At 39.3% G+C, this 144,179-nt stretch overlaps 1 protein-coding gene across 3 annotated transcripts; it reads right to left on the reverse strand.

The window, feature by feature from the left end:
* Positions 1-55,389: 55,389 nt before the first annotated feature.
* Positions 55,390-100,793, reverse strand: fign (fidgetin). 3 transcript variants are annotated; one of them, XM_060827873.1, is made up of 2 exons: positions 100,708-100,793; positions 55,390-57,677 (listed from the first exon to the last, which is right to left on the reverse strand). In XM_060827873.1, exon 2 carries the CDS (start codon positions 57,667-57,669, stop codon positions 55,390-55,392), a length of 2,280 nt encoding a protein of 759 aa, XP_060683856.1. In that variant the 5' UTR covers positions 57,670-57,677; positions 100,708-100,793. The 3 variants fall into 3 exon arrangements, with proteins under 3 accessions (XP_060683856.1, XP_060683857.1, XP_060683859.1); XM_060827874.1 differs by lacking the exon at positions 100,708-100,793 and adding an exon at positions 100,282-100,314; XM_060827876.1 differs by lacking the exon at positions 100,708-100,793 and adding an exon at positions 99,995-100,067.
* Positions 100,794-144,179: the final 43,386 nt, after the last annotated feature.

Consider the following 144,179-nt stretch of genomic DNA (forward strand, 5'->3'; position numbering starts at 1 on the left):
GCTATCCAAGGCATGCACACTTTCAAATGCACCTTGATATAGACAACCAATAATCTTGCACAAAATATAATTATGGAGTCATACCACACAGAAACAAACCCTTCAGTCCAACTCCTCCATGTTAACAAATATCTCAAACTTAACCAGCCCCATTTGCCTGCATTTGGACCTTATCCTCTAAACCATTCCTATTCGTGTACCTGTACAAATGTCTTTTAAATGTTGCAATTGCACCTACCTCTACCAATTTCTCTGGCAGCTCATTCCAAACACACACTAGCTTCTGTGTGAAAGATTTGCCTTTCAGGTTCCCTTTAAACCTTTTCCCTCTCACCTTGAACCTATGCCTTCTAGATTTGGACTCCCCTAACTTAACTTATTAAAATGTTCACATTGTGCTCAACACCAATTTTAAGACCCTGAGCAATTGTCACGTACAAATGGGTAGAGCAAATGACGTGTATGAAATGCCCAGTGGTCCCATATGCATGAATCTGATCCAAATCAGAGGAAATGATACAAACTGCTCTGGAAACATAGATTCATAGAATCCCTACAGTATCAAAGCAGGCTATTCAGCCCATCGAGTCCACACCACCCCTCTGAACAGCATCCTATCCAGACCCACTTGCTACCCTATCCCTGTAGTTCTCCTGGCTAACCCACCTAGCCTACACATTATAAATAACTTAGCATGGCCAATCCACTTAACCGGCACATCTTTGCACTGTGGGACAAAATCAGATCAGCAAAAGGAAACCCACACAGAAAGTGCAAACTCCACACAACCGCCCGAGGCTGGAATCAATCCTGGGTCCCTGACACCATGAGGCAGCAGTACTAACCACCAAGCCACCAAGCCAACTGCAGCAAATACGCTACTGATCCTTGTGTAGCAGGAAAGATCATGATTTGTTAGTGACTTGCCTGGATTCTTTTCCCCTTTAAAATGAAACCTCCAACTTGCTCTGCTGTATCGATATTGGTTTTCCATCGCATGTTGAGCACTGGGAGCTTGCAGATGGTGCTAATAGATGGACTATGTCACCTCATTTTACCTCCTGCCTGCCTGATACAAGTTACACATGTAAGTCATTCCTTCAGTCTTCTCTCCCTCTGATGGAAAAGTTGATCTGCAACTCGCTATGATGAAAGACTCCATAGAAAATTAAACTCACCAAAGTTTGGGAAGGCAAAGCAGGTCAGTCTGTAGGAAATGGCTCAACCCCAACTAACAGTTAGAGAAGGCAGGACAAAGCACATGAAAACACTTCATAGATCAACACAATATGTTCCACAAAGGCTCTGCTGTCTCACATTGATGCGATACATCAAAGAAGCAAAGAGGCCTGCGTATAGGAGAAACGTAGCAGCAGCCCCCATTAGACAAAGAGGAAGCAGAAAAGGAAGGTCGTCACCTGAACACTTTACAACAAGAGACGTAGGGGATGAACTAATCACTCAGTGATTCTAGTGACCAGTTCATTTCCTTACTCCCTAAACTTACACAACTTCCCTCTAAACACCCTCCTTTCATTCTGCATTAAAGAACATTCAAACTATTCATACAATTTCGCTATCAGTGGCACACTGCCAAGGCTTGCTCAGAAACTGCCATAAAACCCCACCACTGGCTAAAATGGCAATTATAACAAAGAAAATGATCTTTCTTTCCATTCATTTCTCAACCAAGAATCAACTTAAGAGCTCTCATAACAGTTTTGCCTGACTCTTTCACTCCACTGGGTTTGTGCCTTGTGACCTCAACAAAACTGATGGAAGATTGCTGTCACTTGTCTTAAATCACTTGAGATTCTAGTGGCCAGTAACTTCTGGGTATTTGAGTTCAAAGCAATTTGACTGTAGATTGCTGCAAATCAGCTATTGTTGGAGCAGATTAGTCTGGCTCGGCTGACTTGTTGGCATCATGATGGGTATTATTTGAGGTTAATGGTGAAGGAGCCAATGTACTGACATCCTGACAAGATATTCCATTAGTATCACTCCATTTTGTGGGGCTCATTACATTCAGTAATCTACATAAGAGCAAACAGCAACCGACTCCTGGAAGGTTTTTAATCCATCTTTTCTACCATGTTCAAGGGAGTTGTCTTCATGAAGGAGTGTAGGTTTGGACCCAGAATTTGCACGGAATCTGCATGAGCTTCCATCAAAGCGACAAAGGCTAACGGCAATGACTCTTTATGGGTGGATGGAGGTGTAGTACCCTGGAGAGGACCACACTCTTAAGGTTAAACTGGAAAATAATAATGTTGTTGAAGATGGCTACAGAGATTGGAATTAGATTCCTCCTTGCAATAGCTGGCATTACTTCTTGGAGGTTCTTATCATTGCCTGGCTCTGCGGAGCAAAGTTGAAAATGTGTTGCTGGTTAAAGCACAGCAGGTCAGGCAGCATCCAAGGAATAGGAAATTCAACGTTTCGGGCATAAGCCCTTCATCAGGAATATGCCCGAAACGTCGAATTTCCTATTCCTTGGATGCTGCCTGACCTGCTGTGCTTTAACCAGCAACACATTTTCAACTGTGATCTCCAGCATCTGCAGACCTCATTTTTTATCTGCGGAGCAAAGGCAGACTCTCACCTTCTACTGAGTGTTTCCTGACTTGTCCCAGCCACCATGGGCTATTTCTGTTTTCCTATGTCGAGTGTTTTATCTGGTGCAAAACCATTTGCTTCAGTCTCTTACTCACATAGAATGCCATTATTTGTGCTGCTGCTTGCGTTGCATGGACAGTAAGATTAAGAGGACAGTTATACAACCCCTATAGTGCAGATAGAGACCATTTAGCCTATTGAGTCTTCATCAACCCTCCAAAAAGCCAGACCCAGACCCACCGCACCCATGGAACCCTGAAACACCGCATTCATCACAGCTAATCCAGCTAGTCTTCAAATTCTTGGGCACTATGGGAAATTTAATATGGCCAATCCATTTGGGCTGCACATCTATGGACAGTGAGAGGAAACCAGGGCGAGACACAAGAGAATGTGCAAACTCTACACAGACAGTCATCCTTATGGGCGGCACGGTGGCACAGTGGTTAGCACTGCTGCCTCACAGCGCCTGAGACCCGGGTTCAATTCCCGACTCAGGCGACTGACTGTGTGGAGTTTGCACGTTCTCCCCGTGTCTGCGTGGGTTTCCTCCGGGTGCTCCGGTTTCCTCCCACAGTCCAAAGATGTGCGGGTCAGGTGAGTTGGCCATGCTAAATTGCCCGTAGTGTTAGGTAAAAGGGGTAAATGTAGGGGTATGGGTGGGTTACGCTTCGGTGGGTCAGTGTGGACTTGTTGGGCCGAAGGGCCTGTTTCCACACTGTAAATAATCTAATCTAATCTAATCTAATCAAGATAACAATCAAATTTGGATCCCTGGTACTCAGGTATCTGTGCTAAGCATTGTACCACGATGCAGCTCCAGCCCTTCTCTGTAATGTATTATTCTGAAATAATGACAGAATGTGCTGTAGAAATAAAATATTTTTGGCAGCATTAGTGAACAGAAAAATGGAATTAACATTTCAAGTCCAATGATTGTTCGTCAGAGCTTCTGTCAGTGGTACAAGTTGTTCTTATACACTGAAGACAAACCTTTTCATCTTGTACTAATCAGGACTATTCACAAGAAATATCAATGTAAAGAGTAAGTTTAGTAAGGTAGTATTCCTTTACTTTGTTCAGTATTATGAATGGTTCTGATTAATGCATATCAAAAAGCTTTGCCAAAGTGTGCTCTTTTTCCACAGCTAACATAAACTTTTATGACATAGCATATTCTTCTTTCTATCGTTTCTGTGAAGTTGGGAAATCAACTCTCATTCAATGAAGAGTACAGCAGGGCATGCCAGGAGCAGAACCATACACACCGACAAATGAGACATCAAGCTAGTGAAACTACAAAACAGGACCACTGGTACACCAGCTGCAGAAGCAGAAGAGAAAATCAGCCAACTGAGCAGATCTAAGCTCTGCAGTTCTACCACATCGAGTTGTGATTGGCAGTGGGCAATTAAACTAACAGGTAGAGGAGATTCCAAAAATATTGCCATCCTCCATGATGCATGAGCCCACCAGATCAATGCAATTGACATGGCTGAAGAATTTGCATCTATCTTCAACCAGAAGTGTTGAGTGGATGATCCATCTTGGGCCTCTTCCTGAAGTCCTTAGTTTCACAGATGTCAGTCTTCAACCAATTTGATTCATTCCACATGACATTGTGAACATTCTTAAAGTACTGGGGTACTTCAAGAGCTATGAATTCTGACAACATTCTGACAATAGTACTGAAGAGTTCTGATCCAGAACCAGCCTTGATCTTAGCTAAGCTATTCCAATTCAGCTACAGTTGATATCTATCCGCGATGTGTAAAATTGTTGAGTTATGTCCTGTCAACAAAAAGCAGGACAAATTCAACCTGGGCAGTGACTAACCTATTATTACAGGCTTAATCATCAGCAACGTGACTGAATGTCTTGCCAGTAGTGACATCAAGTAGCACTTGTTCAGCAATAACCTATTTAATGACATTAAATTTAGATTCCGTGAGAGGCACTCAGCGCCTGATTTTGTTACATTCTTTGTTTAAGCAAAGGCAAAAAAATGAACTTGATGAGGTGAGGTAAGCAGGACTGCTTTTGACATCAAGGCAGCAATTGATTCAAAATGGCATCAAGGAGCCTTAGAAAAGCATATGTCTATGGGAAAGAGGGAAAACATTCTCCAAGATTGGATTTATGATTAGCAAAAAGGAAATTAGTTCTGGTTGTTTGAGGTCAATCATCTCAGCCTGAAACACCACTGCAAGAGTTCTTCAAGGTAACGTTCTAGGTCCAAAAGTATTTTGTTGCTTCATCATTGATCTCCCCTCCATTATAAAATCAGAAGTGGGGATGTTCACTGATGATTGTACAATATTCAGCCCCGTTCAAGACATCTCAGATACAGAAGCAGTTCAAGTGCAGGAAGACTTAAACAACATGCAGATAAATGATGAGTAACACTTACACGACACAATTGCCAGGGAATGACCATCTCAGACAAGAGAAAATCTAACCATTGTCTCTTAATGTTCAACAACTTGCTATCATTGATGTCCCCACCATCAACATCTTGGGATTACAATTGCCCACAAACTGAACTGGACCAAGCATTTAATAGGGTGGCTGGAAGATCAGGTTAAAGGTTAGGAACCCTATCAACATGAGTGACAACTTTGAGGGATCTATGGATATGGACACCAAGCCTTGATTTTAGCTGCGCTATTCCAATTCAGCTACAGTTGATATCTATCCATAATGTGTAAAATTGTTGAGGTATTCCAAGGATCTTGGCTTTAACCCTGCAATCTGTATTCAAGTTCCACCTTCCAAAATGAATCCCTTCATGCTTTTCCAAGTTGAACTCCATATGCCACTTGTCAGCCCAGCTCTGCATTAGGTCAATGTCCCGTTGTAACCTACAGCAGCCCTCCACACTATCCACAACTCCACCAACTTTTGTGTAATTGGCAAACTTACTAATCCACCCTTCCACATCCTCAAACAAATTATTTATAAAAATCACAAAGAGTAGAAGTCCCAGAACGGATCCCTGTGAAGCACCATTGGTCACCAAACTCCAGGCTGAATACTTTACATCCACTACCACCCTCTGTCTTCTATGGGCCAGCCAATTCTGTATCCAGACTGCCAAATTTCCCTTTATGCCATGCTTCCTTACTTTCTGAATGAACCTACCATGGGGAACCTTACCAAACCCCTTGCTAAAATCCATGTACACTACATCCACTGCTCTACCTTCATCAATGTGTTTTATCACATCTGCAAAGAATTCAATAAGACTTGTAAGGCATGACCTGCCCTCCACAAAGCCATGCTGACTATCCCTAATTAAAATGTAGTTTTCCAAGTAATCATTTATCCTGTTTCTCAGAATCCTCTCCAATAATTTTCCCACCACCGATATAATACTAACTGGTCTGTTATTCCAAGAATTATCCCTATTCCCTTTCTTGAACAAAGGAATGATATTTTGCCATCCTTCAGGCATCTGGTACTACTCCAGTGGACAGTGAGGACACAAAGATCATTGTCAAAGGAGTAACAATATCTTCCCTTGCTTCCTATAGTAACCTTGGGTACATCCCATCTGGCCCAGGGGACTTATCTATCCTTACGTTTATCAAAACTTTCAGCACATCCTCCTTCCTAACATCAACCTGTTCAAGCATATCAGCCTGTTTCACACTGTTTGCACAAATGCCAAGGTCCCTCTCTGCAGTGGAAAACTGAAGAAAAGTATTCATTAAGGACCTCCCCTACCTCCTCTGACTCCAGGTACAAGTTCTCTCCACTATTCCTGATCAGCCCTACCCTCACCCTGGCCATCCTCTTGCTCCTCGTGTAAGTGTAGAATGCCTTTGGGTGTTCCTTTATCCCACCCGCAAAAGCTTTTTCATGCCCCCTGCTAGCTCTCCTAAGTCCATTCTTCAGTTATTTTCTGGCTACCTTGTAACCCTCCAGAGTCCTGTCTGATCCTTGCCTCCTCAACCTTAAGCAAGTGTCCTTCTTCCATTTGACTATATGTTCCACACCCCTTATCACCCAAGGTTCCTTCACTCTGCCATCCCTTCCATGCCTCAGTAGGACAAGCCAATCCAGCACTATCAGCAAGTCCTCCCGAAAACACCTCCACATTTCTGTTGTACATTTCCCTGATAACATCTGTTCCCAATTTGTCAAAATCTTGGAACTCAGTACTTAACAGCACCCTGGGTGCCCCTGTACCAGATAATTCAAGAAAACAGCTCTCTATTACCTTTTCAAGAACACTTAGGGATGGCCAATAATGATTTATCCACATCCTACAAATTAGTTTTTTTAAAGTACAAGCGAAGATTATAAATGGTGAAAAGTAAAGCCTTCTAATGCCTGGGGAACACCATAAGCCGGACTTCCAAATTATTTGGGTTCCCAAACACATCTGCATCATTCATATGATACATTATTCAAATATTAATGTCTTAATTGGCTAGAAATGAGCTTGGTTCCCTGTAACTGGTGTGAGTCCAAGAGGATGCAGGAGGATGCTATTACAGACAGAACAGCAAAAGCTGATGAGAGCTATAAAGCGGTTACCACTACCTAAAATAAAGAGATATGGCAGGAAATCATAGAGTGCCTGAACCTTCAATATTAAAATTGCCCAGTCAGTCACTGAATTGTACTGTGCCCAACCTCATAGCAAAAAACTTGGTGACAAATCATGTTCTGGCTTAAAAAATATTTGCAGTTCCCTGTTTAAACTATGCAACAGCTAATGTTCCAATTTGACAATTACAGATTTGAAAATTACCTGCTGCATTGACACATCCCAGATGCAATGTAATCTTTGCCTGTGAAATAACTCCACAGAGGCTGGTATCCCATCACCAAGTCACCCTTTATTTACACGTGAATAGTCCTTGATTCTAGCACTGCCTCATTCAGAGTCACCTTTCAGAATGGCAGTACCTCTGAAACTCCCTTTTTTTGTCTTTTTCACTCCTGTTTATTTTTTTTTAATTTAACCCCCACACTCCCGCCTAACTGCGGTAGTGCTTATTTTTTCCCCAGCACCCATGCTGTGTGTGTGCAGGTGTGAGACACAGTGAGAGACACAAGGTGCACGAATCTTTATTCAATTTCCACCACCAGGAAGATAGGAAAACACCCGAGTGGCTAGTGACAAGCAGTGCCCTTCACATCAGAGGGCAATGCTGTGTGACTCCCTTTTTTATCTATCAACCAGGGTTCCCTGATCGGACCAGAATAACAGCCCCAATCAGGGAACACATATTCTATGAGATTCTGGATTAGTGGTGCTGAAAGAGCACAGCAGTTCAGGCCGCATCCAAGGAGCAGCGAAATCAACGTGTCGGGCAAAAGCCCTTCATCGGGAATGAGATGAGGTCCAGTTGGCTGACTTTGTTACGGAACATTATGGAGAGCCATCTGGAATTCCAAAGAGTCAGCATTGATCTATGATACCTAACCAGATGAGTGAAAGCATAATTGTATTCACCGAGATTAATCAGACATAATCTCTCTATTATAAGACCCTTACTGAATTCTCTTTGGTCATCTCATGATTCCCTAAGTGATTTGTATCTACAACTGATTGTAGAATTCAGTAGTTTCTGCACAATTCTTTTAAAGCCATGTATTCATCAGCTTTAGATTTTCCTGCTGTCCCTTCACAAATAATCAGCCATTTTTAGCAAAACTGGTGTCAATGGGAATCATGGGGAAATCTCTCTGCTGTTTGGAATTATACCTGGCTCAAATCAAATTGGTTATGTTTGGAGGCCAGTCATTTCAGCTCCAGGGAATCATTGCAGGAATTCCTCAGGTTAGTGCCCTTGACCCAACCATCTTCAGCTGCTTCAGCAATGCCCTTGTCTTTGTCAGAAATCGATATGTTTGCCAATGACTGCATGATTTTCATCACCATTTGTGACTCCTCTGATACCAATGCTGTCCATTTCCAACTGTAACCAGAACAGGACAATGTCTGGCTTCAGCTGACTAGTGGCCACAAAAACCATCATCCCAAATAAGAGACAATCTAACCATCATCCTTTGATTTCCAATGGTGTTACCATCACTGAATTCCCCATTATCAATATCCTGGAGATTACCATTGACCAAAAACTGATTAGACAACTCTTATAAATGTAGTGGCTATAGGTAAGAGGTTAGGAATACTGCTGCAAAAACTAATTTCCTGACTCCCAAAACCTGTTCACCTCCACCATCTGGAAGGCACAAGTCAGGAGTGTGATGTCATACTCCCCATTTATCTGGATGGATGCAACTCTAAAAACACTCATAAAGGTTGGCGCCATTCAAGACAAAACAACTTGCTTGATTGGCACCATATGTACCTACATTCAGTCCCTCCACCACAGGTGCACAGTAGACATAGCATCTGCAATCTGCAACAAGCCCAGCAGAAATTCATCAAAAATCCTTTGGGAGCACCTTCCAGAAGGACAAGGGCAGCAGATACATGGGAACACCATCACCTACAAATTACCCTCTAAACCTCTCACTATCCTGACTTGGAAGCACATCAACCTGGACCCAATACACCGACCACTGCAGTGGACAGCTGGAACTGACAACCGAAAGCGACAGATTCAAACCAGTACAAATACCGGGGAAAGATCACAGAAGCACTTCACAGGAGGCTCCCAAGCACTGAGGATGTCACCTAGACAGGGACGAAACATCTGCAACACAAATTCCCAGCTTGGTGAACAGAACCACAACAACGAGCACCCGAGCTACAAATCTTCTCACAAACTTTGGAAACATACTGCCATTTCTGCATTGTTGGGCCCAAATCCTGGAATTCCCACCCTCATGTCATAATGGGTCTACATATAGCACATGTGGAGGTGATGGCCTAGTCTTATTATCACTGGAATGTTAATCCAGAAGCCTAGATCATGTTCTAGGAACCCTGGTTTAAATCTCACCATGGCAGATGGTGGAATTTGAATTCAGTGAAAGTCTGGAATTAAGAGTCTAATAATGACTATGAATCCATGGTTAATTGTTAGGAAACAAAACTCATCTGGTTGACTAATGTCCTGGAGGGAAGGAAATCTGCCACCCTTATCTGATCTGGCCTATATGTGACTCCAGATCCTCAGCAATGTGGTTGACTCTTAACTGCTCTCTAAGCAATTAAGGATGGTCAGAAAATGCTAGCCTATCTAGTGATGCACACATCACATGAATTTGTTAAAAAAAAATGTGGACTGTAGTGGTTTAAGAAGTCAGCTTATCAACACCATCTGAAGACAAACTAAGAATTTGCAATAAATGCTTGCCTAGAGACACCAGTTTTACATGAGCAAATTTTTAAAATATTATAATTTTCTAACTTAGTAGTATATTGATAAATCTAGACAGATTAATACAATTATAGCCAATGTGTCAGCAATTTCCTCCCTATTTCTTAGCTAGGCACCAGAAATGACGATGTCACATCTAGCCTTGCCACATCTAACCAATCTTACCTATGAACATCTGGGGGGGATTGTGGCTCAGCACGTCTCCCATTCTATTATTATCATAAAGCCAAGTGATCAACATTGGTTCAAGAAATGTACAGAAGGGCATGTCATGAGTAACAGCGGCATATCCAAAAATAAGGTGTCAACTTGGTCAAGTGGCAGCAGATGACCACTTGCATGCCAAAACAGCAAAAACACTTTATGAAAGACAGAACTAAGTGATCACACAGTCAAAGGATCAGATCTAAGCTATGTAGATCTGACACATTTAATTATAAATAGTGGCAGACAATTAAATAGCTAACCAGAATAAGAATCTCCAAAAATATCCCCATCATTAACAATGGAAGAGACCAAGATATCATTGCAAAAGAGAAGGCTGAAGCATTTGTAAATGTATTCAGCCATTAATGCTGAGTGGATAATCCTTCTCATGAGGATCCCAGTATCACAGATGCTGGCATTCATCCATGTTATCAAGAATCAACTGAAAACACTGTAAAATACAAAAGCCCGGCAACATTTCAGCAATATTACTGAAGACTTGTGCTCCACAACATCCAACTGCCCAGGCAATATGTTGCAGTACAGCTACAATGCTAAGCTCTACTCATCAATGTGGAAAATTGCTTGGATGAACCCTATTCATAAAAGGCAGGACGCATCCAATCTGATTCATTACCACCCCATCAGTCTACTTTCTACCATGAACAAAGTTATGGAAGATGTTACACCAACATTACAAAGCAACACCTGCACAGCAATGAGCTTGTTGCTTGTTGATATTTTGTTTGCATTCTGCTGGGGCCTCTTGACTTATGACATCTGACCTCATTACTGCCTTGATCCAAACATGGACAAAAGAACTTCAAGTCCAGAATTAATATCAGAGAGACAGCCGTAGACATAAAGGCAGCTTTTGACTGAGTATGGCACCAAGGAACACTAGCAAGACTGGAGTAAATAGGAATCGGGATAATCTCCCCACTGATTGGAGTCACACAAGTATAACCTTTGGAGACTGAATTGGTACACTCCAAAGTATGGCAAGACCTGAATAAGAGTCAGACTTGAGTTGTTAAGTGGCAAGTAACATTTGCACAAATGCCAGGCAATAATCATCTACCGCAAGAATTAATCTAATGATTTGCCGTCAGCATTTCATGGCATTGCCACTATCAACATCTTATGTATTTTATATTGATAGAAACTAAATTTGTAATCCATACAAATACTGTGGCTACAGGACCAGATCAGACACTAAGAATTCTGCAATTCCATGAATGAATAAAGGGAAAAAACATACCTCTGGAATCCTCAAAACCTTCCTTTCTCCTGGAGTAAGATATAATACTCTCCAGTTGTCTTAACACCAAAAAGAAACAGTCCATTTGATTGACTCGCCATCCATTGACTTTAACATTCACTATTACCATCACCGACACACATAGCAGCTCAATTGACCAAATACAAGATGCATTGCAGCAACTCACAATGCTCCTATGGCAGCTCCTTCAAAATCTGCCATCTAAAAGGACAAGGGCAGCACATTAATGAAATACAACCGCCTGCAAATTTCCACAAACTATCCTGACTAGGAACTAAATTGCTGTTTCTTCACATTCACTGGGTCAAAATCCTAGAAATCTCTCCCTAATAGCATTACAATAGTTCTGAAAGACATTTATAACCAGGCTCTTGATGGCAAATAAGGATGCTCAACAAATGCTGGCCAATCATCACTTCCCTTTCACTTAACCGTGTTAATTCTCCATGGTTGCCATGAATTTTCCCAAGGTGCCTGCTATAACTTATTTAATCTCACTTCTTACATTTTCTCTGAAGTGATACCACAAATTAATTAAAACAAATAAATTGCATCTGATGTCTATCAGCTCAATCTCCTAAATTGAGAATGTTCATCTGAAATTGCTTATTACTTACAATTCCTGATTTTTCAAATGTTGCTTTAAATATTAATATTAAAGCTTACATTCTCTTGTATGGAAGCCCTGGCCATTTACACATACATTGTGACAAGCAATGATCATAACACTTACCTCTGGATAACTCTGTTGTTCATATTTCCCCAGTAAAGAAAAAACCCATTCATCTCTGATTTTTGACCTTTAGCCAACTTTACAGCATGTGTTTTAATTTTATTGGCAGGTTGAACTTTTTTTTTAAGAACTCTCGATACACATTGTCTATTGCATTTCTTTCTCATTATTTCCTCAGGAGCTCCAGAAAATTTGTTGGACGTGACTTGGTTATTTGTAAATCCATGATGTATCTCCCTAACTAATCCACATCTTTTTTAAGCAAGCATTTATTTTATTTTATTTTATTAACACTAGAAAGTTACTTGTTATTGTTATTAAACTGTTTAATGTATATTCTTCTTTAATGGAAGTGTCATATTGCAGATCTTTCAGTCTTCTGGCAGAATTTTCAAATCCAAATATGTTTTACACTCTGTGGCCAGTTTACTCATTAATTTTTTTTTGCCTTCCTTCTGGATTCTGGACAAACACCACAAGCAATCATTGTATTTTCCACTTTGATTTACGTCAATCTTGGTACAACACCCTGATAGTTAGTTGTCCAAACTAATTGTTCCAAGTCATCCTTCTACTGCTGCCACGTTGTAAAAACATCTGTGAAAAATATTGTGAATTACTCAATCTATTTAAATATTCCTTCATTTTTGAAAGGAAGATGTATCTTTTCATGTCAAGTTCATCTGACTCTTTCTTTAGTTATCCTTGCATTTTATTAGCTTATGAAATCCCTTTTTCTTTTCCCTTATATTACTTGTCAAGCTTATTGCTTCATCTTCATTTTCTATATTCTGTTTATTTCATTATACATTCCTCTCAGTTTTTTATGTCTATCTTAATAACTGACTGGATGCTTACCAGATGGCTTTCTATCTTTATATCAGCTATTTGTCATACTTTGTTTATGTTGAACAAAATATATGATATAGAAATCAATCTGGATGCTTTGTACGAGCGTCTCCTCTTCTGTGTCATATACATTATTCTTACTTTTGTCTATATTTGAATAATGAAAATGACCCATTATTTAATGATATTATTAATTCTATATTTCCTTACCCTCTGATTTCTTTTCAATCAATGAAAGTCTATAATAACATTTTAAAAGACTAAGAGGCTCCATGTTATTGTCTAACCTTAATGGAATGAATTCAACCTCTTCACTATCTATTGTGCCATCCAAATGAACCATCAGACTTGAAAGGTTAACTGTTTTTCTCTCTCCACAGATGCTGCCAAACCTCCTGATTTTCTCCAGCATGTCCTTTTTTTTAATTTTTACTCATTTCTCACTAACCTGTCTAAACAAGTAATGTTCAACTCTGTGTTTTGTCCTCGTGTTGGCAATATTTCTGTTCATGACAATTGATGTATCACAACTTCAGAAGTTGCAGTATGATCATGCCCAGTAGTACCCACTCAATATACACCTCACCAAATTGTGTTGGGTTAGTGGGAGGGAACCTTATTAACTTGAGACAGGCAAATATAAACACTATTTTAGGCCTATCTCTAGAGTTTATCTGTGAATAGCAGCTGAAAACTTGAATGTCCCTATCCCCGCATTTTCTACTCTTGATAAATTTCACCACCTTACTTAGCAAGAATCTATCAACCTCTGGACCCAAGGACTCTCCATCCAGCACCTTTTCAAGAACAAGGTTTCAGAAACTACTGACCTTCTCAGGGAGAAAAAAAGTCCACCTCATTTCTGTTTTAATTGAGGGACCAAATTCAAAAACGGTGACCCTTGATCCAATTTTTTCCTTAAGAGGAAATGTCCTCTCGACATCCAAAATGCTCAGGATCTTGATTTTAATCAATTTTGTTTTCTGTAATGACCTTTAATGTGATATATTATTAAATCCTTCTACAATCTAAGTACAGTACATCCACCAGATCCCACTTATTCGCAGCATATGTTATTTCCTCAAAGATTAATCAAACCTGATTTCACTATTAGAAAACCACAGTGAATCTGCTTGATTATTGAGAGGCCTGGTGTTTGTTAATCAGTTTTTACATTTCCCAAAAGTAAAGCTAACTAACTTTTAGTTTCTCAATTTCAATCTCCCTCCCTTTTTGCATAAAGGAGTTACAATCTCCCAACTAATGAGACTGTCTTCAAATCAAGGGAGCTTTGGAAAATTAAAAGTAATAACTCACTAGTCACTTCTTTTAAGACCCAAGGGTGAAGTTCATCAGCATCCAGACACTTGTTACAGCTCCAACAATTTACTCTGTTTTAAAAACTGAAAGGGTTCTGAGGAAGAGTCAGCAGGCCTGAAACGTTGTCTTTGATTTCTCCTTGCAGATGTTGTCAGACCTGCTGAGCTTTTCCAGCGATTTCTGTTTTTGTTTCTAATTTACACAGTATCAATTTTTCAGGTGATTGTGATTTTCCTGAGTATATCAATCCTTTCTATTCACTGTTTCTGGGATGTTACATTTATCGGCTATAGTGACAAAAAATCCAATTCTACTTGTACAATTCATCCGCCAATTTTTTTTTTCCATTATTCTTTTTTCATTTTCATTTATGATGGAACTAACACTCACTTCACTAACTACTCTCTTCTTTAAATGCTACAGAAAATCTTACTACCTGTTTTCTAGCTTTCTCTTGCACGCTAATTCTTCTATCTTCCGTTTTTTCGAACATTACCCAATCTTCTGAGCTGCCACTTGTCATTGCACAATTTTATGATTTTTATTTAAGTTTTAAATCTTTAACATTTTGAGTTAACTATGGAATGTGTTTTATTTGGATTTTTTCTTACTCATTGGAAATGTCAGATATCAGCATGATCAGGTTTGAGGGGTGAGTCCAGTATCCTTCCACATTTAAACCATGTGAACCATCAGGGAGGAGTTGCAAGCAATGGTAGAGAGGTGCAAGTTTTTTTAAAATCAATTCGGTTTTGTTCAGCTAATTATTGTAGTTTGCTGACTGGACAAAATAGAAATTGTATTATAAAGATATAAGGTAGACCCTTCAAAAGGTCTACATACAGACAAGTTCAATAGTCTGCTGCCATTATAGGTAGAAACTGCTCAATGAAATCAGCCACCTAAACAGAAATATGTTGCAGTATTCTTTTATTTTACAATCTAAATACACAATGTAATTTTCTTATTTTTATAGACATCCTATGACCAAAACAAACCTATTATCATGGTAATAGGAGGGTTCATGTCCAAACTCTTGATTGCTCTCAGCGGCTTAGGGTACAGTTTATTAAGCAGGAATTTCCCAGTTTTGCCACTACATTTAGTTGCTTCAGAATGCATAATGCAGCAAAATTGAAAGCCATTTTGTTAGTGTAACATTCAGGACCTGTTTCAAGTTCAAACTGGTCATTATAAATGATGCAGATTTTAGCCATTTTTTCTATTCCACTATAGGTATATTAAAAAGACACCACAGCTCATTGTCAATATATCATTTTTATAGCACTACATTTAGTTAATGGTACAATAATTAACATGATAGATGCAACATATAATGATTATGATTAACATAATTTATGAAATAAAAGTCTAGCTGGGTATACCATTATAAAATAAGGTCATCATTTTTTTTGGTCTCTTCCTTTCAATGCAGGCAAAATATTTAGTCTGTACTACAGCTATTAACCTGTTGAAAACAAAAAGATTTATGGTTATATTAAAATATGCTAAAGCAATATAGAGTAGAAATTAAATTCCATGGAATAAGACCACCATCATAATTAGAATATTTTAATTCCAAAAGCCTTTTTGCACTTCTGTCTCATTGTAACTACTTTTAACACATAACTTGAAATAAGTGGGTACAGCCATAATAATGATATATCCATCAAGATTGCTGGAGCCAGGTTCCTGTGTTGCATATTACAGAGCCAGGTATGAACTTTGAAGAGTATAATTGGACACTACTGGAATGATCCTGTGAGGCGAACTTGGCAACAGAGAACTAATACAAGATTACATTGTCACTGCAGTCTCCGAAACCCTGACTGTACATGACAGAACAATTTAATATTTTGACAAGACAAAACATCAGCAACATTTTATTCTGTTGAGAATTTGCTTGACACAAGTGTGAAGCTATCTGTGATCAATAAACTTAGCGGCAGAGGGTGGTTTATTTACAGCGGTGGATTATGTAGAAAAAGAGCTCTGATATTGCCACAGGGTTCCTAGTGGTAATGGGTCTTTCTTAGCCTTTTCATGCCGGGGTTAGATTGTCATGGTTGTGGTAGCAGTATTCTGTGTTATCGGATCAGCCTCAACGACATCAGAACTAGACAGATGATTAGTTACCTTAAACGGCTCTCATAATGCAGAAATTGATGATTTAATATACTGCATGACAGATGATTATATTTATGCTAGATAAAGTGTCTGTGGTTTATATCAATCATAATAGAGTTATTATTGGGCATATAGGGAAGCACGCTTAATATCATTAATTCCAGATATGTCGGATTCCACATCTGGCATTCATCCATACAGCCGAAGCACTCGAGGCTACCTTTTCTACCAGCATACTGACGACTCCAGTGTTTTTGTAATTTCAAAATGTTTTCAGCACCTCAAGGTAGGCACAATAACAGTTTACAGATTGCCTTTGTCATCCCATTTTGACAAACTTCTCCATCTGATTTGACCTTGGCGGCAGCCATCTGCTTCTTTTTGTTAAACTATAGCTTTAAGCTCAGCATTCTTTCAGCATCAGCTGCAAATTGGAACCACAGCTTATGGCATTTATACCAAACAGACATGAGAATTACATTATTAACATGCAAGTTTTCCAATCAATGAACTAAAAGCAATTATCAGTATATGCCCAAATATTCTTGCCATTATTGTTGTCTATAGTTTATGAAAACTAGCTTCTTCTCCAAGTAGCATCTTTGATTATTCAAAGATGTTGTTGAACCCACATGGTTCTCCTTGGTTTTTACTACAGGGCAGAATGAAGAAGCAGGCCCCCATCTACTTCTGCTGGAATAGGGATCAAGCACTGTTCCATTGACAATATTCTAAGCCAGAGCTGAAAATGTGTTGCTGGTCAAAGCACAGCAGGTCAGGCAGCATCCAAGGAACAGGAAATTCGACGTTTCGGGCCGGAGCCTCCGGCCCCAAACGTCGAATTTCCTGTTCCTTGGATGCTGCCTGACCTGCTGTGCTTTGACCAGCAACACATTTTCAGCTCTGATCTCCAGCATCTGCAGACCTCACTTTTTATCCATTATTCTAAGCCACACATTAACCATCAAGCTAACAGTAGTTAACCATGCAACTCCATCCTCAGACATTTTAAATACCTTGCCTTTCATGTTGTGTAGTTTAAATGTTGTTGTCAGTGATTGCAAACAAAAACAGGCAAAATCATTATTTTCTATATTTAAATTAATAACGATTATATTTCCCCGATTTTAAAATTACCAAATCCTTCCTCCAGTAAAGAATTAATTCACATCATTTGGAATTTTATATATTTTAATTTCAACATCCATGGTGTAGTAACATGACGGTGAATATTTTCTTGACATTATCACCTGCAAAATCTCAATCATTTCAGTAAGCATGTGAGCATTTTTAGTCAAATAGGTTAAACTAAGGAATATTTTAATTTTCATTCAAGAAAGGATCATTGTACAATGTTCACTTATTGATTTCAGCTGCAACAAACCTTAAAGTCTCTAGCTGACTCTGAGACACAAAGTAGAATTTCAGTATCCAGGAGCTAAATATGTCAAGCGTGACATTTGCAGTTTACTTGGAGAGTACTTTATAGAAGTATTCTGTATGTTTTTCTTTCAGAACACTTCCTTTGTAACATTTTAAATTCAATAAATTGTAATTGGTTGGAAAGGTGTTCTCAGATTCTAACTGACCTACAGCTTGAGGTACAATGATGTCACAGACTGAATCTATTGCTATTAGAGTTTTAACAAATAAGTCCTTGGTGACCACAATGATATATTTCATCATTTTAAATATAATATAAATCAAAACGTCATTCACAATCCATTGAGAAACCTTATTTTATTAAAGCACATTATATGCACTATTGGCTGTGACAATTTTCAGAAAAACAAGATTATTTAAGGACCAGCTTTTAAAAAATAGTAATTATTTACTAAATCAATCAAAGATATTTTTAGTGTTAAATGACTTAATCTTTTAGCTTTTCCAAAATATGTAAGTCTTGAGACATAGTAGAGCAATCTTGCAAATTAATTAGGTATTGACAATTAATTAACTAAAGTGAAGTGAAATGGTTAGAACAGGACCACGAAACGTATTTGTAAAGACCAGCTACACAGTTACTGTAATAGGTCACTTCATCATTATGCACAGCATTCCTTATCCTGGTATCTGATTCAGAAACAGAAATTCTGACATTGCATTAGAAGATATCATTAGAGAATTACAACACTGACGGGTTTTTTTGCGAATTTGAATCTTTCATTCAATTCTCACTCTTCTAAGTGTTAGCTTGTGGAATTTGCTGCAAAGTTCTGAAGAACTTCAAATTATTATTTCATTTAAATAGAGATAATTGAAAACAAACCTTTTAACAACTAAAACCACAAAGAGAAATTTTGCTTTTGTTTATGCAAAACATATGTTATTATTAGGTATGGCACTGTAACTCTTCACTGATATCCAGATAGATTATCACTTGGAATTTTAATTAACCTTTGGACTTTATAATTTTTTAACAGTGCTATGAACTTGCAAACAACCATTATTATAGCCTCCAGAACCTTTAGTTGAATGTCTAAAAAGAGGTAGAAAAACCAAAGATTTTTAGGAGAGATATGAACGAGTATGAATTGCATCATTGTGCAGCACATTGCAAGAATGGAGAGGTTTCTCAGTTCACTTTGTTCAATCAACTATTTAATTTGGATCTATGTATTTTTTAAAAATTCCATGTGATACAAAAATACACATAAATTGTTGTAAAAATGGATAAGGAACTCTGAAATTGCATCATGAACTGCTCAAAAACACAATTTTGCACAGCAGTAAAAATGAATATGTTTACACAGGAATGTTACTAGTGTGCGTTGGGTAATAGTAATCGGTGCCTGAAAGACTGGGAGTTGCCAAGAGAGATTAATAATTTACACATGTTGTGTTTCCTAGCAAGCAGGATACAGCTGCTAGGCATTAACCCTCCTATGGGGCATTTAAAACAATAATCAATGAGAAAGGGTTAATATGACAAGTATTTGAAAGCACAGAAACGTATAATAGTGTGAGAAAAAAAATCAAACCTTTGAAATGTAATTTAGATCATTCATTTTAAATGTTGCTATGAGACATTTGTCAAAAACCTATTTCTTAGATTCAACGCTAAAAGCATTATATAACATGTGAATTTCTTAGTTTTTTGTACATCGATATCAATCATCTATAGAACTAGATGTATAATCACTGATGACATCCACTTTATTATTTTAATATGATTGCAAAGAATAAAAGATATAAAAGACAGCATATTTGTAAAAATTCAAAAATATTCTAAATCTAAGCTTTCCAAATTCTCTGAAATTTAAGTACTTAATTTTTAAACATACAAATGAAGAAGGAAAGCTATCTCTATTTCCATTGTATAAAGAGCAACCATGCACAAAATGATTTGCTAAACTGCTGTTGTGTGGGTTGTTGAATATTCTGGGAATGACCACTCACAGAAGTGCTCATATACTGTCGACAGACATTTAACTAGAATCCTGTCTCATTGGGACAAGAGTATTTTCAGTGCAATAGTTTAAGTGTGATTCTAAAATGCTCTGATCAGCAGCATTAAGTTGAATCTCACATAATGCTCATTTTACACAAAATATAACCAGTGCCACAAAATGAATGAGTCACTTAGTAGCTTCCACATTTTAATATAGCTGCTCTGCTGTAATAAGGATTAAATAATTTGTAATTTATATTTAGTATATCTAAATAATTTCTCTAGCACATTTATCTTGGTGCTCTTTAAAAAGAATACAATCTACCAAAATATTTAAAGCAATGCTTACTTTCAGCCATATTAATGACTTGTTATACACAGAAAAGGAGGGACACAGTGTGCTTCATTGATCTCAGGGAGATCCAAAGTACTTTACAGTTGGATTACTTTTGAAGTCTAGTAACTAAGTCAAGTTGGAAACACAACAACCAATTTTTGCACAACATTTTCAATGAAATGTAACAATCATATTGTTTTTTTCAGTAAAATTGAACAAGGGATAAATATTATCAGGACATTGGACATAACTTGCCTGCTGTTTGTCAAGACAGGAATATAAGAAAGGGGGCAAGCTACTCAACCTATTGATCCTGCCCTATCATTCAATGCCATTGTAGCTAATCAAACACAATGCTGTTTAACCAACCCATTCCTATAACCCCATATACCATTGGTAACCAGAAATCTATCAATCTACCTGAAACACACCTGAAGACTAAGCTTCCACAGCTCTCTGAGATGGAGAATTCCAGACATTCACAACCTCTGAGCAAAGAAAAACTCCTTATTTCATATCCAAGTGACATATCCCTTATTTGTACATGCCCCTGATTCTAGACTCCCCAATCAGCAGAAATATCTTACTTGCATTTGTCCTGTCTTCCCTTATAATTATTTTATAACTTGCAATGAAATCATGTCTCACTCCCTGAAACTCTAGAATAAAAAGGACCAGTTTACCAAGTCTCCCATCATAGCTCACTCCTGCCATCCTGAGGTCAAGTCTGATGAACTTTCATTGCACTTTTTCCATGGCATAATACCTTATCTGGGATAAGGAGATCAAAGCTTTACACAGTTGTGGTCAAATCAAGCTCCTGTACAATTAAAGTGAGATTTTACAATCCTGTATTCAAATCTTCTTATTATAAGGGTTAATATTCCACAAGGTTTTCTAACAGCTTGCTACACCTGCAGGTCAGTTGTCAGTGACATCAACAGGAACACGTATGTCCTTTTGTACATCTGTACTTTGCAATCTCTTACCATTTAAGAAACTCTGCACATTGGTTTCTCCTACCAAAGTGGATAAACTCATATTTTTTCACATTATATTCCATCTGCCAAATTCTTGCCCATCCAGTAAGCCTTTAATCCTCTGGAAGCCTCTGTTACACTTTCCTCACAACACACATTCCCAATTAGCTTTGCATCATCAGCAAATTTGGAAATATTACGTTTGGTCCCCAGCTCCAAAGTCATTGATATAAATTGTGAATAGATAGACCCAAGTACTACAGTAATTACAGCCTAGTAATACTAGAATGACCTATCTGTTTTTACTCTGCTTTCTGTCTATTAGCCAATCATTAATCCATGTCAGGATGTAACTTTCTATCTTTGTGTCTTTTTTCTTTCCTAACCAGTCTCCTGTGGACAATTTAATTAAAAGCCTTCTGAAAATCTAGGTACATTACAAGTGTTGGCTCTCCATCCATTGTTCCAAAGTTGTGTGAGTAATCATGAATTGGAAGGTAGGAAGCTAGAATTTGTTTGTGAAAAACAATATGAGGGGAAAAGTCCATGACTCCTTTAAGAGGCAAAGTGCTTTTCTAAGCTTCAAAATTTATATAGAAAATTGTGTCTCTAAGTAGCTGCAGATTACAGACAGTTCAGAAATTGAAACATGAACCAATTGGCTGTGGGACTGGAAACTGAGGCTTGCTTTGATGTTTTGGCAATTAGCTTGAATCAACCAATTAATTTAAACCAAATACTTAGAGATTGAAAGCCAATTGAATTCAAATCTGATGTTTTTGACAACCTCGGACCAATGACAATATACGAAAATTGATATATCATCCAAGGTATAGAAGGAGAGGGTTTTTGAAAGTCAGGGCGAGATTGAACTGCCATCTGAGAAATAAACATCTAGCTGTTATAAGAAATCTCTAAGCTCTATAAGAAAGCATCATCCATCCATAAAAGATACCATGGCACTCCCAGCTAAAGGTCCTCACAAAAGAATTCACAGAGAAAACATCCAGGATAAGTGGAGGAGAGGTGTTTGTGACTTGAGAACAGCAGGAGAAAGGCGTTTGTGACTAGAGAGACCACAAAGAAGGCAGAGAATTCCAGAAGGTACATTCTGTGTAGACTTTGAAAGGTTAAGTTTTAATTTATTTTTTCTTATTACTTGGGTTTATATAAGTGGGACTTGTGCTTATTGGAACAGCATACCAATAGAATTTTCTTCGGTTAGGGAATAGTAGTTAGGGGGGAACTGTTCAGTTTGTTAGTAATTCTGATAATTTGCTAACTGTTAAGGTTAAATTAATAAATTGTTGCTTGTTGCTTATAGAGTGACTAGCAGGGATTTTCTTTCATTTAACCACTCTTCTTAACAGGTTAGAAAGGCGAGGCGAGCGTCTCTGGAAGTTTTGGTTTTAATTATAAGAGAGGATTGACTTTTCCCTTTTATAACACAATTTTGTTAGTCACATCTTCAAAAACTCTACAAATTTGACCAACTGGCTTCCTATTTGCAAATCCATTGTTGACAATGTCCAATCAGATCATTATCAACCATTGTCTACTTATACCATCCTTTGTCACAGATGCTAGCAATTTCTTACTATTGATGTAAGACTGACTGGTCTGCAGCTCACTGTCTTCTCTCCAGCTTTTTAAATAATTGGCTGACATTTGCTCCCTTCCAATCTGCATGAATCATTCCAGAATCTGTAGGATATAATTATTTGTCTATAGAAGATAATTAATGACACATTGACTCCCTCTATAGCCAACCTTCAGCACACTGTGATGCAGACCATCAGCTCATTGGACTTAATAAATTTGAGCCTATTAATTTCTTCAGGATAATCTTCATACTAATGTTAACTTTCTGCAATGCTTCACTTTTACTAGCCATTTGTGTCATTAGATCTGGGAGATTTCAGGTATCTTCCTTGCTGAAAACAGGCACAAAGAATTAATTTAGCTTCTCTTCCATTTCTCTTGACCCCATTAGATATTCTCCAGATTCTTTCTAACATTTGTTTCAGTCAAATGTGTCCTTTTTATATATAAAAGATTTTAGAGTCTATTTATATAATTTTGCTAAACATCATTCATATTCTATTGTCCACTTCTTTATTGGTTTCTTGGTCCTCCTTTATTGTATAAAGCTCCTAATCACTAGGTTTATTGCATCTTCTGGCAACTTTATAGATGTTTTCTTTTACACTCATGAAATTCCAGTGTTAGCCTCGATTGAGTGATTTTTTTTTAAGTTTTGCGCCTATAAGGAATGTAAAATGCTGTAATACTTCTTTATAGACTATCCTTTTCCTATATAAATAATATCTTTTAAGGTATTTTCTGAATCCCCTTCTGCTGATTTGAACCTCATGTTTTCACAATTTCCTTTATTCAATCTTTATACTTCTGCTTCAGAATGAACTACCTTCCTTTCAAACAAATGTAGAATTCTATCATATTGTGGTCACTCATCCCTCAAGGTTCTTTCACAACGTGCTTGTTAATTAACTATTTTTCATCACAAATTACAAAATTAGCATGTCCTCTAATTGGCTTCTTAACATACTGCTCTAGAAAACCATCACTAACACACTCCAGAAACTTGTCCTTCACAATTTTAGTGCTGATTTGGTTGACCCAGTCTATATGCAGATTGAAGTCACCCATGGTAACTGTGTTGTCCCAATGTTACATGCTCAATTTATTTCCTAACTAATACCACACACTACACTACCACTACTATTGCAGAGAGTAAGGACTGCAGATGCTGGAAGTCAGAGTCAATACATTTGGGGCTGGAAAAGCACTGCAGGTGAGACAGCATCTGACGAGCAGGAAAGTGAACATTTTGGCCTGAAACATTGACTTTTCTGCTCCTTGGATGCTATTTGATCTTCTGTGTTTCTCCACTCTCTACCACTACTATTTGCTGGGCTATAAACAACTGCAATCCAATGTCTGTTGCCCTTATTGTTTCTTGTGCCATTCCATCACATTATTTTTACCAACCAACATCCTCTCTTACAAATTCAAATGATCCCATTTTATATTATCAGCACAATGCTACAACTTTTCATTTTCTGTCTGTGCTTCCTCAGTGTAGAATAACTTTGAAGACAGATACATGTGATTTTTATGTCCACTTGACAGATCTGGCAGGGCTTTGGTTTAATGCATTTTCTGAATTAATGGCATCTCTGACAGTGTTGCACTGAAACGTCAGCCTAATTTTTTTGAACTCAAATCTCTAGAGTAGCACTTGAAAACATGGTCTTCTAATGCAGGGGTAAGAATGGCATCTATTTAATTTTACCTGAAGCATGGATCATGTAATTAGATATACATTATTTCTTTTCCTTATTTTAATCAGTAACCATTGTGTTGATTACTTCTGAGGTCAATTCTACCTGTGAAGATTATCATGGAACTGTTTCCAATAAACACTCTTCAATTTGTCCAGTTCGTTGCTCACTCCAACAAAATTTTTCCTATCACTTAGTGCTCTCCCAGTGATGATCTCATTCAAGTTGGAAACTCAAGACATAGAGAACTCTGTGCATGAACTTGTATCTTAACTTTCCATGGCACAGGGTATAGTACATCAAATCAAAAGAGTGTAGCTATGTTTTGGGAGCTTTAAAATGCTCCAATTGTAACCTTTATGACTCAGAATGCTTCACTGTTCTGTTTAGCTGTTTCTTGAGAGCCAAGAATAGGAAAGGTATTATGATAAGACTTAAAAATAATTTAGTTTTTGTCCAATGTAACTTGATTTTATCTAAAATCCTTGGAGATTTTTTAACTTAATTTTTGTCTCATTCCATATGTTCTTAAACATAGAAATAGTTAGTGAAAGCTTAAGCTTATCAAGATCAATAGATTACTGAATGTCATAGAGTCATGGAGATGTATAGCATGGAAACAGACCCTTCGGTCCAACCCGTCCATGCTGACCAGATATCCCAACCCAATCTAGTCCCATCTGCCAGCACCCGGCCCATATCCCTCCAAATCCTTAAATGTTGCAATTGTACCAGCCTCCACCACATCCTCTGGCAGATCATTCCATACATATACCACCCTCTGCGTGTATATGGTGATTATTTTATTTCATGCAACAAATTATTTACTTCAAAGATTTATTTTAGATTAATCAATTTGACAAATGTATTGTTTCAAGAGATTTTCGTTAGATATTGGAGAAATTCACTAAATACCAAAAGCGGCAGATCAGTTTGGAATTTTCTGCTCCCTTGAGTTATCTCAGCAATGGAGAGAACGTTGAGCAAATACTGTGAAAATGGGAAAATCAGATTTATGACTCACGATAAAGTTTCCTTTTTTACCCTAAAGGTTTGTAAACTAAGTTTGGAATCAAGCCAAAGAGCGGTGACTATCTTATGTCCACTCATTTGCATGTTATTATTAGCTAAACTTACCTTACTTCTCTGCATCTCCCAAATCTACACTGCTTTCTTGAGAAATTAAATGGCACCAATTCTCATAATGAAAGTCAAAGGAGATACCTGGCATCTGAGGCTCATCGCTTGCTTCTCTGGACCTTGAGGTAGCTCCACCTTCATTACTATTTTCATGCATGCTCCATGGACACCATCCTTTTGCACTCTTCATCCTTGGAAGTGAACATTGCCAAACCAATAGCCTCACCACTTCAGCATATCTGTTTTTGATGGATAATCCATGGAGTCCTGGGAAGCGCAAGTCAGGGGATAGAATTAATTGGAGGAAATAATTGTTGTATAAGGGTTCAGAAAGTTTGACATGTCCATAAGGACCCTCATCAACTTCTGCAGATGCACCAGTGAAAGCATACTGTCCAAGTGCATAACAGCTTGACATGGAAACTGCTCTGTCTAGGACCATAAGAAACTACAGAAGGTAGAGTGCACAGCCCACACCATCACAGAAGCCAACCTTCCATCCAGGAACACCATTTACATGGCTCACCACCATGGAAAGGCTGCCAACATCAAAGACCCATTGCAAACTGGCAATGATCTCCTCCTCCTTCACCTCTTCTGTCAGGTAGAAGATACAGAAGGAGATACTGAGGACTGCAGATGCTGGAGAGTCAGAGTCAATAAAGTGTGACACTGGAAAAGGCACAGCAGGTCAGGTAGCATCTGAGGAGCAAGAAGGTCAATGTTTCAGGCATAACCCTTCATCAGGACCTGATGCCCGAAATGTCAACTCTGTTGCTCCTCAGATACTGCCTGACCTGCTGCACCTTTTCCAGTGCCACACTTTATCAATTTAGAAGATACAGAAGTCTGAATGCACACACCAGCAGGTTCAGGAACAGTCTCTTCCTGGCCATTATTAGACTGATGAATGGACTGTCTAACCTTAAATAATGCTGATCTTGCTAATGCTGTTCTTGCCTAGCACACACCCTGTGCAATGTAACCTGTATGCCTCTGTCTAAGTCCTTCTGATCTGTAAATCCTTGCTTCCTATGATCTATTTGTACTGCTCGCAAACAAAGCTTTTCACTGTACCTCAATACATGTGACAGAAAATCAATCAATCTGTTAATCATTCAAAATAAAAGGGTGGGATCTCATACAGCATACAAAGGGATAGGATTCTACTAAGGAGGAGAGTTTACTTTTTCTCTCCCCTTTGTTTCAGGTAGACTTTTTGATTTTTAATTTTCTTCATTGTTTGTTGTGGTTGTTTTTCCGGGTTTCTTTCTGTTTATTTCCTTTAAAAGAAAAAAAAAGTATAAAAGGATGGGAAGCTGCAGGGAAGGCAGGATTTCACAAATCACATACATTCTGCCTTCATCGTGAGAACTGTTTATGGTCAACAATAGCATGGTAATTTGCAAAGCAATGGCTCAGGAAGTAACTAGGGAACACTGTTATATAAAAGGGATGAACAGATATGGGAAGTGGCTGAATAGCCATCAAGGACGTGGAGACAGCAATACAAAAGGCAACACGTGGAATAAGGGGAATCAATCTATGGTTCAGGCAATGCCTACAAGTTACTCACAAGGCCATGAAGCTTCTGAAAGCTGGACACCTTCAATCTAAACTACCCAATAATGAGACAAAATGGCTGCCATCATATACAGAATGGTTGAAATATTGCCTGCCTCTTTAGAGGCAAGGTACAATTCTTTGAATGAGGCTCTGTTATGGACAATTGTATTAATCATATATCCACTGGTTCCATAATTGCACCCATCTGGCATAAAATTGCAATTCACTGGCAGTTCATTCTTTTTACAAAAATGACAAAGAGATAGGCTGTACAAATCGTCTCCTTGTCACCATAGATAAGCAAATCTATTCAGATTCTAATTTAGTAGTTTCACCTGGGCTTGCCCTTTCTGCATCACATTCCATATGTGCTACTGGACAAGTATGCTTTAAACTTCCCACATCTGCACATTCAAAACTAAATTTGCAAGAACATGATCCATGATTGTCAAGGGTGGGTTTTGCAGGGAGTTCTATGACAATGGATTAATGCCATAATTTTAATTCCCCAATGTAGCATTTGGATCTGCAATGTATGTTTGGATACAGATACGCATCTCAGGTAGTATAATTCAAGGCTGAGATAGATTTTTAATCAGTAAAGGAATCAAGGGTATGGGAAAAGCCTGGAAAGTAGAATTGAGGACTATCACATCAGTGAAGATTTCATCAAATGGCGGATAGACTCAGTGGTTGAATGGTCTACGTCTGCTCTTACATCTTATGGTCTTCCTAACTGACATTGAGCACCTTGTAAGACCTCTATACACATTCTGTCAAGACATAATATGATGCTGCATTGTGATTGATTACTGTTGCTGGCACGTTGTACTATCTCCAACATTTCCCACTGATAATTGGCTCACATATCTAAAATGGACCTTAAGATTGCTATCTTAGTTTAGAGGCAAAGACAGTTTTTAAAGAAAGAACAATGACTACATCATCAGCAAGCCCAAAAGAACAGTAATCTTAGACACCTGCTGCACAGAGAGGGATCAGCTGGGAAAGGGCCCCTGAGAAGGTGGAGGATGACCAGACTCCATATCTATCAACCTCACTACCATTTTCTCCAGTTCTTCCTACAATGCAGGTGCAGAATAAGGATGTCCAGAGCCATCATTGTTGAACTTATGTTGCTTGCTGAAGCAAGACTTATGGTCAGAAGAACCGGCTGGCTGAACAATCCTCCCCGAATGTTTATGCCAGCAGTTTGGTTCAAGGAGCAAGTGGAGAACTGTGTGACATCTTCCAATCCTCAACCCATAAACACATCTGCGATGTCACTGATGCCTCTTTTTTACATCAATTGAAAGCCTTTGCAAGTGACACAGAGAACTGAGCAGCCTGAGCCATGAGTTTCTCTAAGATCATTGGCTTCCCGCAGGAGCACAGCTTTAAGCGGGTCCTACCATCAACCTGCAGAGCTCTTCACAGAAAAGGCTTCCACTTCATCAGTCTTCAGCTAAGCAGTGACTATTGTTGTCAAACTTTGGAGGTCTGAGCTAGATATCCTGGGAAATGCCATGCTGTGCTCATATCAGAATATCCACAGGTTTCCTCCTCGTTCATTGGTCCTTAGACTTAACAAGGATGGCTGTTGGGAGACAAGAGCTCCACACTTCAACATGCCTTATGACAAAACCTTCAGACTGATGCAGACCGAAGATACAATGCTGTTCATGGTTCCACTAGGAACTTGTGCAACAGCCCTTATCATGAGCTTTCAATGCCTGGAACACTGTGACAGGCTCCTGCAGTGTACTCCAGTGAAGGTGTTCTGCATTATTGTGGCATGCAGTGCCCTTCGCAATGGAAGCTAACAAAGGGGCATGTCTTGGATATGGGAGATTTGACAGCAATCATTTGAGGATAAAGGTGAGGATAAGGATTAGAACATTGACCAAGAGAGGCATAAAAGAGAGTATGATGGAGCTATACACCGAAAGAATCCAGACAGTAGCTAATTGAAAGTGTCTTCCAGGATGAATGAGCTCAGTTTGGACTTCCTTTCCATTCCAGCCCCTGGTCAGTCCATAGTACAAGTGGCCTGGTTAGTTTTGTAGCCCTTGAACATTTCTGTTGCTGAATTATAGTTATTTTCTAATCAACCTGTTTAGTCAGAAGTGTTATTATGTATTTCTGGAACAGAGGGATGCTTGGTATCTTTGGATGATCCCACATTAAAGTGTTTACATTTTAAAGGTCCTTCATATCACTGGGGGATAAGGAGCAGTCACTGAGGCAGGACACTAACACTGTATGCCTTTAAGGCTAGACTGCTTCCAAGACTTCAGTTACCACAGGGCATCTAAGTGATGAGCAGTGATTTAGCTCATGATTGAAAGAAAGTCAGGAACAATGCTGAGACACACCTTGTATCCTCTTTGTAAACAGTCAGCCTTCAATGTTTCAGAGTTTTGTGTAGTTGGTAAATTAACTGAAAGGCTTAACCTTGTAGGACAGTGTTTTATCCTGAGAAAGGCAGCTGTATGACAAACCATGGTTTTATAGGGGAAAGGTGACAGATAAACTACTCAATGTATACCTCCAGCCTTGAAAGGCTGGTCAGTCATTTCAGAAGCATCACAGATTCCACACTCTCACTCATCATGTAGGTGCAAGAATCATAGAATCCCTGCAGTGTGGAACCAGGCCATTCAACCCATCAAGTGCACACCAACACTCTGAAAAGCATTTCTCTAGACCCACCCAATCCCTGTAACCCTGCATTTACCATAGCTAACCCACCTTTGGACTGTGAGAAGAAACTGGAACACCCAAAAGAAACTCACGCAGACATGGGGAGAAGATGCAACCTCCACACAGACAGTTACCCAAGTGCCCTGTTATACTGTCCTTAGCAATAGCTTCTAATAATTCCCTATGTGTCTCCAGTACCATGCTGGTTCCTCCATGAGTGTCTTTGTCTGTTTCCATGGCCAGGCTGGGTACTGCTGTGGAGACCAAGTTCCTGCACTCAGTGTCTAATGCATAAGTCCATGAACCTGCGCTCCAAAGCTGTAGTCATAGGTGCTTAGCATCAATGATAGACAGAGAGGGGAATAAGGGCCCACAAACTCACTCTTAGTCACCTCCTTTTCTTTAGGAGACAAATTGGTGCCAGTTGGGGATGGGGAAGGGAAGTGGGAGAAGGAGCAGCCACACAAAGAACGTCTCAGCTTCCTCTCAGCGCTTCTCCCCCACTTGTGATGTCAAAACCTGCAGAGCTCCAAGATGATGGTTGTAGTTCTGTATCTGGGTAGTACTCTATTATCAGGCCCGGGTCCTCTCAGCTTAAATTCCCCTGTGGTTAACCAGATAAATCTTCCAGAAAAATATGGCCAACCAAGAGCCGTCTCCTTCCCACCAGCTGTGGAAGTCAAGCCTGCCCTTAGATGTAATGGGAGAAAAAGGATGAAAAAAATTATTAGAACATGTGATACAATTGCCACATAATTGTAAAGTTTTTGTATTTTTGTAAGCATATGTTCATCTGCAGCCTTAGAATGTCTGCCCTGGTGCTTTTGTCATTATTGATCTTGATGAGATTGCGGTATTTGAGATGTGAACAGTTTTTTCAGACATCACAAGGATGAAAGAGGTCGTAATGGCCAAGCATTGTTCATCTCACAAGCAACCACCTCCTTGACTGCAGATAGATGGAAATGTCATAAATCCATTCATGGGATTGTCCTGTGCTTGAGGTTGAACAGGTGGCTGGTCTCTGGAAGTCCAAGAGAACATAAACAAGTGACTGTGAGGTAGCAGATGTTGGCACTTACCCTTGATGAATACAGAAGGTCAATAACCATCTTCCTGAACTGCTGGACATAGTGTTTCACCTGGGACACTGCACTGACCTCACCTACTAATCCAGTCCAGGCTAACCCAGTCTGGTGGCTGAACATCAAAGAAAGGATGGCCCTCTTTGCCATCACCCCACCCTTCAGCACCACAAGATCTCTGTTAGTGAACTGAGGAGTTAAGATACTTCTTGGGTCATTTCATTTGGGATCATGTTACAGGATCAGTGTCTGAATGGAAGTTGCTGACTTGGAGAGGTTTGAAGATTATGGAGCTGGGATTTAAATTTGGGGCCAGCAGCTTGAACATTGCAGGATCCCAGAAATGGCGAGGGATTCCTCCACTCCTATCACATAAATTCATGAGGTGGGTTATGGAATTAATTAGGAGAAGATTGCATGAGAAATGTTGACACGGACTGTTGTGGATCAGTTATCATGAATTTCACTCCAAAATACACTTTGCCAAAAATTTGGAAAATTCAGCTGACAAATTTCATTCCATTGTTTTAACTAAGAAATGATTATACTTTAGCATTCAGTTACAAAAATAAGACTACAGTATTGGTCTACTTAAAGAAATAATGGTTGCCAATGCTTGCATTTATCTGAACTGATCCAATAGCCTTCTCGCTCTTGTTTTCCAAAGGGGGAAAGTAGCTGGGAATGTGATAGGTAGATGAAAGTGGGAGGTGATGGATAGGTCGGAGCAGAGGGTGGAGCGGACAGATGGGAAGGAAAATGGACAGGTAGGACAGTTCAAGAGGGCAGTGCTGAGTTGGAGGGTTGGATCTGGGATAGGGTCAGGGAAGGAGAAGATGGGAAAACTGGTGATAACGACTTTGATCTCATATGGTTGGAGGGTGCCAAGGCGGAAGATGAGGTGCTCCTCTTCCAGACATCAGGTGGCTAGAATTGCATGTCCTTGGCAGAGTGGGAGGCTGATTTGAAGTGTTTGGCCACAGGGCAGTGGGAGTGTTTAGTGCATGTGTCCCAGGGATATCCTCTAAAACATTCTGCAATTTGGCTTCCTGTTTCCTCAATGTAGAGGAGACCACACTGAGAGCAATGGGCACAGTAGATGATATGTAGGGAGGTGCAGGAAGATCTAGAACATAGAACAATACAGCACAGAACAGGCCCTTTGGCCCACGATGTTGTGCCGAACATTTGTCCGAGTTTAAGCACCTATCCATGTACCTATCCACTTGCCGCTTAAAGATCACCAATGATTCTGACTCTGCCACTCCCACAGGCAGCGCATTCGATGCCCCCACCACTCTCTAGGTAAAGAACCTACCCCTGACATCCCCTCTATACCTTCCATCCTTCACCTTAAATTTATGTCCCTTTGTTGTACCCAGGGAAAAAGTCTCTGACTGTCTACTCTATCTAATCCACTGATCATCTTATAAACCTCTATCAAGTCACCCTTCGCCCTTCGCTGTTCCAATGAGAAAAGGCCATGCACTCTCAACCTATCCTCGTACAACCTATTCTCCATTCCAGGCAACATCCTGGTAAATCTCCTCTGCACCCTTTCCAAAGCTTCTACATCTTTCCTAAACTAAGGCGACCAGAACTGCACACAGTACTCCAAATGTGGCCTTACCAAGGTCCTATACAGCTGCAACATCATCTCACGACTCTTGAATTCAATCCCTCTGCGAATGAATGCTAATACACCATACGCCTTCTTACAAGCTCTATCCACCTGAGTGGTAACTTTCAAAGAGCTATGAACATAGACCCAAAGATCCCTCTGCTCCTCCACCTTACTAAGAACCCTACCGTTAACCCTGTATTCCGCATTCTTATTTGTCCTTCCAAAATGGACATCCTCACACTTGACAGTGTTGAAATCCATCTGCCACTCCTCAGCCCAGCTCTGCATCATATCTAAGTCCCTTTGCAGCCGACAACAGCCCTCCTCACTATCCACAACTCCACCAATCTTCGTATCGTCTGCAAATTTACTGACCCACCCTTCAACTCCCTCTTCCAAGTCATTAATAAAAATTACAAACAGCAGAGGACCCAGAACTGATCCCTGCAGAACTCCACTTGTAACTGGGCTCCAGGCTGAATATTTACCATCTACCACCACTCTCTGACTTCAACCGGTTAGCCAGCTCTCTATCCAACTGGCCAAATTTCCCACTATCCCATGCCTCCTGACTTTCCGCATAAGCCTACCATGGGGAACCTTATCAAATGTCTTACTAAAATCCATGTACACTGCATCCACTGCTCTACCCTCATCCACATGCTTGGTCACCTCCTCAAAGAATTCAATAAGACTTGTAAGGCAAGACCTACCCCTCACAAATCCATGCTGGCTGTCCCTAATCAAGCAGTGTCTTTCCAGATACTCATAAATCCTAGCCCTCAGTACCCTTTCCATTACTTTGCCTACCACTGAAGTAAGACTAACTGGCCTGTAATTCCCGGGGTTATCCCTATTCCCTTTTTTGAACAGGGGCACAACATTCGCCACTCTCCAGTCCCCTGGTACCACCCCACTTCACAGTGAAGACGAAAAGAACATTGCCAACGGCTCTGCAATTTCCTCTCTTGTTTCCCACATAATCCGAGGATATATCCCGTTAGGCCCGGGGGACTTGTCTATCCTCAAGTTTTTCAAAATGCCCAACACATCTTCCTTCCTAACAAGTATCTCCTCTAGCTGACCAGTCTGTTTCATACTTTGCTCTTCAACAATACAGTCCCTCTCATTTGTAAATACTGAAGAAAAGTACTCATTCAAGACCTCTCCTATCTCTTCCGACTCAATACACAGTCTCCCACTACTGTCCTTGATCGGAAATACCCTCATTCTCGTCATTCTCATGTTTCTCACATATGCACAAAACTCCTTGGGTTTATCCTTGATTCTACCCGCCAAAGATTTTTCATGCCCTCTCTTAGTTCTCCTAATCCCTTTCTTCAGCTCCCTCCTGGTTATCCTGTATCCCTCCAATGCTCTGTCTGAACCTTGTTTCCTCAACGTTATGTAAGCCTCATTCTTCCTCTTTACTAGACATTCAACCACCCTCGTCAACCAAGGTTCCCTCACACGACCATCTCTTTTCTGCCTGACAGGTACATCCATATCAAGGACACGTCATATCTGTTCCTTGAAAAAGTTCCACATTTCAACAACATCCTTCCCTGACAGCCTATGCTCCCAATTTATGCTCCTCAGATCCTGTCTTGCAGCATCGTATTTACCCTTCCCCCAATTGTAAAACCTACCCTGTTGCACTCACCTATCTCTCTCCATAACCAAGGTGAAAGTCACAGAATTGTGGTCACCATCACCAAAATGCTCATCCACTAACCAGCCCATCACTTGTCCCGGTTCGTTACCAAGTACCAAATCTAATATGGCCTCCCCTCTGGTCGGACAATGGACATACTAAGTTAGAAAAGCTTCCTGGCCACACTGAACAAACACCGCCCCCTCCAATGTACTTGATCTAAAGAGCTTCCAATCAATATTTGGGAAGTTGAAATCGCCCATGACTACTACCCTGTGGCTTCTGCACCTTTCCAAAATCTGTCTCCCAATCTGTTTCTCCACATCTCTGCTGCTATTGGGGAACTATAGTAAACACCCAACAAGGTGACTGCTCCTTTCCTATTTCTGACTTCAGCCCATACTACCTCCAAAGGCAGATCCCCCTCGAACTGCCTTTCTGCAGTCATTATACCATTTCTAATTAGCAACGCCATACCTCCTCCTTTTTTTACCACCCTCCCTAATCTTACTGAAACATCTGTAACCAGGAACCTCCAACAACCATTCCTGTCCCTCTTCTATCCACATTTCCATGATGGCCACAACATCGTAGTCCCAAGTACCAATCCACGCCTTAATTTCACCCACCTTATTTCTGATACTCCTTGTATTGAAGTATACACACTTGAACCCATCTCTGTGTCCGCAAGTATTCCCTGTCAGTGCTACCTTCTCCACAGCCTCCCTACATTTTTGGACATCTTGAAAAACAGCTAACCTACTTGCTGGACTACAAGTCCGGATCCCATCCCCCTGCCAAATTAGTTTAAGCTCCCTGAAGAGTGCTAGCAAACGTACCTCCCAGGATATTGGTGCCCTTCTGGTTCAGGTGCAACCCGTCCTGCTTGTACAGGTCCAACCTTCCCTAGAATGCAATCCAATTGTCCAAATACCTGAAGCCCTCCCTCCTACACCATCCTTGCAGCCACGTGCTCAACTGCACTCTCTCCCTATTCCTTGCCTCACTGTCATGTGGCACCGGCAACAACCCAGAGATGATGACTCTGTCCGTCATACCTTTTAGCTTCCAGCCTAACTGCCTGAGCTCCTGAATGACCTCCCCACCCCTCTTCCTACCAATGTCATTGGTACCAATGTGCACCACGACTTCTGGCTGCACACCCTCCCCCTTAAGGATTCTGAAGACACGGTCCGAGATGTCTTGGACCCTGGCACCTGGGAGGCAACAAACCAACCGAGAGTCTCGCCCATGTCCACAGAACCAGCTGTCTGTCCCTCTAACTATAGAGTCTCCTATAACTAGCGCTCTCCTCCTCTCCCCCTTTCCCTTCTGAGCCTCAGAGCCGGACCTCGTGCCAGAGACCCGGTCACTGCAGCTTACCCCTGCTAGGCCGTCCCCCCCAACAGTATCCAAAGTGGTATACTTATTGTTGAGGGGAACGACCACAGGGGATCCCTGCACTACCTGCTTCCTCCCCCTTCCCACCTCTAACTGTTACCCAGCTACCTCTGTTCTCTGGCGTAACTATGTCCCTGTAGCTTCTATCTATCACCCTCTCAGCCTCTTGAATAATTCTCAGTTCATCCAACTCCAGCTCCAGTTCCCTAACGCGGTCTGTGAGGAGCTGGAGCTGGCTGCACTTCCTGCAGATGAAGTCGGCAGGAGCATCTCTGCTGGAAATGGAAGGATCCTTTGGGGCCCTGGATGGAAGTGAGAGGGGAGATATGGATGCAGGTAAGACATTGAGGGTGGGTAACATTCCCTGTTTACTGCACTCAACTCACATCTATTGAAACAGGATGTCACATCTTCCGTCGCCTCCGCCTCCGATTCTTTTACAATCAGGACTCCCGTCCACCTTCCGAGGACCCCTTGACTCACCTCCAACACACTCCATCCACCTGGACACCCCGCGCTGGCCTATTACCCACCCTCGATCTCTTCATTTCCAACTGCCGCCGAGACATTAACCGCCTCAAACTGTCTGCCCCCCTCCCCCACTCCAACCTCTCACCCTCACAAAATGCAGCCTTCCTCTCTTCTGCTCCAATCCCGACCTCACCATCAAACCAGCGGATAAAGGGGGTGCAGTGGTAGTTTGACACACTGACCTCTACACCGCTGAAGCCAGATGCAACTCAAAGACACGTCCTCCTACCACCCCCTCGACCATGACCCCACCCCCCCACCCCCATCACCAAACCATCATCTCCTAGACCATACAGAATCTCATCACCTCAGGAGATCTCCCACCCACAGCTTCCAACCTCGCAATCCAGGAACCCCACACCTCCCGATTCTATCTCCTTCCCAAGATCCACAAACCTGACCATCCCAGCAGACCCATTGTCTCAGCCTGCTCCTCCCCCACAGAACTCATCTCCATCTTCCTCGATGCTGTCCTATTACCCCTCGTCCAGGAACTCCCCACATATGTTCGAGACATCACCCATGCCTTCCACCTCATCCAAGACTTAAGTTTCCCTGGCCCCCAGTGCCTCATCGTCACCATGGACATCCAATCCCTCCGCCATGGACATCCAATCCATCCGCCATGACCAGTGCCTCCAAGCCCTCCATTTCTTCCTCTCACGACATCCCCAACAGTACCCTTCCACTGACTTTCTGGTCCTCACCATTAACAATTTCTCCTTCAAATCCTCCCACTTCCTCCAGGTGAAAGGGGTAGCTGTGGGTACCTGTATGGGCCCCAGTTATGCCTGTCTCTTTGTTGGCTACGTAGAACAGTCCATCTTCCGTAAGTACACCGGTACCACTCCCCACCTCTTCCTCTGCTACATTGATGACTGCATCGGCGCCACCTAGTGCTCCCGCGAGGAGGTTTAGCAGTTCATCAACTTCACCAACACATTTCACCCCGACCTTAAATTCACCTGGACCAGCTCTGACACCTCCCTCCCCTTCCTGGATCTCTCCATCTCCATTAATGATGACCGAGTTGACACTGACATTTTTTACAAACCCATCGACTCCCACAGCTACCTGGATTACACCTCGTCCCACTCTACCTCCTACAAAAATGCCATCCCATATTCCCAAATCCTCCGTCTCTGCTGTATCTGCTCCCAAGAGGACCAGTTCCACTACAGAATACATCAGATGGCCTCCTGCTTTAGAGATCGCAATTTCCCTTCCCACGTGGTTGAAGATGCCCTCCAACGCATCTCATCCACATCCCGCACCTCCGCTCTCAAACCCCACCCCTCTAACTGTAACAAGGACAGAACCCCCTGGTCCTCACCTTCCACCCTACCGAATCATCCACCGACATTTCTGGACCCCAACACCAGGGACATATTTCCCTCTCCACCCTTTTCCACTTTCTGCAAAGACTGTTCCCTCTGTGACTACCTGGTCAGGTACACATCCCCCAACAACCCACCCTCCCCTCCTGGCACCTTTGCTCCCGATGCAGTCTCCTCTACATTGGGGAGACTGGACTCTCCTCGCAGAGTGCCCCAGGGAACATCTCTGGGAAACCCGCACCAATCAACCCATGGCCCAACATTTCAACTCCCCCTCCCACTCTGCTGAGGAGAGGCAAGTCCTGGACCTCCTCCACCACCGCTCCCTCACCACTCGACACCTGAAGGAAGAATGCCTCATCTTCCGCCTCGGAACACTTCAACCCCAGGGCATCAATGTGGATTTCACAAGTCCCCTCATTTCCCCTCCCCCCACCCTACCCCAGTTCCAATCTTCCAGCTCAGCACTGCCCTCATGACCTGTCCTACCTGCCAATCTCCCTTCCCACCTATCCACTCCACCCTCCCCTCTGACCTATCACCTCCATCCCCATCCCCATTCAACTCTTTGCTACGTTCTTCCCAGCCTCCTCTCCCCTCCCCCCCCCCCCCCCCACCCCCAACATTTATCTTTCCACCTGAAGGCTCCCTGCCTCCATTCCTGATGAAGGGTTTTTGCCCAAAACGTAGGTTTTCCTGCGCCTTGGATGCTGCCTGACCTGCTGTGCTTTTCCAGCACCACTCTAATCTAAACTTGCGCCTGCCATTGAAGTCCTGTCATTTCAGGAATAGTTGTCTTCTAATTTTTGTCTGGGGTGTGGGAGAATGGGAAACTGCATTTTATTTCATATTAAAGATCCTTTACAATGGATGCAAATCAGCCTCTCACTGCTCACTAGTGAGATTGTCATCTTGCCCTGCAAACCTTAGTTGCAGAACTGCATTTTTTCTTGAAGTTGAGAACCTCATCTTTATGATCTTGCCATATTTTCCCAACTGACTTGCCATTAGCCATATTGTTCAGGAGCTGAGAATGTTCAGTGCTCAGAACCTTGACGATGAGGAAAGGTTCTACAATTTTTCACTAATGCCAAACACATTGAAAGCAGTCTACCCATTGAGGGGCAACTACCTTATTTCTATACATTTGCATCTCATGAATACAGTAACTCACTTTATTTCTATTGCACTTCCAATTTTCTTCACGTTCCCCAAGAAAATACTCGTTTAGTATCTCCCCCATCTCCTGCGGCTCCATACAAAGGTCATCTTGCTAACCTTTGACAGGCCGTGTTCTCTCCCTAGTTACCCTTTTGTCCTTAATGTATTTGTAGAAATCCTTTGGATTCTTCTTAACTCTATTTGCCAAAGCTATCTCATGCCCCCTTTTTGCCCTCCTGATTTCTCTCTTCAGTACAATCCTACTGCCTTTATACTTTTCTAAGGATTCACTCGGACTATCCTGTCTATACCTGACATATGTTTCCTTCCTTTTCTTAACTAAAACTTCAATATCTTTAATCCCCCTTTTTATTTCTCAGTTCCACCAAATAACTTGCCTGGATGTATTTCCGGGAATATCTTCCCTCAGTACAGCTGTAATGTTATCCCTTATCAAAAATGCCATGCCCCTCCTCTCTTGCCCTCCCCTTTCTGTCCTTCCTGTAGCATTTGCATCCTGGAACATTAAGCTGCCAATCCTGTGCATCCCTGGGCCATATTTCTGTAATTGCTATGATGACTGGTTGGATGATTCCTTCAGTTTCCAGCCTCCTGATTTCTGTCTCTTCTTTTCCACTAAGACAAATGGCACTGAATGGATCTTGCAGAATCGTGGAATTACTTCCTGGTCAACATACAAGGTGGCCTTGGCTCCTTTGATAGTCCTTAAGCCTTCCGGAAAATCTTCCAGTATTAAACTAGGACTTCACTCAGACATTGAGAGTGTGGCACTGGAAAAGCACAGCAGATCAGGCAGCATCCGAGAAGCAGGAGAATTGACATTTCAGGCATAAGCCATTCATCAGGAATGTGCCCAAAACATCTATTCTCCTGCGCCATGGATACTGCCTGACCTACTGTGCTTTTCTAGCACCACACCTTTTGACTCTGATCTCCAGCATCTGCAGTCCTCACCTTCTCCTAATCCCAAAATGACTCAATGAAGGTGAATCGTTCTCAATCAATTTTGCCCTGTCAGTCTTGACTCCCAGCTATTTACTACAATTCGTGATAATTGAACCAGCTGCTTCTCATAAGAGACTGGAATCGAAGTTATACCCTTAATCTGTAAAGGTTCCATAGTGGAGGTTCTCAGTCTATAGAAAGGGAGCAAGAGAAGTGGGGGAGTGGCATTTTTGATAAGGAATAGCATTACAGCTGTAGTGAGGGAGGATATCCGCAGAAATACATCCAGGGAAGTTATTTGGGTGGAACTGAGAAATAAGAAAGGGATGATCACCTTATTGGAATTGTATTATAGACCCCCTAATAGTCAGAGGGAAATTGAAACAAATTTGTAAGGAGATCTCAGTTACCTGCAAGAATAATAGAGTGGTTATGATAAGGGACTTTAACTTTCCAAACATACACTTGGACTGCCACAGTGTTGCAGGGTCAGATGGAGAGGAATTTGTTAAATGTGTACAAGAAAATTTTCTGGTTCAGTTTGTGGATGTACCCAGTAGAGAAGGTGCACGGTGGCACAGTGGTTAGCACTGCTGCCTCACAGCGCCAGAGACCCGGGTTCAATTCCTGACTCAGGTGACTGACTGTGGAGTTTGCATGTTCTCCCCGTGTCTGCGTGGGTTTCCTCCGGGTGCTCCGGTTTCCTTCCACAGACCAAAGATGTGCGGGCCAGGTGAATTGGCCATGGTAAATTGCCCGTAGTGTTAAGTAAGGGGTAAATGTAGGGGTATGGGTGGGTTGTGCTTCGGCGGGTCAGTGTGGACTTGTTGGGCCGAAGGGCCTGTTTCCACACTGTCAGTAATCTAAAACAAAACTTGACCTACTCTTGGGAAATAAGGCAGGGCAGGGACTGAGGTGTCAGTGGGGTGCATGTTGGGGCCAGCGACCATAATTCTATTAATTTTAAAATAGTGATGGAAAAGGAGAGACCAGATCTAAAAGTTGAAGTTCTAAGTCTCACGTCTGTAAGGTGTTAGAAAGGATTCTGAGGGATAGGATTTATGACCATCTGGAAGAGCATGGCTTGATTAAATGCAGTCAACACGGCTTTGTGAGGGGCAGGTCATGCCTCACAAACCTTATTGAGTTCTTTGAGGATGTGACTAGAAAAGTTGATGAGGGTCAAGCTGTGGATGTGGTGTATATGGACTTCAGCAAGGCATTTGATAAGGTTCCCCATGGTAGGCTCATTCAAAAGGTCAGGAGGAATGGGATTCAGGGGAACATAGCTGTCTGGACACAGAATTAGCTGGCCAACAGAAGACAGCAAGTGGTAGTAGAAGGAAAATATTCTGTCTGGAAGTCTGTGGTGAATGGTGTTCCACAGGGCTCTGTCCTTGGGCCTCTATTGTTTATAATTTTTATTAATGACTTGAATGGGGGGATTGACGAATGGGTCAGCAAGTTTGCAGATGACACAAAGGCTGGAGGTGTCGTTGACAGTATAGAGGGCTGTTGTAGGCTGCAGCAGGACATTGACAGGATGCAGAGATGGGCTGAGAGGTGGCAGATGGAGTTCAACCTGGATCAATGCGAGGTGATGCATTTTGGAAGGTTGAATTTGAAAGCTGAGTACAGGATTAAGGACAGGATTCTTGGCAGTGTGGAGGAACAGAGGCATCTTGGTGTGCAGGTACATAGGTCCCTTAAAATGGCCACCCAACTGGATAGGATTGTTAAGAAAGCATATGGTGATTTGGCTTTCATTAACAGGGGGATTGAGTTTAAGAGTCGTGAGATCTTGTTGCAGCTCTCTAAAACTTTGGTTATTCTGCACTTGGAATACTACGTCCAGTTCTGGTTTCCCTATTATAAGAAAGATGTGGATGCTTTGGAGAGGGTTCAGAGGAGGTTTACCAGGATGCTGCCTGGACTGGAGGGCTTATCTTATGAAGAGAGGTTGACTCAGCTTGGACTTTTTTCATTGGAGAAAAGGAGGAGAAGAGGGGACCTAATTGAGGTGTACAAGATAATGAGAGGCATGGATAGAGTCGATAGCCAGAGACTATTTCCCAGGGCAGAAATGACTAACACGAGGAGTCATAGCTTTAAGCTGGTTGGAGGAAAGTACAGAGGGGATGTCAGAGGCGGGTTCTTTACACAGAGAGTTGTGAGAGCATGGAATGCATTGCCAGCAGCAGTTGTGGAGGCAGGGTCATTGGGGATATTTAAGAGACTCCTGGATATGCATATGGTCACAGAAATTTGAGGGTGCATGCATGAGGATCAGTGGTCGGCACAACATCGTGGGCTGAAGGGCCTGTTCTGTGCTGTACTGTTCTATGTTCTATGTTCTAAATTGGAGAAAGGCCAATTTCAACTGTATTAGGCAAGAACTTTCAAAAGCTAATTGGGTGCAGAGATTCGCAGGTAAAGGGACAGCTGGAAAATGGGAAGCCTTTAGAAATGGGATAACAAGAATCCAGAGAAAGTATATTCCTGTTAGGGTGAAAGGAAAGGCTGGTAGGTATAGGGAATGCTGGATGACTAAAGAAATTGAGATTGAGATGAAAAGTGGCAGATGGAGTTTAACTTAGGTAAATGTGAGGCGCTGTATTTTGGAAAAGCAAATCTTAGTAGGACTTATACACTTAATGGTTAGGTCCTCGGGAGTGTTGCTGAACAAAGAGACCTTGGAGTGCAGGTTTATAGCTCCTTGAAAATAGAGTTGCAGGTAGATAGCATAGTGAAGAAAGCATTTGGTATGCTTTCCTTTATTGGTCAGGGTATTGAGTGCAGGAGTTGGGAGGTCATGTTGCTACTGTACAGGACATTGGTTAGGCCACTGTTAGAATATTGTGTGCAATTTTGGTCTCCTTCCTTTCAGAAAGATGTTGTGAATCTTGAAAGGGTTCAGAAAAGATTTACAAGGGTGTTGCCAGGGTTGGAGGATTTTGAGCTTTAGGGAAAGGTTGAATAAGCTGGGGCTGTTTTCCCTGGACCGTTGGAGGCTGAGGGGTGACCTTATAGAGGTTTATAAAATCATGAGGGGCATGGATAGGATAAATAGACCAAGTCTCTTTCCTGGAGCGGGGGAGTCCAGAACTAGAGGGCATAGGTTTAGAGTGAGAGGGGAAAGATATGAAAGAGACCTAAGGGGAAACTTTTTTTATGCAGAGGGTGGTATGTGTATGGAATGAGCTGCCAGAGGAAGTGGTGGAGGCTAGTACAATTGCAACATTTAAAAGGCATCAGGATGGGTGTATGAATAGGAAGGGTTTGGAGGGATATGGGCCAGGTGCTGGCAGGTGGAGCTAGATTGGTTTGGGATATCTGGTCGGGATGGACAAGTTGGACTGAAGGGTCTATTTTCATGCTGTATATCTCTATGACTCTATAAATGAGACAGCATGTATTCCTATCATGAAAGTCAGAGGGAGTTTCTGCTGGCTACAGCTTGCTGAGCTCTTGTCCTGGATCTTAAGCAACTGTTGATTTGTCACAACACCATTTTCCATGGCACCTCCTCCGTGAACCCTCAGCGACACAAATTGTCTTGAACAAACCACCAGCCTCACCGTGTCATTACAGTGGTCTCAGTACAACTCACACACCATTTCACGCCCCTTGGAGATGGAGTTGCAGTTAACAGTCTCTGGTGCTGACTCTTTGCAAAGACTTGTTGGATGTCACTCTTACCCCTGCATAAAAGAGAGGGAATTAGTTATTGAAGGGAGATAAAACCTTGTGCATTTTAAGAATGAGTTAGCATTCATGCTAATGGAAGGCAACTCAGCACAAAAACACTCATTGGGGTGGTTGACTTTTGAGGTCCCCTCATCCCCAAATAAGCAGTCATGCATTTCTCCAGGTAATCTAAGAATTGTCTCCTCATATGTCTTAGGTCTACCTAACTCAGAGGTCTTACATCTTTTGGCCAAGTTATGGGTAAATTTATTCTGCAGTGAGACAACGGAAGAGACTGAGTATGATGAAGGTACATGGAAGAACAGTTAATTGTGATGCAGGAGAGGTGATGAGGTGATCCCAGTGAGTCAGTAGGAAACATCAATCACAGGTGGGGTTGGCTGTTTGGGGGGATGAGGTGGAGGAGAGCGAGCCATTGAGTGAACATGATACTGAGAGTTGTAATCAACAAGCTTTGATGAGAGGTGTATCAATGTCTGAGTTCAGGGTGTATGGTGGTTTTATGTGGTTGAGGGAGCAGAGAGAAGATGGTCGTACTTACTCCAGAAAATCATTGATCTTGTTCCTGCACTGCTGACCATCCTGCTTAACTTGACACTCAGCATTGACTTAGGCTGCAACTTGCATCCAGGTTGAAAGGGTCTGGTTCTCTGGTCTCCTCTGGCAATCCTGAAGATGGCACTGCCATCCCACCCACCAGCACTCCCAGGTCCCTGTCCACTAAACAGGATGCAGACTTTCTTGTTCTCTGGACCATTATTGTTGAGTATCACTGTGTAAGCGCCAGTCTCTGGCTTGCAGCATATGAAGCGATGTGCAGTTGGCTCTTAAAGATGGTACTTTAAACAAGACTGGGATTGATTATTTTCGACTGCGAATTTTGTTGTGTTTATCAATTGCATCCCTAGAATGGAATGAGGAAATTAAACAATGATGGAAAAAATTAAAGCAGAATTTAGATTTCCTTACTGGAAATTCCAATCTATTCAATAAACACAATGAATACTGATTTTCTTTATGCCCAATTTTTCTGGGTGGCCCTTCTTTGTCCAAGCAAAAGACAAGTTCATTGCACTCAATGTGTACTGCCACTGTGGAGCCACAAAATTGCCAAAATTTCATCTTTCAGGCAGTTTACGCAATCAGGGCTTCCCTGGTAGAGATTACAGTAGAGGGTATTATACCATTACTCTGGATGTAGTTACTGAGAATATGCAAAAGTCAGAGTAACATCAAATCAAATGCAACTGGGGTCAGAGGTTGGGAATCAGGTAAAATGGTGTCTCTGACAATCTTTTGTATATAGCTAAGTTTAATAAAGCCTTCTGCAGTTCACTCACAAGAGTGTAGATCTCATCTTATTGCAATTAGCAGAGACATTAGGTTTGGTAAAGCAATGACTTGTTGCAAGTTTCTCTGCTCCAGGTCTGCCTTTCTGGCTGTCAGTGCAAATAAGAAACAAGACAGTCCCAATAAAATTTCCTATTTTGGAAACATACCCATAATTCTTTGACCTGTCTCAATATATTCTGTGAATGGTTTGAGCACTCTTTGGACCAATATCTTTTCTATCTTTTGGGTCCTAAATATGACATAAATACATTTATTCTCAGTTGCCCCTTTAAAAATAGTAATGTATTGGAAAATGTGCACACAAATAAATTCATTAACATATTTATAGATAATTTGCAGATTGAGTAAATGTTATCAGCAATGAGAATAAAATGCACTGCGAATTAAAGATAATACAAATAAATTCACTTGATTATTTAGGGAAAATATTTAGGGAAATGATATTCAATCTCTGTTGAATGAGAATAGGGTAGTAGTGTTTGGAAATCATGTTGCTATCTTCTTCCTTTTTGGTCTTGTCATATCATTGCTGGCTGGAGGAAAGGGCAACTTGCTGCTGTGCCCTGCGTGTGTTTGGCTGTAAGAGTCCACCAGGAGGTGTATGAGAGTGCCCCCAGGGGATTTGCAAATTGATAGACCTACATCCTCTCAGCATTTCCCTGACAGCCTGTCTTTGGCCAGACATTAGCCATGAGGGAAACTGAATCTGAAACAATCTACACAAGCTTATTAGGTTCTAATTATAACTTTCCTAACTTGTTTTTTTAAAGTTTGTTTTCCCACAATGCTAAATACTAGCCAATGATTATTAATGTAAAAGCAAGATTGTATACCTTCTTGGCATACGTGTACTCTTGTGTTTCTCGTATAATAGTTTGAAGGAAGCCTTGATTTTATAAATATCAGAATTTTATTTTAACATCTTTGAAATTAGATAAACTCACTTAATTGAAGGGCTGAAGCTGAATCCCTTTTCCCAATTTCTGTCCTTTTTCTCTGCTTTTAATTTTACATTTATAAATTGTAATTCTGCCCTTTGGGCAATTATTTTTGTTCTTAATTCCAGTTGGCCCTCTGTTATAAAGCTCTTTCCTCTTCCACTGTCAGTCTCTCTTCAATTTCACTTTCAATTTTCCAGCCTTTCTTTTCACTAGCTTTAGTTTCTGTGCACTTTCTTCTTGTTTCTGACTACAAACCAAACTCCTTTTAAGACCTCCCAGTTTCACAAATCCTCTTCCTAGTTTCTTGCCTGCAGCCCAGGCACTCCAATGCTGCCCTTTACATACAGACGTACTCTCCTCTCTGATATCACTACTGCAGTGAAGTCTTCATGGGGTTTGAAAGAATTCATCCTGTGACTATAACTCAGAGAAGCGTGCAAGTCTTCCTCATTGTTAATTATTGCTAACTAATTAGAAGTGCTAAATATTTGATCTGAATCTGTGAAGACTTTACTCACATTAACATGGTAATTTGCATAGCATCATAGTCATGGTGTGAGAAGGCAGGCAGATAATTTGATCTTAAATGACCATCAACTAATATTACACCATAAAATATTTTCCTTTAAAAATATTTCATTTATAAATTAAATCGAATAATGTGTATATTGTAGATAATGCAAATTATTTTCCAAATCAAAAATATTTTGGACTATTAATTTGAGGTCCTGGCTAAGAGGATGTTATCTTTTCAACAGCAGATGTCAACATCACATGATTTGACATATTTTAATATTTGCAATGCAACACTGCAGCATTAACTGTTTTACATTTGAAAACTTATTGATCATTATTTTATTCACTGTACATTAAGTTGTCAAATTTCTGACATTAATACATTAAAAATCCAACTCTGCAACTGTAGTTTGCATCAGAATTGCATAATTGCTGAACTACATTCTTGACAGCACATTGAGATGCAAAAAATTAAGCAAACATATTAAAAGATGTAGTTCTTACATTTATTGCTCTAGAACTTGCAGGATATGTTAAACTTCCTTCATAATTTTTAATAGATGCCTTTTTTTTCATTCTTGCCACATAATTGCTCAGATAAATTCCCTTAATATTATGTAATACTTCCATGTGCTATTCCTGGGAAATATAGTAGAATTCCAAACTCAGCTGTTCATTTCCCACTAATTATTAAAACCAACTTCATGCTGAAAGGTTAGTGTAACAGTTGGACTTTTTTTAGTTTTACACGCTTTAATTAAATGTACAGTGTACATATTTTACTGCAGTCCTGCAAAAGAAAACTAAGAAACAATAAGTGACAAAATGCTTGGATTTATTTAAAATAAAACAATGAAGGTATTGCATTCCATTTCTGGTTGAAATCTTGCAGGCAAAGCGATAGCTCCAGTAGCTAGTTGCTGCCAAAATAATATAAGTATTGACTGTTGTTATTGTTGCTCCTACTGTACAGTCTAAAGAAAGCTAAGTTATCATAATTAACACATGCTAATTGAGGTTATGTTTATTAGTAATTAGATTTTGGGAGCAATTTTAATTCCTGTTTATCTTGACCGCATAGGCATTTGACCTCCAATAAACAGCATACAAAGACTCTTACTCCACAGAATGTCTTCTCCATCAAGCTGTATGAAGGGGTTGCATCACCAATTTGCTCTCATACATTGGCTGCTTCAGCACTTGTGGTTTTCCTATCGAATACAGTGAGACAGAAAGCCTCTAGTTTGCAGCAGCCTTTAATGTAGAAGAACCTTTGCACTAATGAGTGGTTTGTCTAGTGTTCTTAACCTTATCAGCAGTGCCTGAAGTGATAAAGGCCTCACCATTATGTGCTGAAAGATGTTGATAATTCTCAATCGCGATTTAGGAAGAGAGCTATTGCCACTATTCAGAATACATGATGAAACTAAGCAAGGCTGCTCACAATTACTATGCCAGTCTCTGTTCCATGAAGTGGAAAGCTACAGGCAATACAGAAAAGTAGGCAGGAGGGGGCCTCTTTTGTCATGACAAGAATTATTGCCTGGTGCCTAATAGAATAAGGGCCACTTACAGTGTCATGACTTCTGTTCTGAAAAATGGAAAAATCTAAGAATTGACAGGAAAGAAAGGAATGACTCTTCTGGTGTCTCCCAGCTAATGACTGCATGAAGTAGACCTACATGTTGGAATGTGAAGGAGATTGCATCTCTTCCTGAAAAAAATTAAAAATCGCAGCAAGGCATGAGAGCATTTTGAGTGCTGGCCACAACAGGGTTATGGAATGAGAAACAGTGGACATCGTTGTCCCTGTGCTCCAGAAGCAGATCCAAAGGCAACAATAAAAATGATCAGCTGAATGGTTAAAAATGGCCGAATGTTTGAAGAGATGAAGATGTAATTTTGTCCCAGTTCCCAGAGGATCTGAATTAAATATGACTACAGGGCTTAATCAAATAGCTAGTCACCAAACAACAGCCGAGGCTGCATTTTTTATTCCTAGCAGGTTTCCTCCAGTTACATTACTTATGCAGAGGTTTGTCAGCAGTGTGCATTATTAGCGCTTTAGAGATAAAACTTTAAGTGTGCTCCCAATTAGCACAACAGTGACCATGTACAGTGCCTGTGCTTAATGCCTGCTCTCAGAGAGAAGCTAGTTATGAAGGTCTGAGAAAATGAAACAGCTTAAGCATTCATTTTGAGTGGAGAGACAGCTCCTATTAACATTTAACAGCATTTGTGCAACTCTGTGCGGAGGTTATGATGCAAATGAGGAAGAATTAAAAGTGGCCAGGGGTTTGTCATTGATGGATTGCAGTCTGGCGGTGTTCACACTTCTGTTGTGTCCATCATAAGCGATTACTGTGTAATTAAACCTTATTTCTCTACTCTCCAGTGCATAATTACTTTGTGAATGTAACCATCATCTAAAAGCTACCAAAATGCTTTAGCATTTAGTCTTGCAGTCATTTCTACCCAGTGTCAGATATAGCCATCAGACAGTGCAAAGGAACTGTCACTTTTAATAAGAGGCAAAAAATTAAATGAAACAGTATGCTTATTACAGAAAAATTAGGCTTTCAAGTGGTAGAGTCCTTTTGTAATTTGCATAATTTATTCTTTTTTGCAGCAGCAAGCTTCGGGCAATTTTCCTCACATTTAAATAGATCGCACATTTAAGGCTACTTAAGTAAAATTATCACTTTGCATATTTTAATTGTTGAGAAGAAAGTGAATAGAAAGGTCTGCGGCATGGACTTTTGAGTCGGTCAGATGAACGACTGTCTGATTTCTGAGCTCAGCGCTGTTCCGCTACAGATAACCCTGCAGTTCACAGACATTCACATGCATTTCATCAGCATGCAAATACAGCTTGAAGGAGTGTAACAAGTGGATCTTTGATATTTACAAACTAGCCACTAATAACTAGAATGTAATTTGCCTGACACAAGCATAGATTCGGTTATCTCAGCTCTGTGGACACCCATAGGTGCTTTCATTTTTTGATTGCACCTCATGAATGCCGTACTTGACTGAAAGTAATACTGTGTGTATGTATATATTTTACGAGAATTCCTTACAGCTGAGTATACTGTTTGGGAGCATGGCCTGAAGGCCAGGAATTCCAGACCACTGAGGCCGATAGCAGCTCTGCTTTCAGCTAGGACTAAAGAACAGGAAGTGTTGAGGTTCTAGAAGGGGAGCAGAGGAAAAATCCACGGCTTCTCATCAGCAGGACAGGAAAAGAAAGACAGATGTCCCTGATTTTGAAGATAGCATAACAGTGAACATTGTGAACGTGCCTCTCCAAATAGTACTGCAAATCACTAACTTTACTTTGCATAAAATTGCTGATTAGAAATGCATCAATAGATTACCGCAGTTGTTGGTGTAGACTTTTGCAACTGTGAGACAAGCTGTTGGGCAGTTTTGTTTTAAAAAGAAACATGTTCAGCAGCAAATCATTCATTAATTACAATTTAATGGACCTGAAGCAGCTACTAAAGAACCTTCAGAGGTTTATCAAAAATGAGGTGCGACCCAATGTTCATAAATGACCGAGCACAAGTTAAAGATACAATCATATGTTATGCTAGTAATGTCATCTAAGGGTGTGTGCCTTCACACCAGAAAACAATTATTTCATTAATACAACCAATTCCTTGTTTAATGTATGTCTGATTTAGTATAAATTGAATTTGAAGGTTTTTAAAAAAATAGATTCCTGGAGACTGGAAGACCTTTTTTCATTTCTCAGCGGCAGTGCCGTTTTCTCATCACATTTCAGATTAAATTATGCTGGGAAGTGTAATTCTGTCCGTTACAGAATGCAATAAGTATTCTGGGATGTAAATTCAGATTTCCAGAGGATTTGACTTGAGAAGGAGTCGGGCTCATAAAATGAAGGTATTTGTAAAGCTAAATCTAAAAATCAAATGCTGATTCCACCGGCCAGCGGAGCAGTCTCTCTGACACACCAGGGAATACAGACACACACTCACCTCTACACTGGCAGGGATCAGATGCAGACACGTTCCCCCCTCCCCCCGGCTGATCAGCATTCCAATGTCACCAGGGAACATGGATGCTTGTTTACCACTAGATTTTCCAGGGATTGAATGCACTCTAGATATCCTGAGAAAACTTATGTATTTTTGTTGCTAAATTTCCAAGAATTAAATAGACTTCGGTATAAAATTGTCCTGGACAAAAGATTCATCCTTTAGATTGAAAGACTGTAATCACCCACCATTTCACTACAATAAGAAAGAACATGAGAGAAAAAAAAACAAACTAAAATAAGACCTACCTTTGCTGCATTGTTTCCAGACATGAAACAGCAGCTGCTCATCCATCATTCGTCCTGCTAAGTGGGAATCTGATGGTTGGACACACAGAAGGATGTCCATCTGTATACATGTGCCATACCATTTATTAAAGGGACAGGTCAAATAAACCTAAATGAACTGAGCATATGGGTCATTTTGGAGTTTGAATTTTGTTCAGTTCTGGTCCATGTAAAAGTCACTTTCCGATCACATGGAACAGTCATAGCAAGAGGTCAAAAGCTACTCGACCATCTGTCAATAGGAATCCGTGAATGTTGTAAATGCACAAATGAGTATACACTTTTCCTTAGGAAATGGTTCTGAAGCAAAGTGACAGACACCACAAAGCAATCATCTGGGGAAATTTGAACCATTCATGACATTTGGAAATGGAGAAATTTTCAGTACCCAAAACGGCCAACTTTCCTTAGTTTTCATTGCATCGCTTGTGTGTGTGAAGGAAATAGAAATCCACAACCTTTCATATTCAGAATTTTATTTGAGGTATGCTTGTTCTTTTCTGTTTCCATATTTAGTAGCATAGCCATATACAACAAATTGTACAATAGAGAAAACTTTTCATAAAAATATCTGCCTTGAACCACAAATTTTCTTTTCATGGTAACTACTTAAACTAGTTATTCTATATGAAAATTTACTCCAATAATTTCCCTGTGGTAGCAAGTAATTATGAAAAGAAAGATTCTATGTGGCTAGATAATATAATAGGATTCAGCACTGAATTTCCAGACTACAGTGCCTTACTACTTTCTAGGACTGAGATGCAGAGGTTTACAATGATACTGCACCAATGAGGACAAAATGCATTGCAACAATTTCAGGAACTCATTCGAGACCTCCAATTTAATTGTAAAGCAGTTTCCAATGCACATACATTCAACCATATAATGATCCCATCACATCAGCAACTGAAAAAAAAACAGTTTAAACCAGAAATGTTTCATTTACACAAATAATGTTCACAAATGATGTGAATTTATTAACTGACCTTTTTTCTTAATTAGTGATACTGTGCAGCCTAAAAGATGGGAAAGTCTTTACACAGTGCAGTAAAGACAAATTTGGTTTCAGCAGATACAAAATAATATATGCATGTATTTTAAAACCTGCTGAAAAATATTCATATTTTATGATACTGTATAGGACTTTTGTGTCTTTAGAAGGTTTTTTCAAAAAGATATGGATTTAAGGATCTATCCTCTTTTTAAAAAAAATTAGTACAATCCTTAATTATTGTTCACTTGATGGGCCAGAATTAAATACAACACAAATTAATTGTAGCACTTACTGCTACACAAAAAGGCATATACAGTAACAAACATCTTACAGAAATGGTCTGGTCATGAGTATTATTTTCCAGTCCAACTATATCACCAGTAGGTGTGCATTATCTACACGGCCACACTTTCCTAATGCTTCTATCATTTAGGTTGATAATACTGTTCAGTGTAATGACAGTCTTTCTGAGGTAGACTGTTCCAAGTTCAAGGACAAGTCTTTTATTTTACAAATGCATGACATTCAAAAAGGACATAAAATAATAAATACTACATGTACAATATGTAGCAATGAGGTAGAAATGGTTACAAAGAATGCAACAATGTTTGAATTTACAACAGATGTAGTTTAAACGAAAATTCTGAGTGGCTAAACTGCAAATAATTTTTTCAAGCTCTTTCACAATAGTAGCTTTATGATGTTAAAACAGGAATGATTGTGCTCAAAACACTTCAGTAGGACCATTTTAAATGCTGAACATTCTGTTCTATTATTTCATTTTTCTCAGTCCCGCAGCATGGCTGACCCAAACTGCCTACAATGTGGCTATCGTAAGGGCTCGGATGTGCCATCCTTCCATTTTAAATTGAACTGCCTTTAACAATGCTGTGTATTGTGCTACACTACTAGTGTTACATTTAAGAACGGAGAAGAATTTAGAATGACAGGCAATGACTGTGTGCTGTAACAGGAACAGCTGATTAGGATTGGGGAAGGAGGTAGAATGTGCCATTGTAATTAAATGCTGCCTATCTCTGTGCTATAAGGTGTTTGTGTAAAATTTTAACAATGACTCAAAAACATAATACTGTACAGATTTTCGTTGCCTGACACACTCCAGCATCTCTGGCTGAATGACCTCCAGCACAACATTAAACCTATTTACACTTCAAGAGCATGAGTGCTGACTAAAGAGCTTTCACAAATAAAACTAATTTCACATTCTGTTAATTAGTTTAGATGGTCAGAATTTAAATTACTGTTAGAAATATCGGGCTGTTAAGAAAATTCTGCTAAAAAATAAACTCCACCCATGTAAGCTGATCATTTACAGCTCACAAATTACTGAATCAAAGAAAAATGTTTTAAAAGATAAAATATTAAATTTATTTTGGGCAAAGCAAATTTTTTTTCTACCAACAAGCCACAAACTTTGGTTTCCACATTGCATTCAAAACAGATTAGAAATGAATAAATACACATGTGGAAAACCAATGGTAATTGTATCAGTTTAATAGCTGCAGTCTGATGGCATGCATTAGTTAAAATGGTATGATTTTGTTTTTAAAAAGCTAAAGCCTATTTGGATATAACATGGATGTCACATTTAGGTGGCACATTAGGATAGAATAGTCCACAGCACTGATGTCTGTGTCCTTTTATTTTAATCCACAAATAATCCAAGCTAAAGAAAATACTGCAAACCATTATTGGGTCTTCCAATTGGTGGGTTTGCTGGAATTATTGAATTAAGTTTCACTTTATCATTTCCAATAAATGCATCAAGACTGAAATAAAAATCTAGTTTGAAAGCAGACACCAAAATTAATGGCTAACCTAAAGACAACAAAAAGGGTCAGCACAGTGCATTGGCAAACTTTAAGAGAAATATTGATTTTAGACTGTAGCATGTTTAAAAAAAAACTGTGAGAAGGATACTCTGAAATTCTAATTAAAATGAGCTTTTTTTCACAAAAATAATACATGGGGCAAAACCTAACTTCTTTATCTTCTAGTTTGGCGTTTTCAGTGCAGATTCTTTTTTAAAATGCTTTTAAACTTACATTATTTAATGGCAACACAAAGTACCAGTGCTTTGCAACAGTTCTTTAACTGTATAAAATAAAGAATTGGAAAAAAACGATACATTCAGCAGCGAGCGAGACTGTTTTGCTCATGCAGTCACAAGCTTTGGGGCAGCTGCAGCCTAAGCTACTCCTGTTCAGAGACATTACCCAACATCAATCAGCTGTCAAAAACAAAAAGTTGCACATAAAGCATTAAAGGATAAAAAGAAAGACAACACAGGAGGGGTGATAAAAATGCCACACATGCCAGCTAATAGTTGTTCCAGAAAGAACACTCTGCAGAATGTATGGCTGAAGGAAGGAGAAACGTGAAGCTCACTTGAGGGAAAATTAGCAGCTCACAGAAACTTGTTCTGCAGGTTAGCATACCAAAGTGTAATCTGACTTCAAAAACCCTCTAATAATCTGCTTTCAGAGAGAATATAACAAAACTGAGGTAGAACAGAAAGCAGGACACTTCCTCCTTGGGCACATCTATGAGGAATGATAGTTAAATTAATCTGAAACTGAACACAAAAAGTTTTTTCAGTGTACTGAAAATCTTCCATTCATTTTCATGCTTAGCTACTGCTTATCCAGCAGCTAGCCAACTGCCTGCCACATGTAGTAGCTCTGTGACCCATGACCTTCCAACTTCGACATATAATGAACCCTTCCCCACCCCCATCTCAATAACCTAGAAGCTACAACTGTAACCAGTCGGTAGTGGCTTGAAGGTCAACAGTCATAGTTCACAGCTAAGTGTGCCTTTCAGATAGTAGTGAACCACCAAATAAAGAATATGAAAAATTATTTCCCCAAATACTTAATTATTAAAGTGGCTTTCAATTGACATGTGCACCTCCTGACTGGGTACTGCAGCTACTGTAAGATCACAAACATTATTGTCAGTTGCTAAAGTTCACTACGATAAAGAGGAGCTTGGGCTGAATTTACCCCCAAGTTGGAAAGCAATCGCTTTCACAATAAGGACTCATCCTTCTGTTTAAGCCTGGAACAGGTAAACAGTGTAAAAGGTTCTGACGGACCACTTCAGAATAAACCTAGATACATTCAAAGTCATCTCCTCGCTATATTTTTTTTGAGGTAAACATACAGTAATATTAGTAATGAGAAACCCAGCCTATGACTCCCAGCAGTACATAGTGCTTTCAACACATTCCTTTGAGGTACAAATCACAATCACTTTCCTGAGTATTTGCGGACAGAACATTAAAAGAACTGAACTGCTAAAATTAAGGTCCAGATTATCAATACCCTGCTTTACTGTTTGCAGATGATACTGCAGAACAGACAGGATTGAGGAATACTGTTGTCCTAAGAATGGCAAAAGCTGGCTAGCCACCTCCTATTACAACCGTCGATTTCTCAATAAACATTTAGTTCAAAACTGTTTAAAGTTAAAGCTCTTGTATTAGCACATGCCACCTACTGAATTGTGAGGCAAACAAAAAAATAAAGCACCACTTCAGGCACTTGACAGCAACTGAATCTCAAGAACAGCAGAATGGAATCAACACAGAGGGTTCCTGTCCTTTGAAAACAACCCACTTTTCTCTGCACCTTGGTGAGCGTCGTCTTGTTTGAGCAGAACTAAACATCAACATAAGCTTTTCCATATACAGCTTACATTTGAGTAGCTCTGACATTTTGCGCTCTTCCTTCAAGTTTACCCTGACTCTCAGTCATATGCCAAGGTCACTGTTGTCTCCTTAGTACCTTTTTCAACTGTAATACTACTGAAAAAGGGGTTTCTAATCCCTATGTAGCACATTATTGTGACCAATGATCACTGCATATTCACAGGGTTATCATTGGCTGCCGCCAAACATTTTGTTCCACTCAACATACACATCCAGCTCTTTCTGGGAAATGCTTGGCTGGATCTTGCAAAAAGCATTATCAAAGTCCTGGTACGTGATTGGCCTTAACTGATTAGGCATGATGGCTGAAAGGTCTGTGCCCTGCATTGCATGAAGAGGGCCTACCATAGCTTCCTGACACAGTCGAACCACATCCAAGCCAGAGAAGCTCTCAGTACGCTGCACGATCAGTGCAATCTCCTTGTCACTGAGGCAGTAGTTGTGCTGTGAGAGCAAGTGTATTACCATCTGGTGCCTTGCTGAACTGTCAGGCAATGGGATTAAAAGTCGTCTCATAAAGTATCTGCGACCAGCTTCATCTATTTCCTCTGGTTTACTGGTGGAGCAAATTACCACAACCTGATCCTCCACAGAGGTCACTGAAGTGTCCAGCTGCATGAGGAGCTCTGTTTTAATACGACTGATGGGACTGGGTTCTTCATTCACTTGTGATGAAAGAAGCAAATCAACTTCGCTGATGAAAATGACAGCGGGCTGACGACAGCGTGCCACAAGGAAAGAGGCCTGAATGATCTTGTCCCCCTCCCCCAGCCACTTTGAAATAAGTGCTGAGCCATTGATTCGGAAGAAGGTGGCACCTAGCTGACTAGCTATGCACCTGCCCAATAACATTTTGCCAGTTCCTTGAGGACCGAAAAAAAGGATGCTTCTTGGTAGAGCACTGAGTCCGGTGAAAACATCTGGCCTCAGTATGGGCCATAAAACCTCCTCCTTTATAGATGCCTTAGCCATTTCAAGGCCTGCTATGTCACTCCAGTCTATTGGAGGCCCTTGGTTTATAATTTCATTGGTTACAAGTTCTATGAGGTGTGAATCAGTGTTCTTCAACAGTTCATCAGCTGGCCGGTTTGATGAGGTAGCTGCGCGAATGCCTGGGCCCTGGATTGGATGTGGGAGGAGTTGCCTGTGCTCATCACTACGTTCATTCATCACCGGCGAGGTGAATTTGCTGAAAGATTCGGTGGATCTTGATGGTCCCAAGGAATTTTTACCAGCACTGTACGAAGGGGGTGTGAGGGCCCTGTTTGACTGGCTGCTGAATTTTCTTTGCTGATCGGTGACTATCAGCTGTTTTGTTGGTTTAAATGCTAGAGGTGCCGACTCAGCACTCCTGTCAAAGCCATTTCCTCTGTTTGAGTTTGAAATGCTATTATCTGGCATTCTGTACATAGGGCTCTGCGCAGTCCGTTGTTGTCCATAACTGTAATTTCCATAGCTAGGCTCCATTTCCCCCTGCCCAGCCATGTAGAAAGCTTTTCTTTTCAGAGAATTGGCCGAACTGGTACTAAGTGGTGATGGAGCAATTGGTGGCAAGCCATGACTCTGGTAACTGTAGCCTGGTACAGTGGTTGGAGGGAGAGGAGTTGGAGCAGCAATGCCTGATGGCAGATAAGCAGAGGGAGGTGGGGCTGCACCAGGACTGTAGCCAGGGCCAACAGGAGTCTGTGGGGGGTAGCCAGCGGAGGGATAATTATACACAGTGCCAGAAATATTGGATGAACCTGTACTATAGCCTGGAACTAAGGAAGGAGGTGGAGGGGGTGGTGGAGGAGGAGGCGGCGGCGGAGGCTGAAGAAGGCCAGAGCTGTGCAAAGGTGATGGATGAGGTGATGGAAGTGCTGGAGCTGATTGACTACTGTAACTTGAATGCAGGTAAGAGCCATTGTAAGCTGTGGCATATTCCTGAGAAGCACCAACTGGTGGGAGCCCAGAATGGAGACTGCCACAGGTACTGGTGGAATAACTTGGTTCTGGCAGATTACTGGCTACTCCAGGAGAGGTTCCAATATTTCCAGAAGCATCTGTCGGTGGAAGGGTAGTGGTCACTCCTGATTTACTTGCAGTTATGACGTCTGGAACACAGCTCATAGGATACACACCTTCAGAGTTCAGTGAGGATTGCCAAGGCTCACCTTCATTTTTCCGCCCATTAACCAGTCCTGGTGGCCCCTCTGAGTAGCTACTTAAGATCGATCGCTCAGTGGGGCCTTCTAAAATTCCGGAATATTTCTCTGCATATTTTTTCAGTAGGTTTGAGGCAGTCAGTGCAGAGATATCATCGTTGGCCCAGGCATATTGATAGGTACGTTGCAGATGGCCTCTGAACACGTCTGCTTTGTGGGCTGGTGAACGAGTAGTGGAGGAAATGTCAAAGTGCTGTTCCGGCCACTGGCTCAGAGGCTGGGCATGCTCTGGCGTCCACTGCATCTTCAAGCCTGCAAAAGATAAGATTTTAATCCGTTAAAAACTGACACTTCAAATGCTGGCTAACCTACTGTGACACTGAGTGTTTACATGAATTGACATTGTGACTTAATGGACTTAGTGATTGCTGACTTCTTACTGTCAGCAATAATGTCTCAGTAACTATTTAATTTTTTATTTATCTTAAAACATATTTACTCAAGCTAAAGGTGAATAATCACGTTTGTTTGTTGTGGCAAGCAACAGTAGAAGTCTAACTCTGAAAAACTTCTTTCTAAATGCCAGCCACCTTGTGATGAGGATGAAAATCAAGAATGTCCAGTCATGCCACCGGCTTCCATTCTTCACCACAGCCTCGATGATTGGCAGGTACTTGGAGATGAAGGTCAGCAGCACAAGTACACAAACTGCGTGACTGAAAGCAAATCCCAATTGGAAAAAGTTGCATCTCTTCAGGAGGGATTTAACAAAGGAATACGTTTTTGTTTATGGTAACCTTCATCAATTTTTACCTACATGAGAATGAATAACCTGGATACTAGTCACTTTTAAATTGCATCTAGCTTTAAATTAGTTTGCATTTGCACAACCTTTTTGTGATAAATTTACCGTATACAGGAATTATTAGCTAATGATTACTGTGTCGTCCAAATCTAGCCTATCATAACCATTGAATATATAAAAACAATGTAAAATCATTGTGGCAAATTGGAATACAAGGCTAATATTACATTTGTCTTTTTAATTTGCAAAACCAGCACTAATTACTCCATTCCACAACAGACGCTATGACTGAACAGATTTCAGAGGTACTGCATTTACTGGCTGCTTCTCAGTACAGTTTCTGTTTTCTTTTTAATATAAAATATGAGACACAGCTGACATATCACTTCTAGGATACCTTTCTGATTTTATACTGAACACCTAGTTAGTGCGGTATAATGCACCCTGTGCAGAACAATATGACACAGACATTTCAGGTCATTCTATAATCCAACTCTCATCTGAGTGGTCTGAGACAGTTTCAAATCTGCTTCACAGAGTGCAGCAAAGCAATCTCCCAGGCAGCGCTCCATCGCTTTCATCACACAAAGCCTACAACTCGGCATGAATTACAACTGGCCCTTTTGCTTCTTAGTCCTGTTGTCGAAGCTCTGAAAAAACAAGCGTCACTTGTCTGCCAGTCCTCTTTCTTTAGCAGCCTTCAGGGTACAAAAGGCACTGGGCAGCCTAATCCTGCCGTTCTCACACAAACTCAAACATTATTTATCAAGCTGAGCAGAGATATTTAAAGTTACATTATATCTGTGACAATCTGTGGCATGTTATATTGCATTTCCCCAACTCCTCAAATACAGACAGAGAGAGAGAGAGAGAGAGACTAGCTGAAGCATCAGCTAACTCTGTCCAGGTCTTACCTGAGCATGGTACACATTAGTGTTTTGGTGCAGCTGTATCAACAGGCTTCCTTAATCTCGATCATATTACAAAAAGTGATTTTTCACAAATAGTCCAGTACCCTCTGGCACAGATTCTGTGATAAGGGGGAGGCCCAGTTAAATTGAAGCATCTGTGGCACTGCTCCACTCTGAATTATTACTGTCTTTTTTTTAAAACAGCTCCCACCCCTTCCTCATCTCCTCCCCCTCTTTAGCTGTTCACAGCCTGGATGAGGCATCAGATGCGGCTGCTGTAGCCTTGCTCCACTAAACAAATGCAACATACTGTTTGCCTGGTAACAGAACAGCATGTCGATTCCCATCTGACACCCTCTCCGGCATTAGCAAACCATTGCACTAGACATCGGGAGCTAATTAACAGGATGATGCTTTGCTAATTGTGTTAATTTACAGGGTTTAATTCAAAGAAAATCACAATATAGCTGGCACCTTTGTCATGGTTCCAACTTGCCACTGAAGAAATGTATGAAAATGCAAACATTGAAAATGTTCTCTGGCTGAAAAAAAAAGCAAGGATCAGAAGGGAGGGAATAAAAGATCTGGATTTCAGGGAAGCAAGGTTGAAACAATAATCATATCCATTAAAAGTTGCAAAGAAAGAAGAATACTGAAAATAAAAGTTTCAATATTTACAATTTTAAACATAAGTTAATATTCTAAATGTAGCATATTTATACTAAACAGTAATTTTAATTTTGAAACTAGAATACTAAAACCATAGCAAGTTTGTAACAAAAAACAGCTTAAAATGTCAGTGATTTTGTTAGAAAATAATTTTGTTGGCAACACTTCTTGAATTTTAATGTACCATAGCCATTGGAAAATCTCTCCTTAAACAAATGCATAAACAGAATACATAAACTTCAGTTTCAATTTTGTCAACATCTCGAGCACTTTCTCTGTAATTAATACCTGCAATTAAATAATTAGAAACAGTCACAGTTCACTATTAGCCATGTTGCCTGACAAAATTTGTTTGGTGATTCTCATGGTTTACATCTCCAAATGATTGCTATTTCATTTCACTGACCAACAGCCGCCTTTAAGTTGAAATCTGAATCTTTAGCACATCAGCAAATACTCACTTGGATGTGTGCCTTGATTCTTAAAAATGGAACTACAGAAGTTAGGCAGGCAGCATTCAAGAGAGTTTGCTAATTGATCAAAATTAAATGTGAAATTACCCCACTTTTCTTCTTTCTGCTAGAAGGAAGGTTGTCGGCAATTATTTGCCAAGCCACAACAAAATGCCATGATTCCCACAATTGATAGGGTGAGGAGGCAGGCTTGAAATCTCTCTCAGCCAGAATGGTGCTTAAACCCTGTGCCATTGGCATTAATCTGATCCACAGCTTTGCCAGCCCACCTCTACCTCAATTTTAAATAAAGAATAACGTAACCGGAACTTGCATTCTTACGCTAATAGATTCTAATTTAAATTCAGGCAGAAGAGCATTCCTTTTAAATCACACTTTCACACCTTGCATTTGCAGATTACATTACATCTTGGAGTAAATTACTTAATTTCTATTCCCTTTCATTTGCATAAAGAGGCACCTCCGACAATCACAGAAGCCTTTCTCTGTAAGTGTGTGTTTATAGTAGGTACAGTTGCAATCCCACAACATCAAATGCTAACTGAAATGGAAACAGAAAATTAAACGAAGCACAATGACTGACTTGAAACTATTCAACCATAGCTTGAACCATAGCTGACGGGCTCTACCCATTCTCTGTGGATATGGACAAAGCATAACTGTTTGTAAGTCTAGCTTCACTGCAAACATTTCAAGTTATGGACACAAGTATTACCCATGTGCAAAATTCTCTCCTTCACATCAGTGAGACTATAAACATTTAAACAAACAAAGGGGTAGCCAAGTGGTCTGTGGTGGAGGCACTGGTGGATTATTAATTTAGTGTCGGACTCTATTCTTGTCGCGTGCATACTCCCAAATCATCCCAAGACAGTCAACTGTTGGAATTGATTTCTGAGCTTCTGGCAGCATTAGAGCAGCCTCTCAGCTCATGTAAAAGAATCCAGAAACTAACTACGCATGTTGTGCTGCGATGTGCACAAGAGGAGCAAAGTTCATTCTTCAGCAGGAAAAGCTGAGGTTTGTTGTCGGAAAGGGAACCCTAGTTATTGGTGGGTGGGAGTGGGTACTGAGTTTTTTTGGGGGGAGGCTTTAGAGGTCCATATTGAATATGGAATCTTGCATGCAAAATAAAATACTGTCACCTTCGTGTGCACCATTCCAGTGAGCAGCCTATTTATTCTCGTTTCTTAAAAGCTACCTTTTTTCCAGGAATATCAAACACACAAGTACACAAAACAAAAATCGCATTTCAGCTCTTAGTATGGAGAAGAACTCTGCTGAAAGTCTACAGCACCATTTTTGGCACACTTTGATTACACAACATCCAAATAATGAAATAGTTTCTGACTGGCTCGAGGGCCTCGGCTCACATTCCACTGATTAGCACCTCAAAAGACTCACAAAGAATGCACTTTTGTATAATTTAACGGCGCTTGGTGGTCGAGCTTTCTGCACAATGATAAAAACCTACAACATTTTACAGCACATTCTTTATGCTTTGTAAATGCCAATCTCCAGAAAAGCATGCAAAAATTAGCCACAAAGTTAGCTTCTTTTTAAAAAAACATTCACTGTGATGGGCTGTAAGAATTTCCTGTATTTGAGTGAACAACATTTAGAATTATTTTCTAGGATTGACAAGCTTTTTTCTTGCAAACTCAAAGTAATATTTTCACTACCCTGGCTCAGAGAGCAAACAACACAAAGGTGACCTTATTTAGTACTATTAATCTCTGTATTCTTTGCTGTTTTTAAGCAAACATGACTGTGCCTCCAGTATGTCCATCCAATTTCCCACCACGTAAATTGGACAGCCGTTTGCACAATTCACTATTCATTATGAAACAGCTGAAAGGAAACACAGAGGTGGCTGTTCTCGTGATGCCTTGTAGCTGGATTCCACCACATCAAAAAAGAATTTTATGCTAGGGGAGCACAGTAATTGAAATTCATTCTCATCAGACTCATTACTGCTTTCATCGATTTACAATACTAAAGATGCTTATTAAGTAACTATGTTCAATAAATCATGTTAAAAAAATAACAAGTTCTTAACAGCCAATTTTCACCACGATTATGAATGTTAAACTGATATGTAACAAACACAGATTGCAAAACATTACTGTCATGAAACTGAAGTTTCATTGCCTGGGTTTGCTTTCTTACCTTCAATATAGGCTTAGTGAATTAGCACTGTTAATTAAAAAAGTGTAGATAATACTGAGAATAATTTAAAATGTATGACAGTGCCATTAAAGATAGCATTGAAAACATCACTTACTAGAATTGTGTACATAATAGAAAATACAATGTTGCTTAATGAGTGTCTTAATGAATGTCTTGTAACCACCTCAATTGACCGCCATCTTGGAAGTATTATAAGTAAACAAGAATGATAATTATGCTGTTGAACAAGTATTTACAGCATGCAGATAAATGAGCACAATCTATCCTAACCAGGGCAGATATCAGTCACATTCTAGTCATATTTTCCCATCAGTTGGGAAGGATGATTTTTAGATTGTGGGCTTGTAAATAGACTCACAATATAGGTTGAAATGACAATATTCCTTATGCAGTAATTAAATTGAACTTCTTGGTCAATCCAGCATAATTAATATCAAAACCATAGAGCATTGCATTTTGTTTGACATCTTTCACTCAGTTACTTGGGAATACTGTGTCCACTTCAAGCATAATTTCAGCTAATGTGTATTGAGCATGATAAAATATCTAAACTACTGATCATCAAGTTTAACAAGGAAATAGCCTGCATCTACCCTTGAGCACTCCTTTGCCAAAAAAAAGCAACATTTATAATTCACTGTACTTGGTGAGATTTTGTATCAGATGTAAACTCTCCAACTGGAGGTCAAGGTCCAAATGCACAAGCATTTCTGATCTATGCATTGTTTGAAAGGAGTTTCGACGGCCCAAAAATATGTAGCCTTCTTGTACAGTAAGCTTTTGAATACATCCAAATGAGCACATTCAGCAAGCAAAGAAAACAGCTAAACTGATGGAACAAGCGTAGAAATGAAAAAAATAAAATAATTGGATTGCCTGCTTACACAAGCCAGTCCCAATATCACAAAATTACTGACATATTGCTGGTGTATTTATTGCACAGACAGATAGAATCATTTGCTCGTGGTGACTCTGGTGGGCACGGCTCATGCTAGGTGTTGCTAATAAATCCACCATCAGAGACTCAGAAAGACAGCAGTGCGACGATCTCATGTTACCATACTGGTATCCCATGCTGCCTTGAGACATGCAGCATAGATCAAAGAAAAAATATGTTTTGATGCTACAACCCTGCAAGTTATGCTGCAGTGTAGAATCTACGTCTATTAAACTAAAGAAATGAATAAGATGATTGGAGAGCAGAGTTTGTGGAACAAGGAGAATAAGAACAGGGCTATAATTCAAGAAGCCATTACATAATGAACCTGAAAGAATGTTTATTCGTTATCTCAGGAAGTTGTAACTCTGACTGGGATACAGTTTTATAGATGTCAATAACATCCACTGCTTTGCCCAAGCAGTTACTCTTGATGTGTTAGCATGAACTGCAAATGTCACAAACTATTCAACCACAAAGGCCCCACAGCTAAACCTAATCCTGTCCTCACATGCACATTTTTGCAGCACGGATCCTTGAGTAGCAATCAGGAACACTGGCTGATTTTTCTTTCTCTAGCCCAAGGACACTGAATCCAATTGCAGCATGTTAATGTCATCTCAGCACTGCTCAGCTAACTCAGCACATATCAGGAGATCTTAGGAAGGGTGACCAAAGTTTGTTCAAAGAGGTGTGTAAAGAATTGTTTTTAAGAAAAAAGAAAATGGAATGATGACAAATATTTGTTTGTTGCAAGCTCACTAATTTCCATCTTGCTTCCGAAAAGGATTACTCCAGCTCCTTGTTTCTCTATCCTATCTGATCTTGATGATAGACAGTCAGTTTTTCTATAACATGATGGTTGCGTTCTTGTGCATTAGAAACAGCACTTAAATGTTGATGCTGTAATTGTGTTTGCATTTTAGAAACTGCTCCTCCAATTAATCGATCACATTGAGCAAATATTTTTTCTCCCCTCAAGCAAAGATTCACCTCACTTCTACCAATCCCACCACTGCGGCTGACAAGACCCTCATCAGTGTCCATTCCATTTCCCATTGGTTTACTTACATCACTCTCACTCCTCCCTCAAAACTTAAGTACAGTCTCCCTTGTCCTCATCTCCTAAACTATCAACCTCACATTCAACTGATCCTCCATTATGTCTCATGTATACCACCATTCACATAGCTTCTCCCCCCACCTCCCCCTACTCCCACTTATCTTTCAACATTAGAAGGGACTACTTTATTCATGATACCCCACTATTCCACTATTCCTCAATCCCTTGAGGGGAGGCAGTGACATAGTAGTAATTTTACTGAATTAGTAATCTAGAATCCCTGACTAATGTCCTGGAGTCATGAGCTTGAGTCTCACAATGACAGGTGGTGGGATTTGAATTCAAGCAAAATCAAAAATAAAATTTTGATTTCTTTCTAAAAGAAACTACTACCTGGTTCATCAGCAGCCTTTAAGGAAAGCAATTGGTCATCTCTACCTGATCTGGCCCCTGTGACTCCAGAGGCCCAGCAATATGGTTGACTCTTAGCTGCCCTCTGAAATGTTCGAGCAGGCCATTTGGCTCAAGGGCAATTCAGGAAGGGTAATAAATGCTGACCAACCCTGTAATGTCCACAACCTGTGAAATATTTGCTCAATGTGATCGATCAATTGGAGGAGCAGTTTCTAAAATGCAAACACAATTACAGCATCAACATTTAAGTGCTGTTTCTAATGCACAAGAACACAAGAATCCCCAACATCCCTCTTCACTTCTCAGGGTACCTTTCCATGCAAGCACTAATGAAAGGGTTCTTGTGGCAGAGTGGTACCTCTGGGCCAGGAGGCTTAGGTTCAAGTCCTACCTGCTCCGGAGGTGCGAGATAACATCCCTCAATTGGTTGATTGGAAAATTCCTACAAGCACAGGTGATGCATCACCTTTTCCCTTCACTTTGTTCTTTGTCTAAGGCTTCACACATCATTCCAGGTGAAATAATGATTTCATAAAATCAGAGTTGTGGAGCAGAGAACCAGACCCTTCAGTCCAACTAATCTGTGCTGATCAGATATCTTAAATTAATCTTGTCCCATTTGCCAGCACCTGGTCCATATCCCTCTAAACCCTTCCTATTCATATACCCTCTAGATGTCTTTTAAATGCTGCAATTGTACCAGCCTCCAACACTTCCTCTGGCAGTTCATTTCATATACAGATCACCCTCTGTGTGTAAAAGTTGCCCCTTGGTCTCTTAAATTTTTCCCTTCTCACCTTAAACCAATGCCCTTTAGTTTTGGACTGCTCCACCCTGAAGTAAACACCTTGTCTGTTTATTTATCCTATCCTTGCCCCTCATGATTTTATAAATCTCTATAAGGTCACCTCTCAGCCTCTGACATTCTTGGGAAAGTAGCCCCAGCCTCTTCAGCTTCTCCCCAAAGCTCAAATCCTCCAACTCTGGCAACATCTTTGTAAATCTTTTCTGAACCCTTTCAAGTTTCACAAAATTCTTCCGACAGCAGGGAGCCTAGAATTGTACACAGTATTCAAACAGTGGCTTAGCCAATATCATGCACAGTTGTGATATGACAACCCAACTCCTATACTCAATGCTCTGACCGATAAATGCAAGCACTTCTTCACTATCCTGTCTACCTGCAATTCTATTCTTAAAGGAACTATGAACCTGTAATCCAAGGTCTCTTTGTTCAGCAACACTCTCCAAGACCTTACCATTAAGTATTTAAGTCCTGCTCTGATTTGTCTTTCTAAAATACACCTAAATTAAACTGAAGTGCTGCATGTATTTGCTTGCACTTTTTTCAGTTTTATACACTGTATTTACTATTTGGTGTATTTACTGTATGGTCTCCTCAATAATGGATCATATACATTAGCTTGTCATTTATCACTTTGTAGAACACATCCAATCAACTTATTAGCTCGACCCTCAGCTTCCAGTTGGATGTCTTTTTAATTCACAACACCGTGCCCACTCAGACTTTCCAGTCCTCCATCTCTTACACATCTCAACAGAAGCTCAAAGAATAGACCAAACCTTCAGATGAGGCACAATGCAGCCTGCCAGACTCAACTTTAAATTCAACAGTTTCAGGTCATAAACTCGACTCCCCTTTTTGTTTGGATGGCAATTGAGTGATAATGCATTTGTTTCCCACTTACACTTGCTATAGATGCATTTTTGCTTCTTTACTTGGCCCATTAGAATCTCCTTTTGCCTCACAACATGATTTCTTTTGTAAACTCTCCTGCCTTCAGATCATCCCAAACTTTCCCATTTGCAATTTCCACCCCTTCCCACTTTCCCTAGTTCTGCAGTTAAAATCTGTTACATCTCTATTTTTCTTCCAGTTCTAATACAAACTGTTTCCTTCTCTATGATTGACAGGCTTGCTGTGTACTTCCAGCATCAACAGTATTTTGCTCCTGTTTTGAGACACGAGGATTTGAAAAAAAAGAGACAGACTTGCTCTTGTTATAATCCTTTTCGTGACCATTGCAAATCTCAAAGCACTTTAGAACCAATGAAGTACTTCTGAACAAGTGTGATCGTTCTGGAGTAAGGAAGCATTGCTGTAGTGTAATATCTATGGAAGGAATGCTAGAACATTGGGTCTAGACAGTTGAAGGCAAGGCTGTGAATGATGGAGTAAAAGGAGGGGCAAGGATAGGATGAGGGTGTGGGATATGGCACAGGATATGAGAAGAGCAGGAAAGAGCTGAAATTTATGATGGGTAATGGAAGGGACAAAAGGCAGGAAAGCAGTACAAGTTAGAAATTCATGCAGCAAGTGAGTTGAGTTATAGATGGAAGTAATGGTGGGATGAGGAAGCAGGCAATCTATTGTGAGAGAAAATATGAGAACAGATATTCGCTCCAGGAACTCAGATTACAAGCAGTTTGAGTCAGCCTTGGTCAATGAGCAAGAAATAGAGGAACACATTCACAACAGAAAAAAAGTTTGAAGTGCATGGCAAAACAATTGGCTGAATGTTTCCATTTTTGGCAAAGTATTTTCTTCAGTTGGATTCACAGTACCTCATTTGCCTTGGTCCATGTTGATTTTTCTCATGCTATCTGCTTTTCAGCTGTATGCAACAGGCCTCTCCTGCACCCATATCATGGTATTACATGAGCTGGAGAGACAAAGGTACTTGCTGCTGTTCACACTTATGGCCACCACACCACTAGCACCATACTTAAGATCACTGCTATGTCAGACGCTGATGCCAGGACTCGCTCTTCACACTATGGTCCTGCACTGTTATCCTGAAGGAAATGCAAATGAACTTCTCAGTTTACCTACAGGAACCTGGAGATGCTGGTGGATAATGTGGTGGAAAGGATGGCAGAGCTTATTCCTGATCGGCAAAGGAGGTCACACCACAAGACTCAGCCATCCTGGACCAACATAGTGCCCCAGATCAATGCAGTGTCTTGGGTAAAATGCAATGCACAGCAGTGCAGGCAAAAGTCAATGACCTTCTGCACTTCGCAAAAATAAGTGCCACCATCTTCATTCTGCTACCTCACACTCAAAGGGCCACCACTCTCTCGGACTCTGTCCCTGTACATTCATTTCACCAGGGGCTCATGGACTACAACTCTCATTCTTCCATGCATCTTGATAACTCAATGGCTCTCATCCAACCCAACTTTCCAAATTACTTTTCAGCTCTTTGCTTCTTACTCATTCAGTAGGAATACTTTATCACATTTCCTGCCATGGATCATCAATAGCTACTCCTTCATTGTGCTAAATCCCTCTTGTTATCCCATGGCAGGAAAAACCAGCCCATCAGCTCAACTAGAATCAGATGATCCCATTGACAAGTCTGACGGAGACATATTTAGAAACAGTTTTGATGCAAAGTAAAATTTATAAAATTGCCTTCGTTGACTTTCATTTGACCTTCTGAAACCCTTTTTCACTTTAAGGCATGACTGATTGCAAATACACTCCATGTGCTTCAACCAATCTATGTTGCTGGCACATGCTTTACGTTTGACGTGGATATGGAATGGTGCCAGTCAGCAACACGCCCACCTCATTGTCTATTCAGTGCTCTGAACTGTGACAAGCTGCCCATCTCTCCCTCTACAGTTTAAAAAAAGCTCACCACAGAGACTGTGAACCTCCAGGTATATGCAAAGTTGTGAGCAGTATTATTGATAGCTTAAATCCAGAGGATTCATGAGATAAGCATGTGCCTCTGCAAGGAAAGTGATCTGGTAGAAACATTCAAGTCTCAAAGTGTTCCTGAGTTGTAAAGTCCTGAAAGAATGATGTGGTGTTAGAGTGGGTCAGAAAGCTGCTACAACAATGTAATAACGTTACTGGTTTGGTGATGACCACTTAACTTTGATGAAGAATGCAACACTGTGTCCTGGAGCATACACAAACACTATTGCGAAGGCAGAGTTGAAAAAAAAGGCTTGCAGAAGTATGCAGTGAGCTACTGGCACTGACTTTCATATCAGAGAACTGGCACCATCTACTTTGTTGGCGGGAATGGGAAAATTAAAGAATTACAGAAATGAGATGCAAATACATGGAAATAAAGGTTTTATCAAGACTCGGTTCTGCCTTTAAACCCCAAGGGGAAAATCAGGAACTTTTCTCTTCCCATCGAGAATCTGATTTTACCATGTTTACCATACTAACTTTTCACCGTTGCCCACGCTGCACAAGGATGCAGAACATTCAAACTGTTGGCTTCACTTACCACTGTTTAGGTGGGGAAAACAACTGATCATCCACAATGCCAAAATAGACAAGCAGTGTTGCTGAACAAAGAGACCTTGGCGTGCAGGTTCATAGTTCCTTGAAAATCGAGTCGCAGGTAGGTAGGATAGTGAAGACATTTGGTATGCTTTCCTTTATTGGTCAGTATTATGTACAGGAGTTGGGAGGTCATGTTGCAGCTGTACAGGACATTGGTCAGGCAAAAGTGAGGACTGCAGATGCTGGAAATCAGAGTTTAGATCAGAGTGGTGCTGGAAAAGCACAGGAGGTCAGGCAGCATCCGAGGAAGCAGGGAAAAAAAAATCGACGTTTCGGGCAAAAGCACTTCATCAGGAATAGAGGCAGGAATCCTCTAGAGTGCAGAGATAAATGGGGGTGTGGGGCTGGGGAGAAGGTAGCAAAGAGTACAATAGGTGAATGGGTGTGGTATGGGACATTGGTTAGGCCACTGTTGGAAGATTGCTTCCAATTCTGGTCTCCTTCCTATCGGAAAGATGTTGTGAAACTTGAAAGGGTTCATAAAAGATTGACATGAATGTTGCCAGGGTTGGAGGATTTGAACAATCGGCAGAGGGTGAATAGGCTGGGGCAGTTTTCCCTACAGCGTCGGAGGCTGAGGGGTGACCTTATAGAGGTTTATAAAATCATGAGGGGAATGGATAGGGTAAATAGACAAAGTCTTTTCCCTGGGGTGGGGAGTCCAGAACTAGAGGACATAGGTTTAGGGTGAGAGGGGAAAGATATAAGAGAGACCCAAGGGGAAACATTTTCATGCAGAAGGCGGTACGTCAATGGAATGAGCTGCCAGAGGAAGCGGTGGAGGCTGGTACAATTGCAACATTTAAAAGACATCTGGATAGGTACATGAATAGGAAGGGTTTGGAGGGATATGGACAAGGTGCTGGCAGGTGGGACTAGATTGGGTTGGGATATCTGGTCGGCATGGACAGGTGGGACCAAAGGGTCTGTTTCCGTGCTGTACACCTCTATGACTCTAATCGAACAATCCAGAAGCAGTGTAGTGGTATGGCTGAATGCTCTCAGCATGCATGTGGACACTGATCCTATGTATCTTGATGATATTCCAAAGGAGCAGCATAAAACTGAGAAAGTGATGGGAGAAGTTAAGGATTTATATCCTCACGGAATGCTGATACATATGTTCTGTCTACACCATTACAGACAAACTTCAAAGTACCAAACAGGGGAATTTAAAAAGAGTTTTTGAAGGATGGGCTGAACAATTGCATTGAGGCTGCAAAGAGGTTGAGGAAGATAACCACCATGCTCACAGTCACACAAAATAATATTTGCATCACTGATTAGGGCCATTTCAATGTTTTGAAAGGGCCAGAAACCTGACTGGAGTTTGCAAAAGGAGCTGTAGGAGAGTTTAGTAAGAGTATAACTGCAGATAGGTTTTATTTCTTGAAACGCTAATAAAAATGTACTCAAATCAGGTAGCTTTCCTTTCTTTTTTCAGGTGTCAATCCATAAATAACTAGATTTATTTGATTCAGATTCAAAAACTTGTCAAAAAGAAAGAGTTTTAAAGTCAGACCTCTGGGTTAATTGTTTAAATATGGCAATCACTGGTTTATCAAGTTGGGCTAGTCAGGGAATGTTTGGAGGAATGGAGGGGTCAAGGGTGAATCGTGAAAATAAAAGAGAGAGTAGTTTTAAAATTGAAGAGAACTATATCGGAAGAGACAATGCACAATTTAAAATATTCACAGGTATGGTGTCAGAATTCAAAGCTCACTAGTTTACTGGAAATGACATCAAGAGAGAAATAAGTAGATCTATGCACATGTACATTTGTAAGAGTATGAAGAATTGGAAGAGAGAAAGAAGATTCAAGGGTAGAATGAGGCAAATTGGAGGGACATTTGTTGAGGTGGGAAAATGATTTGGGGAAGCAGAGGCTGTTCAACAGATATTGTCTACCGTAAAGAAACCCATGAGTTCTCAAATGTTACTTTTACTGTCCAAGACCACCTAATTTTTACAATATCTGAGACAAACCAATTTCAATACTCACAGGTGATTAATGAAGGAATGACTGTTGCTCATCTTTTCACTACCTTTGTAACATTTTATCACACTAATCAGGAGCTAAAAGGTAGAAATAACCATGATCAATTCTATATGGAACTGGAAATACAGAAAAGGAGTATTGAATTGTTAGGAATGAGAGCAATGACACAAAAGCATATTTAGAAACAATTCTGTTGCTAAATAAAACTGCCTTCACAAACTTTTATGCGACAGAGTTCAATTTGAAGAAGTTTCCTGAGGCATGCCTAGTCTAGCTTCCAATAAATTGCTGCCCACTTTTCCATAATTATTTATTAGTTTCACTTGCTGGTTTATCCTGAAACAATAGATCTATGCACATGTACATTTGCAACAGGTTATCCTGCAATCTATATTAAAATTTTCCATTGTACATGAACAACTAAATCCAAATGAAAACATATGAAACAGATGAGCACGATATAAAATTAGGCTCAGAAAGTGGTGTTAAATATTCCATCTTTCTGCTGTGGAGTAGTTACTTGATCTTTCAGAGATAGATTTAAGGAAATTAATGTAAATTTGGTTTATATACAGAGTCGCACTACACATTTTTGGAATTTAAAAAAGTTGTGCATAGAATGTGGGCATTGCTGGCTAGGCCAACATTTAACACCCATCCCTAACGGTCATGGATAATGTGATAGCGAACTGCCTTATTAAAGTTCTTAGCGTTGAGGGACACCCACAATGCTGCTAGGGAGCTCCAAGAATTTCACGTTGCAAAAAATGAAGGAACAGCAAAATACTTCCAAATTTGAATGGCCTGTGCCTTGGAGGAAAACTTGAAGGTGATGTTGCTCCCAAGTATCTGCCCACTCCTGTCCTTCTATATGGTAGAGGTCACAAGTTTGGTGTACACTGTCTGAAGATACTTTGTTAGTTACTGCAGCGTACCTTGTAGATGGTATACATAAATGTTGCTGTGTACCAATGGTGAAGGGAGTAACTATCCCATCCTCCACTTTCAGTAAAGTTGTTCTGTATAATGTTGAGCTTCTTGAACTTTTGTTGGAACTATAACCAGTCAAGTATTTCACCACACTCCTAGGTAAATCAAAGCAAAGCACTGAAGATGCTCACAATCCAATATAAAATTAGAAACTGCTGGAGAAAGTCAGAAGAATGTTAACTCTTTATTCTTCTACGGATGATGCCAACCATGCTTAAGTCATCCAGCATTTCTTGCTCCTATTTCACTCTTGACTTGTGCTATGTATTTGGACAGGGAAAGAGGAAACAGGAATCCCAAGCCTTTAACCTCCTCTTGTAGCCAGTTTGGCACATTACCGTCAATTTTGTCATTTCAATCAACAAATGAGTTCACATTACTTCATGAAACAGACATGGGCATAGAAAAACTAAAAAATCTAAAATTCATAGAATTTCCAACTCATTTCATGAAAAATGTTTATTTTAAGAATAATGTGGAATGCATGGTCTTGTGATCAGCTACAGATGACTTGAACACAAATACAAGTGACTTAGAATCTTTTTCTCTCACTACTTTGAATGATGAAAAATACTTAATAGTTCGCAATATTTTTCAGCAGTAGTTGGTGAGCACATAGAACCACAAATAAGAAAAATTCAATAAAGCAACAGACCAATATTCATGTTAAAAAATTTACGTTATTTAACACAATTGAGTTGTTTCTTTAAAACAGCACTGCCGAACTTTATCAAGGCTCTCACATAACTATTTCACTACTTTTTTTCAAAATGACTACCAAAATATCAATTGATTGAATGAGTTGATAGAGCCACAAGACATAAGTATTTTATAAGTAATCTACCACAATTTGCATACAAAGTCAAAACTAAGTGGAGTTCTCAAGTGAAACAGCATAGAAACTGGGGGAATTCTTCTACTAGGGAACATAGACATAATCCAGTATCTAAAGTCCTACATAATGTCCATAATTATACTTATATTACAAATAATTTTCTTCACAATGTCCAGTAATGTCTCTGGACTAGCAATCCAGAACACAAGCTATGGTCATGGGGATACTGGTTTGAACCACAGTAGATAGTGAAACCTCAAGTTCAATAAATTAAAAACTAGCCTACAGGCAACCATTGTCCATTCTTATAAAATACTATCTGGTTCACTAACGTCCTTTTGGGAAGGAAATCTGCCATCCTTTCCCAATCTGGCCTACATATGAATCCAGGCTCACACTACTGTGGTTGACTCTTAACTATTTTCTGGACAGTTAGGGATGGGCAATAAATGCTGGCAAAAGATAGCCGAATTCAGTGAACAAATTTTTTAAAAGTTGGAAAATGCACATTTAACGTTTTCCTGATCTACATAAAAATAAACCTGTTTAGAGTGAGGAGAAAAGCTGCTGGACTGCCCTTCACTTCATGTTCTCCCATCTGAGCAGAATTTTCTTCTCCCTTGTGCATTGTGGCAAGAAAGTTAGGAAAATTCAGCAAGAATAAAACAGCCAGATTCTTGACGGCAAGAAAAAATATTTCAACATATCCTCTAGGATTCAAAAGGCAGAGGTCAGAATTTACTAAAAAACGACAACTGCTTTGTTTCATGCATTTGCATCCTATTATTAAGGTAAACAGGACTCATTTCTCTGCAGTTCCCAATTCTCTTCCTTTGCCAAGAAACTAGTAAACGCCAATTGATTTTGTTTTCTTTATCCAGCTGTCTTCACCATAACATCCCTGCATGTCCAAAAAAGACAAAATACTGCAGACGCTCAAAATCTGAAAGTAAAAGCAAACTGCTGGGCTACATATGTGGAGAGAGAAACATGGTTATTGTTTCAAGTTGAGCGTGACTTTTCTTAACTCAGCAGCGCAGCAGTTTGTCTTTAACTTTCAGATTTCAAGCATCTGCAGTATTTCACCTTTTTTGGACATGCAGGATGTTGTGGTGAAGACAGCTGGATGAAGAGTGTGACTCTTCTTAACTCTGCTTCTCTCTTCACAGATGCTATCAGACTTGGGTCTCTCCAGGACTTTGTTTTTATCCCTTCATGGCCCACCGATACCATCCTCTAACTTTTATCCGAGCAGGTTGGCAACAGCAAAGCACCATCGTCACCATAACATTTGCTTTCACCTTGACTCACAGACCCATCAGACCTTCAGCCTTTCTCTTTAGAGCTCAAGGACACCTACAGCATACACATTTCTGCCAGGTCACTTCATGTGCAGGAACAAACACACATCTCACATCGACAGAATGCATCCTTTGCTCTCATCTTCACTATTTAGCGCTCACTCATTTTGTACTTACTTGGAATCTCTGCCTCTGTGGCTTACATAGCCGTACCCCTTTCTCTGCATTAAAAGGCATATTACAGTTCAGAGTTCTGAACAATCAAGGAGGTGGACATGTTACTGTATGGCACAATTTCACACTGCCAGCAGCTTACGTGGTAAATACATGCTTGAAGCAGGGCCACGGCTGAACGTCAAAGGGAAGCAATGCTTATTGAGAGGGAATATTGTTAGTCAGGGGACAATGTCACAGCCAGTATAATTTCATTGGCCGGGGTGGGGGGGGGGGGTTAAACCCATGGTCAGTCTTACAAATTAAACTTCAATCAGTCCGAGGATTACAGTCGGGGTACTGTGGAGTCATCAGTCCAGGCAGTAGGCTATTATTTCCTGTCATGAGACAATAAGAGGGACAGAGCATGACGACAGTGGATGGAAGAACAATTATGCAGGAGTAGTGGTGATACGGTGTTCCCAGTGATCGAGTCAGCAGCACACAAGATAGGAATGAGTCGTAGTTAAGGACAATGGGAAGTGGACAAGATGAATGAAATAATTCTACTTTAGGAGACTTGGGGAGTGTGCAGTGACAGAATGAGGGTGAGTAGTGGCCTTGAGTGAATGAGTGTGCTATAGCAGAAGGAGGATGATGGCACTTACACTTGCAGAATGCAGAAGATCACTGATGTTCTGCCTGACTGCAGTGCATTGCATTTTACCCAGGGTGTTACCCAGGACAGCTGGGTATTGTGGTGTAGCCTTCTTTGCTGGTCAACAGGAATAAAGCAGTGCCCTCCCTTCCACCAACCCCTCCACTAGAGTGCAAAAGGAAATCCTTGGCTTGTAGTGTGTGAAGTGCAATGGAACTGCAATTTTAATTTAACGAGTTTCATAAACATTGCTCAGTCCCAGCAGTAGTGCACATTTTTGCCTCGACCACGATTCTGCGAGATTGGTGCCAAACAGGCCAGTTGCATAATTGATGAGAATAAGAATGGAAGATTGTGTGAGAAATGTCAACATGAGCCAAGGTGGTTTGAACAACATAAATCTCACTTGAAGCAACTGCCAAAAATCAGCAAAATACAGCCATTTATGTCTTTAGCACTGTCCCATATGAATGAGGCTTAGGTATCTATCTCATGGGACAGCATAATTCACATTGACCTATTATTAATAAAATACAGGTAAGTTATGTATTTGGCTTTCATATGCTTCAAATATTGATACGTCCATGCTTCCTCTTTCTTTATTTCTGACCCCCAATAGTCAGCATTCTTTTTCACTTGCTAAAATTTATAAAACATAAAACAAAGGAATAGAGTAGACACATGGCACGAGGTTACAATCTGGTCATGACTATGTCGAATGGTATAATAAGCTCAAGGGAGTAAATGGACTTCTCCCATTGTGTAATCTGAACACTGTTACAGTCATATCTTTCCTCTATCTCACATACCAAGAACCCATTTATAAAACCTGTCCTTTAGCTCGTCTTGAAACATGTTTATTAAAATAGACCTCCTGATGAAGGGCTTATGCTCGAAACGTCGAATTCTCTATTCCTGAGATGCTGCCTAACCTGCTGTGCTTTGACCAGCAACACATTTGCAGCTGTGATCTCCAGCATCTGCAGACCTCATTTTTTATTAAAATAGAAGCATTAGACCATCTTCCTTATCATTTGAGTAGATAGATGGGTCTGTGACCTCAGGCAATTGAAGGACATACATATATCCAAAAGCAACGAGCTGAATCGGACACCAGCCCTCAAGGTCAGATCATTAGATTTAATTTTCTAATGACCCAGTTATTATCACCAGCATTACTGCACACAAATGTATCATACTAATATATTTTATGGTGCACTGTGACAGAGCATCTCACAGCTGTCCTGTAATCAAGGGTCTTCCCTCATTTTTCATGGTAAAAAAAAATGTATCAATTGCTACAAGTGCGAGCTGATAAGGTAGGACAAGTCAATGAGACATTTGGGACCCTTATGAAAAAAACCAAACCAACATTTATCTCCTTAAATCAATGAAGTTTAAGGATTGGGGAGGAGTAAATTAGAATCAAGTACATAAAGAAAAATAAAGGGGAGAGAAACATTTAATTAAGAGCAAGAGACAGCATAGGAAAATAAGAACATAAAACCTCCAAGAACAATTTGCTACTTGCAGGAATGAGACTTCAGTTTCAATGGTGTCTTTCTGAGCAGAGAAATTTCTTTTTTTAAAATCAATTGTTCAATCAGTGTCTAGGATGCTTGCATGGCTTCTATCTAAAGATGGTGAGGAGCTCCCAAGGCTGAAAGGTCAAGTGGATATCTTCCAGCAATTACAGATCAGCAGCTCTCGAGCGAGAAGTGGGAGCTACTGATGCAGGTAGGATGGCAGTGATGGAGGGGGCTTCTGAAGAATGAACATGTGATACAGAAACTGCATCCATAGCTGCAGACCACTAGGTTGGAGAGAAAATCTCTTACTGCCTCTGTGGTCAACTGTAGGGACTGGGATGGTGAAAAATGTGATCTGAAGCACCTGACTTCAGTCTGTCTTTATTCATTGTCTGAAATATCCAACTTCAAAAGGGGAAGGGGAGAGGAATGGGCAACCTCAGGTGTTTGTGCTGTGCCTTTATTTGGCTACTCCAGTACTTATGGTGGATAAATATCACTCCCCATTCTCCTTCCCACAAAAATCCATTTTTAAAATGACACAGACGTGGAGAACATTTGCAAGCCGGTCATCGATGATCCCACTTCAGCAGCCACTTAAACATTTGTCCCCATGTCTTCAGCCTTGCAATGTAAATTTAGAACCTAGATGGGCAACAGCTTCTAGGATTTGTAAATGTGAATTGAAATTATATTGTTATAAAACTACTGTGCATCTGCTAAGCCATTCTGTATCTTAAAACTGTGAAGTTCCAAATGAAGAAGGGGAATCATTCTTAAAAAAATGATACTTCCAGCTATGTTATGGTCATCCTCCCATCCCCAACTTAGCCATAACAATTTAGGATCACTGACAAGTGAAAAGGAAACATCTCCCTGACTGTACCACTTCGGGAAACTTATTGAGACAGTGCAAGGACTGTACTAGATGACACATTTTACACAGCAGAGTATAATTCAGGATTTCGTAAAAGCTCCCATCCTAATTTTTTTTTTAAACCAATAGAAAACCACCTCAACTGTAAGTAACAATGGACATCACATGCAGCTGCTGCCGTGGAGACTTCATGTTGCTTCCGGTGATGCTGTTGCCTCTGATGCAGGTAATTATACTGCTGGACAAATGTACCCTGAGCCTGGCTCAGGTCTGAAGATTCTATACTACAATTAATCAGAGCTTGGAGATATTGGATTGATTTATAATACTTTGAACAAAGCAGCAACTAAACATAGAATTTATATATTGAGAATTTTCTCGGAATTGAATAGGACTTAAAAGCACATAATTTATTTGTCTCCAAAACTTCCTCACTTTCTGAAACAAAAATAAAATGACATTAATATTGTACCAATAAAGAGCTCCAGTTAAAGGAAGCAAGGTTGATATTAACAGTGAATTGAAAACAGGTCTGTTGCTTTGCAAATAAGACATCTGAGACAATGAATGACATAAATGAGGAAAAATAAAATTCAGTACTGTATTAGGAACATAAACTTGTGTTGAATTGCATGTCACCAGATTTTATTAAAGTTAGCTTTTAAAGAATTTATATTTTCAGAACTAAAATCAAAACAAAGTCAAATGCAGAAGGACAAATAAATTTCAGAAACGTGGAAACCAAAATGGGAGCAATTCTTACTCTATGTAATGGCATTTTGTTTATTCCAAATAATGAAGATTCTAAGGTGGAAATACAATGATGAAAGTCAGTAAAAGTATTCTAAAAATGAGGTGAGATTATATCTGTGGGATTTATTTGTGAATAAAAGGTACAATCAGGTCATTTCACAAAACAATGAGGGCAGGATAATCAGCATGAGCTCCTGAATTCACTGTCAGGATCAAATCAAAAGCCCACACTGTGTAAGGAACAGTCACTCATTGAAATTTCCCTTTGTGTTGCCAACTAAATGTTGAGAAGGTGAACTCATCATCCAATTAAGGATGGCAAGCAGGCTCTCAACACTGGAGAGCCAATTGGAGATCTTCCAACTTGAATGCAGCAGCAGGAAGCTATGGCAGGTAAGTGAGGGTGAAGCCACTGCAAAACAGAGAAGCCCTCTCTCCAATGTTTTCAAATAAAAAGCTAGCTTTGTAGCAACGTTACCACCAAGATGGGGAGGGGAAATGTTCACTGCAGCTGCAATTAAACCCAAGCAGGTAATGCTTCTAAATGTGCCCGGAATACTGCCACCCCAACTCCCATGGAGAGACACGTGCAGGTAACTATTGCTCCCCACTAATGCTAACTAGAAAATCCCAGTCCACTTTCTGTTTTTAGGAAGTTAAGTCAGTTTTTTCAAGAAAAATCTTCCTGCTTGGACATGATTACACACCTCTAGGGCAGTGAAGACTTGATGCTGGACTCGCTGGGCCACAGCTACCACTGATCCATAAGACCCTCAGCCCAAATCAATCAATCAGCCATTCCTGACAGGGCTTCAAATCAATACAGTTGGCTACCCACTCACAAGCAATAACCCGGGGCAGAACAGAAAAGATTCTGATCCTGCTCACTTCTGTTCTGAGCACAGCAAGGGCTAAAGATTCAGTTTCTAGTCTTGACCTCCACTTTGGATCTATGGGTAAGATTAAGAATCTCCTGCATTAAAATGAGGTTGAAAGTAAAAGGGGAAAAAAAACACTATTAGGAGTCCATTTACACCTTTCACCAGCCAATTACAACAGTAGTGTCTGAAGCACAAGAACAAGCAGCACTACACCTTCCAGCTCAGACATGGGACAACATGGAAAGTCAAGTAGAGTAAAAGTAAAATCAAAAAAGACGTAATCTGACTTGCAGCCTTACAAACTATGCTTTAAAAATGTTCACAGTAATGCTTCTACAATGCTAGATAAGTATTCCAATCAAGAGAATACACTACAGAAACTCAATGATTACACAGTGTCCATGTGTCATCCTCTTCCGATTCAGCTGACCTTGAAATTTAGACATACAAAGAGTAAATGCTATCAGATTTCCTGCTCGATTTTTTTTGTATCGGTATCTATCCTTCAATCTCTGCTTCGTTCACTCCTGAGCTAACCAGCACAAAATCTAGGAAACACTGAAGGTGAATAAGTAGAAACAGACGAATAAATGAGATGGGATTCCTGTAATGCAATCTATACCTACAACAGACTCTTCTTTCAACATTAATAAATGCAACTCAGAATGTAAGATGAAAGAACTAAGACCAAAAACTTCACAGCCCACAAATATTGTTAGACAAAAAAAAAAGTGTGTATATTAATATCTGTTTGGACAGGTACCAGCTGAGGGGCTTTTTTTAAATGTAATCTGTCCATTAACTATTGGCGGTCTATTTCAAAATGAAAATCACCCATTTGTTTGGACAGGTATAATGGGAACATCACCTGTCTCAGTCTGAAATCTACCTGTCAAGTACTGGCACACAGGTTATTCTTAAAGCACTGTTCTGTTTTATTAAATGGTGTATTCCCGGAGGGGTTTTGCTGCAGACTGGATTTAGCTTCTGAGTAAATAATCTTGTGTAAATGCTACCAGAGTCGTAACTAAGGATTCAATAAAACTCATCTCCCCTGGATGCAGTTGTGAGTCATGAACCAGAACTGGCTATAAAAACAGTAGCTTAACATGAGTTTTGAGCAATGGAAGATGCCATGATTTACCATCACTTTGCACTGGTCATACCATACACCAGTATGACATATTATTCAAAGCATTATTGGAAAGAATGTTTCAATATTGTCAATGGTGGGGAAGTGCATGTAAAATTCAACCTTTTGCTAGTGAAGACTCACCTCAAAATGTATGGACTGATAAATAAGGTTCCCGGGATCATTGTTAGAAGATAGATTTGCCTCAAATTTCTTGCCAACCTCTAGAAATACAGTCAGCAACTGATTTCAGACAGTAACCTACCATTATGACCTGAATCAGACGTCATACTCTTTCCCAGGATTAATCAAGTCAGCAAATCAAAACAATATAGTTCCTTCAAACATTATTACTCAATGATAAGATTTTGAATTTCCCAACCCTGGGTTAGACCACCAAGGTTTAGATTTTCCATCACTAAAATGTACTTTGCTGTTCGTAATGTTTCAAAGACAGCTAGCATTTGCATTGACTCCACAGAACTAAATTTTGGGAATGTGCTTTCAGTAAAACATGGACTTATCTTTTCTCCTTCAAATGTTCGCTCACCTGCTGTGTTTTCACACTATTATTGTGCTTTCATGTTCCACACATCTCTTCTATTTCATTCAACGGAAACTTAATGGTGAGGGTATACATTATCTGAAGATGTCAGACAGAACTTTAAACCATTAATTCTGTTTCTCCCTCCACAAATTCTACTGAATTTCCCCAGTACTTTCTGTTTATACACAGGGACACATGCTTTTACAGGCCTATTCAATGTATGGGCACAGTCAACATAGATTAATCGCCCTGAAACATTGGGCAACATTTTCACAGGAACTAGAAGCAGGAGTAGTAATTCAGCCCCTTGACCCTGCTCCACCATTTAATAGGATCACGGCTAATCTCATCTTGGTCTCAACTCCATTTTCTAGCTCGCTCCCGATTACACTTTAACCTGTTACTAATTAAAGACCAGTTTAGCTCCTTAAATTTATTTAGTGTCTTGCTGTCCATTGTTTTCCGGGCTAGTGAATTCCACAGATTTGAAAATCTTTGGGAGAAGCAATTCCTCCACATTACTGCTTTAAATCTGCCACTATTTATGTTAGAATAATTTTTTTTTAAAAGAAGATTGTTCTACAAGGTACATTGTCTGCTGGCTGCACAAATTCTTGTCACTCCCTTCAGCCCTGCAGGCTGTGGAACCTGCCCACTGTCCTCAATTGGATGGTGGTCCCCGATCTCTAGGAAGTAACCTCTTAATTGGTCAACTTCTTAAAACTCCCCTCCAGTGTCTTGCCACAATCATGTCAGGGAATTAAAACACAAACCGCTAACTTCCACAGAATCTACTGCATTGCCAGAATCTTCGACTGTTGCAAACAAAATCTGGCTCTATGCTGTGTGGTAACTTTACTTGCAGGACAACAAAAAGAAACAATCATACAAATGGGGAAGGTGTGCACGGCTGACATCCACATCCCCATTCAACCGTAGCCATTTTGTAAAATCAATAATTCTTGTTGCTATGGCTATTTGCTGTTGCTAAAGTATGCATGTTGGGATTTATTTTTATACAATGTCAAACAAATCCATGTACACAGAGTAACCAAAGAGCCAAAAAATCTTACAGCAGGATAGAATCTATGAAGTGTTAAATAGCTTTTGAAAAGTGGTTAAACCTGTGATAATTCGTACCTTTATTGTGATTAGATTACACCAACTAATCGGTCTTATTTTTCAACAAAAAAAATTGTCAATCAAAATCTATTTGAAGACGCTGACTGCATCAATAACAAAGAAAGTGCTTATGTATGAAAATATATAGAATATTACGCAATTGCAGTTAGTTTAGTAGTGTTGTCAATCAATCAGAATTACATTGTGACAACACATAATCTGCTAATGGTATAAACATATACTGTATTTGTGTCACTGCACAAGTTGTTAAATGGAGACAAAAGTGTAACAACATTTCCATTACAAGCTTTAGTGAGCTTCATTTTTCTATGTACTGCACTGAGCTCACTGTTTGCTTTGTAAACTTAGTAATCATCAATGCTTTTTATATACTTATAGGAATTGACAGGCAGGAAAACAAATTATATTGCGTGATTTTATAAGCCCTGTAATAGGGAAATGTTTATGCAGCTTCTTCTCATGATAAAGTCAGCTCCCTTGCTAAATAACTTGTCAGTTTTGTTCTGGTCAGAAATTCTGAATGAAATTCACTATCACAATGCCTGCTTCATGAGTATACCACCATGCACTGCAGAAATTATGTTCTGTGAAAGCTTAACAGAATTTACTAATTATTTTGGAGACTCACTAATAATTCACTAGCTTAATTCAAATGAGAGAAACTTGTTCTGTTACAACACCCTATAATCTTTTCTTGAAGTAATATGTAACTGCTATTTCATTTTACAAGCATGTAGAAATCTGTTGACTACATTTCTATTCTCTAATTTTTGGAAAAAAGTACAATTCATACAAGGTCAATTTAAACTTGGAGTACATTAGAAGAGATTGGGTGCAAGAAGGGGGAATGCCCTCAGAAATGTCAAAGACTCAGGCTATTTTAATTCCTGGATCTAATTTAAATATTGCAGTCCAGTTTCCTGCCTGAAACTGGCAGTTGGGAACAGAAATTGACATGGCACAGAGTATGCTGGGATCTACAAGAACAGGCCACATCGCAAGATTATTCAGTATGGATATTTGCAACTGTCACATTAAGTACGAGGGGGCAGATGCCAGAACAAGGTTGAGGGAACCCAATGACTTCTTGCAATATTCATAAAGAGAAAATGGTTTTAAAAAAATCACCTTAGTCTCTTCTGGCCACACAATGAGTGTCATCAGTTGTTGCAGTGAGTTTTGCCACTATGCTGATCTACCAAAACGTTTTAGTTAAAATTATGACATTGAAAACAATATTGGGCAGAAAGTTTTGAAGAGAAAGAAGTTCTCTATCTGTCTGGGACAGCATCTCTTTTATCTATTGCAAGGTAATTTGGCAGGTTGGGGGTGTGAATGACAGGAACATGTTTGAAATTTTATGACCCACTACTATTTTTAACCTTTACTCAACTAACTCTCCCCCTATCAACAGCATTGTAAAAAAAAAGGCACTAATATAATCTAATAAACACAGAGAATACTGGCAGCATCTATGGAGAGAGCAATGGAGTTTCAAGTTCAGTATGACTTGCCTTCAGAATTGGTTTTAATGTGCAAGAGATTCAATGCTAGCTCCATTCTGTATCAGTACTCTTACCTCCCAGGTTTCAGTTCACTCCACACTCTGGGACTAGAGACAATAATTTAGAATGATGCTCCCGTGCATTATGTCATGTGCTTAAATTGTTGCAGGAGTGAGTTTCCTATTGGACATGACTTGTGGAACTTCAGATGAGACTGTTACACATTTCGCACAACTCTCTTTTGCATTTAAATCAACAGAGGACTAATCCTTGACCACCATTTTACAATAACACCAAAAATTTAAAATGTCTAAGTTCAGTCAATGTATTGCCCAGTACTTGCTTTCAGCCAGCTGCACCAAAACAAATGAACTGCTCATTCATCTTGCGACTGTGTTGCATGATCTATGTACAAAAAGTGTCTTCTTATGGAACCACAGCTTCAAAAATTATTCTTTGTTTCCTAGAAGCAAATTGAGCATTGATAGACATATTTCCCTTTTATTTCTATTATCACAACTAAAACTAGAATCAGTGTATGTACCTTTGCTTTTTTTACAATTTAATTCAGTAGTTTTAATAACTTTGCCACATAAGTTTTTATTTGCACTCAGAAATGTTTAATAGTAAAAGCAAGAAATGTCCAGCCTAGGAATTAGAATGTGCATGACTGCCAACTGCCAACAACACTGAACAATGTCAATGTGGTTCTTCTGAGTCTATTATGAATTAAAAAAAAACAAGCTAAAATTCAGGAAATACTATTAAAATTGACAAGAATGAGATTTTGTCTACACTCAAAATTTGATATAGAATTTCGTCAAACTAAACACAGAATTATTGTCAATGTCAAGCTGTGTTATGAGAGATATTCCATACGATGTTGTATTGCAATACTTCTGCCTCAAAATATCCATGTATGAAACAATGGATTTAAAAAACTTCTTATAAAACTACATTACTGCAGAAAGCAATTTCACCACCTGATAGTGGAAATGTGAAGTAAATTGTTCAATTTTTCCATATTTTGCTTAATGATAAGCAAATTAAAGCTTGTGTAAATTTGTCAACTTTAATCTATTCAGCACGGTTTTCAGCATGTAATACTTAGTTTTGTTAGCATGCAACACCTCCCACTTATCCATTTCCTCAGTTTTAATAACACACATTTCTGCTGTTGACAGTCAATTAAACTGCCACGATCATATTAAATAATGAATAATCAAACTACTTTCATTGGCCAAAAATTGCTGTCATCTCCTTGTACCAATGCACTAATTTGGTACAAAACATATCTATAATTTAACTTTGACCATCACAAAAGATAACAATACATTTTTTTCCCCTCAAAGTACCTTTGAGCCATTGCTTCATTTGGCAACTTTAACAGTTTTTGCAGGCATTATCACAAAATCTAAGTAGATTCATTTTAAAAAGTCTGTAAGTGTACTAGCTCCACATTCAGATGTATTATGAACAGAAACAGCTTACAAGAAAATTTTAAGTATAATTTACAAGGCAGCTGTAAAAGAAACAAAAGTCGCTGTTTGACTTTTTATAGTTTTGAAGTGTAGCCAAAACAATTTAGTAACATGAAATGCCAGCATATTTAACAGTAATGCGGTGACTGATTATAATATGCTCAGTTCAAAATCAGAACTGAGGCTTACTCTCATTTGTTCAGATTTTCCTCGCAATTTTTTTACAGCTGATGTGACGCTTAAATTCTACACAACCCAAGAGTCAAAGGAATTTCTACAAACATCTGCCAGTGCTCTTGAAATCTTCCTTAGGTTGAGCTAAAAACATATCAACTGAGAAACTTGTTGCAATGAGCTGATTTGTCCATGGGCATTCCAGTGATGTAAATAGGATAATGTGGAAATAGCAGGCAAGTCATCTGGTCAATGTTCCAGTTCTCCAGAGATTGCACACAATGATAAGACTTCACCTTTTGAAACTTTCTGCAATTTTCATGTCAAATGCAGATCATTTAAATTGATAGCACTAGAATACAGTTATTAGAGCTAATGGTATGTGAGAACACATTATGAAACTTTGCAGTCAATCATGAATTGAGCATAATCAGAGCTTTTCTACATACGGTAGCCACCAGCAAATAATATACTTTTAAAATAAGAATGTTTCAAAGATGTTTGGAAATAAATAGTACTTTATAATTCAGTAACACAAGTAGTTTGATTAGAGTTGAATAATTTAATCACATTAATCTGAAGAAGAACAAATCTGCAATCTGATTTTCAATTCACTATTAGAATTAGCACCAGGTAACAGTGAACAACGGAATGTTTGTTCTCAGTCTCAGATTGCTTTAAATGTCAGAGTTCTGAAATGATCAGTGCTGCCATTTTAATCATTTCACAGCAAAATGATACAGATGTCCAGCACATTCAAATGCTGCAGATACTTAGCACTCGAGTGTTAAAGCGGGTGTAGTTCAGACCCTAACTGGAGAACTTCAAATTCCTTCCACCACTTAAATCGAGAGAAATGGATAATTTGGTTTGATTTTGTAAGAGAAGTCAAAGTACTTCATGCATTGCAATCTATTCCTCAGTTAGGAACAAGTTTAGAATGACAAGATCAACACTGCACTTTTATAAAATAAAATGGAAAGTTCGAAGGTTTTGAATGTCACAAGGAAACAGGGCTACAGTTCGAGATGGTCAATCTTTTTTGCCAACAATTAAAGCTGTGCAGCTTGAGCAGCAAATCTGATATTTAGCAAGTACTTCACCAATATGTTCAAATTTGTTGGATGGAAGATGAAAGCTTCTGAAGCAGTTTGGAAAGAAAAGTATCATGCATTGATTGAAGTGAAACATACAAAAGTAATTTAGTTGGAAATATGTAAATGGATAATAACGTGTGCTCTTTCCTTTTGACATATATCAAGTATGCTAAATTATAATAGCTATAGGGAAATTTGTGGGCCACATTAATGTACGAGTACGCAGCAAATCTGCAGTTATACTATTCACTGAAATTTGATTTTTACTTCAGAAGTTACATGACAAAGAGCAAGCTTTTTCTAAGGAAAGAGATGACTAATAAATGATCAAATAATTACATGTGCTGCGTAACTCCAAACATCAGTCGGCATATTTTCACATAACGCTGTTCTCAAATCATGTTCCACTGAGATCCAGTCAATGTGACCCAGTCTATGAGTTCAACATACCACTGGTCATTTGAAATAATGAAAAAACAAATCGGTAAGTTATTTGCTTTTATTTGGACCAACAATAATCAAAGGAATTTAGTTTTGAAATCCTAACTTAAATTTAGGATCAAGCTACTCATTATACTAATTAAGCACTGGCTATTATTGTTATTAAAACAAGGAAAACACCTTAGTGTTTTTTTGTGAACAATTCATGTCCTTGTTTAATACATTATACTTATAAATCAATCAACTGATAAATAGAAAATTCCACACAGCTGTACAGGTTTTATTTTTTTTCAAATGGATCTGTACACACTTCATATATGTTCCTCTCCACTGAGCAATTACCCAGGCTTAACTAAGAGATGGAAATGAATGTATTCCTTATTCTATAAAACAGAGCAATGAAAAGATTACTAGTGTCTTGTTTCTGTGTTCTTTGTCATTCTCAAAGACGCCTCTATTGGTATTTGACAGAGAAACCACATTAGCAAAATTTCAACTGCGTTTCCTGTAACTGAAGCATTTCTACTCTGTTTCTTTTCAGAAATGTAGATGTTCTTATGTAAAGAAAACCATAATTACTTGGATAGATTGGCCTAAAATGCCCATTTATAAATAATAGTTTATAACATGAAGGATACTTGCTTTATTCACATATTGCTGTTGACCAGATCAGCAAGAAGAAAAACATATTAAATTAAACCCAAGGGAAATGCTGTGTAGGTATCTGTCAGGGAACATACAATGCACTACTATAGAAATGTATAAAATTATTTATTTGACAAGAGTAGCAAATTAGATTTAAATTCATAAGTAAGGTTTAATCCAATATTGAGCTGATAACTACTTGCAAACTATAAACAGGACTTTCAGAAATCAGTGTTCTCAATACACTTGTTAATAGCTGCACTATAAATCAATCAGACATGGGTTTTCACATCAAGATACATAACAGAAAATATCACACACTATTTCATTCAAACGGGCTGCTTTAGTATTTTACTCATTATGAATATAACAATATTAACAATGATTTGACTGACACTTATCTCTGAATCACTGACAGAATTTTCTACCATTTTAAAATGCATAATAGTCTGTATTTTGTATGAACTAATAAGTACATGAAATTTGCCATTTGTGAATTTTAAGATTTTTTTAAATACAGTCTTGTTTTGAAAAAATAATTTGTTTGTATGAGTAGAGTTCTGGTCACCCTGCTATAGGAAAGATGCTGTTAAACTTGAGATATTGCAAAAAATATACAAGGACATTGATGGGATTAGAGGGTTTGGACTACAGACAGGCTGAATAGGCTGGGGCTTTTTACCATGGAGGACAGAGAATAAGGAGTGACCTTATAGGTTTATAACATCATGAACAGAACAAATAGGGTGAACAGCAAAGGTCTTTTTCCTAGGATGTGGGAGTCCAAAATTCAAGTGCATAGGTTTAACGTGTGACGGGAAATACTTAAAAAAGGACCTAAGGGATAACTTTTTCACACAGAGGTTGGTGGCTGTATGGAATGAGGTGCCAGAGGAAGTGGCAAAGGTGGGTATAATTACAATATTTAAAATGCATCTGGATGAGCATAAGAATAGGAAGGGTTTAGAGAGAGATGACGCAATTGCTAGCAAATGTAACCATGCCAGATAGGAATGTCTGGCCAGTGCGGATAAGTTGGACTGAAGGGTCTGTATCTATGCTTTTTGATTGAATGGCACTCCGAGTGCGGGATACTAAGCTATGCATAAAAATGAATTTAAATTCTCTCTGAACAACATTGGATTTAGTAAACCGAACATCATGTAAAACTTGTTTACCTAACAAGCCTATAAAATGCAAGTGTCCTTCCATTTAAAGCTGCACAGTAAATTTCCTGAAACACAATCTGCCTATAAGTTGGTCAAAGAAACTGCAACAATTATACCTATTTATTTTGAGATTGCTAAAATGAATTTCTTCTCAATAGCTTTTAATCAGATCCCTTTACAAAGAATTTCAAATTCTGGAGTATTATTAGCAGAGATGGTGAGAAAAAAAGTACAGAAAATTAGAGGTTATAAGAAAATTAGAGGCATGGTGCAACTCACCTGCCTATCTTCTCAGTTACAGTCTGGGATAAATCAAAATTTTTAAAAAGTAAAAACATTTAAATTGGATGCGGGGGAATGAGAGAAAAGCTGGGACGCAACATTACCCTCCATTTTCCTCTCTCCAACACACAGAAATCAAAGACAACATCTAAAATGCATGACCTGTATTCAGTTTAAAGTAATCAATGAATAGTGGTTCCAATCCCCCAGTGCCACTCCAATGATGACTTGGCTGACAGGTTAGACCATAAGCAGGCAGAAATGAAAGCTATTACTTTAAATTTCATTCAGGAAACTTTAATTTTTAAAGAGTCCATTCTATTACCAAAATGCCTTTTTTTCAAAATTACACAATTATTTGCATTATTAACATTCATATGATTTGTCCTTAAGTATTTAAGAAACAATAACTGATGGTCCTTCAAAGTTGGCAACAAAAGTAGTGAAGAAACAGCAGAAAGAATAAATATAGATACAAATATGATTAACAGCCATGAATAGAAAAAGGGGGAAAAAACAGAATGCAAGAAAATCAGGTACAGGGAGAAACAGAAAAGTGAAGCAGTGGGGGTGAAACTGATTCGCACTGATAAAATAATACCGACTCTCAGCCAATTGGCAACCTATTTTATGCTGTGCCCTTCTCAATGCACTATGAACTCATTAGGTGTTACTGATGTAACCAATTTCACTCTCAATGATACTAAGAATGCAAGCAAACAGTACTATGGCATAAGGACAGTAACAACAGGAGGATAAATGTTGCATTTAATCTTTGATCTGTAATTTTCCTATGCACACATTACTGAGAACACAGATACAAATTCATTGTATACAGCAGAAGAAATCAAAATTAAGCATATACTGAAATAAAGAATAAAAAAGTCTTGCTTGGAATAAAAAATTGGAAAATGAATCAGGTGCATCATAATACTTTGATTTTCAGAAACAGGTCGTACTCCTTACAACACCTTTCCAAAAAGGAAAAATAACTTGAGCTATTTGCTGTTGCTATTTCTTGCAATGTGTTCTACTTATTTGAGCAATGCAAACATAGAGTTCAATACTGAACTATTTTTTAATTGAAATGTATGTAAAGCAATCCATACAAACTGATAAAGCAAACATTTGTCAAAAGCTCATTAAAGTAAATAAACGTTAACTCAAAGAATCTTCATTGGATACTGTTCAACACTTGATCCTTTTTGAATTTTACTTACATTTTAATGCATAACACTAACAATTAGTGAGTCACTTAATATACAATTGCTTACCAAAATAAAATGAATATTTCTATGATAAAGTAAGTCACTTTACAAACATGCATCTTGTAATATTCTTCAAGAAATACCTTAACTAAAGTTACAAACATACATTGTATACATTATGAGATCAATCCAAATGTAGCTACGATGAGTTAAATTCCCAGTGTTAATAGTAATTTGCTTATAGTTGGAGGAATTGCAAGAAATAGTTTCTCTCTCTGACCCAGCATGCAATGAAAAAACTTACAGTTTCCCAGAAAAGCACCAAATGTGAAATTGAGTGATTCTTGGAAATTCTTAAAATTCTAGAACATTGCCCTGAACTGAATGCTTTCCAAAATGTAAAATGGGCATGATAAGGTTCTGGTTAGGAATTTCAATGTGAGCATTCAAATCAATGCTCAGCTGTCTTCTGTTGGGACATCCTTTTAAAACTGAATGAGATAGGCTAACAGAAGACACGTGATCACTGTTTATAGTCCACTCTGTGGGTCATAAAAGTATCCTAAAATGTTGTTTGCAGTAAAATTCAAATCATACCCAACAGAAACCTACAGATTTTAATTTCCCCACAAGGAAAATTGCTGATTGCGTTTGGAATGCACTCATTCTTTGAACGTAGAAACACAGAAGTGTAGAAATTAGGAAAAGGGAGTAAGTTATTCAGCTTTTCAAGTTTGCTCTGGCACTCAATATGCTCACGGCTGATCACCCAACTCAAAACCCTGTTCTCGCTTTCATCCCAAACCTTTTGATTCATTTAGCCATAAGAACTATGTGTAACACCTTCTTGAAAACATTCAATATTTTGGCCTCAACTACTTTCTGTGGCAGAGAATTTCACAAATTTGAGTTAATATGGGATATGGTTAACAACAGCATTCATTTTCCATGACTGCAAGTGTCAACCACAGAGGCAACACGCAAGCTAACTGGCTCATATGTAATCAATTCATGGAAAGATGTATTTATCAGGTTACTGAAAGATTACATGGCTCGATTAGGAGGTGATAAGTACCATAAGTAAACGAATGAAAATGTATTTTGTTCCACATACACTTAAGATATTAAAAGTTATAGTTATCTTGAGCTCCACTAGAACACAAAGTTTAGGGTAATAATTAGAATGAAATACCCAAAGGATTCAGTGGATTAAAAAAATCTGCAACTGTCAAATACATCTTACAATTCCCAGAAAAAAAATGTCAGCCCTGTGTTCTGATGCCTGCCTGTATTTTTGGTAAACTGATGAGTTGGGTAATTCAGACTTAAAAAGAGAATAAAATGAGCAAAAGCTTCAATGCAAGAGCAAGGACGGAATTGATCATTCAAGACCTGGATTCTAAAACAAAGTGAGATAAAGATATGCTCCCCCCCAAAAAAAAAGGTGAGGCCAGTCATCTCCCACAATTGGTGTCAAAACTTGAACAATAAGGAACGAATCAAACCCAGAACTGGTGACCTTGGTATAGAGAAAATGTTAAAAAGCAGTCAAAGCAGAAACAGAAGCTATTCCAAATAAATCAGATGCACACCATTGTGGTGTATTTAAAAAAAATATGCAACACGGACAACGTCAGGCTGATTGGAAATGCATTTTCTGAGAGCTTCTTACCTTTCCAACTGTCAAAAGAATTCATATCACAACCATGAAAATTGGAGGAATTGCTCCAATTCTCTAAAGCACTGAAGCACTTCCCCTGCAGTGTTTACCTTTGTTGAAATTCAACAGTAACCAATATTTAGAGCTGAATCAAGACTAAAGGGCTCAGATTTCCAGGTACAGAACTATATTACCTTTCCCTTAGAATACTTTAAGTTATGTGGAATTTAAAAGATTTTTTTTAAAAAGGCATGAGGTAGTACTTACATTCATACACATCATTCTATATGAACAGACTGTCTCTCAATCAAAATAGGATACAAAGTTTAGGAAGAGATATTATTTTTTTTTGCTCTAAGTCCTTAATTCTTGGTTTAATTTTTAAACTTATCCCATGCAACACACATTAATGCAAAGCTGAGCCAATGAAGATATCACCCATTTCACTGCTTTTGTTATTATTGCTCCATAACTGGCCGCTGGAATGAATGCTGGATTGATCAGGGGGACTCACTCCCTTAACGCCCTCAGGAAACCATTTGGCCTCAATGCAATACTTTTCCCAGTGAACCAGCAAAGATCAGGACTGGTCCAGTAATGAACTGCAGATGACATGAAACATCACTTTCTAATTCATGGCATATCATTTTGGAACAATAAGCAAATCACATCACCTTTGCCATACATAGAAGCATTACATCGCTTTATCGGTATTTCAGCACTTTAATATTCCATGATTATAAAAATTTAGTTTAAAATTGAACTTCTGGGCACAAGATATAACATCATAAATCAGACACTGAATTTTCAGTGAAAGTTGGATTATTTTGTTTCATAATTTATTTCTCACCTCACTGCAAAACTAACTTAATGCTTTAAGTTAAACACTGCTCACCATTCCACAAACTTTTTTTTTGGATAAAGTAGAACCTCACTGTGCAGTAGTGGTCATGGAGTTATGTTGATAATTAAATATGTTTATTAATTGCTGATAACTATTTTATTTTCCTATGTAAAATCCTCAAATAATTGCATCTGAAGAATATTTTGATTTTAATTTTATGCAGATGTGACTTTTCACTGAACAAAAAAATAAAATATCAAACTGGGGGTGCAACTATATCACTTCTGCGAATCCAGTGATATACAATATTAGGTTCAATAAACCTCAAATATTCAATAATCTATATTATTTATTGAAAAATATAAAACCCTAAAAATTCTGGTAATCAGGATAAACTAGCAGTAAAAGTGGTTATGACACCTGTGAGAAGCCCATTTCATCCATGCATAAACAGACATTTTCTTTAAAATGGCAGGACTAATGGAATGCCATCACATCACGACTATGTGTATGTTACTTTGATTTTCAGTGATTATTGTAGCAATAAAAACAGCATTTCATAATATCATAGTTTAAAAAGAGACACAGGTCAACAGTAGTTAAAATACTGTTTAAACTTGAATCAAGATTTTTGCTCTTGAAGTAGGGAAGTAACTAGATTTGACTGCATCTTCTGTATAGAAACTGGATGTGATTAATAGCATTGCTTACAACACCACAGAACAGGGTCGTCTCCTAATCCTAAATTCACCCTGGTAAAGAGGAAAGCAGATGGGTCACAACTCAACATCTGCACTTGAATAAATGACAAGTTATAACAGACCCAAAATAACCAATTATTCCTGGTGTTTAGCAAATAAAATTTGCTTTAAAATGCAGCAATTTAGCTCATGGTTCATTATAATATCTAAGAACTAGATTCCCCTGTTCATGACAGCATGTGTAGATCAAGTTTCCCATTGCCTCTAAAAGACATCTGAGCAGAGAAAATTCAAACAGCTGTCTTTGTGACTCTGGATCTGATACATTGTGAACAGTGGCTACGGAAATAGCAAAAACAAAATCATTCTGGATCTTCAACATGATAAAATATACAGCTAAGTTCCATTTTCTATTAGTGACCACTGGTGATTGTATCATGCTTTCCATGGAAAATATGTAAGCGACTACCAATTACAGTATTAACATGGAACGCTTGAATATGTTAATAGATCTTTAAATAGTAAATGTGCAGCTAATACTTTTAGTATAATATCAAATATTTGAGTTTTCTTAGCTAGTCTTGGTTATGGTCATATAAACAAATAAGTAAAATGAAAGTGAAAATACAAATATTTATTTGATGGATTGAAACAAACTCAGACTTTAATCCTTCAAAATGCCCACTGCGATATCGGAAAACTTAATGTTTTGTAGACTGTTAATTTGTGCTTTATTTACATGATAATGTTTAATTTTCTGTTTTTATACCTGAAATACATCTACCTCATAGAGCACAGATAACATCACCTGGTAAGCTTACTTTGAGTTTTTAAAAGCAAGCAATATTACAAGCAAATAAATGTAAATGCAAATAAAAGCACAAATGGTAATTGTTATTTCAATCCAAATAATCCAGAAAAATCATTCAGCGCAGGAGACAGTTACAAGTGGTTTTCTTTTACTTTGAATGTCTTAAAGCTTTAATATTAAAGAATTGAACTTCTCTACATGTATTCGTCATAAAATAAATTAGTATTAAAATTAAAATGAATTCAAAACAAACCTGCATTAGCTTATAAAGCAGGTAATGGAAACTATGTAATATATTATTTTGAGTCAATTGTTGCAGAGAATAACAGCTAAAAAAACACACCTTATACAGCTATTAAAGATATGACCCTATTGCAGTTCTCTTTTGTGGTGCACTTTCTACATCGGCAAGGCTATTAATCAAATGGCAGGTTCAAATTGATGCGTTTTATATAGACAGCCCTGACCACACACTTTAATTGCCTAGTATTAAATAGTAATTAAGTTTCCAAGCTTTAAAGTTTAATTAAAAAATTAAGTGGATGTTACAGCCATTTATTGGTTTGAAGAAGTCTTTAGCAGGCACAGTACTCTTGGCTCGAATGGCGAAGATGCTGCAATTTGTTATCGACAGTCACTCAAATAGGAGGTCATTTCACAAGTCTATTGTGAACAAAGGTGAACTAGGCAACTAATGAATGCTATGACCAAGAAGAACACAGACAATCTAGAGGCAAATAGTATTAAAGTTGCTAAAAAGTAAAAGTGATTGAACAACACCTTCACGAAAAGTACAACTATTAAACTGCTTCATTTGCAATGATATATACGGTGCATATATAGAAGAATCTATATCATCAGCAGATAGAGCATTTGCCATTTACAATTGTAACAAAATCATATTAAGAAAACATAGAATCACTTAATTCTACGAGCAATTAAATAGCATTTGAAAATCCCTGGCACTTTTATTAGATACTTAGAATAAAGTGTTCTACTTTACTAATCTACTGAAATAAAATTAAACTTACTGTCTAAATTTTACAATGTACAAATGTGCTATGAAATTATTCATAGATAAAATTGCCTGTTCACTCATCATACATCTAATCTTAAATTGAACACAATTTAAATTCACTGGTCTCTGCCTACCTAGCTGTGCATGATCCAAAACACATTTAACATAATATCAGGTTCATACATTAACCCCCTTACGTTCAATTTATTCCTTATATTTCTTTTATCATTCCACATCAAACTTTAAGAGCAAGTCATTCTGTCTTGCCATTCAAATTAAATTGAAGAAAAATGAAAGAATGATTTCTTTGATTATTTAAGTCAATTGAATGAACAACTAGACCAACTAGAGTGATCCTGGATTCAATTCCTGTCTATGCTAAATTAATTCTTCACCAAAAGGTGCTAAAGCATTATGTTGCCTACAGCACTTCAGGGTTAGGGAGGGAATAAAACAGCCATATTTCACACTCTTGATCCTATGACTCCTGTTGAAAGTGGGTGCACATATGGATGCTAAAAAGCTACAAAAAAATACCATCATGGCAGAATGTTAGTAACAGCCACTGTGGTAGAGTACTGGAGGGTAACTGATGCCTGCGTATCCACATTCCAACAAAAAGTCAATGCTTTCCAGAGAGGAGGGAGGATTTAGAAAATTGGTCAGATATGGTGGGGGGAATAATTAACATGAACCTTGATGCTATTATTCTGAACAAATTGTAGTGAAATAGTGCTCAGTTTAATTATGGTGAAGCTAATGAAACTATTTAACCAATGCTTTAATAACTTATATAAGAATTTTTAATGCAGAACTAACAGAATTTAAAATCTAATTTGGTAATGGTCACATCAGTAATTCCATGTAAATAACAGTTGCAGGAAAACAACTTGTCAAATGTTTTCGGAAAACATTTGTAATATTCACACAAAATACAAGTATTACAAAATAAATGCTTTTACAGTCTCAACCTGTAGGCTCCTGCAACTGGAAGGTCTGATTTTCAACAGGACTAATGCATTTCACAAGGCAAAGAATTGTAATTGTGTTTTTCAGTTTCATATTGCAGCAAAGTAAAAAATCAATACAGTTTGTCTAGCCTGCAGTAAAAATGGAATCTCTTATTGAGTAATTAAACACCCATTATTGTCATGGACAGCAAAACAATGAATTTTAAAAGAGAACAAATTTTTGTAATGAAATACTGGAGTGACAAATTTGTTTTGAGAAACAGATGGACAATAAAATTCCTAAATGTTTTTGTTATCGAACATGGCAAAGAAACTGGAAGAAAAAATGATCACGCAATAACAATGTAACCTTGAAGTAAAATCACTTCAGCTGGAAATAAAATACAGGGTCCAGAATTTGAACACAGTTTGAACTTTATCTGTGGATCACAATCAGGGTTTAAGGAAAGTAAAGAATCTTAGCAGCAGTGCAATTAATCTAAATAAGAAAGAATTTACTTTGATGTTGTTGGATCAAACAAATTCACATATTGTTGATGCAAAGGTGAATCGTTGTGCCAAGAGGCAGTTGTGGCTTACTACTTGTCTATTTAGGTAATTGTCCCATTATTTCACTGTGGCAGATTTATTTTCTAATTCTTCTATTCTTTTATAGTTTGTTTCTATAGCTTAAAAATAGTATTGCTTACAGTATTTGCATAAATAGTGACAATGTTACCAAACCAATCTGTGGTCATCGCAACAAATCGGTGATTTCCTAATGTACTGGTCAGCAAGTAGGCTTTCCACAAACACACTTCTGGTCAATAAGCAGCTATTTCCAGCACAGGGTGTCTCAGGCTAGAGTTAGAATCTGATTACATGGACCTTTTTTCCGACATTCTGTAAACCTTCATGGCAGTTTACCAACATTTTCATCACATTTTTACAGACCAGAAAACTGATAAACTCTCAGGTACCAAGGCTCCTGCAGTCAACGTCTGGCATACTGCCAAGTACATAGCTATACAATGCTTCAGGGCCTGGATGTATGAAGTATTCAATAGACAGCAAAAAAAAAGGAAACCCTGCAAAAGACTGAAATATAAACAATAATATTTGAAAATCATACTGCTTGGCTTCCAGAATATTTTATATTTGTTATAATGTTATAACTGCAGATGGATTCTATTTTTCCTGAAAGGTTTATTTTTTTAAAGTTCTGTCTCATTCACACTACAACTCTTCATATACCAGAAACTGTAATCTGTTCAATTAAAATGTAAACACTGTAATGAAGACATCAGTTTTTAGGCAAATGCCTTCCTATGCCACTTGGGATATGATAATTACTAGTGTAAATCTATGGATGCTCATGAATCCTCTACAAGTCCAGATTAAAAGCATTACCACTAAACCTCCCTTTTTCTCCATTGGGGACTGCCTGGTCTAGCCAATTCCCAATTTGCACACAAACAATCCAGACCCTACTTTCTGCCAGGCATTGATTTTTTTTTAAATTATCAAGTTTGCAACTAAAAGGTAACATATAAAATTCTACTTTTTCCTAACATATCATTTCACAGTTTGCATATTTATTTTGGGGGAAAAAAAACACTTTCTTTTCTCCTTTACTGGAGCGAATACTTCACTGGTGAAATGGACTTTTGAGAAACCAGTGCTGATGCTTCAAACAGAATCACAGAGATTCCACAGAAAGAATAATAAGAAAGCACTGCATTTGTGCTCAAACTTTTTTTTCCTTTAATTTGTTTGTGCTGCATGCTGTCAGTCAGAACAAAAAAAAATTGACCAAGCAGACAATCTCAGCAGCTGAATGTTGATCATGTCAGGGAAGTGTGTCAAGGATTTGTGGTCCTTCATCTTCTCAGCAGAGCAAACACATCCCTCAGAGCAGCGACAGGCAGCTGGTTTCACTTTATAATGTAGCCCAGCCTAGATCTGTACTAAAAATTGTCAGCACACTCAGAAATAACACAAAGAAAACATATCCAGCTGCTGGAAGGGTGAACATCATGCATATTAGAAATGGGATTTGTTATATTTGCATGATGCTAGCTCCCCTGGGTCTCTTCTTTCTAATCTAAAGCACAAACACAACACTTAACATATTTGCTTACAGCTGACAAGCTGAGGTTGATGGTATTTTACTCGAGCAGTCTTACTTACAGATACTGAAAAATGTATTATGTTTATAACTAGTACAGATAAAGTGTTCTATGAACATACCTACTCAGATATTCATTGTATATTAGGAAGTAAAAGATAGTCAGGTACACACCAAAACAAAACAATTTTTAAAAGTTCAAATAATTACACTTGAAGGTGCAACGAAGGTTACAAATGCAGCCATCTGTTTTGTTTCTGGATATACAAATGTTTCATTTGTTCTGTTCCATACATACATACACAAACAATATGTTCAGTGTTCTTGAAGGTGCAACATAGTTATCTACTCTAGATAACTAGAAATTGCTCCATACTGGTGTTCATTTCTGGCCCTTTTCTATCATATATTTTATTGAGTTTTCTAGACACATAACAGCTTAAATAATTCTGCTGCGTTTGCAGTTGGTATGTGGTCTGCACTCGTGAGTATCAGGAAAAACATTGTTTTCAACTATTTACACCACTGAAATTCGCTCGCATGCAAAGTACTTTCGCGAACTTCCCAGCATCTGATTCGCATCCCGATTTAAATGCCACGTTTTGCATGGGGACGCGAGGACACAGTCCTGAATGTGGAAGGGGGCTCGGGTGGGGTAGTCAAGTGTCATCATCAATATGTGGAAATATTGCTGTTTACGTGATACAACTGTTGGACTTTCATTATTAAAACAATGATCCTAGCACAGGGGCTTCACACGTTCATAGGTCCAGTGATAGGAATAAGTTATTGTTATTTCGTCAGAGACTAATACAAAAGTCTTTCACATAGCGGTACTATTGATCAGGATTCCTACAAAATGTCTCATTAAAGCAACTATGTGGAAAAAAAATAAATATCTAACACATATCTAACAGCATAAGACCTTCACTAATATCTTCAATTCCTTGCTTCCTAGCAATTAATTTGCGGAACTGAATTTTCCTTTAACTTAAAACGCTCTGGGACTGTTATGCTGTTACACATCGCAATTAATTGACACCAAAATTCACATCAAATCCTGAGGAAAAAGCATTGGTTTTGCCTACTCTGCTCACATTGGGTTTCATCAACTGCAAATTGATTAATGCGTTCAAGTTTTGTTGGCAATAGCTTTTTTTGAATAAATGGCGCAGTCGTATTAAAATAAACCCTAAATCATATGATTGTTAACTACAGGCAACCGTTGGCTAACCCTAACCTGCTGTTTTCTGCTGGCCGCTCGCTGTGAATTTCGCACTAATGAATACCAATCGCAAAAATCGCATTCCCGTCAAATACCAGCCCTCATCACTTGTACTGCCCCCGATTTAAAATTTATAAACGCGAGAGCCTCTCTATAGCATCCTAGGCACACCACTGCCAAATCCGCTATGAATATATATTACACGTTTAGCACGAGATCGGAAGGATCTCTAAAGCTCCAAATTATGGAAACGTGCACATTAAACATCTTTAAAAGGTGGAAAAAAAAAGCTTCCGCTCTTAGATGCTTTGCAAATGACAAAAATGCAACAACAACAGAAACATACCATAAACACTCGCGCTACTGATCATTTCTTGCAAGCACACAATTGGATTCACAATCAGAATTCCGACCGTTGGGTTTTCATTAGCCACTTTTTCCCCCCTCTTGGCTATCAAATTTCACTGCTGAAACGTGGACCCTTTCGTCAGGTATTCATTTAACCTACATGCATGTAATTGGGGGGGGAAGCGACATCAACAAAAAGGGATCTGAGAGACAGAGAGCGCACCACACACACAAAAAAAATACAAGCACATGATCACGAATCCAAGTCGCTGTCAATTTCACTCACTTCCATGGAAACTAACAAGAAGCTCCGGGGAGGACAGTAATAGGATCACTGTACTGTATATACCATTAGATTATACATCTCGCTCTCTCTCTCTCTCCTCTGTTCCACGGCACAATACGCCCACCATGCTTCCTTTGCAGCCTGAAAATAGATGATGTGGTTATCTCTCCAGCTCCCAACAGTTACAGCACAGGTTCAGCCTCGGCTCTGACACTTGGGTGCCTTTTTTTTAAAAATTAAAAATCACGAGCGTAAACCACGCCAAGTAAGGGAGGTCTGCTTTTTATTTACACTCCTGAATTTGCTCAGAAGTTATTTCCCCAGCAAACCAAGCTGCAAAGCACTCTCACCGCTGTCCGACTCGACAGCAGAATAACTCCACTCCGCTCCAATGGGGAAAGAACATGCACATGGGGAGGGAGGGGAGGAGAGAGAGCAGTGAGAGAGGGGCGGGGGTTGGGGCTCTGCTGAACTCTTGGATTCTCACTACTGCAATTAACCCGCTTACTTTAAGGAAAAGTCCCAGTCTTTCTTTCTTTGTGTGCGGGTGTCTTTTTTAAACGCGTTAGTCTAGAGTGCGGGGCGCACAGCGTGTGCAAGTGATTTGCGGGTGCAGATAAACACTGGGGGGGGGGGGGAGTCAGGCGCGGGTTATTCAGCCCCCACCTCCCTCCCCCCCCCCAATGCCCTAATCTGCTCGCGATCGCTTCGATTTTACGGGATTCAGATGGAAATGTTGCTGCCAAGCGGGGCGGAAAAAAAAAGGGAAGTCTTACCTGGGGTTGGTCAGAGGGTCGCCGCGGAGGTTAGGAACATCGACCCCGGTGTTTACTGGCAAGCGGGAGCTCGGGTGAAGCGGGGCTGGCAAGGATTTGAAATCATTCCAAGTTTTCAAACCAGTGCGCTCGGAAGACTGCCATGTTGGAATTCGGACCCAAAACAGCTGCCTCGGCCGAGGAGAGGAGGGGGACACGCATGCGTCCGAGCCGGAGAGGCAATTTCAAACAAGACATCAAGGAGTGAAACACCACGATAGTCCACTCATTGAACGCTTCACTCTGAAAATAAACTGCGGCAGACTCACGGTTCCATGACAAGATCTCATTGTTGCCAAATCCGAACTGCAGGCTTTTATGTTCCTCCTCCTTCTGGGTTAGTTTGTGCTCAAGTTCTGAAATCCAGTTTGAATTCCGTCCTTCTTAACTGAGCATCATATTATAAATATAATGCATGTCTCAGAACACTTCACCGAGATGAACATGCACTGTTACATGTTGGTGTTCATTCCCAGGGAATACACCTTTTGTTGCTTCTCTGATTGAGCATTTTTTTTTCAAACCACCAATTTAAAATGAACAACTTTCGTGAATCAATTCGAGTGTTCTCCTGTAAACCTAATTTGCATTGTGCCACCATGTTAACATCTTTCAAGATTTGAATTACATCAGATTCACAGAGACAAATGCATCAAATCTTGTTTTGACTAACAACTGTAAAACATCTGCATGTTTAATAGTGAAAAAAATGAACACAAAAAGGATGTATTGTGGATACTGGAAATCTGACATGAAAACAGATTGTGATGGAAATACTCCGAAGTGATGAAAGGTTATTGAACAGACACATTAACTCTGTTTTTACCTCTCCAAAGCTGCTGCCAGGCTATCTGAACTTCTCCACAACTTGCTGTTTTTGTACAAAAACAAACGAAAAAAAAAACACACAGTAAAGATACAGCCTCAAATATTGGAGCAATTAACAACAAAGTAGGATTCATAATGTTAGCTCTCCTTTCTTCCCAAGAGGTTGCCAGACCTGTTGAATTTCACCAGCAATTTCTGTTTTTAATTTAGATCTTCAGTATCCACAATTCTTTGTTTTGTTAAAAAAATAATTTGACCAACATTGTTTTGCTCTAAGGGAGTATTTCTTTCCTACTCCCCTACCATTACAGGCTTTCCCATTTTCTAAGCACACAGTAATGCGAAGAAAATAAAATGGAGTTAAGTTCAGTAATTTGTGAAGTTAATGATAAGACTAGAGAATTGCTATATGCCTAACTGAAAGATAAGGCACAGTTATTGAACTTTGCAACAATCTTCATTTGAATAATGTTAAATGCCAAAAATCGAGGTCAAAATGGGATTAGGAGAGTTTCACAAATTTCAAATATCGCAGTATTCTTTCGGCACCCTTGATTTTCTTTGAAGACATGCCCCTGTCTTCACTTACTTTGCTCTTTTTATATGTTAGTTTTAATAAAGGTGCCAGCTAGCCTCCTGGCTGTCATAGAGAGAGATCTGAATCTCATTGACAGCCAAGACACCTTAACATTAACGTGTCGATTTACTGACAGCAAATAGACATGTTGCATCTCATCCGATCTGGACTGGTGCAATCTTAATGATTAACCTGTCTAGGTAAAAGATAAAGAGGTGTTGTTATCTTTAAGGAAGAGAAGGAAATGGCCTATACTGTTATTGTGGAACTGAGAAGGTACTACTTCTCCTAGCTTTACAAAAATAAATTTTCATATTATTTACAAAGACCTTTTTGCTATTTTGCCAGGGTTTAGGAGCCAAAAGCATTGATGAATATTTTTTACTAAATGGATGTTTATTTGGCCTCAGAGTAATATATATACCATAAGATCCCATTTTGGATTAACAAGGCTGTCGTTTGACCCAGTTAGATACTTTGACTACCCGACAGAATTACAGGGTGAATTGGTATGTTCAACCTAATGTTGGTATTTTAGGTTCTACTTCTGGAAAGAGGAAGTTGAAACCTAGCCTTCTTTGTATAGGTATCTTTTACCTCACTTTTATATCATCTAAATGTTTTCTGTAAAACAATTTACAAATCATTTGACATATTAACTCCCTCTGTAAATCAAAAATCAAAACATTGCCAATCTGAAATAAAAGTAGCACATGCTGGAGAAACTCAGTTATTGAGATCTGAAGGAGAGTCTTATTAGACTAAATGTTAACTCTGTTTGTCTCCTTGCAAATACTGAGTTTTTCCAGCATTTTCTGTTTTTATTAACTCTCTCCATGGTTATTTGTCTCTCCTTTAAAAAAAAACTCTGCTCACTTTACAATTCAAAACCAGGTTGAAGAAACAAATAATAACACTATCAACTGTTATTACAATGTTAGCAGTGCCTTTATTACTGAGATTTGATATTAAAGATCCTAAACAACATTTTATCTGAGCTTTTCCTTTCACTCTCATTTGCTCTTTGCTTATTTATTCTTACTTTTCCTATTATTTGTTTTATTGACTTTTCTATGTTTCATTTTTTAACTTTTATTCTTCTTATTATTATTTTTATATTTTTCTTTCCTAATTTGTTTTGTTTACTTTCACCTTTAACATTTCTAGCTATGTTTACTAATTTTCCTGCTTTTCTCTGCCTTTGGTTTTCCCTTTCTTCATTCTTGTGTTCATGACCACAAAAAAGTTTGCGATTGGCTGCCAGCAGAAATTTATCTTATCTTTTTCACAGAATCGCAAAATGCTACAGATGGAGAGAGACCATTCAGCCCATCGTGTCTGCATCAGCTCTTCAAACAACCACCATTACCCAGTGACAATCTCCTACTTTTTTCCCCATACCTTTATACATTATTTTTATCCAAATGATCACCCAATACTCTCTTAATGCCTCATTGTGCTTTCCATTCCCTGCCAACTCACTGGTTTGTTTCCTCATATCATTCTTTTACACATGGTTCCCCTTGCATTCCAATTCCTTTTATGAGTGGGAACAGCTTCTCCTTATCCACTCAATCAAGCCCAGCTCATAGTTTTGAAAACCTCTATGAAATCTCTTCAGTTTTCTTCTCTTCAAGGAGATCCTCATAACTGAAGTTTCTCATTCCTGGAATTACTTTTGTAAATTGCTTTTACTTTCTCTCCAATGCATTTGCATCCTTCCTATAATGCTACACCCATAACTGTGCACAATACTCCAGCTAATGTCTAGCAAGTGTCTTACACAAGTTCAACATCACCTCCTTCCTCTTCTACTCTCTTAATAAAGTAAAAAAAAACTGTATGCTTTATTTAGTGCTCCCTTCACCTGTCCTGCAAACTTCAATGATCTGTGCACATATGCATTCAGGTCTTTTTGCACCTGCACCTCCTTTAGAATGTAGTTCCTATTTTAGATTACATTTCCATTTGTTCCTACCAAAGTGCATCACTTCATACTTGTCTGCATTGAACGTCCTATGCCACTTCTCAGCCCACTCAAGCACCTTGTGAATGTCATTTTGGAGTTCCACACCATTTGTTCTTTTTGTTCTCTCTCTCTCTCTCTCTCTCTCTATGTCTCTGTCTCTCTCTTCAGCTAATTAAATTAAAATTTCTTAAACAATGAACTCACTATGTCATTAGAATGACAAATTATGAGTTTACCATAAGTAAAGGTTATGGATGGACTAACTAACCAATTATCTAGTGAAGCAGATACAGGAGATGTCTCACCTTCAGAACTGAGAGGTTAATGCAGATACTTATTTCAGCAGTGTGAGAGTGAAGGACACCTAGTAAAGTCTTGTGCTATGATCTGAAGTTTTAGCATGGTGATATGGATTATAGCAAATTCAAAATGATGCCAAGACAAAAGTAAAACTGTCATGTTCATAATACAGATATTGCATGAAAGAAATAATTATATTTGCATAGCACTTTTCATGAAGAAGGGCTTATGCCCGAAACGTCGAATTTCCTGTTCCTTGGATGCTGCCTGACCTGCTGCGCTTTTCCAGCAACACATTTTTAGCACTTTTCATGCTCATTAGATATCTCAAAATACTTCACCAACAATGAAGTTATTTTGAAATTCTGTCACTGCTGTAATGTAAAAAACATAGCAGCCAGTGTGTGCATAACAAACTCTTGCAAACATCAATGTGAAAATGGACAGATAGCCTGTTTTTTCTTATTGTAGTCTGAGGGATAAATATTGACAGTTCCCCAGAAACTTATACATCCATTCAATGTCAGGTGTGGCATTGGTTTAACTTTTCATTAAAAAACAAATTGTGGCATCTGTGCAGAAGTCCTTTATTAGTATACTGAAATGTCAGCCTCATCTTTGTGTTCAAGTCCTATAATGAATTCAGATTCTGTAACTTAGATGCTAGAATGCTGTTTATTATTGCTTTAAGAACTGTCAGCTTTAAGAGTGAACATATTAGTGAGACAAGGTCCAGGAGGAAACCACATGACTAACTGTCATATGCAGTCCAGTACAAATATGCTGGACTCTGGATGCATACATGTTCAACAAATTGTAGTCTGAGTTGTTAAATAATTCTGTTTGCAATTTCATAAACTGAATCCTCTATATTTAATCCTCGCTATTTACCAATAACACAAGAAGTATAACATGGTGATGAGCACTCGGGAATTTTCTTTAAAAGGAAGCCAGTGGTGCAATCTTGAAAAGCCCCAGGAAAAGCCCTCAAACAGGACCTGAAGCAGTGGAAGAGTTACACTTATGAGAAAAAAACAACAGGAACAGTGAGTACTTGATTTATGAGCTTGTTCAAGCATAGAATTGATTCTAAATTGGACTGAACTAGCAGTCAAGACGAAAAAAAATTAAGTTGTATTTGTAACAGGATAGAGCAGAATTTTTGAACCAGCGAAATACATATCAATAGTGCATTGCTGAGTCTTCAAATAGGATAACCTTATAGTAATAGGATGATTATAAATCCCTTAAATATCAATTGTATTCGAAAAAGATGGGGAACATCAGAAATATGACTGCCAAATTCCCTAGCGTGAATTAGAAGTTTGCAGGTTTCCTACATGAATTCTGGATCTTTAAACAAAAGAAGAAGCTATGCTTTATAAATCTTGTCATTAAAGAATAAGCTAAGCAAGCAGTGAAAATAAAGAAAACCATTGGAAACTAGGGGTTGCAGTGTCAACACTTCAGGTTTGTGTCAGTAGGGCCAAAAAGATCCTGCTAAGTTTTGGGAAATGCAAGAAAATCTGCTTCATATACAAGTAAACTTGAGAATTCACCATCTAGACCTGATATCTTATAGGTAACAATGGCAAAAGTCAATTGATTGGTTTGTCTGTAGATGCAATGGGAATGGCAATGATTGTTATTTTTCAAGGACCAAGCTGTCCGAGCAGATAATGAGGCTAGTTGTAGTTTTACCAGCTATCAAAGATTTCAAAAAAGACCTCTTAGAGAGAAAATGATACGCTGCTTAAAGATGACAAAATTTGAAGCCTTTGTACCCAAATAACATCTGTAAGCATTAGGTGCATTTAAGACCATAAGACATAGGAGTGGAAGTAAGGCCATTCGGCACCTCGAGTCCACTCCGCCATTCAATCATGGCTGATGGGCATTTCAACTCCACTTACCAGCATTCTCCCGTAGCCCTTAATTCCTTAATTTACCAGTATGCATGGCAGCCAGGATGCAGAAAGAAAGCAAGCTATAGGGGAATTGCAGTCAACTGCACCCAACACAAAGCTATTTAGCATTACCAAACTTCCACAAGTCTTGTGGTAGAAATGGGCACTTGGCTCACCTATGCAAGAAATCTGCTTCCAAAAATGGAACCAGAGTCTAGAATAGGATATAGCCATGCAAATAGCATGTTAACAGAGTGCGTGCCAAAAGTCTATTTAAGCACATACTTGAGATGAGCAGTGAGACTAGGCAGGGTGAAGATTCTGAGTAAAGGAACCTTCAATGAGAAGGTGAATAGCTTTTCCACATTGGGCATGTTACACAGTGTGTGGCCAAAATCAAATCGTTAGAAGCTTTTGAAGTCATTAAGATCATATGCCCAAACAAAATTGACAACTCTCAAGGTGAAAGTCAACGTGAGATCTAATACAAACAGTTTATCAGTCAGAATTCTGAAGCTTGTGTTCCTGGATCATTGGAATTCAATAACAAAGCCAACAACAGCATGCTTGACTGATTATAGTAGCGTCTTGGATCACAGGGTGTATACAAAGTGGGTTTTTTTGGATTTGGTTAAATATAGTTAAAAGAAGACTCAACAACAGAAATTTGCTTAAATGTCAGTGTTTATTAAGTAATAATAATAATGATAATAAATGGGTAATAAATGGAAGAGAAACAAGAAAAAGCAACAAGTCTTACGCCCAACAAGTCTGTCGAGCACCCTTTGATTGGCGGCTGGTCTGGAGGCTTGGGTTCATTCCTGGAACCGTTTATGATCCCAGTCCGAAGGGTCATGGTGGAGGGTTGTTTTTCAGACTGGATGCCTGTGACCAGTGGAGTACCACAAGGATCAGCGCTGGGTCCACTACTTTTCATCATTTATATAAATGATTTGGATGTGAGCATAAGAGGTATAGTTAGTAAGTTTGATGATGACACCAAAGTTGGGGTGTAGTGGACAGTGAAGAAGGTCACCTTAGATTACAATGGGGTGAGATGGAGTTTAATCTAGATAAATGTGAGGTGATGCATTTTGGAAAAGCAAATCTTAGCAGGACTTATACACTTAATGGTAAGGTCCTAGAGAGTGTTGCTGAATAAAGAGACCTTGAAGTGCAGGTTCATAGCTCCTTGAAAGTAGAGTCACAGGTAGATAGGATAGTGAAGAAAGCATTTGGTATGCTTTCCTTTATTGGTCAACGTATTGAGTACAGGAGTTGGGAGGTCATGTTGCAGCTGTACAGGACATTGGTTAGACCACTGTTAGAATATTGTGTGCATTTCTGGTCTCCTTCCTATCGGAAAGATGTTGTGAAACTTGAAAGGGTTTAGAAAAGATTTACAAGGATATTTCCAGGGTTGGAGGATTTGAGCTACAAGGAGAGGTTGAATAGGTTGGGGCTGTTTTCCCTGAAGCGTTGGAGGCTGAGGAGTGACCTTATAGAGGTTTATAAAATCATGAGGAGTATGGATAGGATAAATATACAAAGTCTTTTCCCTGGGTTGGGGGAGTCCAGACCTGGATGGCATAGGTTTAGGGTGTGCAGAGAAAGATATAAAAGAGACCTAAGGGGCAACTTTTTCACTCAGAGGGTGGTACATGTATGGAATGAGCTGCCAAGGAAGTGGTGGAGACTTGTACAATTACAACATTTAAAAGGCATCTGGATGGGTATATGAATAGGAAGGGTTTGGAGGGATATGGGCTGGGTGCTGGCAGGTGGGACTAGATTGGGTTGGGATGTCTGGTTGGCATGGACGGGTTGGACTGAAGTTGGACTCTATGAGATGAAGTCCAACACTCAGAACAAAACTATCTCTCTCTCTCATATAGTGTAACAAACAGCCAGTACAGAAAACAGCTCCAGAAAAATAAATTGTTGGTGCTATCTTTGGCCTGTAAAGGAATGTTCACAGGACTCATTCAAGGTTGTGTAGCTGTTGAATATCACCAGTAACTTTCCCAGCCTATTTTCCCATCTATGCAAATAGGTCACCCATCCTTTGTTTAGATACATTACATTGACAGTAAAACGTAGCAATGGCAGTTCTGCAAAGAAACCACAATCATTTTACATGGTGCATAAGAGTGGAACAACGATAGTTTGCTTACCAGTATGCACAAATCACATTATTGTAACATTATTGTAACCAATTCTAGCAAAATAGACTGATAATGCTCACACTGAGTAAGTCCAGGTATAAAACAATTGTACCCAGACAGACACCACAGAAAGATAAAACCAGACATAGGCTGTTCTGACTGTTGAGTCTCTCTACCACTTAGTATGATGATGGCTGATGGTACAGTCCTTTTGCATAGAGAAATCCCAGGATTCACAACTGTCTGAGTAAAAAAAAATGTTTCTCATCATGGTCTTAGATAGCAAAAACCCATATTATTAAATAGTAGCCCCAGGATTTGACTCCAGCCAGGGAAACATCTTGCCTTCATTTATCCTATCTATCCATTTAATTGTTTTGCAGTTTTCATGAAATTTACCCTAATTTTTTGAAACTCCAGTTTGTCCAGTCTTTGCTTTGGACAGTCTTTCGATCCTAGTAACAAGTTTGGTTAAACCCTGATGCGCTCCGTCTACGATAATAATATCTTTCCTGGGGTAAGTAGGCCAAAATCTGCACACCGGCACCAAGGGCAGGCTAATTAAGCTTCTTGGCAAAAGTGAGGACTGCAGATGCTGGAGATTAGAGTCAAGATTAGAGTGGTGCTGGAAATGCACAGCAGGCCAGGCAGCATCTGAGGAGCATGAAAATCAATGTTTCGGGCAAAAGCCCTACATCAGGAATGATTCCTGATGAGGGGTTCCAGCCAGAAATGTTGATTTTCCTGCTCCTCGATGCTGCCTGACCTTCTGTGCATTTCCAGCACCACTCTAATCTTGACTCTAATCAAGCTTCTATACAACTGAAGCAAGACTTCAAAATTCCTGTACTCAAATTACCTTGTGATAAAAGCTAACATTCCATTAGCCTTCCTAATAGCTCGATGCACCTCCATGTCGGTCTTCAGTTGCTTCTCAGCAAGGACACTTAGATCTCTTTGTACATTTACATTTTCAAAATACTTACAATTTTAGGACTATTCAGCACATGTATTTCTCCTACCAAGGTTGATAGTTTCACATTCTTCCATGTAATATTCCACTTGTCATGCTCTGGTTTGCTGATTGACCCTGATCAAATCCTCCTGATGCCACTTTACATCTTCCTCACAACACACATTCCACTTAGTTTTGTATCATCCACAAATTTGGAAATATTACATTTGGTGTCCAAATCCAAATCATGTATCTATTTATTGTGAACAGCTGGAGCCCAAGTACTGATTATTATGGTAGCCCACTAATTACAGCTTGCCAATGCAAAAAAGACCATTTATTGTAACTATGTTTTTTGCCTGTTAGCCAATTCTTATCCACGCCAATACATAACTCCTGTCCCATGTGCTTTAATTTTGTTAACAAACAACACATGTGGACTTCATCAAAAGCCTTCTGAAAATCTATTTTTTATGAACCAATTTTCCAATCAATCTGTTCTAAAACACCCGAATCTAAGTATACTATAAACATAAATTTTGTTAGTAACATTTTCAAAGGATTTCAACAGGCTCATCAAACACAATTTCCCATTCACAAATTCATGCTAACTATATTACTTAGATTATTATTACAAGTGTCAATTTATCACATTCATTATAATCGATTCTATCATTTTTCCTACTACTGATTTAGGGCTAACAGGTCTGTAGTTCACTGTTTTCTCTCTTGTTCACTTTTTAAATAGCTGGGTGACATTTGCTAACTTCTAATCTGCATGAATTATGCTAGAATCTCCAGAAGTTTGGAAGATGATCGCCAATGCATCAATTATCTTCATAGTCACCTACTTCAATACTCTGGGATGTAGAATGTCAGATGTCAGTTAGGTATTGACTTTCAGCCCGATTCATTTCTTTTGTACAACCTACATATTTGTACTGATTTCGTTTAATATCTCCATTAACATTTGGATCTCTAATTATGGGAGATTTCTTGAATCTTCATCAATGAAAACAGATACAAAGTAATAATTTAGGTTCTCTGCATTTCTCCATTCTCTGTTACCAATTCTCATGCCTCTGCTTGTAATGGATCCACATTTGTCTTCATCAAATGTTTCCTTTTTGTGTACCTATAGAAGCTTTCACAGACATTTTAAGGGTTTTTTTTTGCAAGGTTGCATTCATATTCTGTTCTCCATTTCTGTACCAGTTTCTTGGTCCTCCAATGCTCAGAATTTCTCCAATTTCTGGCAAATTTGTAAGCCTCTTCATGTAATCTTATACAATCCTTCCTTCGTCAGCTATAGTTGACTGACCATTCTTTATGTTTCTGCACATTGAAGGGATGTATAGTTGCTGTAAGACATGTAATAATTATTTAAGAACTGTGCATTTCCAATGTTCAAGTCGAGAGTGTGGTGCTATAAAGAACAGGTGGTCAGGCAGCATCTGAAGAACAGGAGAACTGACATTTCGGGCAGAAGTCCTATATTCAGACTTGTTGGTAACATAAGGAACTTCAAAGCTGATGCTGCTTTGCCATTCAGAGAAGTAGAAATTCTGTCAATTGATATTCCTAGAAAGTCAACATTCACATACAACATGAATTTAAGAATAAGTTGGATGATGCGGAACATCATGGTATTATCTGTCATGTACATCAGTGTACAAATTGGCATAGTTCAACTATGTGCTTTCTAACAAAAGATAATAAAAAAACCTTTTTAGCTCTATCTATTCAAGTTATGGGATCCATCTCAACCTAGGCAAAGTTGAAATGCACAACAAGTACCTACCTCTCAAGGTAAAGAAGAACTGCAGAGATGCATCAGAATTTTTAAAATTCCATGCCCCAGACTTAGCAAACGTTTTTGACAAAGCATCATCTTTAAAAATAAAGACATCCCATATGTATGGTAGGAGGATCATCAACACACACTGGAATCATTCAAAAAAGCATTGTCAAACAGCAGTTTGTAATCCACAGCATTATGATTCATGGAAGAAGACAATCGTGGAGGTTGATGCATATTAGAAAGGGCTGGGACAAGCATCATGCACAATGGCAATCCAGTGGTGTTTGAATCCAAATTTCTACCACAAGTGCAATAAAATCTTTCTAATGAGGTATGTGAAATGCTTGTTCTAGTATCAATATCATAAGAATTCATGCATCCTGTTTGTTAAGCAATTCACTGTGGAAATTATTCACAAAGCATTGGACATGACTTGCTGCAAATCACTGACAGTTGGCCCACTTGGATTTCAATGATTGCTTTAATGTCTGGTACAAACTTGATATCAAATGGTTACCTTAGACACAGTGAGCAGTTTACCAAATCTGAATAAGAATGCAAAAATTCCATTAGACCTGGGTATTTCACAAGGTTTAACTTTCACAGGGAAATAAGTTCTTGTACCTGAATCTCTAGCCAGAACATATTATCACAGCAACATCAAAAATTTCGATACTCTCATGAGATTCCATCAGTCCCCTAGTTCAAAGTTGCTCCAGATTTGCTACACATGTGACGTATATTTGCTAGTTACTGACCATTTTTCAAAATTCTAATTGTCAGTTAAAGGGCATTTCAGCACATCTTTGGCAGACAGTAAGTGCAATATTCAGTCTTTTCTGAATATGAGGAGATCATGTCTGCAATGGGACACAATATATAGACAGTATCAAAAAGAGTTGGGCTGAAAAAGCACAACAGGTCAGGCAGCAGAAGGGGCAGGAGAGTTGATGGTTCGGGCATAAGCTCTTCATCAGGAATGTGGAGGGCTAAGGGGGATGAAAGGTAAATGGGGGGTGGGGGTGGGGATGGGGAGGAAAGTAGGTGGGAAGGTGATGGGGAATGCAGATGGCAGGTTATTATGATAGGTCAGTGGGGAGGGTGGAGTGGACAGGTGAGAAGGAAGATGGACAGGTGGGACAGGTCAAGAGGCTGTGCAAAGTTGGAGGATTGGACCTCGGATGAGGTGGGGAAGGGGAGATTTGGAAACTAGTGAAGTCGACATTGATGCCGTGTGGTTGAAGGATCCCAAGGCTGAAGATGAGGTGTTCTTCCTCCAGTTGTTGGGTGGGTTTTATTTGTGATATAGAACATAGAACATTACAGCGCAGTACAGGCCCTTCAGCCCTCAATGTTGCACCGACTTGTGAAATCAATCTGAAGCCCATCTAACCTACACTATTCCATTCTCGTCCATACGCCTATCCAATGACCATTTAAATGCCCTTAAAGTGGATGAGTCTACTACTGTTGCGGGCAGTGCATTCCATACCTCTAAGACTCTCTGAGTAAAGAAACTACCTCTGACATCTGTCCTATATCTATCACCCATCAATTTAAAGTTATGTCCCCTCATGCTAGCCATCACCATGTGAGGAAAAAGGCTCTCATTGTCCACCCTCTGATCATCTTATATATCTCAATTAAGTCACCTCTCAACCTTCTCTCTAACGAAAACAACCTCAAGTCCATCAGCCTTTCCTCATAAGACCTTCCCTCCATACCAGGCAACATCCTCATAAATTTCCAAAGCTTCCATAAATTTGAACCCTTTCCAAAGCTTCCACATACTTCCTATAATAGGGTGCCATGGTGGCTCAGTGGTTAGCACTGCTGCCTCACAGTGCAAGGGACCCAGGTTCGGGTCCCACCTTCTGATGTCTGTCTGTGGGGAGTTTGCACATTCTATCTGTGACTGCGTGGATTTCCTCCTGGTGCTCCGGTTTCCTCACACAATCCAAAGATGTGCAGGTCAGGCGAATTGGCCATGCTAAGTTACCCATAGTGTTAGGTGTGTTAGCCAGAGGTAGATATAAGGTTGGGGAATGGGTCTGGGTGGGTTACTCTTCGGAGGGTCGGTGTGGACTTGTTGGGCTGTAGGGCCTGTTTCCATACTGTAGGGAATCTAATCAATGCGGTGGCCAGTACCTTCGGCAATACTCCAAGTGTGGTTGCACCAGAGTTTTGTACAGCTGCAACATGACCTCATGGTTCTGAAACTCAATCCCTCAACCAATAAAAGCTAACACACTGTATGCCTTCTTAACAACCCTATCAACCTGAGTGGCAACTTTCAAGGACCTATGTACCTGGACACCAAGATCTCTCAGCTCATCTCCACTACCAAGAATCTTATCATTAGCCCAGTACTCTGCACTCCTGTTACTCCTTCCCAAGTGAATCACCTCACAGTTTTTCGCATTAAACTCCATTTGCCACCTCTCAACCCAGCTCTGCAGCTTATCTATGTCCCTCTGTAACCTACAAAGTTCTTTGTCACTATCCACAGCTCCAGCGACTTAGTGTCATCTGCAAACTTACTAACCCATTCTTCTATGCCCTCATCCTGGTCATTTATAAAAATGACAAACAGCACTGGCCCCAAAACCAATTCTTGTAGCACACCACTCGTAACTAAATTCCAGGATGAACATTTCCCATCAATCACCACCCTCTGTCTTCTTTCAGCTAGCCAACGTCTGATATAAACTGCTAAATCACCCTCAATCCCATGCCTCCTTATTTTGTGCAATAGTCTACCATGGGGAACCTTATCAAACACCTTACAGAAATCTGTATACACCACATCAACAACTTTACCCTCATCCATCTGTTTGGTCCCCTTCTCAAAGAAGTCAAGAAGGTTTGTGAGGCAAAAACTACCTTTCCCAAAACAGTGTTGACTATTCCTAATCAACTTAATCATTTCTAGATGATTATAAATCCTATCTCTTATAACACTTTCCAATACTTTTCCCACAACCAAAGTAAGTCTCGCAGGTCTATAAATTCCAAGATTGTCTCTATTCCCCTTCTTGAACAAGGGAACAATATTTGCTATCCTCCAGTCTTCTGGCACTATTCCTGTCGACAATGATGACATAAGGATCAAAGCCAAATGCTCTACAATCTCCTTTCTGATTTCCCAGAAAATCCTAGGATAAACCTCAACTGGCCCTGATGTCTTATCTATTTTTAAACTTTCCAGAATTGCTAACACCTCCTCCTTTTGAACCTCAATCCCATCTAGTCCAGTAGCCTATATCTCAGTATTCTGCTTGATCACATTGTGTTTTTCTCATGTGAAAACTGATGCAAAGTATTCCCCTATCTCCTCTGACTCCATGCATATCTTCCCACTATTATCCTTGGTTGGTCCTAATCTTACTCTGGTCATTCTTTTATTCCTGATTTACCTATAGAAAGCCTTAGGGTTTTCCTTGATCCTATTCGTCAATGACTTCTCATGTCTCCTCCTGGCTCTTCTTAGCTCTCTCTTTAAGACTTTCCTGGCAAACTTGTAACTCTCAAGCACCCTAACTGAGCCATCATATCTCATCCTAACATATGCCTTCTTCTTGCTCTTGCCAAAAGATTTAACTACCTTTATCAACCACACCGCCTGCATTTGACAACTTCCTTCCTGCCTGACCGGTACATAGTTATCAAGTATCCACAGTAGCTGTTCCTTGAATAAGCTTCATATTTCAATTGTGCCCATCCCCTGCAGTTTCCTTCTCCATCCTAAATCTTGCCTAATTGCATCATAATTGCCTTTCCCCCAGCTATAACTCTTGCCCTGTGGTATATACCTGTCCCTTTCCATCACTAAAGTAAACACAATTGAATCAATGCGGTGATATCAAAATTCATGTCATAAAGTATACAGAAATGAAACAAGTTATTTTGTCTTGCTATGTTACAGCTAAGAGCTACACTTCTGGATATGAGATTTCCCTTACCAGCAAAGGTCATCTTTGGAATCCAAGTTAAGACAACTTTGCCAAATTATCACTCATCCAAGTTCTCAGAGATACAGGGTAAATCTCTTGAAAAACAAGGGAGTGTAAAGGTAATCCTGAAGAATTCCTGAAGAAGGGCTTATGCCCGAATTGATTCAATTGTGTCACTATCACCATATGCTCACCTACCTCCAAATCTAATGCCTGGCCAGGTCCATTACCCAGTACAGAACCTAATGTGGCCTCACCCATTGTTGGCCAGTCTACAAATAGTGTCAGAAAACCCTCTTGCACGCATTGGCCAAAAATTGACCCATCTAAAGTACTTGAACTATAGTATTCCCGATCAATATTTGGAAAGTTAAAATCCCCCATAACAACTACCCTGTCACTCTCACTCCTATTGAGGATTAACTTTGCTATCCTACCCTCTACATATCTGGAACTAATCAGAGGCCTTTAGAAAACTCCCAACAGGTTAACCTTTCCTTTCCTGTTTCTAATCTCAGCTTCAGTAGACAGGTCCTCAAACATCCTTTCTGCCACTGCAATATTGTCCTTGATGAACAATGCCGCCCTCCACCCCCACCCACCCCCACCCTTACCATTTTCTCTGTTCTTACTGAAACATCTAAATCCCAGAACCTGCAATAACCATTCCTGTCCCTGAAATTGCCACAACATTGAAATCTCAGGTACCACCCATGCTGCAAGTTCACCCATCTTATTCCGGATGCTCCTGGCGTTGAAGTAAACACACTTCAAACCCAATTCTTGCTTGCCAGTGCCCTCTTGTAATTTTGAAATCTTAGTTCTGACCTCACTACTCTCATCCTCCTGTATACACGAACTACAATTTCGGTTCCTATCCCCTTGCTGAATTAGTTTAAATCCATTAGCAAATTTTCCCCCAGGATATTGGTACCCCTCTGGTTCAGGGGAAGAACCAGTTTGTAGAGGTCCCACCTACTACAGAAAGAGCCCCAATTATCCAGGAATCCAAAACTCTCCCTCCTGCACCATCCCTGTAGTCACATGTTCAATTCCTCTCTCCCCCTATTCCTCACCTCGCTAGAATGTGGCACAGGCAACAAACCAGAGATAACAACTCTGTTCTAGCTCTAAGCTTCCACCCTAGCTCCCTGCATTTCTGCCATAAATCCTCATCTCTTTTCTTACCTATGTTGTTGGTGTCCATGTGGACCACAACGGGGGGCTGCACCACTCCCTCGCAAGGATCCCGAAAATACAATCAGAGATATCATGAACCCTGGCACCTGAGAGGTAACACACCAACCGTGAGTTTCTCTCATTCCTGCAGAACCTCCAGTTTGTATTCCTAACTATGGAGTCCCCAGTGACTAATGCTCTGCTTCTCTTTCCTTTCCCTTTTGAGCAACAGGGTCAGACTCTGTGCCAGAGACCTTTGCCCCATTGCTTACCCCTAGAAAGTCATCTCTCCCAAACATCATCCAAAATGGTATACTTGTTGTTGAGGGGAATGGCCACAGGGGATCCTTGCACTGCCTTCCGGTTCCCTTTCAGTCCCCTGATGGTGACTAATCTACTTTCTTCTTTTACCTGAGGTGTGACTACCTCCCTGTAACACCTCTCAAAAACCCCCTCTGCATCCTGAATGATCCAAAGTTCATCCAACTCTAGCTCCAGTTCTCCAATATGGTTTTCGAGAAGATGAAGTTGAGTGTACTCCCCACAGAAATTCTGCAGAAGGAACATTCAACTGCCCTAATCTCCATTCCTACTGTTTTCAATTTGCAATGAGCCAACTGAAAACTAAAAAAAAATAAAGAAACTAGTCACCTTACCAATCTGGTGTATAGCACCCTTTTTCTTTGGTTAGACGAGGAGGATGGGTGGGTGAGTTCTTTTAGGTTCATGTGCACAGCTTCACCACATTATCCCCAATCCAACATCTAACTGAGACAATAGTTTTAATTATCAAAATTCATGTCATAAAGTATACAGAAATGAAACAAGTTATTTTGTCTTGCTATGTTACAGCTAAGAGCTACACTTCCGGATATGAGATTTCCCTTACCAGCAAAGGTCATCTTTGGAATCCAAGTTAAGACAACTTTGCCAAATTATCACTCATCCAAGTTCTCAGAGATACAGGGTAAATCTCTTGAAAAACAAGGGAGTGTAAAGGTAATCCTGAAGAATTCCTGAAGAAGGGCTTATGCCCGAAACGTCGAATTTCCTGTTCCTTGGATGCTGCCTGACCTGCTGTGCTTTTCCAGCAACACATTTTCAGAGTAAAGGTAATGCATAACTGGCATGCAATTGCCGAATTACCTGATCCACATATTGTACAGAAGTTCCAAGTTATATATCCTACACAGGGAACGTGGTTACCCATAGAGACATCCACAGTGTGCAGTGAGGCGAGATTGTATGAAATCACAACATTGAATGGAACAACACCATTAAGATTCAGAAGTCAACACAGAAACTATGTAATAGTCCAAGCATGCACAAATCACTTACAGAAATAAGTTCAGATAAAAAAAAAGGTGTGGAAGGACATCGGGATGGTGATCAACACACTAACAACATTTAAAATTCCAATATACCTACAGGTCAAGAGTATCCAAATCTGAAGTCTAAATCTCTGGAAGGTTATACCATCACAAAATCCAGAAGGATTATCAAACAGACTCTGAAACTCATAAATTTTCCAATTATTGTTTCTGTGCAAGTAATTTTTAATGACCCTAATGTATATACATTTTCTCTCATAGTGTATGTCATTTTACCTTGGAAAGAAAAGGGATGTTGTTTTATTACTTTAAGATGTCTGTTGTTTTAAGAAAAACCAAAAGAACTGCAGATGTTGTCAATCAGAAACAAAAACAGCAGTTGCTGGAAAAGCTTAGCAGGTCTGGCAACATCTGTGAAGAGAAGTCAAAGGTAATGTTTTGGGTCCGGTGACCTAAAGAAGGGTTACCCAGACCCGAAACATTAACTTTCATTTCACTGCACAGATAATGCCACACCTGTTGAGTTTTTCCAGCAATTTCTGGGTTTTTTTCTGTAATTTAAAGAGCTGGAGACACTAATGCACATGAACAATCATGTTGTGCCATTGAGCAAGCATGCTAGAGTTTAGATATATCCATTGTTACTATTTAAAATTCATTCCTGGGAAGTAGGTATCGCTGGCTGGCCAGCATTTATTGCCATCCCTAATTGCCCTTGAGAAGGTGGTGGTGAGCTGATCCACTAGGCCATTCAGGAGCAAATTCCATGGTTGTGGCTCAGCAACAGTGAAAGAATGGTGACATATTTCCAAGTCAGGATGGTGAGTGGTTTGGAGGGGAACTTACAGGTGGTTGTGTTCCCATGCATCTGCTAATCTTGTCCTTTTAGATGGAAGTGGTTGTGGGTTTGGAAGATGCTGTCTGAGAATCTTTGGTGAATTTCTGCGGTGAATTTCACACATAGTACACACTGCTGCTAGTGGGTGATGATGGTGGAGGGAGTGGATGCTTGTGGACGTAGTGCCAATCAATCAGACTGCTTTGTCTTGAATGGTGTTGAGATTCTTGAGTGTTGTTAGAGCTGCACCCATCCAGTCAAATGGGGAGTATTTCTTCACACTTCTCACTTGTGACTTACAGTGGTGGACAGGTTTTGGGGAGTCAGGTGGTGTGTTACTCACCACAGTATTCCTCACCTCTTACCTGCTTTTATAGCCATTGTTTTATGTGGCAGGTCCATTTGAGTTTCTGGTCAATGGTAACCCCAAGGATGTTGATCATGGGGAATTCAGTGATGGTAACATCTTTGACTATTCAGGGGCAGTGGTTAGATTGTTTCTAATTGCTGATGGTCATAGTGTGGCATTTATGTGGTGTAAATAATATTTGCCACTTGTCAGCCAAAGCCTGGATAATCTCCAGATCTTGTTGCATTTGAACAAAGGCTGCTTCAGTATCTAAGGAATCGCGACTATTGCTGAACATTGTGCATTCATCATCGAACATCCCCACTTCTGACTTTATGAGAGAGGGAAGGTCATTGATGAAGTAGCTGAAGGACTAGGACATTACCCTGAGGAACTCCTGCAGAGATGCCCTGAAGCTGAGATGACTGACCTCCAACAACCACAAACATCTTCCTATGTACCAGGTATGATTCCATCTTGTAACAGCAACTAAGAGACTGAGCTGTTAAATAAACTTGTATGGGATTTTGAAGTAAACAGAATGCATGCTTTTAATCTGCATTACTGTAATCTTTAATAACATCATGACATGCTATCAAATGAGCTGTGATTGTCATTGTCAAAAGCAAATGTTTCCACGTGGTGTGTTTTATATGGAACGTCATTATAACTTCATCACAGATCAGCAACGGAAAACCCTTTTGTTTTGGTATTGTTGTTGAGTATGTTTGAATTGTTATTTTTATAAATACAGATTTTGAGTGTCATTTAACACATACACCTTTTCATAAATTAAAAAAATTAAGTTTAACTATTACAGCCATGTTAATTTTTGCAGAACTTAGCATAGTTGCACTGTCAAACTATTCTACGTAATCGGTGTATTGTCATCTTCATAAGAAAATAAGAAAGACATCAGTTTTCAATCAATCAGTAGCAATACCTTCTCCAGAGCATGTTTGATTAAAATATTACATTAAACTTCACTCTTCATCAAGAATATGGCATCAATTCCCAATTAGAACCCATTATTAGAGAAGAAAAAATAGCCATTACACAATATGGTTACTTGCACTCTAACTAATTACACTGTATGATTGTTACTGAAAGTATTCTAAAAATAAACCTAGATGTCATATCACAGAACCTTACAGACATTTACAAATTTTCACCTGAAATTGGAAAATCAAAAAAATTATCAGAATTTAGCATTGTGTTTTATTGCAGCCAATATACATAATATGTGTAACATTAATACAGCATAAATTGCTGTATCATTACTTAGTTATTGTTATTTGATATATTATATCTTAAAAATCAAATACAGAACAAACAGAAATCTAACATGCTTTCATAAAAATAGCCTCTTGCATTTAAACTCATTCCATTTATGTTTCAATCAGAGCTTAAGAATGTTTAAAGATTACATTAACATTATACTGGTACACTTTTATTGACCTTCATATTTAAAATATTCCTATTTAGTCATTTCGTACATGGTACATGGCACCTATACACACTCACTAATGATAATTATAGAACAGATGCTGATTTAGTCCTTTTAAGAAAGAGTAAGGCATAATTAGTGCTTAAATGGCCTAGTTATTGCAGTGCTATTGGAGCTAGACAAATCTTAAAATGAGAACATCTAGCCTGATAACAGAAAACATGAGATACATAATTCATTCATTTGGAAAATTTATATCAGTGGGTAACCATGAACAGTAATAATGATCCAATTCTTTGTGAGTGATTTTTAGGTGCTGAAGTCATCTGCAATCATTTAACAAACCTTTGGAGATCAAATAGCATTTTGTGGAATTCTCAGTGGTGTTTGTGTAATAAAGTATGAGCAAACTGGAAATGTGTGCTCCTGGTCATTCTTAAAGAATTCAAAATGATATCAACTGGGAATTTCATTTCAAACGTAACATTGTAAAAATGTATAAATATGTCATAAAAGATAGAAAGGTCAGTTCACCTTGCTTAAACAATGGGATTTATATTGTTCAAATATTGTATTTATCATACAGTACTCAGGTCAACTGTTATGGTGTAGAGTGTGTATCATAAAGAAGTAATTTTCAACACAAATGCACATGATAGTATTAACATATACACTAATATCAGTCACTTGCTGTAAAATCTGGGGTAAAAGTATATTGGTCTCTATTTCTAGGTACTTCAAGTATAACAAGGTTACTTATCTATCAGTATAATTTAATGCTATTGCAATGCTACATACTTTGATTGAACATTAAGAACATTATACTGAAATACATACACTTTGGATCTCAGGTTGCTTTCATGACTGACGTCTTGGGCCGACAGTTCAAGGAGTTATATTGCAGGTCTGTTATCTTTGAAAGCTGTGGTGGAAGCACACATTACTAAATTACGTTCGGTAGTCTCCACTGCAGCTGGTATCTCAGTGCAAGCCTAACTAACTTGCAACACCTAATGTTGCTGTCTTAACCCAAAGAAGCCTAATCCCAATGCTAGTAGAACATTGCACAGCGCTTTGGAAGATATGGTTTTGAAATTGGTATAAATGTGCAGTGTGGTACACCTAAAGCAACTTAACAGACCACAGTCCAATATTGCCATTTAATGCAACAAATGTACTAAGTTAAGGTTACTTAGTTCTTTGATGATTGTAGCAATAATTTTGCGCATGTATTATTTATATTATTTGCCAATTTTGTTGCCTTTTTTAAGCTATGATTTAAGAAACATACTTTAATTCTATGTTTGGTACAGTCTTATCCAAGAGAAATTAGATCACAAGTCCACAAGATATCAGAGCAGAAATAGGCCATTCCACCCATCAAGTCTGTTTTGCAATTTAACAAGATTGTGATTGACCTGATGTTCCTCAACTTCACTTTTATGCCTTATCTCTATACTATGCTCCCTTACTAATTTAAAATTGTCTATTTCAGCCTTGAACATGCTTCACAACTGAGCCTCAACATGCATCTCAACAGCTGAAAAGCACAGAAGAAGTTCAATAACAGCAATGGTAAAACTATCTATTTGATCAGCCCGCCCATCACTACAAGTTCTCCACTTCACTTTCACTCTCTTCACTATTAGCACACCACGGCTCTCAAAGCACCATCTGTAAGGTGCACTCCACCAACTCAACAAGAATTTTTTAAACAATTCCTAAACCTGTGACCTTCACTGTAAGAAAGTTTAGGGCTCCATTACAGAAGCATCTCCCTGTGCTCCTCTACATCACACAACAACTAAATGTGATAAATTTCAGTGTCTCTTCATTGCTGTTCGTTTAATATCCTGAACTCCCTAGCTAACAACATTCTGCTTGTACTTTCACTATGTAGACTATGGCAGTTGAAGAAAATAACTCATCACCACTGTGATGATGGGACTGCTAATACTCATATTTAAACCTGTTCATGTTCTGACTATCATGGTAGATAGTCAGGAGCCCACAGGTTAGATTCAAGTTATTTATGAGGCTTGGAAGACCAGAAATACTCCTCCAGCCACCAGTTGCCAGCATAGATTGCTAGCTCACCCCTTTCTGAAGAATTTATACATCATAAAACTATCTATTTCTGATGCCATGAGAACAATTCCTACAAGTTAGAGTACTTACATCAATAGAAATTTCCAGGTTTTATTCTTAAGAAATTCCCAATTCTACAGCTTGGAGGGGAAATTGCATTGATAGTGTTTCCATGCATCTGCTGTCCCAGGAGTAGTCCATATCTAAATGCAGCAAGATGTGAACAGTGTTTAGGCTTGGTCTGACAAGTGATAAGTAACATTTGTGCCACACACAATGGCCATCTCCAACAGGACAGAATGTATTTATTATACCCAGACATTCACATGTCATTACCATCACTGAATTCCTCACTCTCAACATCCTCCATATTACCATTGACCAAAATCTGAATTGGATTAACAAAGAAATGTGTGACCACAAGAGTAGGTCAGGTGCTAGGAATCCTGCAATGAATAACTCACTTACTGATCCCACAAAGCTTGTCCAGGCTGTACAAAATATCAGTCACATATGTGATGGAATATTGCTCACTTTCCTGATTGAGTGCCGCTCCAACAACACTCAAGAATTGTGACACCATCCAGGGCAAAGCAATCAGCTTAATTGGCACCACATCCACAAAAGTTCACTCCATCCACCACCAATGTTCAGTACATGCCATCTACAAGATGGCCCCCCTGAAATTCACTAAGGTTCCATAGACAACTCTTTCTCAATCCTAGATCTCGACCATTTAGATGGACAAGGGCAGGAGATACATGGGAACACCAAGAGCTAAAAACTTTCCTCAAATTCACTCACCATCCTAACTTGGAAATATGTCACCATTTCTTCAATGTCATTGGATCAAAATCTTGGAACTCTCTTGGAATAACCAAGACAGCTAATAAAATACTGGCCTTATTATCTCAAGGACTGGAGTACAAACTTACAGAAATTATGTTTCAGTTATATAAAACTATTGTTAGACTCTACTTGATTACTGTGAGCAGATGTGGGCACCAAACCTTAGGAAGGATATATTGGCCTTGGAGGAAGTACAGCCTAGGCCTAGGTTTACAAGAATGCTACCTGTACTTCAGAGGTTAGGTAATGAGGAGGGATTACAAAATTAGGCCTGGTTTCTGTAGAATTTAGAAAGTTAAGGGGTGATTTGATTGAACACTTCAAAATATTAACAGGAAGAAATAGAATAGATAAAGATAAATTATTTCCACTGGTTGGGGATTCTAGATCTAGGACACATTGTGTGAGAATTAGGGCTAGACAGTTCAGGAGAGTCATATGAAGCACTTCTACAAATAAAGGATGGTAATTATTTGGAAATCTCTTCATAGCACTACCATCGACAGGCATTTCCAGGTTTAAGTTTTAAGAATTTCACAGTTCTTAAGAATAATTAGTCTTTTACTGTATGAAATTGCAAGTCTTGTTGTTCCTACGCATCTGCTACCCTTGTCATTCTAGGTTGTAAGTTGAGGAGGTGCTCACTAGGGAGACTGATGAATTGCTGCACTACATCTTGTACATGGCAGGTACTGCTGTTATTGTACATCAGTGGTGAAGGAAGTGAATGTTGTGAAGTATGGTGACAGGGTGCCAAACAAGTGGACAGTTTGTCATGAATGATGTCGTGTTTCTTGAATGTTGTTCAAATAGCACCCATTCAGGCAAGTGAGGAGTATTCCCTCACTCCTGACTTGTGTTGTGCAGATAGTAGATAGGCTTTGAGGAGTCAGGGGTTGAGTTACTCACTGCAGAATTTCCATCTTTGATGTATTCTTGGAGCCATAATATTTATATGGTTCCATTCAGTTGCAGGAATTTGATTGTGGGAATTCAGGTAACGTAACTGAATGTTAAGGGCAGGTCTTTAGATTTCGTCTTATTTGAGATGTTAGGTACATGGCAGTATTGTACTATGAATGTTACTTACCCCATATTAGCTCAAGTCTGGATGCTGTCCAGGGTTTACTGTCTCTACATTGGTTACTACAGTATTTGGAGAGTCACAATTTATGCTGATATTTATGCTTATATTTGTGCAATCATCAGCAAATATCTCCACTTCTCATCTAATGATGGAGAGTAGTCATTGATAATTCAGTTGAAGATGGTTGGGTTTAAGACACTACCGGAAGGAACCCCTGATGTATAGTTGATTGATAGTCAACAATCATAACAATCTTCTTTTGTGCCAGGTGTGACTCCAATCAGTAGAGTTTTACCTTGGTTCTGATTGACATCAGTTTTGCCATTGCTTGATGCCACACTTGGATACATCTGGTCTTGATGTGAAGGGCAGTTAATATCTGAGTTAGGCTCTATTGTCCACTTTGGATCAAGGCTGTAATGAGGTAAGGTGCTGACAGTCTTTTCAGAACTCAAACTGAACATCAATGAGCAGTACACTAAAACACAGTGTGTGCTATGATCATATACACACTGAGCCATTAATTATGGTAAGATGCAAAGCAGGGGTTACTGACTTCCTTGCAGGAATGATTTCAGTATCATTTCAAATCACTTTTGGACAGGTTACATATGATGATTTCACAGTAACAATCATTATGGTTTAAAGATAGATAAATCAAAATCTTCAGACATGTTATGACCGAACTCTGGAAAGGTAAGACTTGAATCTGGACCTTCTGGGATAGTAGCACTGTGCCCACATGACCTTCCAAATGGTGGTGTTATGGGAACAGGTTACTTGCAAAATTTCTACATTGTAAAAAATCACTGTGCATATTTGGTGGCATGGAGCGGCATGGTGGCTCAGTGGATAACACTGCTGCCTCACAGTGCCAGGGACTCAAGTTCAGTTCCAATATCAGGCGACTGTCTGTGTGAAATTTACACATTTTCCCCGTGTCTTCGTGGGTTTCCTCTGGGTGCTCAGGTTTCCTCTCACAATCCAAAGATGTGTAGGTCAGGTGAATTGGCCATGCTAAATTGCCCATAATGTTAGGTGCATCAGTCAGAGGGAAATGAGTCTGGATGGGTTACTCTTCGGAGGGTCGGTGTGGACTTGTTGGGCCGAAGGGCCTGTTTCTGCACTATAGGGAATCTAATCCAATATTTCAGGGAGTGGTCAGTAAGTTTAAAATTTGGTAAGTAAAGTAATTGAATTTATTCTCACCATTGAACGCATTTATCACTTAGGGGACATGGAGGTGAAGATACATAAAGAGAAACCAGCTCTGAAGCTTCTGTAGCTGCAGTTTAACAAGTTACATTAAAAGACAGTGTCACTAAGCTGGAAACAAGAAGGCAGAATTGCAGAAGGACAGCATGATTGACAATGGCCAACACAGCAGAAACCATGAGATAGGATAATGCCCAATACTCATCTTTCAGGCATTATGAAATTTCATGACATGAGACACTCTGGTATTAAAGGTCTCCAACTGTACATTCAGTTGGTAGTCAGCCTGCTAGTTAATCAGCCAGTCAACTATATATGGAATACATTTGCATTACTTAGATTCAGAGGGAATGTCATTTCTAATGTTGATTAGAGCCAATTCAGTGTTTTGATAAAAGAGTGAATCTGACTTAAAGATTCAAACATTGGGTTTCAGAAAGAATAGTTACAGAATTAGTGAAAACATGTTCAATGACTTTGTAGTAGAAATGAATGTTGGTGATGGAGTAGTAGTATGAAAAGATTATAGGGTGAAGAGTAGAATTTTTGAGGAATGGATGGAAGCACGTTTAATGAAATGTTACTTACCTCAGGAGAGAAAACCACTTAAAATCTCAGCCAGCATAGCAGCCAGAAAGGGAATGGGTATAACGCACAGAACATTGATCTTGTGGATGGGTTCACTGACAACTTTAGTAAGAGACTGGAGTGAATAATTTCTCAGTTGATCTCATTTCCTTTCTTTGCACAACTCCCAGTCTCATTTTCGTTTTGGAAAAGTTTGATCAGTACCTTTGTAATCTCGCCTCAGGTCACTTTCCACTCTCTGGAATGTTTACAGTCCAGAATGAAATTATTTTTAAAGATTCGTCATAACCTCCTTGCTTTTATATGCTAGACCTCTGTGTCATATGTCTTTATCTCCATTTAGATTTCCTTCTTGTTCCCTAGTTATCCACAGCTCTCCTCTTACTACTCTTCTCTTATTATTTATGACTGCAGAAGCCTTTGGGATTCCTTGCCATGTTAGATGTCAATCTGTACTCATCCAGTCTCTTTGTGTCTTGTATTTCCTTCTTCACTTTCCCTCACACATGATTGTTTCTAGTATGATTCACTTTTTGTGGAAGAAGTAGGTTGCCTTAGGTGCTACTAGACATGGAGAGAAAGAAGCTGCAAATGTGTTGCTGGTCAAAGCACAGCAGGCCAGGCAGCATCTCAGGAATAGAGAATTCGATGTTTCGAGCATAAGCCCTTCATCAGGAGAAAGAAGATAAGATTGAAGAGGAACTTTCCTCTATTACAGTCATAAAACCCACCACCATCCAGGTGAATGCATTCACCTAGTTCCATTCTTAATTAAGTCATAAGACCACAAGACCATAAGACATAGGAGTGGAAGTAAGGCCATTCGGCCCATCGAGTCCTCTCCGCCATTCAATCATGGCTGATGGGCATTTCAACTCCACTTACCAGCGTTCTCCCCGTAGCCCTTAATTCCTCGAGACAACAAGAATCTATCAATCTCTGCCTTGAAGACATTTAGCGTCACGGCCTCCACTGCACTCAGTGGCAATGAATTCCACAGGCCCACCACCCTCTGGCTGAAGAAATGTCTCTGCATTTCTGTTCTGAATTGACCCCCTCTAATTCTAAGGCTGTGTCCACAGGTCCTAGTCTCCTCGCCTAACGGAAACAATTTCCTAGCGTCCACCCTTTCCAAGCCATGTATTATCTTGTACGTCTCTATTAAGTCTCCCCTTAATCTTCTAAACTCCAATGAATACAATCCCAGGATCCTCAGCCGTTCCTCATATGTTAGACCTACCATTCCAGGGATCATCCGTGTGAATCTCCGCTGGACATGTTCCAGTGCCAGTATGTCCTTCCTGAGGGGTGGGGACCAAAACTGGACACAGTACTCCAAATAGGGCCTAACCAGAGCTTTATAAAGTCTCAGTAGCACATCTCTGCTTTTATATTCCAACCCTCCTGAGATAAGTGACAACATTGCATTCGCTTTCTTAATCATGGACTCAACCTGCATGTTTACCTTTAGAGAATCCTCGACTAGCACTCCCAGATCCCTTTGTACTTTGGCTTTACTAATTTTCTCACCATTTAGCAAGTTGCCTATGCTTCTATTCTTTTTGCCAAAGTGCAAGACCTCGCATGAGGATATGTTAAATCGATCTTTTTTGATGTCATTGGTTGATGTCACATGTAGGACTTTTAAGAGGGAAAACGGGACATTTTACTGAGACAAAGGGCCACTCACTTGCATCAGAATGCTTGCCATTTTGCAATACCAAAAAGATCACAGCAAAGACAATAACCATCTGAGAAATGTGAAAAAAAACCTTTCTTGTGCTATTAACAAAATATTGTGATAACTACCTGAAATTCAACAATTAGAAAGAAGATATTCAATTCTAATCACTGAGGGTCATGAAACAATGACTAAGTTAAGCTAAGACGTGAGCTCATCATACTTTTTTGGAATACACAATGGACTTTTGAACAACCAATTGCATATCAGAGAGAAGTCATGTGACTAGGTAAAAAGAATGACTGCAGATGCTGGAAACCAGATTCTGGATTAGTGGTGCTGGAAGAGCACAGCAGTTCAGGCAGCAGCCAACGAGCAGCGAAATCGACATTTCGGGCAAAAGCCCTTCATCAGGAATAAAGCTTGCCAGGCTTGTGGATCTTGGGAAGGAGGTAGAACCGGGCAGTGCGGGGTTCCCGGACTACGTGGTTGGAAGCTGTGGGTGGGAGATCTCCTGAGGTGATGAGGTTCTGTATGGTCTGGGAGATGATGGTTTGGTGATGGGGTGTGGGGTCATGGTCCAGGAGGCAGTAGGAAGAGGTGTCCTCGAGTTGGCGTTTAGCTTCAGCTGTGGAGAGGTCAGTGCGCCAGACTACCACTACCCCTTTTATCCGCTGGCTTAATGGTGAGGTTGGGATTGGAGCAGAGGGATTGGAGGGCTGTGCGTTGTGAGGGTGAGAGGTTAGAGTGGGGAGGGGGGTAGACAGGTTGAGGCAGTCAATGTCCCGGCGGCAGTTGGAAATGAAGAGGTTGAGGGCAGGTAATAGGCCAGCGCGGGGTGTCCAGGTGGATGCAGTGTGTTGGAGGTGGGCAAAGGGGTCCTCGGAAGGTGGGCGGGAATCCTGATTGTGAAAGTAAGCTCAGAGGCGGAGGCGACGGAAGAATTGTTCGATGTCACGGCGTGTATTAAATTCATTGATGCGTGGACGGAGGGGGATGAAGGTGAGTCCTTTGCTGAGGACTGATAGTTCATCCTCAGTGAGGGGGAGGTCTGGAGGGATGGTGAAAACTTAGCAGGGCTGAGACCTGGGATCTGGTGTGGGTGTGGAGCTGGGAGGGGGTCGGGGCCAGTACCTGGAGTGGGTGTGATGGTGGGGGAATGGGGTTGGAGTCATGAGCAGGAGTAATGTGCCCCTCAGGGTTCTGGGGGGTGGGGATAGTGACAGTGGGGTCTGTGGGGGGCGTGTCAGCAGACTGCAGGTGAGTGGCACTGGTGGGGGCAGAAGTGGTGGCAGACACGACAGTAGGGGTGGCGGAAGTCACTGAGTGTGTGGCATCAGCGATGATGTGAGGGCCGGAAGTGGCTTTGGGAGTGGCCATGATGGGGCAGAAGTGACATCATCAATCAGCGTGGGGGTGGAAGCTGCATCAGCTGCATGGCTAATGGCATTTCTGAGGCCAGGGGAATCTTCTGGAATGTTTGTGGAGCGCTGGTTATGGAGGTGGGTGGATAAAAGTTTGTTGTACTTCCAGTTTTTGATGTTTGAGATGGAATTGAAGTACTGTTTGTCGAGAGTATGAATTCTCCTGAGGATGTAGTACAGAGTGGGTCCTTTGCAATTCTGAGAGAGTGTGGCCCTCAGCTGAAGCAGGGCTGACTGTAGAGAGGTTAGGTGCCGGCGCATTGCTGCAAGCGTGGAGTGGAGGATCCTGAAAGAGAACTGTTGCTGGTGTTTTTGAATCTGTAGTCTGTACTGTTTGTCCTGTTCGGGTCCGAACTCTGCTGGTTTAAAGGTGGTTCGGAGTCTGTGTGGGATGAGTTGGTTACGGAGACAGGCACTGAGGAAGCAGATGTGGCTGTGGTACTGAGTTTGTTTCATGACATGGTTGAAGAGCTTTTGCCCGAAACGTCGATTTCGCTGCTCGTTGGATGCTGCCTGAGCTGCTGTGCTCTTCCAGCACCACTGATCCAGAAGTCATGTGACTATCCAGGTTTTGTGTGTGAACTTAGACTTGAGCTAGCAGAATGTACTAATGGGTGTAAGAGGATCTAGTCTTCCTCCCTCTCACTCTACCTGTAAACAATGAGTTTGAATCAGTTCTACATTCCTGCGAGCAGACCAAGATATCCGATATACTTCGTTTTTTTTTGTATGTTAGAGCAGTTAATTTTGTGTTCTTCAAGATAATGCTTCTATCAATCAGAGTCCAATTGTAAAGGCCTTTGATAAGGTGCCATACGGGAGACTGCTGAGCAAGGTGAGGGCCCATGGTGTTCGAGGTGAGCTACTGGTATGAATTGAGGATTGACTGTCTGACAGAAGGCAGAGAGTTGGGATAAAAGGTTCTTTTTCGGAATGGCAGCCGGTGACAAGCGGTGTCCCGCAGGGTTCAGTGATGGGCCGCAACTGTTCACATTATATATTAATGATCTGGATGAAGGGACTGGGGGCATTCTAGCGAAGTTTGCCGATGATACAAAGTTAGGTGGACAGGCAGGTAGTACTGAGGAAGTGGGGAGGCTGCAGAAGGATCTAGACAGTTTGGGAGAGTGGTCCAGGAAATGGCTGATGGAATTCAACATGAGCAAATGCGAGGTCTTGCACTTTGGAAAAAAGAATAAAAGCATAGACTACTTTTTAAATGGTGAGAAAATTCATAAAGCCAAAGTACAAAGAGATCTGGGAGTGCTAGTCGAGGATTCTCTAAAGGTAAACATGCAGGTTGAGTCCATGATTAAGAAAGCGAATGCAATGTTGTCACTTATCTCAAGAGGGTGGGAATATAAAAGCACTGTTGTGCTACTGAGACTTTATAAAGCTCTGATTAGGCCCCATTTGGAGTATTGTGTCCACTTTTGGTCCCCACACCTCAGGAAGGACACACTGGCACTGGAACGTGTCCAGCGGAGATTCACACGAATGATCCCTGGAATGGTTGGTCTAACATACGAGGAACGGCTGAGGATCCTGTGATTGTATTCATTGGAGTTTAGAAGATTAAGGGAAGAATTAATAGAAACTTACAAAATAATACATGGCTTGGAAAGGGTGGACGCTAGGAAATTGTTTCCGTTAGGCGAGGAGACTAGGACCCGTGGACACAGCCTTAGAATTAGAGGGGGTCAATTCAGAACAGAAATGCGGAGACATTTCTTCAGCCAGAGAGTGGTGGGCCTATGGAATTCATTGCCGCAGAGTGCAGTGGAGGCCGTGACGCTAAATGTCTTCAAGGCAGAGATTGATAGATTCTTGATGTCTTGAGGAATTAAGGGCTACGGGGAGAATGCAGGTAAGTGGAGTTGAAATGCCCATCAGCCATGATTGAATGGCGGAGTGGACTCGATGGGTCGAATGGCCTTACTTCCACTCCTATGTCTTATGGTCTAATTGCCTACCAATCAACACTCTCTTCATGCGGAGTATAAATTTTGATTTTCCTCACAAATTGTTACTTTTACAAATATCTTGTAGAAGATGAAGAACTTTGATAAAATGTGTCTTCCTTCAGCGATGCAGTAAGTTTTCTCCTATCAAATGACAATTTAGATTCATAGAGTATGGAAATAGACCATTCATTTCAACTCATCCATGCCAACCAGATATTCTAAATTAATGTAGTCATGTTTGCCTGCAGTTGGCCCATATCTCTCCAACCCCTTCCTATTCATATACCCATCCTGACGCCTTTTAAATGTTGTAATTGTACCAGCCTCCACCACTTCCTCTGGTAGCTCATTCCATACATGTACCTCCCTCTGTGTTAAAAAGGTCTGAGGTCCCTTTTATATCTTTCCCCCAACCTTAAACCTATGCCCTTGAATTCTATACTCTCCCACCCCAGGAAACCTATCCATACCCCTCATGCTTTTATATACCTCTATAAGGTCACCCCTCAGCCTCCGACTCTCCAGGGAAAACAACCCCAGCCTATTCAGCATTTCCCTGTACCTCAAACACTGCAACTCTGGCAACATCTTTGTAAATCTTTTCTGAACCTTTTCAAGAGCCACAACATCCTTTCGATGAGAGGGAGACCAGAATTGCACACAATATTCCAAAAATGGACTAACCAATGTCCTGTATAGCCACAACATGACTCTCAACACTCTCAATACTCTGACCAATCAAGAAAATCATACTAAACACAGTCTTCACTATGCTGTCTATTTGCAACGCTACTTTCAAGGAACGATGACCTGCACTCTAAGGTCTCTTTGTTCAGCAACACCCCTCAGGACCTTCCCATTAAGTGTATAAGTCCTACACTGATTTGCTTTTCCAAAATGTAGCACCTCACATTTATCTAAATTAAACTCCATCTGCCACTCCTTGGCCCATTGAATCATGTGATCAGGATCCTTTTTTATTGACTGAAATCAGATTTTGTTTTATAATGCCTATGTAAATTAGCTACAGTTGGTTTATTAATTAAAGGTGTTATATAAATATCAATAGTAGTGCTAATATTATTTTTAAAAATAGGAATCCTTTTATTTTAAATATTATTACAGAATATTATATTTACTGAAGTTAATATTTAACTCTGTCAAAAATGAATAAACTTTTAATGTTTTCTATTATTGTGGTATCTAAAACGGACTGATTGCAGCCACCAAGTTCTAACAATCCAGTCTGTTCATGACTATTTTTAATTGCTGGTTCACCATGCTTGAATATTAGGGCCAAGCAATTCATAAAGAGCTGTTCTTAGTACCCTTATCTCATTGGTGAATAAAGCTAAAGGGACAACAATGTCAGCAAATTGAGCTGAAGACAACACTACGGAAACTTCAGTTTCAACATTACATTTCACAACCATGTGCCTATAAAAGCAAGAAGCTTGGACAATCCATTTTGGCTGACTACTTATATGAATAATAACAGAGACAGAGAGTGTACTGTAAAAGGGGAAGGAGCCCTTTTGTGAGTCCAGTTCTCCCTTTTGTTTAAATCTTTCAGATACAAAATAAATCCGCATTATTGACTAAAATAAAAACAATCACTACATTCGGAATGAGAAGCAACTTTCAAACAAGCTAACTCTGTACATAAATGATGAAACAGCTATCAGGCCAGTACAGTTCAAAGGTAACTATAATCTAGTAAAAGGATTGGAATCAGAACATCAGGGCTTTAAAGGTTTTAAAATTGAGCTGCGCTATAACCTCTATGTTAATAGTGTGAATCTGGAATTCATACCTATCAGTCTGTGATGGCAGCCTTACTTTTAAAATTGTGTCCTTCATATAACCAGTTATATGCAAATATATGCATTGCAAATCATTGCAGAATGTTTAATAATTTACTGATTCCAGTACTGCACCACCTATGATGCTTATGCATCATCATTAATATATTAACTCCTGTGTGTATGAGGCCAAACGTAACCAACTATTTCCTATTTGAACAATAAGAAAGAAAGAAAAGCTGACTCTAATTAATCCATATTAGGTTTTTTCCCTGTATCTTTATGATCCCTGTATCCAGCTCAACAGCCATTGAGTTTGATGTGCAAACCTTGTGTCTCTTAGATTTTCTCTCATCTTTATGTTTTCAAGATCTCCATGAGAGCTGAAAAGAGTCAAATAGGAAGTAGAAATATTTATGATGTGATCACTGATATTCAAAAGTCTCAAAATATTGGAAAACTGCCAATATAATATGCTTATTCAAAAAGATAGGGAGACAAAAAAATAGGTAACTATATGCCAGTTGGCTTATCATCTGTCATTGGGAAAATGTTAGAGTCTTTTATAAAAATGTAACAACAGAATATTTAGAAATGCATAATATGATCAAGCAAGTCAGCATAACTTCGTGAAGGAGAATCATGCCTGACAAATGTATTACAGATCTTTGAGGTAGTAAAAAGCAGGATAGTTAAAGAGAAGCAGTAAATGTAATATGTATGAATTTCCAAGAGGCCTTTGATAAGATACTGTACATAAGACTACTTAATACATAAGAGCTATGGTGTTGGGCAGCAATCCCATTTTTTTTTATTTTGTGTGTACCTCTGAGGTCCATGCATGACCTTTGGAACTGGATGTCAATGCTGCGAAAGGTGCCAGCCCATCAATCACTATGGATGGCCCCTTGGAGTAAATATTGGTGTTGGAGGTAGTCTATTAGCTTGGATAGAGGATTGGCTAATGAATAGAAGACAGAGAGTTGATATTTTCATGTTGGCAACCTGTAACTATTACAGTGCTATAGGGGTCAATATTGATGCTACAGTCATTGTCAATATATATATTGATGACTTGGAGGATCTAAACCTTAGTACAATTACCAAGTTAACAAATGACAGAAAATAAGTGGGAAAGCAAGTTGTGAGGATAACACATGAAGTATGTAGAGGAATGTAGACAGGTTGAGTGAGCTTGGCAGATGGGATATAATGTGAAAAATATGAGGTTTTGCATTTTGGACAGAAGAATAGAATAATAAAATATTATTAAAATGGAGAAAGACTGTGAAATAAAGCAGCTTAGAGGTTTTCGGAGGTATTAGTGCATGAATCACAAAAAGCTAGCATCCAAGTTCAGCTGGAAATACAGAAGTCAAATGTAATATTTGTATTTATTTCAAAGGTAATGGAATACAAAAATAGGAGGGTTTACCAAAACTGCACAAGGCATGAGTCAGATTGCCCCTGGAATACTGTGAACAGTTTTGCTGCCCTTATCTAAGGAAAGATATGCTGTGCTTGTATTCATTCGAGTTTAAAAGAATGAGAAGCAACCTTATTGAAACATCTCTTAGCAGACTTGACAGAGCAGTTGTTTCCCTCTGTGGAGAGTTTTGCACCAGAGGGCATATCTCAGAGTAAGTGGTCCTCCTTATGAGGATGAGGAGATTTTTATTCTCTCAGAGGATGATGAATCTGTGGAAATCTTACCAGACGTCCAGGCAATAGACAGTATTCTAGGATAGTCCTGAATGATGACGCAAATGCAGTAGGGAGGCTTTACGCTCTGATGATTCACTGCAGAAATTTTAGTCTCTGGTTTACTCTTGTATTTATGGATGTTACATTGCTGAGGTAAATCAAATTTCTTGTCAATGACAAACCTCAGGATGGTGGATATTTTCTATATTTTGTCAATTCTTGTTTGGGTGTGTTGTGGGTTTAACATTTCTACATTTTCTATTTATATAGTCTTGTGAGCATTAGAACTTGTGATTTGTGAAGAGGAATTTACTTCGATATTAGAGGATCCAATAGTTTCTAAGGATCTACTTCAAGTTGTATATCTGCAGATTAGTTTTAATCAGGAACTTGGAGAAGCCAAATTCCTATTGTCTCACCTGGGCTTGGGCCACCTGCTTATTCCTGATGAAGAGCTCGTGCTTGAAATGTCGATTCTGCTGCTCCTCGGATGCTGTCTGACTGGCTGTGCTATTCCAGCACTACACTTTTCAACTTTGATCTCCAGCACCTGCAGTCCTCACTTTTTCCTTTGTCAACAGGCAGCTAGTTTCAATTCAGCACATCCATTACCCACACTTCTGACAGATCCTTGTATTGTCCTGTTGCATTATTTTGCTGCTGGATGGCCTAGAACTGTTGGTGAACCAAGGCTGTCCTCTAATCTAATTATAGCATGTGAACCCCAGTCTCCACCCTTCCTGCTAGCCCATTGCTTGAGGGATCCTAGAGGCTGAGCCCCAATAAACTCCAGTCAGCCATTGATAACAGGCCTCAATAAACCATTAAACAGGTCAGTGGGTGGTCCTATCGTTCCTTCCCATTTTACTTCTGGGAGGATGGAGCCAGGGAACTGAAACACAAGCTGAAAGTGTGTGAATCCACACCGACCTGCCTTCATTCCTACTTCCAAGTAAGGCTTTGGAATGAGCACTTTGTGTCCAGGTTTGTTCGTATACACTAACATTAGAATTAGAACTTTTCATGATTAATATTCTTGTCAAGTACTAACTATTCCTCAAAGAAAGATGAATACTTTTCAGATACATATATCATCGTTACCTGAGCCAAAGTTACCAATAAGCTCTTGTTTCCTCATATATTTTATATAATAAAGTTGTTGGTTTGCACTTGTCTCCATGGATCATTTCTGTTGTATTGAACTTAAAACTATTTTACCCCCATATCCTTCTATTGGATTTTCTTTGTTTTGCCCATGACCTTGGAATTTTAAATCTATTTTCATCTCCGATCAGACACCATGTAATGTTTGACAAAAAGACTCAGAAGGCTGACTGCAATATGTCTCAAGCTTGATTTCTAAAATGTAAGCTCACCCCAGCGCTGTGTGTGAATTTCTTTCATTTTCTTCCTACAATGATAGTATTGCAACAATTATGCAGTACTTTTTAATAGCAAGGAACCTCAGGTGAAAGGTATTCTTGTGACTTGCATACTTTTGATGCTTTTCTTGATTCCCTTGTGTTTGAGTCCTTGTTGGCTTATTTTGCTAGCATTAAACACCTGAAGGAAAGGGCCAAAGGAGTTTTGGTGCATTTTAAGCATATATTTCCTTATGACTCAGGCCTCACGAGGAAATCTGACCCAGGCTTTCTGCTCAGCTAACATACCTTCTAAAATGCTTCTATCTGTCCAAATTTACTTTTGACAGGGATCACTTTCATGGATTTTCAGAGTTAATTCCTATTTTTCCCACAATCGCCACATCCATGGTACTAACTCAAATTATAGCTTCAAGGCTTAGACTGAGGAATACTACACAACTATCTCATTCCTGAAGAAGGGCTTATGCCCGAAACGTCGAATCTCCTGTTCCTTGGATGCTGCCTGACCTGCTGCGCTTTTCCAGCAACACATTTTCAGGTACACAACTATCTCCCCAGCTTTACACATTTCCATGCCCATCACCAATATTCAGAGGTTAGGAGTCAGTATTGACCAGAAGCTTAGATGCTGACTGACTCTTCTTTTCCTAAAAAACAATGCATCATGGAATTAAAAGTTTAAAAAATATCTATAAATACTTTGGAGTTCTTATCTGCCATTTTAACACAGGTAATAAACAAAAATAGAAGGTCTAACTGTATTCTTTTGACATTCTATGATTGTCCAGCTGAATTATTTGGTATTGGGGGTAATTGACTGAAATTCACTGGATAACCCATATTCCATAATATGTGGAGCAGCGGAGATATCCTCCCTAACTCTGCAATGCTTTTCCAACATCTCCAAATCTCAAGTGTAGAGTGTAGTAGAACATACTCAACTTATTAGATTATTATTATTATACCATTCTACGCAAGATCCTAGGGGGAGGGGAATACTGTTTGAGTCGTACAATGTTATAAGAGGCATAGATAGGGTAGGTGATGAGAATATTTTCCCCATGGTAGACATGTCTAAACCAGAGGATACACGTTTAATGTGAGGAGCAAGTGGTATAGAGGGTTGCTGAGGATTTTTTCTTTTCATCTCGAGGATGCTAGAAATATGGAACATGCTGCCTGAGAGGGTGGTGGAGGCAAGTACTTTCGCAACATTTGAGAAGCATCCTAAGTGTAACAAAGTGGCACAGTGGTTAGCACTGCTGCCTTAAACCAACAGGCTGATCATGAATAAAGCACATTCACTTTATTCACATGTTGCTAGTAACCAGATCAGCAAGAAGAAAAATATATTAAATTAAACCCCAAGGAAATGCTGCATTGGTATCTGTCAGGGAATGTATGATGCACTATTACCTATATAATAATATGTGTGTATATATTATATATATATATTTATACATATGTATGTATTCAAATCCACTCTTGGGCAACTGTCTGTGTGGAGTTTGCCTATTGTCCCTGTGTCTGCGTGGGTTTTTCTCTGGGTGATCCAGTTTTCTCCCACTATCTGAAGGTGTGCAGGTTAGTGGGATTGGTTGTGTTTAATTACCCTGCAGTGTTCAGGGACGTGCAGGTTAGGTGGATTAGCCATGGACAATGCAGGGTTCCAGAAATAGGTTAGGGGGGTGAGTCAGGGTGGGTCAGGGTGGGATGTTTTTCAGAGGGTCAGTGTGGACCAGATGGGATCAATGGCTTGCTTCCACACTGTGTGGATTCTATGATTCCATGAAGTGGCTGGACAAGCACTTAAAATGCCAGGGCATATTAGATATAGACAAAGTGCAGATAAATAGGATTAGTATAGTTTGGTGTTTATTAGTCAGAATAGATATGGTGTATAACTCCCTGACTATTCAGGTCATTACCATTCTATTCATTTCCTTCTCTACAAAGATATAATTACTACATTTTGTATCACTAGATGATGTACTGTAACAACTCCCAAATCCACTGGTTTAAAAATTAGGACATGGAAATATAAACATCTCCTAAAAATCACGCCTTATTTTGATTTGGGCATATCTAAACGTATGAGTTCCAGAAGCAATCCAAGAAATTTTGCAATGCACAGGTGGAAAGCTTGTAATATTGAGGAATTTTATTATTCAAAATGTTTGTGCTTCTGCTGAGAATGCATTCTAATGAAAAAGTTGCTAAAACCATTTAAATGGACCATAGCTGTTATCTCATCAAACACTCCAATTGCATGGCAGCATGTTGTCGTGGATGGGAGCTCACACTGAATTCATATAATGTGCTACTGTGAGAAGTAAACAGCAAAATGCAGTCATAGGACCCACATCACACTATTTATTCCTGATTTGTGTGTGAATAGTTATTTTCATGTTTTAATATCAATAAACTCTGCTCATGTTACCTAAAGGTTAGCAATATCCTGGAGCAGTATTCTGGTCTATCCTAGGACTCCAGGAAAACAATTTCCAGTGTCAATGGATTGTTACTGACAATTTCAGGAAAAAGGAAATGCATTTTAGTGAAAGGAGATACATTTTAGAGTAGTCCAGCTCCATTGGGAAATCTTGGTAAATTTTACTATGATAAAGTGTGTAGGAGATGTCAGGAAAAAAAAAATCCATTCATCTAATGTAAATGTCCTATGCACTTTAGGAAAAATGCATTTACTAAAGTAAACTACATTGATGATGTTCAAAATAAAAAAAAACTACAAATTGTTTGTTCCAGTGTCAGTTAAAATGGCTGAAACTCTTCTGAAACCAATTTCTACTGCCATTTTACTGATCATAAAGCAATCATAATATAACAATGTAATATTGTATTTATTATTTCAAAAAGATTCAGGCAAATACATAGCAGTAATTTTAACTGTTCAGTGTAACTGATGCTAAGTAACACTTGACTGGCTACATTGAGATATGAGTGGTCTTTGTAACATTAAGAGTACCCTCAGGAAATATTGTGTGGGTGGGGGATGGGTGGGTGAATAGTATTTAAAAACTATGTCTAATTTATCCATTTTATTCAAATCTAGAGCATCACAGATTCAACATTAATTGTACACTTCACAACAATACAACTGAAATTGCAAATTAGTTATGAGACTTCTGTCTGACCTTTTGGTATTTGACCTTTTTTTTAAATGCATAAATGAATACTGCAGTTGATTTTTAAGAATTATTCAAATTATGTTATGCTGGTGTAAGTTTGAAAAAGCAAAGTTGATCTGAAAGGTAGTATTGTAGCCAATGCTCAAGAAACAGTAGGTATTACAAATTCTACTTTGTACATCAGAGTGATTACATAATTTGCATGAAAAGATGGTAGCTATTTAAGAAAAAGGACATCCTAGCAATTTATTTGTAACGATAAAGATTTGATGGTCTTTGTCTGGTTTGATTTAATATGACAGGCTGTAATGATAAATATGGTTACCATTCAAAAAGGGCTTGATGATGTTGTTACCAAGCGTCTCCAGGGGAATGGTATGGCTAGACTTCAATGGAAAAGGATGCCTTTACATTTGAGAGATAAATAGTACTCTTGTGACTCAACTTAATTGAGATCTGGGATATGTTGAAGCATGTGGATGAGGAATTACGAAAATTACTTCATACAGTTCTCAAATTTGGATTTATTCTAATCTCACAAGTTTCATGGAAGTAATTGATCTTAATGGAAATATATTTCAGCTGGTCTTGCAATGATGTATACAATTCTACTAAGAAAGTTATATATGAATATGAGGACTGAGGAACATCTTTCAGTAGAGTTTGATTAGTAATCTGAATACATAAGTAAAACAACTATTTGACAGCTAACAACTAAGATCTATATATCAAGTAAGCATAAAAAGCATGGCATGCTCAAAACTACAATTTTATGATTGCATGATAGTTTATCGAATTAATATTAAGAAGACCAAGGTCACATGGTATACAAATTTATATTATTATGCATCACAATTTATTTATTGAAATGATTTGTTGGTATTGCAGTTCACTAATATTGGTCCTCTGTAAAAAAAAAGTACTTTATCTTTATTGATAGACTGTCAAACTGTACCAGTGGACCTAGCGTAATCATCAAGACAGATATCCCTTACAGTATTGAGTCATAAAAAAAGTCCCATTAAAATTTGGTAAAGTCCTCAAATTAATAACTTTAAAAATAGAATTTGTAAAATCTACATTGTAATTTGTCTCACTTTTCATTTCAGCATCTGGAAATTTCATTAAATTTTTAAAAAATGAACGTAGTAATAAAATTACAGTTAAGAGAGGCTGCCTAGAACTGGCACAGAAATAAAAGTAATGTAAGTGTATAACTCCATTGAGAAAAGTGAGGGCTATAATTTAGTTGAGCACCACTTGCTGAATAACTGGAGAGGAATTTAGGTTTGGAAAATTGAAAAATGAAACCTTTGGTTTTTCTCTCATGTTTGATAGTCTGTAAGTCCCTTTATGGACTAAGGCTAACATCCTAATAGGGACAAGCTTTCAGTGAATAGAGCCTACAGAGGATAAGCTAGTAAATCTTGCAATAAAAGCTGTGTGATTTACAGTAAATTCCAAAGGGCTTACAGCACCACAGCTGAGGGCATAAACAGTTCTTTCATTCCAGGCCTACAGTCAGCTCTGCCTACTGCGAACTACAATCACACAGAAAGGCACACTGCTTACAAAGACTGACTTTGATAAATAACTAGGAAGTCCCACTGTTGGCTTAAAACTAGAAGTTGTTCAGTTGCAATTCTGCATTTGTCCTGGTTTAATGGGTATGGAAGTGGCTTTAGCTGTAATCTGTCATTGATTGATTAGGTCTGCCTAAATCCCACACAGCTCAGTTTTGCTCTGTGCTATTCACCAGTGAAAATTTAAACGAAAATTGCTAGGTTCCCGACTGTTGCATTTATTCAGAAAGTAAATTTGTACAATGTTGCCTGTACAAATCAATTGTTTCTTTCATTCTTTTACAGGTCACTCTCAATTTTGCTTAGTGCCAAGAGTGCACACGCTATGCTGGGAAGGTCCAGTTAAAGTCCTTTAAAGAGTTTCAGGTAAACCTGGAAATCTGAGAGTATGACTTGGCTATTTAGCATTTGGTTGATTCATTAAGGAAAAGTAAAAGTGAAGCAACAAGGACTAGGGTGGACAAAGTTTTTACAGAACAAACCTCTGGAGGACAAACATACAGTTTATAAGAAGCTTAGGTTATCCTGGGGTCATGTTTTTAAGTCCGATTCCTTTTTGGTTACTCTAAGGCATAGGTTACTTGTAAGTGTCCATGCTCAACTGTAAAAATGTGATTTTTCCATTTGGATTTGCCTGTAGGCTACTTATCAAATAGACTTATATTTCACCTGTGAGTCTATTCCATATGGAACCAAACTCTTGGTTATAAATTAAATGCGTAAAGGGCTCATTATTCAGTAACCTTTGACTATCAAGCTTAGAGAATTCTAAATTCCCTAAATATTTGGTCTCAATTACAGAGTCACTGGTAATTTAGTGAATTCTAAATCCCAGATTCCTTTTATTTCTGGATTAAAAATAGAGCATAATTTACTGTTATGATGCAGCAAAGAAAGATCACAAATTGATCATTATGATTTTGATTGTAAGTAAGAGTTTGCTATCTAAAATACATACTATACAACAGTGAAAGCTTGACTCTCCAATTTCCATAATTTGGTTACAAATAGTTCAATTTTTGCTGAGCCTAAAAGGAAATAAGTACATTGAACACTGATGTAATTAAACTGTATGATGCAATGACAATGAAAATAATACGAATATACCATGATAAGAATCATGAGATGGAGTAATTGAATTAAAATAAATTCATTTTCTGAAAAAGTGAAGAAGCTGGCTGAGTATGTATATTTCAACAATAATATCTTTTATTGCTTTCTGCCCTGGCATAATATGTGGTAAATTCTAGAATGCGGTGTTTCAGTTGCATAAGAAATAGAAGGAGGAACAGGCTATTCAGCCCATTTAGCCCATGAATCATTCGATAAGATTATTGCTGATCTGATTGTGGCCTTAATTTCTTTTATTCTCTCAGTTCCTGGAACACTTAACTCTCCTGCTGGTCAAAACCCTGTCTAACTGAACCTTGAATATATTTAATCACCCATTCTTCACTGCTCTGTGGAAAAGAACACCAAACAGTAATAACCTTACAAAATAAGAACTTCCTCCTCATCTTCATAATATATGGGAGATCCCATTTAGAGAAACTATCCTCCAAGAATCTATCCTGCCAAAGCACCTGTGGATTTTATCAATAAGATTCTTCTAAACTTAAACGAAGGTAGGCCCAACCTGCTTAATTCTTACTTATAAGTGATACCAGGATCCTGCCTAGAAAACCTTTCTGAATTGCTTGCAATGCGAGTATATTTCCACTTACATAAGGAGACCAAAACTGTTATACTCTACTTCCGTGTGCTTTCATGAAAGCTTGAACAGTTGTCATAAGACTTCCCCATTTTTTACTCCATCCCTTTCACACTAAAGGCCAAAAGTTCATTTTCCTTCCTAATTACTTGCTCAACCTGCATGTTAATGTTTTGTGATTCTTTAAAAAAGGACCCCCATATTCTTCTGTACTGCAGTATTCTACAGTCTTTTCTCATTTAAGTAATGTTTGCTTTACTCTTCTTTGCCAAAGCGGGCAATCTTACATTTTCTCACCTTATACTCTGGTGGCACAGTGGTTAGCCCTGCTGCCTCACAGCACCAGAGACCCGGGTTCAATTCCTGCCTCAGGTAAATGTCTGTGTGGAGTTTGCACATTCTCTCCGTGTCTGCATGGGTTTCCTCCGGGTGCTCTGGTTTCCTCCCACAGTCGAAATATGTGCAGGTTAGATGAATTGGCTATACTAAATTGCCCATAGTGTTAGGTGTAGGAGAATGGGTCTGGGTGGGTTGCTCTTCAGAGGGTCAGTGTGGACTTGTAGGGCCGAAGGACCTGTTTCACACTGTAAGTAATCTAACCTAATCTTTCAATCTTTTTGCCCACTCACTTAATCTATGTATAAGCATTTGCAGCCACTTTGCATCCTCCTCATAATTTGCCCACCTGTTTATCTTTGTGTCATTCACAACTTTATCTAAAGTACAATCCATTCTCTCATCCAAATCATTAATATAGACCATAAATAGTTAAGGTCCCAGCACTGATCTTTGCTTTACTCCAATAGTTAGTTTGCATATTTGAAAATGACTGCTCTATTCCAATTCTCTGTTAGCCAATCCACTAGCCATGTTAATATATCATGTCAACAATATGGGCTTTTAACTCATGATGGAACCTCGCATCTCATTAAACGAGGTTTGAAAATCCAAATATACTGCTTCTACCCTTCTCCTTTATCAGTTCTTTATGATACATCTTTAAATAGATTAGATTCTCTACAGTGTGGAAACAGACCCTTCGGCCCAACAAGTCCACACCGACCCTCCAAAGAGTAACCCACCCAGACCCATTTCCCTCTAACTAATGCATCTAACATTATGGGCAATTTAGAATGGCCAATTCACCTGACCGGCATGTCTTTTGACTGTAGGAGGAAACCCACGCAGACACAGGGCGAATGTGAAAACTCCTCACAGCTCAAGGCTGGAATTGAACCTGGGTCTCTGGTGCTGTAAGGCAGCAATGTTAACCACTGAGCCACCGTACTGCCCATCCAAATAGATTTTACAACACAATTTTCCTTTTATATAATAGTGTTGATTCTGTTTGATTATATTATGATTATCTAATTGCCTTGTTACTATCTCCTTATTGATTGATCAGAACATTGGCCAACATTGATCAGGTGAATTGGCCAAGCTAAATTGCCCGTAGTGTTAGGTAAGGGGTAAATATAGGGTATGGGTGGGTGCGCTTCGGCGAGTCGGTGTGGACTTGTTGGGCCGAAGGGCCTGTTTCCACACTGTAAGTAATCTAAAATTGTTCCAGTGACAGATGTTAAATCAATAGTTTACCGATTCTG

Source organism: Hemiscyllium ocellatum, chromosome 7 (assembly GCF_020745735.1).
Source record: "Hemiscyllium ocellatum isolate sHemOce1 chromosome 7, sHemOce1.pat.X.cur, whole genome shotgun sequence".
NCBI classification, from domain to species: Eukaryota; Metazoa; Chordata; class Chondrichthyes; order Orectolobiformes; family Hemiscylliidae; genus Hemiscyllium; species Hemiscyllium ocellatum.

Excerpts from the sequence above, each read along its gene's own strand:
- fign (XM_060827873.1), bottom strand. The coding sequence starts at position 57,669 with ATGCAGTGGACGCCAGAGCATGCCCAGCCTCTGAGCCAGTGGCCGGAA.